At 33.2% G+C, this 127,370-nt stretch overlaps 4 protein-coding genes across 19 annotated transcripts; 2 read left to right on the top strand and 2 right to left on the bottom strand.

The window, feature by feature from the left end:
- The first annotated feature begins 5,731 nt into the window (after positions 1–5,731).
- FMRFa (FMRFamide related propeptide) lies at positions 5,732–17,888 on the top strand. The gene is made up of 3 exons (XM_076456424.1): positions 5,732–5,806; positions 10,664–10,828; positions 15,599–17,888. Exons 2-3 carry the CDS (start codon positions 10,666–10,668, stop codon positions 17,764–17,766), a joined length of 2,331 nt encoding a protein of 776 aa, XP_076312539.1. The 5' UTR covers positions 5,732–5,806; positions 10,664–10,665; the 3' UTR covers positions 17,767–17,888.
- Positions 17,889–21,892: 4,004 nt separating this feature from the next.
- On the bottom strand, positions 21,893–79,844 carry LOC143226027 (transmembrane 9 superfamily member 2-like). Of its 5 annotated transcripts, XM_076456420.1 has the most exons (19): positions 78,900–79,844; positions 71,392–71,459; positions 64,657–64,750; positions 63,419–63,482; positions 59,678–59,805; positions 59,211–59,340; positions 58,167–58,312; positions 55,871–55,994; positions 55,393–55,472; positions 52,697–52,805; positions 51,434–51,566; positions 46,785–46,846; positions 46,033–46,090; positions 45,187–45,244; positions 44,202–44,361; positions 30,643–30,794; positions 28,166–28,277; positions 26,904–27,075; positions 21,893–26,563 (listed from the first exon to the last, which is right to left on the bottom strand). In XM_076456420.1, exons 4-19 carry the CDS (start codon positions 63,434–63,436, stop codon positions 26,496–26,498), a joined length of 1,710 nt encoding a protein of 569 aa, XP_076312535.1. In that variant the 5' UTR covers positions 63,437–63,482; positions 64,657–64,750; positions 71,392–71,459; positions 78,900–79,844; the 3' UTR covers positions 21,893–26,495. The 5 variants fall into 5 exon arrangements, with proteins under 5 accessions (XP_076312535.1, XP_076312534.1, XP_076312537.1 ...); XM_076456419.1 differs by lacking the exon at positions 63,419–63,482 and having other exon boundaries at positions 78,900–79,368; XM_076456422.1 differs by lacking the exons at positions 63,419–63,482; positions 64,657–64,750 and adding an exon at positions 68,227–68,550 and having other exon boundaries at positions 78,900–79,357.
- Positions 79,845–91,231: 11,387 nt separating this feature from the next.
- LOC143226026 (centrosomal protein of 19 kDa-like) lies at positions 91,232–92,546 on the bottom strand. Its single transcript, XM_076456418.1, has one exon. It carries the CDS (start codon positions 92,065–92,067, stop codon positions 91,555–91,557), a length of 513 nt encoding a protein of 170 aa, XP_076312533.1. The 5' UTR covers positions 92,068–92,546; the 3' UTR covers positions 91,232–91,554.
- Positions 92,547–92,686: 140 nt separating this feature from the next.
- LOC143226025 (uncharacterized) lies at positions 92,687–126,740 on the top strand. 12 transcript variants are annotated; one of them, XM_076456409.1, is made up of 12 exons: positions 92,712–92,768; positions 100,401–100,566; positions 102,615–102,689; positions 105,485–105,584; positions 107,128–107,202; positions 107,713–107,894; positions 119,140–119,292; positions 120,551–120,837; positions 121,967–122,198; positions 123,121–123,156; positions 123,318–123,656; positions 126,408–126,740. In XM_076456409.1, exons 3-12 carry the CDS (start codon positions 102,629–102,631, stop codon positions 126,563–126,565), a joined length of 1,623 nt encoding a protein of 540 aa, XP_076312524.1. In that variant the 5' UTR covers positions 92,712–92,768; positions 100,401–100,566; positions 102,615–102,628; the 3' UTR covers positions 126,566–126,740. The 12 variants fall into 12 exon arrangements, with proteins under 12 accessions (XP_076312519.1, XP_076312530.1, XP_076312526.1 ...); XM_076456405.1 differs by having other exon boundaries at positions 102,610–102,689; XM_076456407.1 differs by having other exon boundaries at positions 92,713–92,764; positions 102,610–102,689.
- Positions 126,741–127,370: the final 630 nt, after the last annotated feature.

The raw sequence follows: 127,370 nt of genomic DNA, 5'->3' as shown, positions 1-127,370 counted from the left end.
AGACACCAGTAACTTTGCGGTGGGACAGTTTTATCACAATATAACACTTGAAACAACATGTTGATACCAACTATAGCAAAACAGTAAACGCTGCAGAAATTCCGGAGATATTTATCACACAACTAGTACTACTAGGCGTTGTTTGAGTCCTAAGTCATTTCCATAATTACTTACATTAAAACGTTTACGTTTATCTGGACAGATCATGCAGTATTTAAATGGTTGGTGATTTTTTTATTTCGGAAAGCTAAATAGCAAAATAACTTCAGAAATATCGGGAGTAAAATTTAATACCGTGTACCACTTTAAATGAAACTATGGAAATGCTGGCACATTATCATGATGATCACATCTTACAAAACAATCTAAACACTGCAAAAAAAATGAAGCACGAGATAGTATTAATGACATAAAAAGGTACAACAGAGTTTAATACAAGTTGGGACATCCACGGGAGATAATGAATAAGTAACGTTTTTCTAATATTTAACTGAAAGTTCCTCAAGCTAAAAAAAAAATAAGAGTGCGAACCATTTATTCAGTGGATTAAGAATAATGCAGAAAAACTCATAGTGAACAACTGATCCATATGATGACGAGAAACCAGCTTGAAATAAACATATATTCTCAAGAAGGCTGGTATGGGTATTAGCACTTCAATTAAACATATCAACAGATCCAACCGACAATTAAGCAATGAAGAGATACATCTACTCGACAAAGGACTCCACTTCTCAGTAACATCTAGAAATATTCCATCCATCGAAATGAAAGACTGTCTAGAAGACTTAGCCAGAAGGCGGGTGATCCATTCTACACAAACCGAAAACACCAATAAAACAACGGTAAACAACCACCAGAAAGAAGACAACTTCGACAACAATTCCATCAGTAACAAACAACCTATTTTTCCAGGTAGAACTGAAAATATCCATTTCCCCGAAACACCTCAAAACAGCATCTTAAACAATTGTTTAAAAGAAATATCGCGCAAAACCACCAATATAATTTCACAAAAAAGAAAACTAAAAACAACCTCACACAAAAAGGTATTAATTCTGTCGACAGCCTAAAAAAAGACAACAACATCAAAATTCTAAAAGCATATAGGCAATGCTATAGTTATAATGAACACAAATGAATACATTCATAAAATGAACATCTTGTCAGATACAAACAAATGTATACTACTAAACACAAATCCATCGAAAACGCATGAAAACCAGTTAAACAAAATACTACTAAATATTTAAAGAAACACAATATCAGAAAACCTTTATTCTTACCTACGAAGGACAGACTACGCGCTCCACAGCTATACGGCACCCCCAAACCTCACAAACCCGACTATCCACTACGACCTATAATATCGACTTTTGAATCATTCAACTACAACCTCGGTAAATATACGTAGCGTGGGCATTTTTTAAATATGTAACATCAGCCGGCTCTTTTATCAAAGACTGTTAACTTTGAATCTTTTCTTGATCAACTAAATCATAAAGCCTTAATGGCCAGTTTTGATGTAATTTTCCTCTTCACAGAAATCCCAACTTCCGAAGCCTGCAAGATAGCTTTAGAATTTTACATCCAAGACCCCAACCCATTGATACACATCCCTAGCAACCAATTAGAAACCCTTATAGAATTCACTGCCATCAAAACTAACTTTATGTTCAATGAATAAAGCTACCTACAAATAAATGGCCTAAGTATGGGAAATTCCGTGTCACTAGTTTTAGCCAACATTTTTATGACACAGATTGAATCACAAGCGATCAATTCAGCCTCTCACACACCGCTATACTGGTACAGGTATGTTGATGATACAGTTGCTGGATTCACATCTACAGAACACACACTTAGCTTTTTTCAATCACGTTAACTCGATACATCCCAACATTAAGTTCACCTGTGAACATGAAAAAATAACCAAATAGCATTTCATAACCTCAAAGTCACAAGAACCGATACACAATTCAAAACAGAAATCCACAGAAAAATCACCCATGGTGGATTATACATTCCCTGGGACTCAGCACATGAAACAAAACTAAAAATAAACATATTAAGAAAGTAAATAAACACGGCCAGAAAACTATACTCACCCGATAAAATTAATGATGAAATCAACAAAATAAAACACTTCATCAACATCAACAAATTTCCTCAAAAAGCTGTGGAAAAAATTATATGCATATACTTATACCAACAAGAAACAAACAACAATAAATTCCAAGATACAACAGACTACCAAACCTTACACTGCTGCATACCACATATTTTCGACGTCAGCGAAAAAATAACCAACATTTGGTAAAAACTTATAACAAAACACAACATTTCAGTAAACGCCAAATTTATTCAAAAAATAGGTTCAAAACTAAAGTCTATACTATGTAAAAACTACACAACACCAACATTATCTATAAAATAAAATGCTACAACTGCCACGACTTTTATATTGGAGAAACAAGCAGTTAAATGGAAATCAGATTCAAATAACACGCGAAAAAAACACCTTCACATGTTTTTGAATACTGCAAATCAAATAAACACAACATAACCATAAAAAACACCCAGACATTAAGTAAGAAAACAAATATAAACAAACGCAAAATCAAAGAAGCCCTACTTATATAACAACTAAAACCAAAATTAAACTAACATAAAGAAACACCTTATACCTATACTAATTACTAGCCTAACATCTAACTGCAATGCCACCTACAATCCCGTACACGTTTACACACTCGTCCCTAAGACATTTGCTCTGCATCAGTCAGTTGTAAACTCTCTCTTTCTTAATCTAAAGATGACCTAAAAAGGTTGAAACGTTATTATGCACTTTATTTTAATTAAAGTTCTAATACCCATACCAGGAGTCTTGAGAATTGCTCCATAATTCCAAAATAAAGGTGCACTCTACACAGCGTGATTTATTATGCGTACGAGGAAGGATGTTATGCTGGAAATGGGAAAAGATCAGTGGACAGAAATAATAATTGTACTCGAAACTACCACAGTGTGTAGATTCCAGAACAATGTGTCATCTTCAAAATGGTTGAATACTTAAGTATTTAGATGACATTGGAGAGAATAAGAGAACTCTTTTATTAGATCGAATGCCAGAGATCTGTAGAGAATTACTGAGCTATGGTGTGAGAAAAAATATATATTAAAGACACAACATGGGCAGCTACAGCAGTATTGTGTTGGGGTACAAGTTGAGAGTTGCTATCGACGTGCTTGGTCATCTACCACAGAGTAACAGTAGAAATCTATACCTCATACCACTGATGCGATGTTCGACTTTAAAGAGAATATCCTTAAATTAGCTAACAACATAATGAAAATTTCGTTATAATGTTCGAGCTGATACCACTATATTCCATCAACTAACATGGTATGTCTGTACAATACTTGTCACAAGAAATGACAAACTTCAAGGTTAAACACGTGTTAGGAAGGGCCATATATTGTACAGAAACAAAAAATCAATAATGTGGTTTACTGAATCCAGAAAGATAAAGAGTTCAAGTAAAAGGTCATCTTTTAGAAATACGTCGATAAGAGAATGGTGAAATGGATAATTACAGAGAAGAATTTGCCAGTGAAAAGTAAACTTGCTGAAGAGTCTGGAGTTTTTGTCGACACCATTTCCAGATGATCACCAAGATTAGGGAGAAGACGTTAGTATATTCGCTCGAACACTTGCCTATGGAAATCTCCCTCAGTAATAGGACAAAAAAAGTGACAAGAAAGGATAAGGGATCATCATATCAGCATACCACAGCTCTAAAAGAAAAAATAAGTCACCGAAAGCTTGATGAATGATCAGTTTAATGTATTATTTTATTTGTGTATCAGAATTATTCAAGAGACTTCACAATCCTGGAAGGGGCGATTTAGTAAGCTATTTTTTAAAATTCTAATTCAGTCGTATATTTGCTAGAGGTAGCGTGACATTATGTAATGACGGCAAAATGATTTTGTTTGTTTGTTTTTGAATTTCGCACAAAGCTACTCGAGGGCTATCTGTGCTAGCCGTCCCTAATTTAGCAGTGTAAGACTAGAGGGAAGGCAGCTAGTCATCACCACCCACCGCCAACTCTTGGGCTACTCTTTTACAAACGAATAGTGGGATTGACCGTCACATTATAACGCTCCCACGGCTGAAAGGGCGAGCATGTTTGGCGCGACCGGGATGCGAACCCGCGACCCTCAGATTACGAGTCGCACGCCTTAACACGCTTGGCCATGCCGAGCCCGGCAAAATGATCTAGAAATTTTGTAAACCAAGTGTAAAATGAGAATGATATGTAAGCCAGATAAGTGAACCAATATTATTGTTTGTTTGTTTTTTGAATTTCGCACAAAGCTACTCGAGGGCTATCTGTGCTAGACTTCCCTAATTTTGCAGTGTAAGACTAGAGGGAAGGCAGCTAGTCATCACCACCCACCGCCAACTCTTGGACTACTCTTTTACCAACGAATAGTGGGATTGACCGCCACATTATAACGCCCCCACAGCTGAAAGTGCGAGCATGCTTGGCGCGACGGGGATGCGAACCCGCGACCCTCAGATTACGAGTCGCACGCCTTAACACGCTCGGCCATGTCGGGCCGCCAATATTAATGACGTGATCAGTTAATATGTATTTAATGCGGATAATTTAATATCTTGCTCCCTGGTGGATTAGGCAAAAGTCTAATGGTTTATAATGATAAAACTCGGGCATTAATACCAGCAACGGGCTATATACCTAACAATGAGCAAAATTTAATTTTATAGCATATGAAATAGTAAATAGATAATTATTGGTAATTTTGCATCCACGTTTGATGAGGAAGATGAAGAAACATAATTAGTAAAGCTTAGATGTTTTACGTGATATCTTTTGTTATAGGTAAAAAATTAAATAAACGGTATACCACTGCTTAAGAAACAAGATTATTAAACTCTACTCTTCGAAGAAGGTTGTATAAACACTAAGGAATTGACCATTTTATAATGTAATATGTAAAACATGCACACCTTTCTAAAATGTGAAAATCTTGTTTCGTTTACAAACTTTTTCTTTCAAATAAAAAACATTTGTTAAAAAAAGTATTGACTATAGTTGAAATTTCTTAGTGCGTCATCTCAGCAGCGATAACTGTGCTTGAATGCTCATTAAAAATTTGTAATATTCGTACAAAAGGTTGGGTGAGAGGCTGGAAAACAGCGCCACAGCTAACAAAACAAAGTTTGACACCACTTCAATTATTCATCGAAACTCCAACATAACTTTCATTCAAGTATGTTTATAGTAAATGATGAACGACTTAAGGAAATTTCCCTAGCGAGCAAAGAGGAGAAGGAGAGAGAGCCTGTGAACAGGTTAAGCCTCTCGGGTGTTAGGGGGCTAGTGATTGGATGAAAGTGCACACGCTCTTCTGACGCTTTATTGTTTTTATTTCGCTGACAGCCTAAGACTTTCATTGATAACTAATTTATGTCCCAAGAGTTATCTACCTCATAATCTATATTACAAACAAACGATCTATTTTTACTTGTCCAAAATGGCGTCGCCTTTTGACGAAAGTAAAGACTCAACTTCAAAAATAGGGAGGAGAAATCACCCACGATCAACGCTATTGGCTGCGATTGAAGTATTAAATTCTTTATTTTTTCTCTGGAGTATATAAAATCATATATGTTATCATCACGATCTTATAATGTATTATAATTTTATCTAGAACACTCTGATCAGAATCGAAACCTCACACTGTGGTCTCTCATCTTTGCTGCCTCTTACAGCCGGTAAGTTTGTTTTTTTAAAGTGGTATTTGTTTGCAGTTTGATTAAGATACCAACGTTTTGGTATAATGATCTTACCAAGATTAGGTAATCTTAACCAAGACTCGATAATTTTTATCAAGATTACAATAATGTTGTTAATTAGAGCAATCGTACGGCCCATAGAGTTTTACTAGTTCTTTTAAAATAACATTATGACAATTTTAGAAATGTGTACTTTATTTTTATAAATTATTAAAGTACTACTGAAGAAAATTAAAAGTTCAGTTGCTATTTACTTGTTAAAATTTATATATAAGTATATTTTTTATTCCCATAAACATACGTTTATTACATACGGTAAATGTACTTTATTTATGTTGTACTTACAGTAGTGGGCAGTTGTAGCTCGGAAATATCATAATGAAATTGCTCTTAATAAGATATTACTAAAACAGCTTTGAAAACTTTTTTCTTTTACAAAGGACCACGCGATAGCTGCTATAAACATACTGTTTGTATTTTGTTTATATGATTGTTAATAATACATTATAACAAAAAATGTAAAATAAAAACAAATACGTTCAGTGCTCTATTATTCTGTAGTTGCTTTAAACAGACCCTATTTAACGCTACCATAAGTTTACCAATATATGACTATCAAATATTATTCTAAATGTTCTGTTTTATTCACCTCAATTCAGCAAAGTTCTTTCTAGGTATCATTTCACAACATTTTCTTATGCTTCAGAAGCTGAATACTTGTGCAACAAGTCTTATTCCTGAAGGAATGGCCTAGTAGATAATAATCTTTTGTGTCTGTTAGCAGTCAGGGTACCATCATTTGATCCATTAGCGTGTTTAAATATAGATGCTTCGTGTTGATCGCACAACATTGAAAAATATCTTTGTTTTTAAACAATGTGAGCTTGAATTCATCTTTAAAGAACATCATCCTTCAGTTTTGCTTATCCCATTGTCTAAAGTCTGATGTACATTTTAGCACCTTTGTTTGGTTAACAATCCTAACAGTTATTTTTGAACAGCTACTCAGTTGAGGCAAGTTTGTGGTAATGATTATTTTACATCTATACTACAAGATCATTGACAAGTTCTCTGCTGGATTACAGTTTACCTTGCAACACGCATGTCCTGAGTTACTTATCATCACTTCTGAAGAACTTCTTTTTGCTTCGACCTTCTTTTCAAAAATATTATTTTCATGACTATAAGTTTAGAATAATTTTGTCTTATCCTCCTTTGTTTGAAATGAATGTTGGACTGTACATCACAATATGCATAAATATTCTATCTTCTTCCATAACTTAACTATGCTTTACATTTAATTAATTTAAAATTAAATGAAAAGCAGTACGCAGCCACAACTTATTAACTGAGATAGTTTTTCAACGTTGTGTAAGGTTCTTAATCTGAATACAATACGATGTAACATTGTCACACACATAAGTATCGTTCGTGCCTGTATCAATCATCACTAAAACAAAACTCTGATTTTCATATTCTGAGTTTCTCACGCAGGTTACTCGTGGGTATAATAAGAGATGATTATTTTTGTTTTCATAAAAATTTGCCAGTACAGGTAATATAATGAGATATTACTGCTGAGATGCCTAAAGAGTACAAATTAACACCTTTCAAGGAGTCAGACTCACATTTTATACAATGCTGGTTGGAATTCAAGAAAAATACAAAAGACCTCGCTTTTTGCTAAGCATTGTGAACAAATATAAGGATAGATACAAGGGAAGTCAGACAAGAGAGGGAAAGAAAACGTTCACAGAAGGAGGTGCTAGATATCTAAAAATCAGGTACTTGAGAAACTGAAAGTTTGTTTGTTTTTAATTTCGCGCAAAGTTACACGAGGGCTATCTGCGCTAGCCGTCCCTAATTTATCAGTGTAAGACTAGAGGGAAGGCAGCTAGTCATCACCACCCTCCGCCAACTCTTGGGCTATCTTTCACCAACGAATAGTTGGATTAACTGTAACATCACAACGCTTCCACGCCTGAAAGGGCGAGCATGTTTAGTGTGACGAAGATTCGAACCCGCGATCCTCAGATTACGAGTCGAGTGCCTTAACCACCTGGTCATGCCGGGCCGAAAAACTGAAAGAAAGCTAAAAAAAGCATTGCTAATGACAAATACGTGGCCTTAGAGGAAGAGCAGCGTTAAAAAAGCTCTTAATGTGGAAATAGAATATAATAATAACATCAGCTTTTGCAAAACATCATATAAGCTGGAAGTTGAAACAATGCCACAAGATGTTTTACACAGAAGTGACTAAATTTCAGCTGTATGATTCAGGCTTACGTATATATGTTTGTTGAAGAGACAATAGAGGTTTCAAAAGGAGATCCTTGTGTCTGCATTGAAACATGTAGGAAGATCTGTATTGGTTTGAAGTATAATATCTGTGAATCATGTTTGACATTGTCACAAAATTGTTGTAGTCATGGATCAACATAAAGAGTAACAGTATATATTGGTTCATTAAGCTGCATCCTATGGAAAGACGATGTTTGGAGATAATTTTATATTTCAAAAACATATACAAACTTCTAATAAGTGGTAAATTTATGTAGTGAAAAAGAAAGTTCTGATCTTAAGTGAATGTGAAGACTGCATTGAATTTCAGATCTTAACCTCTTGGAATAAATCTGGGATATTCTGGATTTTATGATTGACAAAACACCAAATATAATAAATAAAACCTCTGGATACAACCCCAGAAAGTAAAACGGAATCAATTTGCACAAGGACCTTCGAGAAAGTATCTAGACACATTGCCACAAAGATGCCAAGTTGTTATTTATGCCAAAAATGATCACATTAAATATCAGCAGTAAATAAGTTTAAACACATTAATTGTGTGCTTATTATGTAATAGTTTCCTATAAAATGAATTTGTAAAACTGAATAAACAATAAATATATCCAAAAATAATTGGTTTCTCGTTTTTCATTACAACTAGAACAGGCAGTAATGAGGCCCGTCATGGCCAGGTGGTTAGGGCACTTGACTCATAACCTAAGGATCTCCCTTTCAGCCGTAGAGGCGTTACAAAGTCCTTGTCAATCCCACTATTCATTGTTAAAAGAGTAGCTGAAGAGTTGGAAGTGGATAGTGAAGATTAGCTGCCTTCCCTGTAGTCTTACACTGCTAACTTAGGGACGGCTAGCGCAGATAGTCCTCGTGAAGATTTGCATGAAATTCAAAAACTAAGTAACAAACTAAGCAACAACGGAAATACGAAAGGATGTTAAATTTTCGTGATTTTTGTATTTAACTAACTTTTACATTGAATATTTGCATAGTTCGACCTTTTATATATAACATTACTCTTTTTATTTTTATTTTTTGTATCATCCGTATTTTGCCGACCCTTCTTTTCTAACTTGGTTAGTTGTATACCATAATACTACTTTAGTTACTTTTCTGGTATTTATTAGCTTCAACCCTGTGTGTGCATATGTATTTCTATGTTTGTCGGCAAAGTTTCTCGAAAATGGTTGTAAGGATTCGGACGAAAGTTGGCATACATTTGGAATATGACCCACATTAGAAACTATTCGCTTTTTTAAGGATCAAGGTCACATTTAAAGGCCACTAAAATTCAAAACTCCCTGTCTGTTGACACGAGGACCTATTTTTACATTATTTTTGCTCTATAAATCATTTAAAAATGATTGAATTTTGATAAAACTTTGTAGACATATGTAGAATTTTATTCCTCGTTGTCCTGACAAAAATGATCCTATCCATTCATACCGACGAGCATATGGATAAATTTTCGTATTTTTTTGAGAGCCGAATATCATCAACGCTGCATTGTTGAGGTATGGCTCTAATGAGTATACTCTAGTTTTTAACAGTGTTTATATAAAAATTAAAAATTGTCGGTTTGTTTGTTTGTTTTGGAACTTCGCACAAAGCTACTCGAGGGCTATCTGTGCTAGCCGTCCCTAATTTAGCAGTGTAAGACTAGAGGGAAGGCAGCTAGTCATCACCACCCACCGCCAACTCTTGGGCTACTCTTTTACCAACGAATAGTGGGATTGACCGTCACATTATACACCCCCACGGCTGGGAGGGCGAGCATGTTTAGCGCGGCGCGGGCGCGAACCCGCGACCCTCGGATTGCGAGTCGCATGCCTTACGCGCTCGGCCATGCCAGGCCAAAAATTGTCGGAGGAAGAAAGTATCTTTTTCACCATGCTGTTTTTCACAATGCTTATAACTTTATTCTGGTTTTTTTTTTTGTTATTTTCCTTTTCAATAATAAAATATAAATTATTCACCAGATTTTTTCACTCTGTCATTTACTGTTCACATTAAAATAATTGACGGTGACATTATGGAAAATATCATGTTTTGTTTTGCTGGTGGTAATCCAGCCTCTTTTTGATATCAGCTTTTCAGCTTTTATATTTCTTTTGGCAGTGGCATTTACCTTTTTTTTTTAATCCTGTCTCTTTTCTTGTGTTATATTCAAGAAGACAAAGTAAAGAAATAATACCGAAGAATATAAACATGGCAAGTTTTTTAATAATTTTGCAGAAATCTTTCATTAATATTAAACCTACTGTAGCGCTAAACGCATCTGCGATAGCTGCAGTACTATTGGTTAATTCTTAAGACTAGTAACATTTCAATAGTACTCAGTGTATTATTACTTAAACTACAAATTTACTCATTCACCTGTTTTTCAGACTCACTTGAAACAAATGGAATCTTTACCTGAAACAATAAGTGTGTATGTTACATTAAACTCAAATTACTTATAAATTTTTAATTCCGTTAGTTTACACTTTTTCTCTCTAAAAGCACTTTTAACTGTCATTGTTCTTTTTTTTTTAATAGTTATGCTGCTACCTCCTGTCCGTACGTCGCCCACCAAGCTGTTAGTTCTTATTTTATGCCACCAGATGGTGTTTTGTTTCAATCATCGTTTTCAACCTTTGGATTCTGAGATGAATCATATTCAAGAGACGAAAATTCAACATGTTCTGGACAACACTGCTCATGGTAGGACAATCATTAGTCCCATTTTTCACATATCAAACGTTGTTTACATGCTGTTTATATCTCTAGAAGTATGTCCACCATTTTAAAATCGTAAATAAAGCTCATTCTTTCATATTGTTCAACCCTTAATTTTGTAATTTTCTAGGTAAAAGTCTCGTTAATCAAAAATTAGTTATCCGTCAGTGCCGCTGTCGATTAAAAATAGTCGCGTAGGCTGTAAATTCTGCTAGCTGATTGTTTCTCATTCTATTCTAATTTTTGTTAGATTACACAGGAGTTTCATTAAGAAGAAAAATGAAAAGTTTCAAATCCTTCATAGTTTTTCTTTAAATATTTTGAAAGTATTTGTAATAAATAGGAGGGAAGTGATTGGCGAGAGAGAACGAACCTGTTTTAACCTTAATATATCAATAGAGACTTATAAAGAGAATGAAAGGTCCCAAATCTATCATCTCTTTTAACATTATGCTTGACTATTTCGCCCTGTTGCTTGTAAGAGTTGACATTAATTATGCATTGTAAGAATAAAAGTGTGAATTTTTTTACGTTGTCATTTATTTTATTTATTTATTTTTTGGAATTTCGCACAAAGCTACTCGAGGGCGATCTGTGCTAGCCGTCCCTAATTTAGCAGTGTAAGACTAGAGGGAAGGCAGCTAGTCATCACCACCCACCGCCAACTCTTGGGCTACTCTTTTACCAACGAATAGTGGGATTGACCGTCACATTATACACCCCCCACGGCTGGGAGGGCGAGCATGTTTAGCGCGACGCGGGCGCGAACCCGCGACCCTTGGATTACGAATCGCACGCCTTACGCGCTTGGCATCATTTATTGAGTTTTAGTAGTTCAGTTTTAGCAAGTATTAAACGTAGTTACTGTTAAAAGTAACTATTTATTGTATTCTAGATATTTTCCAACATACTATGTTGTTTTTTGTAACTAAACACAAAGCTATACAATTTGTTGTCTGTGCTCTGCACACCACGAATATTGAAATTTTAGCATAGTAAGTCCGTAGACTAGGGAAGGTGAATATACTTTGTAAAATGTACTTTATACGAATCAATATCAAAGTTCTAACCAATCATAACATTAAAAGGAAAAGTGAGGGATGAAAATAGCGTTGTCCATTGTTCAGCTGAAAATAAACTAAGAGAAGGACAACAAATTAAAATAAGTGTTATTGTTTCGTTTTTTTATTAAGCACATAGCTAAATTATAGGGTATGTGGTAATGCCATTCGCAAGTATCTTACCCAACCACCTTGTTGACATGGGGACCTATTTTTACATTATTTTTGCTCTATAGACCCATAATTGCTGAGGCAACGAGACCCAAATCATATTCAATAATCCTGTGTTTCTGGGGTATCTCTTCATAAACACAATTTAGGTAAAACTGAAGTGACGGTTCAGTTTTTTCGCCTCCAGAATAAAAGGAAAAAGTCTATCATAACTGTATTAATGAATATTTACGAACAAGATTTATCAGTGAAACATAATGAGTTTCATCCAAACGTTTTTCTATCTTTGATAAAATTTTAAGAAGCGTTTTGGATCCTTTTTTTAAAACATAATAAACATCATATTTTCGTAATGAAATATCTGGTTATATCTAAACTATACACAGAGACATGGTAATAGTTGAAGCAGTTGTCCCAGAGATCATTATTTTTTTTTTATTTGAAATGTTTAAATTGAAGGAAAGTATCCTGAAACACAAAATGAGAAGAGTTTACATGTTGAGGGGGAGAGCATTTTGAGACCTACTTATGCCACAAAACATTAAGGTTTTTGAATTGCTTATTTAACCAATGACTCATTGGGTAGCATAATGGCATTGAGGTTGAAAATGCGAAATCCTTAAAACGAAAAGCATAATGAAAAAAGGTTTAACTGTCATTCCATTTACTTTAAAAATTAAAAAAACTGGCCTGTTTTTCCCTTGTACTATGCTATCGTAATTTGCTGGTTTGAGAGTTTGAAAGAAGGAAGAATTATAATAAATCCTATGACTGCAGAAGTGGACGCAGTTGCGGAAAATCGGAGAGGCAATTCTATTTCGTGTAAATGTTAATACGCCAGCAGTCATGGTTTGGGTAAATGAAATAAACATTTCATGGAATTCATGATCTTTGATTGATGGTGATCCGATTGTCGTATTAGCTAGCTGGTGTTGTAACTAGCCTAATCGTTTTCTAATGATCTTTGGCTTACTTTCAATGTCCTATTATATTCTAGTAAAAAGGTTTATTTACATATTATCCTATGTTAGAAACAGTTCTTGCACTGTTAGTTCTAGAATGTGTAGTTTTCTTATCTAGTTGAAAAGCTTATGGCATTAGCTCCTACAGCATTCTACATATTATGATACATATGCAACATCTTATTTATGGTTTTGTATAACACCATTTTAATTTCACTGCCAATTAGAATTTCTACCCATTGTCGTTGAATATTTTTATTATGCTTTTTGGTCGCCTTTGTGTGTTTTCTTACAACAAAACCACATTGGGTTATCTGCCGAGTTCAGCGTTGTAAATCTGTAGAGTTACTGCTGTGCCAGCGGAGGATGTCTTTTTGTGTGCCCTGCCCTTTTGATATTTCTACACTTTTGGCCAAATCCTTAATTTTGTTCTTCCAAAATTCATTAAAGTTTGGTTTTGCTTTCCCATTATTTTGTCACTTATTTGAAAGCTATTTAAATATCTGATTACATTGTTCTGTACTTATTCACAAATATACTCCTTATATTGAAAGATATCAAGGATACACGAAGTGTTTCCATACAACCTCTTAGACCTTTAGCCATTTTTGAATGTCAAACCCTCTTCTGACACCAAAGTGTTACTTACTGATTTTTCAAATGAGTTGTTTTCAAATTTAAAGGTGTCTCAAGAAGTGCTGACAAATAATAACTCCAGTTTATAATAGCTCGCTTCTAACATGATTGGTCGTATTTTTTTACAAAAGAAATGTATGGTTTTAAAAGCAATTTTTATTTTCAACTATTTTACTTTTAACTTAAAGTTTCTATAGGGGCAGTTAGCATAATCTGTTAAGGTTATATTTATTGATTTAATCACATAGTACACAGTATCTACATATTATAAATGGTTGATTTTATCTTAAATTATGGTTTATCTGCTTTCTTCTGGTACACTAAATTATAAGGAAATTTTATAACCTTAAACAAAACATTACATGCACAAAGAAACCCATGTTTTGCACTTATAGTTTGTAATTAAATATATTTTAATAAACAAATATGTTAATAACAAAATATCCAATTAATCCTGCTATAAGGAACGATTTATAAAAAAAGACAGTGATATACTACGCCAAAAAAATATTTCAACTTTGTAACTTTTCCAGTGATAAATTTCAACGACACCATTCACCGTAAATGAGAAATTGGAAATTGTCAGTAATGTTAATCCTTAAGACGGTTTACACATAAGACTAAAAAGGTACATTGAATTTCTGAAAAAAAAAAGTACTGGCCTTATATAAATCTGAACATAGCTTACTTGGAAAACATGAAAGCCTCTGAATGTAAAACATATAAAACAAAAAAATCATTCGTACAAGTGATTTTTGTTTGTTTTTTAATTTCGCACACAAGGATTTCTGCACTAGCCGTCCCTAATTTAACAATGTAATATTGAAACGAAGACAGTTAGTTATCATCCCCCACTGCCAACTCTTTTGCCACCGAATAGTGGGATTGACCGTAACGTTATAATGCCCCCACGGCTAAAAGGGCGATTTTTTTTGGTGTGACGGGGATTCTAACCCGCTATCCTGAGATTACCAGTCTAGTGGCTTAACCACGTGGTCAACTGATCTTTAACACTGTCATTATGAATACCATAATCTTTCATCCAGCTTATCGTAGACTATCGTCATTTTAGTAAGCCTATATATACATATAAATACAATATTATCTATAGTCGTAAAAACAAATTAACTTAAGATTACAACCGTTCTTAAGCCTGTTGCTATTCCAATATTTCGTCGACTTCAGGCGTTTAAATCGTAACTCTTACATATGTTTTTTTTTTTTATCACAACAGTAATTGTCTCTACCTCATTCATTCCTTTTTTCTTAATAATAAAATCTTACGTGCTTTATTATTTGGACAGCTGCTCTTGAAAATCACATGAATGTATTTGCAACTCATCACAGAGGAATTTTATTGTGACATTCCTGTTGTTAAATATGTTTAGGTGTTCTTCAAGTGCATATTGAATATGCTGTTGATTGATCGTGTAGTTTGGACAATAGACATGTTATGGTATCATGATATAGTGCTTCAAATTTATCGAGCGCGTGCGCATGTGTTTTCTTATAGTAAAGCCACATCGGGCTGTCTGCTTAGTCCACTGAGTGGAACCGAACATCTGATTTTAGCGTTGTAAGTCCCTAGACTTACAGCTGTATCAGCGGGGGTACTATCAAACGCGTACCGCGAGGTTTCACCACGTCTTGTAAGTTACAGGGTTTTCTCACTTCATAACATAGTGTCGTGTATTTATGTATGTTATGGAAGTGTGTAAATTACATATTAATGAAGAAGTCTTAATATCAAAATATTTAAAAAATATGTTTTTACTCTAGAAAACGTGGGCTGTTTCAGTCAACTTGATAGAGGAACACACACGAATAAAAATAACGTTAATGTGACATTCAGAATGTTTGAACTCATACGGGAAGGGTTTTTTTTCCAAGAAATTATCTTACAACTTATTTATTTTATACTTTAGATGAAGAAAATGACGTACGGAGAAGAATTCTCTGGAGTTCGTTTAAAGATGAAATTCTGGGCAATCAACACCAGTTTCCGAATGACCGCCCTGACAGTAATATTCTCTCTAATATATTTAAATATCCAAAACGTCAAAGTTTGACAAAGTATTTTTCACCCCAAAGATTTTACCGAATTCCATTGAAAGAAAACAGGGTTAACGTCCATTATGAAGCAGCAAAAAAGGTTAAACGACAAAGTCCGGACAATGTTTTCATACGGTTTGGACGAAACACCGAATCTATATCCAAGTACTCCTCCGGTGTCACGTCTGACTTGTTATTTACTCTCTTAGATATTTATTTTCCTTTCAACCTACAAAGTATGGAGAAATTTAGAACCTCCGAGTTATTTGGTAAGTCTAATCAAAAAAAGTATTACTTTTCAAATCCCCTAAAAGTAAAAGTTCTGAACAGTTTTAGAGAAAACAAACAAAAAAGTGGGAAGACCAAACTACGTGCGTTGCAAACTCGTAACGGAAATGCACTTGTTAGGTTTGGAAGGTCTGTGAAAGAATATTCTGATAAAGGATTTAATTCCGAACATGGTCTTTCGTCTAAGATGCTAAATAAGTTTAATTGCGATGAAATAGATGATCTAAGTTTTAAAACTTTTCCATCAGTGCAACCTGATTACGAATTTCTTTCTAAGAACTATGTTTCAAATAAATTACAGAAAAATTATAATACATTACCATTTATCTTTCTTAGTTGCATAAAAGGTTTAGAAAAGCTAGCTAATATTGGAGGTCATAAGGACATCTCAAGAGATACCAGAAAAGTAATTTGCCAAAAATCAACAGAAAAACGTGGTTTATTTTCTGATTCAAACCATGAGAAACTGGGACCATTTGCAGAAAAACGATTTCATAAAAGAAACACAAACAGTGATATCGCTTTTGACATAAATTCAATTTTAATGACCCCACTTAGAAAGTCACCAAATGCTGTGCCGATATCTAGAAGACCAACAAAGTCCATGGTAAGATTTGGAAGAGAACCTAATTCTGTTATGTTTCGTAAAAATGTCACACCTTTATTTAAATTTAATAAGTTAGTTAATCCTGCAGCAAGATTTGATAAAACTGACAGTTCTTTGACTAAATTTGGGAGAGCAGATAATTCTACACTTAGATTTGGTCGATCACCAAGTTCTATAGTCAGATCTGGAAGGTCATCACACTCCATGGTAAGATTTGGAAGAGCCCCCACTTCCATGATCAGATTTGGTAGGGCACCAAACTTCATGATAAGATATGGTAGGGCACCGAGTTCCATGATAAGATATAGTAGGGCACCGAGTTCCATGATAAGATATGGTAGGGCACCGAGTTCCATGATAAGATATGGTAGGGCACCGAGTTCCATGATCAGATATGGTAGGGCACCGAGTTCCATGATCAGATATGGTAGGGCACCGAGTTCCATGATCAGATATGGTAGGGCACCGAGTTCCATGATCAGATATGGTAGGGCACCGAGTTCCATGATCAGATATGGTAGGGCACCGAGTTCCATGATCAGATATGGAAGGGCACCGAGTTCCATGATCAGATTCGGAAGGGCACCGAGTTCCATGATCAGATTCGGAAGAAGACCAAGATCCATGATCAGATTCCGAAGAAGACCAAATTCCATGATCAGATTTGGTAGAACACAAAGTTTTGTGAAAGGACTTCAAAAAGCAAGTGATTCTTCTACTGGAAATGGTGGACTTGGTAGAGCCCCATGTTCCACGATTAGATTTGAAAGAGTACCTAATTCTAAGCTCAGTTTTGGAAAATATCTCAATGAATCAATTAGGAGCAGAAAAAAATCTAATATGAAGGTGTCTGTGCATAATGAAGAAATGAACAACAAATTTATCGGATATTTTACAACTCCTAGCACTTTAGGGAACTTTAATGAAATAATCAAACTAACTGATCGTTATGGATGTCTTTCTGATAAAACGTGCGTCGATATTCTGAAAGTTGGAAGAAACAATCACCATTTTCACAATTCTGCTCCCGACTTACTTCAAAGTACATCTTTCTACAAAAATGAAAATTTGAAACACAAAAAAACGAACAAAAATACACCAAGTGCTAAATCAAATACAGAAAAGTTCTATTTAATGAGTCCATAAGTAGTCTAAAACAAACTACTACTTTTCAGTTAATGAAACAGGTTATCAAAACAACTATACAGTATGTAGATCAGAACGAATAAAACATAAGCTCAATGTAGTAAATATTTATTGCAACCAAAGCTGTTTCTTCCATTTCTCTCTATATATACATATATTCTAAAACGCCTGAATCAATGAGATATTTTTCTCCACTAGTATATATACTGGTAAAATATTTTGAAGCTCGATTTTTACAATTTTGTTACTGAATGATGACATGCTTTTTCAGTATTATCTCAAGGTCAAATACTACCACTGTAATTTAATTTCAAGCCAAACGACAGTGCTACGTTTGATCCTGCTAATCTGTTTCGTGTACGCTCATTGAAAGCCAACTATAACACATACGGATATGGAATAAAAACTCTATAAACTAAGACATATGTATAATACTTTTATGTAAATATAAAATGAAAATTATTTCATTTTCCTTTATGCAGGTTCATAATTCAGTTTCGACTGGCTTCTAGAATCTCGTAATTCTCTATCAATCATACTAAAGGTTTTCATTTTTTGGGACATCTGTTACTTTTTGTATCGCAAACATAAACAGTGAAACATTCATGTTAGAAATGTAACACTTGTATAAGTTAATTAACTTTTCGTTACCATCAATAATAACAAGTAATTGTATTCGACTTTAAAAATAATAAAATTAATTTTGTTTTGCATTATATAACCAAAATTGATTGACAGTAAAATTGAATCATCGTAATATTTACACTTCAATGCGTATACGTAGAAGTAACAGTTCATTGCTCGACCAATATATATTTACTTCCGGCGCCCATGTTGTTATAGATATGATTTCAGTCACTTTGGTCATTCACTTGACATCACAAACTGATGTGCCGCCATTTTGGAGGCCTTTTCATAATCAAGAGAAATGCACTTCAGCTATTTAGTGACTATTTAAGCTATTTTTAAGACCATAATGGTGGTAAAAATGTACCAGATTATAACTTCCTAAACCATATTTCAGGAGACTATTATTGATTTAAACTATGAAAACAAGACAATACATAAAAATGTCTGGCAAAAGTTGATGTCCATTTTAAGGTTATAAAATAACCAAATTTCAGAAGATAAAAAGAACAAGAGTAGGATTAAAAAGCGTATGTGTGTGTGCGCTTGTCCACTAGCATTTTTTACGGAATCAAATAATTAAATTCTCATAACAAAGGGCCCAGCAAGGCCAGGTGAATTAAGGCGTTCGACTCGTAATCTAAGAGTCACGGGTTCGAATACCCGTCGCACCAAACATGATCGGTCTTTCACACGTGGGGGTTTATAATGTCATGGTCAATCCCACTATTCGTTGGTAAAAGAGTAGCCCAAGAGTTGGCAGTGGGTAGTGATGACTAGCTGCCTTCCCTCTACTCCCACGCTACTAAATTAGGGACGGCTAGCGTAGATAGCCCTTGTGTAGCTTTACGCGAAATTCGAAACAAACCAAACCAAAACCCTTAACATAGATTCGGATATTCAATACCTCAAATTTTAAGACCTTAATTTAAACGCGGACAAACCTTTTTCGGCAAGGAGTCGTGTTAAAAACCATTTAATTTAGTTGTTAAAATAAAAGAAATAACACAAAAGGTAAAATATATCCTTCCATTATGTTAATAAACGATCACAATTTTCACAGACTTCTACTGGGTTATATTCTTTAGACCCTCTTTTTTTAGCTTTCTCAAGACAACCCATTTCGGTCCTTGTGAAGTAGAGTATAAATTTTAGGTATAGTTAACCTCCCCGGCATGTCTACAGGTGTTTATGCATAACATATTGAATAAGATTTCTGAGCTTATGCACTTACCATATTTGTAGCAAGTTTATTAAAAGTTTTGGTATTTATTTTATTAACATCTCATATTAGATGTAATAACAGCACGATCGTTCCGTACAATTGATGATCATTCCCTGATTCAATCTTTGTAGCTTTTAACACTTCTTTGGTATATATATATCTGGTGGCATAACGAGTATTTTATATGTAATCGGTACTAATAAAGCCACATTTTCTGTCCACTTTATCCCGAGAAAACGAAATCCAAACAGCTTCAATTATTCACCATAACGAACTTGCTCAGAATCGGTAAGCTTATTATCATATATTCGAGTTTTTCATACCTCATACCCAGGCCATTGTATGCATTCAACTGCTAGTAATGTCTATCGTAATAACAGGAAAACATTATCACACCAACAAATCACTTGTTTTCTAATTTTCAAAAGCCTCCAAAATGGCCGACTTCCATTTTTCGGCAGAGATTTAGGACGTGCGTAACATACATCAATGGTGCAAATAAAAACTAATTGTTGAAAATAAGTTTAACAAACGATGCAAATTTATTTGATGTAAATATTTCTTACAGCACAAGTAACTCGTATATTTTCAAATAATTTTCAAAAGCTCTGTTTAACTAGAGTTATTCAAATGATAAAGAACGTACCTAAAACTATGAATGACTTTAAAAATGCATATTTTGAGTACAGTTACATTTCACAAGGAAAAGCTTCTACGGTTTAAAAAAAAACAACAACACAAACATGATTTTGTTTTATTCTAGAGAGTGATATTAGATTCTACTGAAACAACTAGCATAAAGTTTAAAATGTTTCAAGCTGCATAATAACCGAACACAAGATTTTCTTATGTTGAAAGTATAACAATATTATACAAGAATTGAAATATCTAAGTGCAGAATGGTTCGTTAAAAACTCATTACTAATAAAATAAATAGCTTTAATTTGATTTTGCAGAAATATTCGAGATTGTTGTTTTTCAGATATCCGTGCTGCACAATTCAGGCCTTAATTTTGAAGCGATGGACCAATGAAAATGAATCTGATAATCAGCACCAATCGTCACCATTGTACCACAATGGAAAATGATATTAGTTATGGTTTTTTTGAATTTCGCGTAATCCTACACAAGGGCTATCTGAACTAGCCATCCCTAACTTAGCAGTGTAAGACTAGACAGAAGACAGCTAATCATCATCACCCACCGCCAACTCTTACCAACGAATAGTGGGATTGACTGTCACTTTATAACGCCCCCACAGCTGAAAGGGCGAGCATGTTTGGTGTGACGGGGATTCGAACCCGCATTCCTCGGATTATGAATCGAGTGCTTTAACCACCTGGCCATGCCGGGCCCTTTGTTAAGCAATGTAATGTTCAGTTTGTTGTCACGCCTTCTATCGACTTTTTTTTTTCTTATACGCACAGTAGCGTTTACGTGTAAAATTGTTTATTCTGATAAGATGTTACAACCCTTAAATACAATGGATTTAACAAATGAAAGTGTAAGAAAATAATGTGTTTCAAAAAATAGTTTAGACCTTAAACTAGGCATATACACATATCAAGGGATCGATATAAAACTACCGTTCAAGGATAATATGGGCCATTGCAAAATAATACTGTATTTCAATTCGGTGCAATACCACAATATTATTTACATAGCTTACATTAGTTAGAAGTACGTAACACACCATAAATATTATATACACACATCATAACAGACCTTACTGGTTTATTTGCTGCTGTTTTGATTTTTTTTCTTGGTTTACTGATCCACACCATGTTGATAAGTCATGAACAGACGAAAGTACAGCCCACAGCAGAAGATTCGGCGAATCAAGGAATATATTAGGCTTCATTAAATCTGATTATAACATCGAAATTATAAAGTTGGCACAATTCCATAATATTACTTGCACACCCAAAGTAACTAAATGGTGAGTTAAAATGAGTTATAACGCCATGAATGTTAATCCTTGTTCCTTTTCCATTGTTATTAAATACAAAGGTTATCTCCCTCAAGAAAATTCTAAATACCCAGTTTGGAGATATTTTTACGATCTAAGTTTATGAATATTTTGCAGAAGAAAGTAAGTCAATTTCTGGTAGCATTGCATTATGAAATGCTAATACCAGTATGCAGTTCTGACACAGTCCACTCCACTGTAACTTTATAGGCTGCGGTTGCAACGTGACTGGATTTGCTTATTCAAAGTAATTTTCGCATAAATACTTAACATTTGTACTTTATTTAGTAGTTATAAGAAATATATTTTTCATAAATTGTTTTATTACAGATCTACATATTACAAAGCATTCATACTTTAGACTTCAATGCGAAAATTGACATACAACAGTAAAGACGTTTTACATTACTTTTACAACCATAATACTCTATATTCTGACATTTGGCTTGTTGAGTTTCCTATCAGTTTGTTGATAAATTATTAACGTCAATTATCTTTATTTTAAACTATATATTCTTACATTTCTGTCTTTGATTTCGAGGAAACAGATTTGAATGTAATTAGTAAAAACATCAAAATCTTGAGGTGCACCAAATGTAAATCCACGTATACTTACCGTACTGGCCCGATAAGGCGGCGATATATTTCTAAAATTAATAATTAGGCTGTGAAATTCAAAGATGCTTTATAATTGCGGCCGATCACAACCCCTTCCCAATTTACTTGCCTATCATATTCCTAGATGTCCAAATAGTATCCGCCTACGCATGTGTGTCAGATGTTCGCTCAAGGCCATCGTTAATTCTTGCAACTAATCACATGCAGGCTGTTCTGTTAAGTTACAGTACTGATTTTGTGGAACTAAAATAAGAACATTATGACAATTTTATTTTCTTATTTTCTACACTCTGAAAACAGACGTCTTCTTACATTCAATATCTCCCTATAATCGGACCAATACGGTATTTAGTATAAAATGTTTTCATGTGAAATATAAAAGAAAATTTAAACAGTTATTACTGAAATATTTTTGAATGTTCAAAATACTCTTTTTTTTTATATATATATACGTACAACAAATCTTAATTAGAGCTGGTTATAAACTTAAGCAATTTTAAATAATCATTGGATATTACGTTTAATGCTCATAAACACTGTTGGTAAATTAACGGTGCAGTAATTTTTCATCAAATGAAGAGATGACAAACATAACAGGAACTTCAGAATAACACTGCACAAATATACTTCATCACTACACATTTTTAACAGAAATATATGAGGAGGAGTGAATTACCAATATAAATTATGGTATTTGTTAATCAAAGTATAGATAACAATTAACTATATCTGAACTCTTGAGATTCTTAATGTTGCATGTTATACTTACTAGCTCAAACATTCATAAGCAGAGCGATGTTCGCATGCCAACGTCGTTTTACCATAGACGCCATGACTGAAGTAATTAATTTTAAAAAGGTTAACAATTGTACCGATATTTGTATCAGGAAGAAATTTAATTTACATTAGTATTTATAAGATCGTATAATAACGTCATTAAAACATAGCAATATAGAATCCTAATTAAAGATGCTCTAAAAATGAAAACTAACCCTCATTAATCCTTTGTTGGTATGACTGTAAATTAAGGTTTGTTTAGAAAGACTAGCATACAGTTTGATGACTGCTAACATGGCACCAAAGTTAAGAAATAATTAATTTTGATAGTTGACACTGTTGAATATTACCGCTTAAAGATATCTGAAGTGATCATTTTAATACAAGACGACTTTAGCCGACTTTATCTTCTAAAACAACTTGAGAAGAATATATCACAGTATATTTCTGAAAATAACAAAAGCAAACCAAAACGCATAGAAAAATTCTATCCACAAATAATTACAAAACTTGTATGAAGAAAACACAAGAAGATTTTGCACAATGATAACTTGATAAAAAAAACAAAAAACGTCAAAACACGATGTTCAGTTAACAAACAATTTGAAAGCACTTAAAAATTTATTGCAGAAAGCATACTACATGTTTTGACAGTATCTCAGGTACAGGAGTATGACGAACAAGGTTAAAGCATCGCATCACAATGCATTTCCATCTAATTTAAAACCACTTTACTTTAGCATCAAGCGAAACATTTCTGAACTCAAAAAATGATCCATAAAGAACATTACATTATTTTTAATTAACACTATCAAAACTACATGACTGTAAAACTTTACACAATAATTCCACCATGGAGAAACTAAGAACAATGTAAAAAAAACAGCTACACTTACCTTGTTTTATATCAAGTTTAAAGTCAGTTGATTTTTGATACTTTACCTACTTTCTATGTTTAAACCATAACTTTTATTTAATTGTATTTTACAATATTTAACATCACTAACTTTACTGATATTGTAACTTTCCTTTTGGTTCTTTCCATTTACCAACTGATTTTGGATTATATGCACAAATCTCTCCAGAACTAAACAAAAGAACATCATTGGTTGGCACATCTCATTGGATGGTTCCGTAAATAATAACAGGGAAAGAACATTAATCAAAAATAATGTAACACTATCTGAACTACATGACTGTAAACCTTTACACAATAATTCTAATCTTTCTCTTATCAGTAACAAAAAACATGACAGTCAACTCATTTCTTTTGTTTGTTTGTTTTTTGAATTTTGTGCAAAGCTAGAGAAGGGCTATCAGTGCTAGCCATCTCTAATTTAGCAATGTAAGACTGGAAGGAAGGCAGCTAGTCATCACTACCCATTGCCAACTATTGGGCTACTCTTTTACTGATGAGCAGTGGAATTGAGCATCACATTATAATGCCCCCACAGCTGATAGGATAAGCATGTTTGGTGGTACAGGGATTTGATCCTGCAACCCTCAGATTAAGAGTCAAGTGCCTTAACCATCTGGCCATGCCTGGCCCATTTCTGTTGTGTCTGGATTAACTATAAAAACTGTTGTAAAAATATATAAAGCTCAACTAAGATGAGCATCTTATTACCTAACTTTAAATAAAAATGTAAATCCTTGCCATTTCTTCACAAAGCACACAGGAATGAGTCTTTCAAACTCCAGTTTCAAGTGGCATAAGCAGATGAGAATGGTTACATATTTCCAATGGACAAGATGCCAGCCTACTGCACGTGAACCCTCAGCTAATAGCTAGTTTTTATCATAGAGTTGGGTAGATTAAAACAAGTGGGCAAAAGTACTGCTCATAACAGAATGACATAGGCCAGCTTCAAACCAGCAACCATCCAACAATAAATCCAAAACACTGAGACATGTTGCCCTCAACTTGAAATGAGTATAACAGAAACAAGGTGTACACAATCTTGTGAGAATGCAGTAAGAGGCATATTAGACAAATTTCTTGTTCTTGGAAAATCTAATGCAAACAGCACACATCAATTAAATAACAAAGAATGTAACTATTTAAGAATTAATGAAATTATAACAGAAATATGGTTTATCCTTAAAACATGAAAATGGTCCTGGTAACTTTACCAAATTTTGGCTGCCTTTATTTTCTTAGTATTCCTTATAACTGATCAGCCCTAACAATCTCTTTATGATATATACATCACTAACAAAACTTCAGTATACTCATGTGACAACATTTCTTTGATCAGAAAACCTTGTATTCTGTTTGTTTTTTTTCATATGTAAGCCCCATATGGTTAATTATATGTCATACCTGAAGAAGACAGACCAAGATATTGCTGAAACATGTAGTGGTTTCTACAATAAATATTACTTTCACAGATGCTAAAACAGAGAGTGATGCAGCCCCACATTTACACACTTGACTTATATATCAACTGTATATTATATTATATTAGTTTTCTGGGGAGCATAGCCCCCTAGAACGAGATACCTTTACCAGCAAAGGAAGTTGCTTTTAACAGTTCCTTATACTTTCAAACAGTCACTGCAAAATCTTCCCATTTTGCCATTTCCTTCCAACTCCACTGATTACGCTTACAAATATTTGTTTTTTTTATCTATCACTTCATTAGCATGATGTGGTTCTCTACACATCTGAATATAATGTTAAAGTATACTTAGGGTTATCATGAATAAAACTCATCTATATCATACATGTTAATGTCTTTTTAATCATACATATTTAATCCTCAAGCAAAATATCAAAATTCAAATAAACAGAAGATATACTTTTGGGTATCACTAATATTTCATTAAGCATAAATGCAAAGTATTTGCAGCCTCCAAACTTTTTACATATTCTTTCCATTTTAAAAACAACAAAATCCTAGCACTTTTGACAGGTACATCTGTGAGTTTTCTTGATATGATTAATCAACTTTTTTTTATCTTAATTTTTTTAATGCTAAATAATAAAAGAAATATATTATTATTAAACTATAAGCTCTTCAGCATTCTCAGTTTCTTGAAAGTGATTGTTTTTTAAATTTATCTTTCATCTTTCTGATATGAAAAATTTTGCATGGTGACAAAAGAAAATTTCAGTTTAAATTCACTAAGATGTAAAGTGTACTTTAAACTAAGTTTCTAAAATACCCAATATATATATATATATACATAATACACTATGATAAAATATGTTTGCTGAAATTGCATAATACTTCATATCTTTTTCAATTAATCGTTAAACACTGACCACGATCTTCAGTGATGAATATATATGTATATGAAATGATTATTACCCACTTCATTTCACTGCATTAGATTATCTAGGATTGTGAAAAAATAATCAAGCACAGCTTCTAACAACACTAAACAGTCCAACGGTTCCATTTATCTCACTAGCTTTATCTAAAGAGTCAGTACAAACAGTAAATAGAGTGTGACTGTTTCATTCTGTGGTATGTTGAACATACTCATTTCCTTAAATATAATTAACATTCAGTCAACTTTCACCACACTATAGATTTTTCTCACAAACCAAAAACAGGCAAAAAACCCAACAGTACCTGTGAAAAAACAAAAAACAAATGTAGTTACAGATAGAGTAATGTTCATAGAATTATATAAAATAAAATGTAAAACTTATACATACACACACACACACACATATACACATATTAACATATATATACATATACATATATACAACAGCAAATTTCAAATGCTTGATTACAATTTCCAGTCAAGATAAATCCTTATAATAATCTTTATATATTAACTTCTCACATGAAGTAACAGCTAAACAGTATCTCATAAAATAATCTTTTATATAAAACACATTTGTAAATACCATTCAGAGTTCTTAGCCAAAATGTTCAATTTCCCTGCCTTAAATTATATTATTACCTGTGAATAAGAAGAAAAGGAAAACCATAATAAAAGTGTAGCCAAAATACAACAAAGTAGAGGTGAAACCAGTGATGTTCAACTTGGTAATAAAATAATGGATGCAGTACACAAAAAGGTATACTGCTGTGAAGCCACTAGTTAGGAAAGAACGCCACCACCAGTGGTAGTCCTGAAACAAAAAATTATGTTACAAACACATTTTCAATAACTGATATCCCTCTCTCAAAGGGACATGACCAGTGTAAATTCTTAATTATTACTTTGTATGTTCTATTTTTTAAATAAAAATTAAATAAATAAAAAACATTTGGGCAATTCATATGTACACTTGTAATTCATACCTTGTAAATGTCTACATAAAAGTAGATCAGAATCATAACAACTACCACTTTCTTACAAGATGTGGTGTGAACATGTATGTTCACAAGATTCTTGTGATACACATACAAGACCATTAACAAAAAATAAAAATATGCATTGTTGTAAACCTAACAGATAAAGCATGAATATATAATTGTAACAAAAATAATTGTGGCTGTTGATATTTTTAGAAGTGACAACAAGTAATTACACTGTAATTACAAACTGAGGGTCTGTAATTACACTGTGATGTCGAGAAACCCACTTGTTGAGAAATTTATATGCAAAAACGGCTCGTTTGGATTGAGAAAATATTTTACGTAGAGGAGCAAACAACGTTCCGACCTTCTTCGATGATGACCGAAGAAATATAAAGAAGTATATTTCTTTGCTGAATATGACAAAACTTGAATTACTGTACATGAGGGAAATAAAGTAGCTTTCAATAGAAAACAAAGCATGCAACACTGTATATCAAAGATATGTTCAGTGTCTTAAACATATTTTTTGCTTGCTTTCCCCAGTAAAACTGTCACAAGTAATTAAAAAAAAAATTAAAATAATTATTATAGTGTTTTAATAATTTGCGATACAAAATGTAAAAGAAAAAGGTAATGTTTCTCAAATACCTTTCAATCTTTTAAAATTCCTCACAAATTTGATAAACAAATAAAACAAAATTCTATACAATAATTACTTTTGAAAACAAAACAGTTTATTAACTGTCTTGCCTAACAACTATGTTTTGTAAATTTCCTAGATGATTTTTAAACATTTGAAAGTATCAATACATCCAAATGGTAGTTAACCTGTACATAATTTGTTACAACTTATGAAACAATCCATAATATTTCATGCACACATATAGAATATCACAAAAACACAAATAAATGACTAACCTCTGCACACAGATGGAAATAACACAATAAAACTGTTGTTTCAGAACAAGTAATGATTAAAATAATAAAAACAAGGAACAGAAATCCAAACATGTAATACATCTGGCTAGACCTATAAAGAGAAGAAAATATTATCCAATAAGAAATTTTTGAAAATACATTGATGTAAAAAAAAATGAATTTAACATTTTTTTAAGACAATATTTTTACTTTTTTCTCAGTATCTGTCCATGTTTAATCAAACCAAAATGTTTATGATGTTTCTAACAGTAATACTGTTTACAGGATAAGGTACTGTTACTGTTTATACACATATAAAGAAGAAAAGTATAAATCTTTTATGATTTCATTAAAGACAAAGTTTTGTAATAAAACTTCACTTTCAGCAGAATGCTAACTTTTCACAAGATTTGAAAAGGTACCAATAACTTTCATTAAACAGGGAAAATCTACTGTTAGAAAAATCTATTAATAAACTCTACCAATAAACAAATTTATTAAACCCTTCTGAACTATATGGATGTGTACCTATTCTATTATACACCATTAAATTACACACAGGACTACACTGTGTTGATCAATGTTCATAATGAACTAAGGACTAAAGAGATAAAATAATTTTCAACCATTATACTCCATGAATATTTGGTTCTTAGAGTAAATAAGTTTGCATTGATCTATGAACAACACAAAAATATTAAGCAGACTGTTTACATAATAAAACTGTAGCACATATATAAAGCTTGGAACAGAAAAGATTTTATTTGAATTTACAAGTCCAATCATTTTTTAAAAAAAGTAGTTTTGCTTCAGTTCATTTACTTACATCTTTGTAACTTTCATGAGTTCATACTGTACAAGTCTCACACTACTTATCAATTCTGTATATGATAAAACATGTTTTTTGTTTTATTTCTATAGAAATAACATGAGGATCTATACAAAAGATCATGGCCATCCCTAATTTTTAAATAATAAACTAGAGGAATGATGACTAGTAATATCCACCACCAACTTTTGTCTATTGATTAATGATATTTGACCACCACATTTATAATCTATGGTCCAAAAGTGTAATGTGTGTTAGTGGCAACTGGTTGTGAAGTATTAATTCTCCATTTTACTGTTTGGGCACACCTATCATTAAACCATGCCTAATACCTAAAATGCTTTAATTATTACTGGAAATTATTCAACATGAGTAACATTTTACAGCTATTTAAGTTCTGAACCAAGTGAAAGTGGATCTTTTCATGATAAGAAAGCACATTTGAAAACTTATTTATTCTACTATTTTATTTGTGTCTATGGCATGTTGGTGGTTGGTTGAAATAAGACAGGAAGAATGCATGAAATGTTTAGGACTTTTGATAATGAAGATAACTGCCCTTCAAACATGAACCTTCTTGTTCAGCAGGTAATCACATGTTCACAGCAAAATCCAAAACAAGAAGGCACTAGACTGAAGAACAAATGCAAATAGTTATATGCAACAAGACATTAAATGAGTTTAATTAGAGTTTCAAACACATGCATTTATGCTTTCAACCGAATGATTTTCTCTAAAATGCCAAAATTTGTAAAAAGTTTTGTGAAATAATCAGGTATAGCATCTTTACACACCTTAATGTGTGAATCTTGGTGTTTACAACTTTGCAGTGTTATAACTAGTGTAAGCTTCATTTGACAGTATAGTGCTATCCTGAGATTTGTTCAAATATGTTTAACACTGTTGCTTTTGCTTAGCAAATAGTTGAATCACACAGATCCTTTTTCCAAAAACTTTTAGAAGTTTGTATTTATAGATAGTCTGCCTCTAATCACACAAGTATCTGCTTAGCTAAAAATCTGTGTGACTAATGCCACTCCATCCTCACAAAACCTCAATAAGAACATTATCACTTGTACCATCCAAACACTAACACACCTGCATCTTCAAAGTTTAAAATGTCAGTTATGCTAGCCATATCAACATTGCTATTTAATGTGATGGACACCTAGGAGCTCATAGCATAGTACATGCAATTTAATGACCTGGGGTTTCCATATTACAGTTGTGTAGATATCTTATTTCTATTCCTTAAAGCCGTATTATACACTTTTGAACAAAATGTACGTATACAGATAAAAAAGTATGACCAATAACCAACATTTTTTTTTTATTTTATTTTGGTAATCTTATACCAACACTATTAACAGTGCCATAACTTGGCCATAAGACAACTGAGTCCAATCCTCAAAGCTGATTTATACTCGGGATGCACAGCTATTATACTTTAATAAGAAGGACATAATTAATCACATTTTCCAAATCCAACAAAACTGGGTGACTTTTCTGATTAAATGGCTGTTACATCTTAAATGAATGAATGCAAAGAAGCCAAATTCCAATGAACATTAAAACAGGTAAAGATACAAAAGCAGGTAGATAGAAGCCTACAAAACATTTAACAATGTAAGACCAAATAAGAACTTACCAAATACTATTCAGGATAAAGAATAGCTGGATGAAGATGCATCCAAATGGAAGGATACCTCCCATAATAATTCCTGGCACAGGCTGAGTGTAAACAGACTGCTCGGGAATTTGTCGTGGTATTTGATTAGTTCGTACTGGGTGCTCAATGGTCTGCAAAAAAAGGAAAAAAAAATTGTGAATTTATGAATGTACAACAAACAAACAACAATAATAATAATCTCTGGTTATGCTATTTCTTCAAAATTAAAAAATACAGTATGCATAAATACTTACCACTGTTTACAATAAAGGTCTTTCTTGTATGTGTTTTATTTATTGTTTTCTGGAATTAAGCATAAAGCTACATAATGGACTATCCATGCTTTGCCCATCACAGGTACTGAAATCTGGTGTGTAGTAGTGCAAGTCCACAGACATACCTCTGTGCCCCTGGGTGGGTGAGTGGGGGGATTTATGATAAAAACAAACTAAATTAAACTTAACACAAATGTGAAATTTCTTGAGCTGTAATCCTTTTCATATCATTTCACAGATTTGTACTGATTACAAGTCCAACAACACACACTCACACATGTATTACTAAAAATGATCATAAATTAATCTTTACATTACATAAGTTTATGATACAAAATGTAGAATTTATTTTTAAACACATTACAGCATAATGTATTTACAGCAATACACTGTTTAACATGAAAATGTTTCTTTACCACTTATATTTTGACTTCAGTGATGTCGAGAAAACCCACTTGCAGAGAAATATATATATGCAAAAACAGCTCGTTTGGGTTGAGAAAATATTTTACATAGAAGAGCGAACAACGTTTCGACCTTCTTCGGTCATCGTTAAGTTCACAAAGAAAGAGGTAACTGACCGGAAGCTGACCACATGTTTGGAAGGGGTTGTGCAACTGAGTGTCGGAACGTAGAGGGCGGTGTTAGATGTTTGAATATATAATTTTATTTATTTTATTATATTAATATAGGTATAAAGCCATTCCTTTATATTGGTTTATTTTGGGTTTAAGTTGTTGTATAAATAAGACTTCTTTAATTTTGTGTTTGTTTATGTTTGTTTCTTTATTTAGTATTTGAATGTTTTCTATGGTTATGTTGTGTTTATTTGACTTGCAGTGTTCGAAAACGTGTGAAGGTGACTGTTTCTTTGAATCTGGTTTCCATTTTTCTACTTGTTTCTCCAATATAGTAGTCGTGGTAGTTATCACATTGTATTTTATAAATAATGTTGGTGTGGTGTTTGTCAGTGTAGTTTTTACATAGTATAGACCTCAGTTTTGTGCCTGGTTTTTGAATAAATTTGGTATTAACTGGAATGTCATATTTTGTTACCAGTTTTTGCCAAATGCTGGTTATTTGTCTGCTGATGTCAGGAATATATGGTATACAGCAGTATATGGTTTCGTGATTTTTTGATTTGTGAGATATATTTACTTTTGTTGGTTGATTTTGCTTTCTGTCTAGGTGTGTGCGTATAATGTTTTCTACGGTTTGTGGAGGAAACTTATTGATGTTGAAGTATTGTTTTATTTTGTCTAATTCATCTTTAATTTTATCTGGTGAGCATAGTTTTATGGCTGTGTATTTGGTTTCTTAGTATGTTGAGTTTTTGTTATGTTTCATGTGCTGAGTCCCAAGGAATGTATAGTTCAGTATGGGTGATTTTTCAGTGGATTTCTATTTTGAATTGTGTGTTGGTTCTTGTAATTTTGAGGTTAAGAAATGATATTTGATTGCTTTCTTCCTGTTCACATGTGAAGTTAATGTTGGGATGTATAGAGTTAATGTGATTGAAAAAATTAAGTATGTGTTCTGTAGATTTGAATCCTGCAACCGTGTCATCTACATATCTGTACCAGTATAGTGGTGGATGTAATGCTGTGTTAATTGCTTGTGTTTCAACTTGGGTCATAAAAGTATTGGCTAAAACTGGTGATACTGGGTTGCCCATGCTTAGGCCATTTGTTTGTATATAGTTTTGGTTGTTGAACATGAAGTTTGTCTTTATCGTGGTGAATTCTATGAGAGTTGCTGACTGGTTACTGGGAATGTCTGTAGTTGGGTTAGGGTCTCGGATATAGAGTTCTAAGGCTATCTTGCAGGCTTCAGTAGTTGGAACTTCTGTAAAGAGGGATATAACATTGAAACTGGCCATTAAGGCTTTATGATTAAGTTGATTTAGATTAGACTTGAAATTAAAAGAGTCTTTGATGAATGAGCTGGCTGATGTTACATATTTAGAGAATGCCCATGCTATGTATTTACTAAGACTGTAATTAAACGATTCATATGTGGACATTATTGGTCGTAATGGACAATCTGGTTTATGAGGTTTGGGGATGCCGTATATTTGTGGTGCGCGTGAGTCAGTTTTACGTAGGTAGGAATAAAGTGTTTGTGAAATTGTGTTGGCTTTTTTCATCTGTAGTAGTAATTTGTTCAGTTGTGTCTCGTGTGTCTTTGTTGGATTTGTGTGTATTGGTTTAAATTTGTTCGTGTCTGATAGGATGTTCTTCATTTTTTGGATGTATTCATTCGTGTTCATTATGACTATAGCATTACCTTTATCTGCTTTTAGAATTTTTATGTTTTTGTCTTGTTTTAGATTTTTAATCAAATTAATGTCTCTTTTTTGTAAGGTTGTTTTTTAGTTTTCTGTTTTGTGAAATTATGTTGATGGTTTTGTGAGAAAATTCTTTGAAAAAAATCGTTTAAGATGTTGTTTTTAGGTGTTTCTGGAAAATATAAATTTGTAATTTTACCTGGGAAGTTTGGTTGTTGGATGTCAATAAAATTATCTAAGTTGTCTTCTTTCTGTTGGTTGTTTTTGGTTGTTTCTTTGTTTTTGTTTTCTGTAGAAAGTATCACAAGTCTCCTGGCTAGATCTTCTAAACATGTTTTGACTTCTATGGTTGGAATGTACCTAGGTGCTATTGCAAAGTCGAGTCCTTTGTTAAGTAGATGTATCTCGTCTGTGTTTAATTGTCAGTCGGATCTGTTAATTATGAGGTTAGTCAACGGTTTGTCATGTTGATGTCTTTTCTGTTGTTTGCATCTTAGTTTTTCTAGTTTTTTTGTTGTGAACAGGAAGAAAGCAATCAAATATCATTTCTTAACCTCAAAATTACAAGAACTGACACACAATTCAAAACAGAAATCCATCAAAAAATCACCCATACTGGACTGTACATTCCTTGGGATTCAGCACATGAAACAAAACAAAAACTCAACATGCTAAGAAACCAAATAAAACACAGCCATAAAACTATGCTCACCAGATAAAATTAACGATGAATTAGACAAAATAAAACAATACTTCATCAACATCAATAAGTTTCCTCAACAAACTGTAGAAAACATTATACGCACACACCTAGACAGAAGGCAAAATCAACCAACAAAAGTAAATATATCTCACGAATCAAAAAATCACAAAACCATATACTGCTGTATACCATATATTCCTGACATCAGCAGACAAATAACAAACATTTGGCAAAAACTAGTAACAAAATATGACATTCCAGTTAATACCAAATTTATTCAAAAACCAGACACAAAACTGAGGTCTATACTATGTAAAAACTACACTGACAAACACCACACCAACATTATTTATAAAATGCAATGTGATAACTGCCACAACTTCTATATTGGAGAAACAAGTAGAAAAATGGAAACCAGATTCAAAGAAACAAAAAGTCACCTTCACACGTTTTCGAACACTGCAAATCAAATAAACACAACATAACCATAGAAAACATTCAAATACTAAATAAAAAAACAAACATAAACAAACACAAAATTAAAGAAGCCTTACTTATACAACAACTTAAACCCAAAATAAACCAATATAAAGGAACGGCTTTATACCTATATTAATATAATAAAATAAATAAAATTATATATTCAAACATCTAACACCGCCCTCTACGTTCCGACACTCAGTTGCACAACCCCTTTCAAACATGTGGTCAGCTTCCGGTCAGTTACCTCTTTCTTTGTGAACTTGACGATGACCGAAGAAGGCCGAAACGTTGTTCGCTCTTCTATGTAAAATATTTTCTCAATCCAAACGAGCCGTTTTTTATATATATATATATATATATATATATTTTGACTTGTAATGTCATTATCAGTGCAAGTTTACAAAGCTTGTATTTCAAATTCAATAATTATAAGTTCTGTTCCCTTTTCATTTTTAATTATTTGTTGTGGAAGAATACCAGAAAGAGAATGTCCTAAAAATATAAGATAGTAAGACTTAAATAATTAAAATTTAATACACATTTGCAAACTCAAGATGACTGAAACATAACTGTGCAGCATACCTAAATGTTAACATTCTCCTACAATGAAAATATATTTCCAATAGGTTCTTACCTCCACTCACAGAATAGTTTTCCCAACTTTTACTGCCCTCTAGATGCATAAATTTTTGTTTGCTACTAATCTAAATACTCCTGCCCACCTTCACGTTTTCTTGTGAGGTATTTGTACGATAGAAATTGGAGCTTGACAACTCCTAGCACAGCTAACTTAACCTAAATTTACTTTGAAACTGAGTTACAGAAAAAGACACCATATGTTTAGAAGATTGGTGGGAAGCGTGAGTAGAGGTAACAATCTGTTAGAAATATGTTTTGAGTGTGGGAAAATATTAACTTCCAATATAGTATCTTAACTCTTCTTATAGGCAAGCTAGAAACCTACACTGACCTGGTGGATAAACTAGTGTAACATTATCTACATGAGGCTCCTCCAGAAGGTGCCGAAAAGAATCCCATGGGATAAGTGAATAAAGACTATGTTAGACACATCTGTGGGAGACCACACCACTTCTGAGACAGGAAGACTGACTGTTCATGAAAATAATGTTTTGTAATAAGGTTGGTGTAGAGTGGCTAAGACAAAACAGACTATAAGAAGTTCAACCTCAACTAATACAAATATACTATAAATGGAATATCCTGCCCATAGTAGGAAGAGGGTCCTCTATGATTCACCTCAGATATAGAAACTGGAAAGATAGGTCTTCTGTTCCAAGGACCTGCATAATCACGTATGCATGTCTAACACAACCATGACCAGTACAAGCTCTGGGAATCAACATCTAGAAGGTGGTAGAAGGGCAGACAACAATGTGGTGGTTCAACTCCAGTCCAGAACCAGGCAGCACTGGGGATGAGTCATCTACTCACAGGTAGGAGAAGAGTACCCAGGCCACTCACACACAAGGTCTTGTATGAATGGTTAAGCTCCAATCAACACCAGCACCTCATTGGAATTAAATTCCTACAAATGGTAGATAGAAGGGTGCCCAACCAGAGGTAACTACATTCTGGTGAAAATCATCCAATCCAAAATCAGGAGGCATTTGGTATAATGCATCAGGACTACAGGAGAAGGAGTCTATACACCATTTACACTAGCAAAGCACCACTGCCTCACTCTCAACTGAGTGAAATTGAACATGCTCCAGGGATAGCCTCCATGGTTTACCACCCCAGTAAGTAGAAATTGACAAGTAAAAAGGGCTCCCACTAGAAGAGAGGAAATAGCACACTGGACAATCTGGAGGAATGACATGGAAACAGTGCAATAGGTACCTGTAAAATCCTATTCTGACTGTTCCTGATTCAAACAAACAAAGGAGTAGCAATCACCTCCTGCTTTACTGATGTTAGTCCATGAGTGTACATTTTGTGGCAAACATATTTGTAATGAAAAATCTACAAGCAGTCTTGTGGAACACCCCATCTCATAGGTGGGTAATACTGACCTCAATAAGCAGGCAGTGCAGGTCTAAGGATAGGTATACCTGGACAGGCAACACTTGCCACTGAGTTGGATCCATATAGGTGAGAAAGGCCTCTGAAGGAAGAAAAGTAGAAAAAAACACCCACCATCTCCAAGAAAAATCCAACAGACAGTAAATTGTAGAGTAGGAAATGACCAGACAATGATGATAATGTGCTGTAAATGTAAGGGAGGTGGTCCATGTGCCAGCAGGAACTGTATCCTCTAAAAGATGAAAAAATCAGGCAGCCATGGACATGGTAATGTGATGGATTTGAGAGAAAAAACTTAGAATAAACAATGATCATAAGAAGATTGGGAATAAAAAAGCCAAACAAAGCTGGTGTATCCAACCTGCAAGAGTAATAAAGAGAAGTATCATAAAAAAGGGACAGGTATCTATGAATGAACAAATAATAAAAACCACACAAAGGAGCAGTGTAAGCCACATAACAGCTGAAAGCCCAGACAGGATATAAAAGACCTTCCAGATAACACCAATGGTAAAGATGAGAAATGGAAGGGAGGAAAATATGAGTGTAGGCAAAATCACCCTCATGTGCTCCCAATGTTTTGGGCAGAAAAAGACCAATCTGGGTAGAGGATGACATAGATCTCAAGATATAACATACAGGAGACATGTAGAGTAAACAAATCTGAACACCAATGTTCACAAGCCAAAAGGAAAAGGGAGGAAATATTTAAGAAGAGATTATATAAGTAAAAGAATCATACACGCTTGAAGGGAGGAAGTGTGAGGGCACAGTGGACAGCATTGAGATTCCATTCATGGAGGGCAGCAAGACAGCAATGGTGAAAGGAATAAAACATGGTGAGAACTGGAAATGTAAAGACTTGGTGAAATCTTGGGAAAAGTGGCTGAAAAGACCTCACAATAATAGCAGATACAGAAAACATGTTGTCAAAAAGCTAGGTATGGGAGAGTAGAAAGGGATGTTGGAAAACTATGATGGAAAGACAAACAGCAGTAGACATATCAGTTACATTGATAAACTTACACAGAAGAACAGCAGATGGAATGAAGAATCAGGGGAGCAACCCACAGGGAAATCTGACTCATTTAGCAAGGGATCAGACAAAACCCATGCATGAAGATGGAGTGTTCGAAAAGAAGGATGTAGCATGCCTGATTGAAGTTGGCCAAGTAGAGTGGTGACAAGAGGTGAGGTATAGAAGGTGTCAGTATGAACAGGCACAGAAGTGGAAACCAAGGATTTGATGGCCAAAGCAGCGCCACCAAGAGGATACAACATGGAGTGGTTTGAACAGAGATGACACAAGAAAGAAAAAAGATGGAAGGATATGCATACAAGTAAAAGCCCCCAATCTTAATTGAGGGCATCAATAGCTACAGCCAAAGAATGTGGAACTGGGGACCAAAACCTGGGAAGCATGGAATTCAAGTAGGTAATGAAAATATCCAATTTCAGAGGATCTCAATGGGAACACAGCCAAACACCTGTGCATCAAGAGACCATTCTGTTGGGGCACAATACATAATCTGCAAGTTTAGAGCTCTCAGTAATATGATGCTAAAAAACATAAAGTCTAATGTGTGAAAAAGAAAAAAACAAAACACCTCAAATGAGTGCCCCCTTAACAAGTGGTGTATGAGAGAACCATTAAGTTGACAGAATGGATCATAATTGACCAGTATTGGAGAGGTAAGAAAAAGTGAACAAAAACCGGAAAACAGTAAACAGTTCCAAGAGACTGATATGCAAAAATGACTCATCAATAAACCAATGGCCCAAAATCTCGTGTGTTCAGATGCTCAATCCAACATGAAAGAGAAGCATTCATGAAGAAATTCACCTCTGTAAGAAAAGGAACCCCCACTAGAATACTGTCTCTGTCCAACCACCAAATAAAGTCCATTTGATGAGAAGGATGGAAGTGGACAGAGATGTTTAAGGGATCCTGAATGAGGTTCCACTGATATTGTTAAGCCAAATGAAGAGGTTGTATGTGGGCTGAACCAAATAAAATTAGAGCCTCCAAAGAAGTCCATGTCTTCAAAAGAGATAGAACCTCTTGCACGGTTGAAGAATGAGAAAAGAAAATAGTCTGAACTAGAAAGTCTCTAAATTGCAAGTAAAGAGGAGAAACGTAGGACCAACTGAGATGGGAACTGAAAAAAAAAACCCTGAAATGAACAAGGTACTGAATGAGGAAGGGGAAGGATTTTTTCATCTTGACCAGGCAACACACCTGTGCAGTCTCTTGAAGAAGAAACTAAACATGAAAGGAAGGGTGGCATGCAGGGGAGCTAAAAGCAGGTAGTCATTCATATTATAGTGAAAATAAAAATCCTTGCAATGGAGAAGAGAGGTAAAGGTCTTAACAACCCAAAATAAAAACAGAGATCCATAGCTAGCTCAAACAGAAGAGCCCAGAACTGGCAGGCACTACCACAGTGGATAAAATGAAAAACAAATTCCAGGTTTCTGGGGAGATGGAAATGTGAAGGTATAAATTTGTGACATCTAACTTCATTATCTAAAGGTAAGGAGTGAAAGTTCATCAAAATAATAGGTAGGACTGTGATGAATTAAGGAAAGTCTAGAAAGCTCTTCAAGGAAAAAAAATGATCAATTACAGAGCATCAGTTTCAAACTACAAACAAATGAGAATATAAACCTGACTGAAAAGGATCTCCTCGTTCTATAGCATCCTTGTGAAGAAGAGCTAAAACTGACTGAAATGGCATCCTGAGGAAGGAAAGAAGGGCATGGGATGAGGGAAAAGAGGAGAATGGCAACTGAAACAAAGAACAAGTCCTTTGGAAAGAATCCACAGAACCCAAGTGTCTGTGATGAAACTCTGTCAAATGGTGGCAAAGTACAAAAGCTTGGCTTCCCCATTGGATTTGCATTTATCATGTACTTATCTCAGAGACTATTTAACAGGTACTTGTATAGGAGAGGAAAGGAAAAAAAAGGAATACATGATGTGGATAAGGGAAAATTGAGACTGGGTAAATGAAACTGGCGTGCTGGGATCTGAACTCCACAGAAGCAAAAGGGAATCCAGAAATGGAAAATACAAACCCATGGTAAGCCTTAGATGGACTTCAATAATACATGTGGATTGAGACATATTGACCCAAAACGTTAATAAGGTGCAAAAATACTGGGAAGAAACCCAATATCCAGCAGAAGAAGAAAACAAGATACTGGCTCAAAGGTGTTCCACTTAAAAGATAATAGAAAGAGTCAATGAAAATGGGGAACAAATGATTTATTAACTCCAGGAAAGGATGCCTGGGTGCTTCCAAAAGAGCAAAAAATAACTGTATGGCAAAGAAAAGGGGGAGGAAACAAACTGTCAAAACCTTCATCTTCTTGTTCAGGCACCTATCAACAAGGCAAAAGGATAATCTGCAGGCAGATCAGGAGCCTGCACGAAGGTGACCAGCTCATAGTGAAACAAAGCCATAACACTATCCATTAACAATTGTGAACCCAAAGCCACTGTAGTCATAGTAAGGTTGACTACAGCAGAAACAACAATAGTAGTAATGGTAATGTGAAACTCAGAATTCATATCACCTAAGAATGGAAGAAGTAAAGTCCAAACATAGAATTTCAGAGAATCATGTATAGAACAAAAGACATGTAATTTTAATGTGTACTAACTACAATTTCAGTATACAAGTCCAGCAAATGTACAGAAAACTAAGTTCACATAAAAAACAAACAAGGAAGAGATCGCAAATTCTGCAAAGCATAAGCAAAAAACACATCTTAACACCACAGTGCCAAATCAACAAGTGAATTTGGGTTAAGATGCATAGAGGAAGCCAGCTGTGTTACAAGCCATGTCACACTCCTATTGGTAGAGGGTTATCACATGTTCATTTTTATCCTATTACACAGCTGCCTCACATCTATAATGACTGAGAAATGGCCAGGAGTGCAGGTAAAGTTAATGATGTAAATATCTGATCAACAACATCTACAAGCAAGAAGGAGAAGGAAATAGGTCTTGAGGAACAGATGGTATGTTGAACATCAAGACAAAGATTCAAAGGGAGAATGGAAAAGGGCATGAAGTTTCATACTGAAATTCCAATCAGGCAAACCAAGAGAATGTGGAGAATGCAGCACTGGAAAAAGAGCAGAAAAGGAGGGAAACATAGAGGAAGACAAAACCTTGTAAGATGTGGAGAAATGGAAGGTGTTCAACAAGGCTCCTGATATAAGCATACAAGCATTTGTCAAACACCCAAGTGAAGAATTGAAAAAGGAAAGAAAGGGTGGAAAAGACAAAAGCAATGTGAAATAAATTAAAGACAAAAAGTAGACCAATATATTTGTTAAATTGACATGGAAGAAGGTTTGATGAAATGAGAAAGGAAAGATCCAACACGTGGGGTTTGTCTCTGGGCTGTGAAAATGGACCTGACAGAAGCCATATGTGAAGACAGCATGTGGCAACATCTGGATGAACAATGTCCTACTGAAGTTGAGACCAAAACAGAGATAAGAATAGAGAGGAATGTACAAGTGAAACTATGGCTGCACTAGAGCCCCAAGTAGAACTAGATACAGAGTGGTTTAGATTAAGGAAAGAATTCTGGAAAAGAGTCAAATAAGAAGGTAAAGCATAGATGTGACAAGCCCTTCCAATGATGACTGGAAATGTCCACTCCCAGTGACACTGGGTGTGAAACAGGAGACTAAAAGAAAGGAAATTTGGTATTCCAGTGGGTGGTGAAAACATTGAATAAGAGGTGTTCCCAGCTATGAACACATTCATGAAAGAAAAAGAAACTTTTGAACGGAGAACTATCTGTGTGGAGATTCTTAGAGGGTTAATATAAATGATCCACAATCAGATTAAGAACACCAAAAAGATGCAAGCTAAGACCATTAATGTGGTGACTTTGGACCCAGAAAAGAAGATCCTGGGTTTGAAAGCACAAAAACCTAGATTTGGTACCCTTTTCCTTGGTGATATAAGTGACCATTGTGGAGTTGTTAGAATATACCATAACCACCTTCCCCCACAGAAAAGGAAGAAAATGGGTCACAGCTTAACAAACCATCAGACTTTTGGGAATGTTGATATGGAGAAATGACTTTAACTGACCAAGAACCAGATACCTCTCTAGTGTCTAGGTAAGCAACTTTATCCTCTAAAGATGCATGAATGAACAGATGTAAATCCAAATGACTTATAGGAAGCAAAACTCCTACTGTGGTGTTGACACTATCTGTTCATCAAGCCAGGTTGCTTCTGACTGGCAAAGGAAAGGTAAAAAGAAGGTAAAAAGAATTTGACTTGAAGTTCCACTGACATCCACTGAAGAAACACATATGACAGCAGATGAAGCCCACATATCCAAAAGAGAAAGAACCTTCTGAAGTGTGAAAAAATGTGAGGTTAGAACTTTGTCAGCTGCTTGTTTCTTGTCCCAAAAACACAGAGGAGAAGGCTCAGCCTGACTTAAACTGGAATTGAAAAAAAACCCAAATAACAAGGTGTTGAGTGGAAAGTAAAAATGGACTTCACCTTTATCCTAAATCCCACCCATGTTGCTTCTTTTAGGAGCAGAGAAGTGTGGCCTCTGGACTGTGAATGGGAAGAAGCAAGCAGAAGCCAGTTGTCCATATAATGAGCAGGGCAAAGACCCACTGACTGAAGATGTTAATTAAAAGTTATTACCATCTGATAAAACACAAGAGAACCATAAACTGGAACACTCAACTTCCAACTATAAATAACTATCAGTGATGTGGATTCTGTGGGAATGAACTAAAATTGCAGAGTGCAAGGAGAAAATGTTAATTATAGTATCAAGAACATAAGAACCAAAATCAAGGCAAAGCTCACTTATAAAAATTGGGAGAAAAAAAATCAGTGATGTAACAGTGCAAAAAATTAAATCCAACACTGAAGAAAATTAGGATTATAAGGCACATTTAAATTGAACAATGATGAGAAAAAAGTATTCAAACACAACAATGAATTAGATATTACTAGTAGAAATAATGTGTAATGTACTATAATTTATCTCTGATGAGCTGCTGATTTAACATGTTACTTATCACAATTTCAAAGAGCCAAAAATTTTAATTTGAATTTAGAAGTTAACTGAATGTCAATATATATCAAATTTGTTATATCTGCCAATAAAACTTATAGATACAATTTTCTTTCTTAACAAAAATACTTTTTATTATACAAACAACAGTACAATTTATAATAATGGTTATCACAAATAGTTATGACAAGTAATGATTTATGCACAAAAGTTTTAAAAACAAAACAGCGTTCTATCTGAGCTGGAACTCACTATTTTATCAATGGTTCAAAATGAGTGAATTAATTCTTTGTTTATACATAGATAAAATACATTTGTTGGGAAGATAGATAGCTTCTTTTCAAATTAGTGTTCACCTGACGAAAATATCTAATGTTTTCATAGAAATACTAACATCTGAAGATAAGTCACTGAAATGATATGGTTTGTAATCTTTGAAATCTGTAAACATTCCTGGTCAAATATCAGTAGTTTCTAATTAATAAGCATTTATCACAATCATAGCTTTCAAGGGTGATAATATACCAGCTGTAGCAAATCAACAATATTAAATTTCTCTTCACATGTTGCAAGTTATATAATTTAAGGCATGATTCTTGAGAGATCAGTTGGTAGTAATACTGGCAGTTTCTAGTATTTTACATTGTATGTCGTCGACTCTTATGCTCCAGAATCTTTTATAAATTTAGAGAATGGGCAAGAATTTCACAACACTTACTTAACAAAGTTACATGGATTTCTAAACATGTATTTAACTAAAACAAACATAAAATATTAAAATAAAAGTATAATAGTTAATCCATTGTGCATATAATGTACAAAATACCTAAACATATCTAGTTGACAAAGTACTCTTTACCAAGGAACTGATAAAACTGCAAAAAAATATCAAGACAATTGAATGCAAAAGCAATGAAAGAAAACTGTTGAAAAAAAATAAGCACAATTATAAATGGTAACTATATGCAAAAAACACACACACATCTAAACAAAGTAATGTCAATCAAGAAAGCGAAGACTGAGTGGGAATAGCAAAGGAATCTAGCTGCATCAACATAAGTGGTGCAATGCTATTGGTTGAAAGTAATCGCATGATATGTACATGTTCAGAAATGCCATGAAATTGATGGAATGTATTAAGTGGTATGCTAAGTACAAAAATATTTTAGCAATCCCTAAAGGGCAGAAGAAAAATTGAGATAGCTTTGACAATTTATGGTAAGTCCATATTGGAATAGACGTTTATTCTTGGCTATGGTTTCTATTAATTTACAGATTCTAGAATGTTTATGCACTTTTAGAGTAGAAAAATTTGTTAATTCCTATAGTTTAAGAGCAATCTGTAAACTACATTTGCTCAATAAAACAATAATTTCTTCAAACACTATAAATCTTGATAATATGATACTTAAAACCCAATTATGTAATTTTTTTTAGCATTAACTTTCTGAGATTTCAAGAATTAATTTATTTTTTTCAAAATGATTACATTTTCAGGAAACGTAAAGGATTCTTAAAAATTACTATCAGTGGTCACCTTAAAACTTTTTAAGAATAATTTATTCACTCTTAATATCTCAAAACAAATATTGCTTGCATGATGTAAAGAATATCAGTTAGCAGAAAAAATTAATTTTTTTGGTTTTTAAATAAACTGAACAAAAACTTACCCTTTTTTTGAAACCAAAATAAGCACCAACAAAGGTGAGAGGCAGAGAAATTCCAAACCAAAGAGCCAACAAAGCAAGCAGGGTGGTGAACGGGACTGCAGCAGAGCTTCCTTTTGCCCACAGGATAAGATTCATGATGAAGAATAAGCCAAATACCAGTCTAAATGAAAAAATGTTATACAATGGTACACTGATTATATTTTGTTATTCAATAGTTCACATTCATCAAGTATCAGAAAGCCATTTTATTTATTTAAAGTAATATATTTTAATTCAAATATTTCAACATTCTCTGTTGTGAAAGCTCCATGTCTTCAAATAAATAAATTTAATTATATTCAATTGAATAATGAGTTAGCCATCTTCATTAGATACCGAGTTTCAGTAAAAAAAAAAAAAAGTCATTCTTTTTGTCCAACAATGCAAACAGTGGAAGATATACTGTTATCAATTTGATGCAGACAGTTTGTTCCAATAACCACTTTATTCAAACAAATTTAATTATTGTACTTTTCTTTAAAAAATAATAATAATTTTATGTGCAACTCAATGAACAACATGCATATAGCAAAAACTTTTCTTTCTGGAGAATCTGGTTTATTTAAGAAAAGTAATTTATATGTACCTTTAGTATTTAAAAAAAAGAATGTTCTTTATTAGTGAATACAGCAAATACAGAAATATAATTAACAGAGTAACTTATATCCACTATGGATAGAAAAAAGCAAGCAACTTTGCTTACAAAATATTGTTCTATTTAACAAAGAAAGTTAAAAGTGAATATGATTTTTTTATTAGAGGAAAACACTATCTTAATAAGGTAATTTATCTTTAGTCTAAGCAGAGAAGTAAGTATGTTAGTTAATAAGGAAAATAAATAAGAAATTGTTTACTTAAATAATTTACAGCTACCCTGGACAGAGAGATAAATTTAATCTATTCAATAAAGTACTTATCTATACAGTAAAGTAACTTCTGTTTTTACCCTGGGCAAAGAAGTGATGTCAACAGAACATTAGATTTCCATTTCCCACCATTAAAACCTGCAAGATAAGAAACATTCTATTTATGAAGTTACTGATAATATTTTAGAATTAATTTTATTTTCAGTTGCAAGATAGTGATTCCACAGAATCAAGTCAATGAAATAAAAACTGTTTGAATTATTTAAGGTGTTAGTAAAAGCATGCACATGACTTTTATTATATTCAGTGAAATTATAAATGAAAATATATTAACTGATAAAAATGAAAAAAAGAGGGGGAACATGTTACTAATGATTTCTAGCTTTTAAGTGACAGTTCAATTTTACATAATATAGAAAAATCTTACATAATTAAGTTAAAACTTGAGGTTTCAAAAAATTAAATTTCAAACCAACAGTTTAGTTAAGAATCATTTGTTTATGTTCTTGATTTAATTAATTTACAAAGCTTAAAAATAACAAGAAATTATTAATTTTATGTCAGCTCTTACCAACTTGTATAGAATCTTAGCAGAAAACTGTTGTACAAATAAACTATTTAAAAATGTAGTTTGTTTTTCCAAAAATTAAACTGCATTTAGAAGGGAACTAAATACATAATAATTGCAATTTGTCAGTTCAGTTATGACAGTGAAATAAATAATTTAAAATATTAAAATCACTACATATGGAAAAAAAACATACTGTCAAATGGAAAAGGAAAAAAATCATGAAATACTTCAGCTAATTACCTCAATTTGATCACAAATGTATTTAAAAATGTAAGGTTTTTATTTCATTACTAGAAAATTAATTATTTATTAAATTACTAAAAATACACAAAATGGGAATGAAATGCTATTATACTTTTATAAATTCTTGCAGAAACGTATCCTGCTGGAGTGCCTAGACACACGTATAAAACCTGTAAAAAATAAACTTGAAATAAAACAGAGAATTTTTCACATTAGTTTTTCATTTTATTTTATACCAGTAATTGGTATAAAAAAGATAACAGAATTTGTAACTGTGTAACTCTTATTACTTCTTTCCTACTCTTTCCTTATTCTTTTAATTTATGCAAGTTGAGATTTCACCTAAATGTCAGAGTACATTTCACTTTTCTTAAAATAACAGCAAACACCTTCTTGTATGTTAGTATAACTAGTTTTTGTTTATGGAATCTATTTGTATATCATGTTTAAAAGTTCTAACATGCATTCTGTTTAGTTTATGAGAAATGTTAGGCTTCCTCTTTAATTGCAATGAAAGAGATATAATAATATATCCTTGTGCACATGCAAAACCTATAAAGTACCTATAACCATGTTGTAGGGAAACAACCCACACACCCACTGACCAAACTTTATAATTCTATGTATACTAATGTATTAAACTATAAACATTATACTATACCTCATAGAAAATTAATAAGAAATATTCATAAGGGGGACCAATTTTCGAAGTTAATTCATAACTGATGTCTACTGCATGAATGCATTTTATGTAAAATTGATGGTAGTGTTTTATACAAAAGCATGGAATGTCAAATTCAACACAAGTTTTCATACAAATTAAAACATAATTACAAAAAAATTTATATATAATTAAAAACTCACCATTGCACAAGTCATTAAAGCTCCTCTATTAGCAGGAGACAAAAATCCAAGACATGCAAAAACTGGAAGAAGAAAGAGGCACTACTCATTGACAATATCACAAACCAATAACTGCTTGATGATTTAACAGTATTGGAGAAAAATAATAACTAACCTCTCAATTACTAAAAATAGACAAACATTTTGATTTACATTAGTACTTATATCTGTTGGTTTGTTGTATTTTTAAAGAACCTATCATAATATTAACATTTAACTTGCTAAAAAAGGAAATTTATAGCATGGGCATTAAAAAACCCAAAAAAAACAATAATTCCTAGGCCCAGCACACCCAGGTGGCTAGAGCGTTTGACTCGCAATCTGGGGGTTGCAGATTTGAACCCCTGTCACACCAAACATAATTGCCCTTTTAGCCATGAAGGCATTATAATGTGATGGTCAATACCACTATTCATTAGTAAAAGAATAGCCCAAGAGTTGGCTGCAGGTGGTGATGAGTAGCTGCTTTCCCTCTAGTCTTACACTGCTAAATTAGGAGCAGCTAATGCACGAAATTCAAAACAAAACAAACAAAAGCAATTCCTATTGCTCTTACATGGATCTAATCAAAATACATTAAGTGTGAAAAAAAAACACATGCTGCCAAAAAAGGATTGAGCATGATCTTAAAGAATGAAATCAAAATTGGCAGCTAAACTGGTAACTATACTTACAGCACTGATAAGAATTTATTCAAAATATTCTGTAATTAATTAACCGGGGCACAATTTTTTGTCCAATGTAAGCATGATGGTAGGTTAAAACAAAATATGCAGCCTAGCTAACTAATGAATGAATATTTGCTGTAAAGTTCTTATCAATATTATAAGTCTAGTTACCAATTTTGATTTCATTCCTTTAAGTCACACATTCAGTAAGTGCTTGGTCATAACTTTTTCCACACCTAAAGTGTTTTTGATCAGCTATCATGACATTTTGTCAATCCACACCACAGCAAACAAAAATGCTCAATAGTAACTAGGATAACAACTTGTTATTCAGAACAGACCTATACTTTACTAAATCAACCAGATTCTTTAAAATATATGGTGGTAGTTTACCTCTCTAACATAGAACAAATCATCTAATAATTGCTTAAGCAAATGTCATGTGAAGGTAAACACTTTAATCAGAAGAATTTCATAAAATTCAATTGCACTGTGCTTAAAAATTGGCAATCAATAATAGCCATCCATTTCTATGGTTTCTCTGAAAACTTGACCCAACTAATGCTTTCACTCTATAATTTTGCTGCTATGAATAAGCCATTTTTTTAATATGAAGGGTAAAAACTAAAATTGTCCACTTTTAATCTGAGGTGAAGCTTGATAGAAACTTTTAGAACGAAAGCTCATGTTACATGCATGTGCAAAATTGTGGTCAAAACTGAGCAGCTTTCATCACATAATATTGCACATGCAATTTATATTTAGGCCACATCTAACTGTAGGTTGTATAGATTTATTAGTGTACCAAATCTAAAAAAAAAATCATGAAAGTATGTTTTTATATCAAAGAAAGTTTCAATAATTTTTGTGTGAAGGAAAATAAAAGAAGGAGATTCAATCATAAGTGTAGATTTTATATTTTCTGTATTTTTTAATGTATTGCCTTGAAATTTGATATCTGAAGTAAGTGTTTAGTAGAGTATATCTATTGAAAATGTGTGATAGCTTGGATTACCACAATTTGAGTTGTGTCCTGCAGGTTGTTTTGGCTGCCCAACACACTACCATGCATCTTGATTACATAACCAATGGCTTAGGTCAATACTGCACATATACAGGTAAAATAGAATTTTTTATACCACAAACTGTTCCACTATGCTACATATTGGTTTTTGTGAAAACATGATTTGTGACATATACAGATTAAGCCTTGGTATTAGAACACACTAACATTCCAAAACCATTAATGCTCATTCAAATCAATGATAATGACTTATGAAATAAAAACTGGTATTTTAATAGTAAAACTACAGTAATTAAAAAAATATGTTATTTCATATAATCTATAACAACTTTGATATATTAGAATAAAGGTGGTAGCCTTAGAGCTTTAGCAAAATATTTAAGTAACTGATTAAGGTTTTCACTTCTTCGTCACATGTCCAATAATAGGTACAAGCTGTTATTCTATACATATAATCCTAAATACTTGTACATGATTTCAAAAACTCTGAACTATGTGCAATAACAACGGGTGCTTCAAATACTGAAAAAATTATCATCTGCTGAAAATGTAAGAAAACAAGATCTATTCAGCCATTTTATCCTTACACTTTTCACAGGATAAATCTAATGACTAACTTTTTACAAGTTAAAAAAAATACTTTACTGGTTGGGAAATTAAACAAATTATATGTAATAATTAGGGATGAGAATGGATAAAAAAACAAATGTTTTCAACATTTTAAGTCCACTGTTGGTTCATTCTCCATCTTTTTTCAATGTTCTTGATAGATATTACACCCTTACATTTTACATTAAGTTGACCATATTTGATCAGTTATTTGACAGTTTTATGTACTTACTGGAGAGAAACTTGGTGAAATACAATTAATAAGTTCATTTTATGCATATAGCTTTTCCTAATAAATTAAATGTTTTAATAAATTATTTCACTTTAAGACTTTACTGCTCATGTTTTACTCCAATCATCAAATTATTAATGTCTCTATATCTGACTTGCCATTTCAAAATTTCAGTCTATCTTAATATTAGACTTGCATTTATATGTGACCTAACTATATCAACACTTGTTTATGAAAGCCCAACTGCAAACACCTGAGTACACAATTTTCGGTGCATTAATGGAATGATAAAACAGTCAGTAAAGTCTGGGAATCCATAATGTATGAAACATTTTTATCCCCATATAATAAATAGTAACAGTTTCCACAAGTTGTCAACAAAATTTTCATTACAGTTATAAAATATTGTAGAATGTGGTGACATTATTGATCAATGATATTATTCCTTTTTTTTTAAATCTTAACTAAAATACACACCCACACACATTACATCACTTATATCAATAAATTTAGAATCAAACTGTAGATTATAATTCAAACTTTAATATTTTATATATATATATACACACACACACAAGTTAATTTCTGAATTTAAAGGTAAATATTAAAGGAACACACCTGAATTTGGATTGTAGTGAGTTATGTGGTATGGTGAATAGAGCACTGTTTAAAATTAGATGTTTTTAATGTAAAAATACTAAGTCTATAGTTTCATACAAATTAGAAACTCAAATAACTAATATTAACAAGCTGAAATACAGCTTATGTACTAAATCAAACACAGTGGTATCATTCACCTCTTTCTATTTTGAAAAGAGTCCATTATATACATTTACTTCAACATCTGACATGTGAATAATCAATCTACAGCTTAGAATGTCCCCTAGTGGCTTTCTCAGCTATTTTAATCTGTAAAAAGGCTACCACTTTCTTTCAAATTAAGATTTCAAGAAGGTAGGTTGTATCTTTAGTCTGCTCAAAGTTTCACTTTTTTAAAATGTAAATACATTTGAATTACTAAATTTAATAAATTATAGTGGAATTCTATGGTATCAATATAGTTACTTATGATTTTGTGGCTATTTAACAATCCTTTAAAAAAATTTTGATATCCTACATGTGAAATTTTAAAAGGCTTAACAACCTATGTCCAGCAGCAAAGTTCAAAGGTCGTAGGAAAAAAAAGATAATTGTTTGCTTTACTTTATTCTTCTATATTATTATTATTTTTTTATTATTAAAAAAAAAATTTAATAATTTATTTCTAAACAATAATAATATATAATAATTGAAGTGTTATGGTATATTACAAAATACTATCCCATTAAAGCACAGCCAAAACAGGGAAGACTAACGGTCAGTTTTATGTTATGTTAGTGCAAGTTATGTGTTGTTAGCTAGACTTAAGCTGGTTGGACTAAATATTTGTAAATTTGTTATAATATGTAGTCATTCTAACATAAAAAAACATAATTAACATCTATTTCCTTTTTTTTTTTATGATGGTTAAGAGGTTGGACAAGTTACAGACCCCACATAGAGTATAGAAAATAACAAAGTCCTATTGAAAACATGTTTGAAATGTATTTAGGTTTTAGAGATTACACATATAATATTTCAGATTTTTGAGACAAAGAACAGTTTTTAATCATAACATGAAATCACTTTGCACTGAGACTAGTAACAAAATAGACTTGATATTTTCACAATCAAATCTTTAGTTAAAATATTTCATTAAAAAATCTGATTTTTTATGCACAAAATACTTGTAATATTTACTAAAAGTCTACCATATTTTGTGAAAATACACATACTGTATCAAAAGTTATAGTGCAAATACTTAACATGTGCAAATGTGTAAACAAACTTACACACATTATACCAAGCCTGTCGTGAAAAGGTTAAATCATTCTTAGTTCGATTTTGATGTTTTTTAAGTACTACATAGCTTTTATAAAACTTATTTTTAAACTTATAGACATATATAAATATTCATAGTCTCTTCAATACTTTCATAAACCAATGCAACTTCTACAACTTTGATTCATAATTAAAGTTGTCTTTTTATAATACGTACATAAAGTAATAAGTGTCATGAAGAAAACCTGAACTCCACTGCCTAGGAATACTGAAAGTAGCAATCCTTTCTTAGGAAGACGAAAGACATCACCATGCACCAGCTTCCAGCCAAACTCTTCCTGGGCATCATCCTACATACACCCACACCAAAAGATTTAATCTAGTCTTCAAAACTGAAATTTGTTTTCAAAACCAAGTTTCATAATTACACATAAATTTCTAAAAGTTACATTACTTACTGTGTACTTTTAAAGGGAACATTAGTGACAATTATTAAAAGTAACTGGAATCGTGACGTAAGAAATGCTTTCATGCTGTCAGAAATCTCTCTTCCTACTGAAAACAGCGATACTTCCACTGTGTTGTGCCACAGAATCTAAATATCTACCTTCGTTTCTCTACACCCCCACATAAATGAAATGCTCTTTGTTATGCATATAAAGCATCCCAGAAGAAACCCTTCAGATTATGTGCTTGTAGATAATAACTTTATTATTAAGAAATTTCCTTCCCAATTATCTTAGAAAACCAAAATCAATGAATATCAGAGAAGCCACAGGATTTGTATTTTAAACACTGACTGGATGTCAGAAATGTTTGCTCTGCATTAATAAATTACACAAGCTAGAAAGTAGATCTAAAAATGTTGTGCAAGTAATTCCTGAGTACTATCAAATGATTTACGAGTATGTTATCACAATACAAAAAAAACTCTATAATGATTCTATAAACCACTTGTTTTAATGGATTTAAACTATATATCAAACATCACATTATAAAAAAATATTAAAACGACAATGAGCAGAGGGAACAAACACTTTTGCTACAGTGAGTTAAAATAATTTTTTTTTTTTGAAAACACAAAAAATGACCATAAACTTTAAAATTAAAAACTACAGAACTGGATGAAATATCTTTCAATATCACAACAACAAAGTAATAAATTTTATAGCAAAATAATTCATAGTTTGCTGCTATACAATTATTTTACAACAATAATAAATGTGCACTGTTCAGGATTGACAGAAATTATTTTGTTTTCCTTCAACTTCAAATTACAAACTGTGTACATACAAGTCTTTAGAAATGTTTCTTTAACATCTCATACACAGATATATTACAATTTCTTATATTCTAATGAAAGATTTGTGATAACAAATTACACTTTATTCCAATATCCCTCTAATCTAAAGAACCAAACATTAAGGAAAGAGATAATAATCATTAGAATTCTGTAATTAAACTAAACACATGTACCTACCCCAGAGTCTATCTGGTTATAACGAGCAATATCTTTATGTAGAGTACGAAGAAGAATCATAGCAACCATGCCAGTCAGGAACAGGACAATCACTAATGAATTCAATATACTAAAACAAAAATAAACAGAAAACAATGATTAAATGCAGAACTAAAAAACCAACACTAAACATTACTGATTAAAGATTTCAGATAGTTTTTAAGTTTTAAACTTAAAACATACTGTTTACACTACAACTGTATTATTATTATTATTATTATTATTATTAATTCAGTCAAGCTTCTTTCAATTTGTTTTTATTTTATTAAGACTGTTTATACAGAAACATAATATGAAAATATTTTCTCTTTTTTGGAAGTTTACAAATGGCACCAAAAATCTAAGTTTTTCTTGCAAAACATATTTTGAAACATGTAAACATTATTTGAAACTAGTAACTTGTGTGATATCAAAAAGTTTGGTAAACATGCTTTTTCAAAAAATGGAAAATTGGTTATGCACACTATGACAGAACTCTCAAAAATGAATCAGTACATGAAAGCAACATGTTTAGCCCACTTGTGTGGGCACTTTGGTACACTTTTTCAATAATATCCAGCAAAAGAAGAGCTTGAACACAATATAACTGTTAAAATCCAAGCCAAGCACCAGAGTGTACCACAGTGAAAACAGCTAAAGGAGAGAGAGAAGGGAATAGTGCAGTATTATAAAGAATGTAATAGGTCCACTATCTTATAATTTCTTTTACATAAATGCTTGAATTATGCTAACTATTTAAATTCTTAGAGTAAAACAAAAGGTTATTTGTTAGAAACATACCACACATACCATACCTGTTGGCTTGGCCAACGATACTCTGTTACTGGAAAGTAAATGTTTTGTGTGCATTTTTATATGTTTATCTGAGTTGTACAAAAACACATATATAACATAAAAAGAAGTTATAATAAAGTAGTAAGATTACTGTTAATAATTTACAAAAGTGAATAAATTCAAATACACAGAATAATATTAAGCATAAACAATTCTCTTGGTGCATTTTATATCATAATAATTCTTTCATGTTATAAATATATACATGTGTGATACGTTACACATATATATAAAATTAACCCACCTAATTAAAATATGAAATATAGGAACTTAATTACTTCTTTAGCAATATTTTTACATTATGTTTAGATACATTAGTAACTTGTATACAGACTTGAAAATCATAAACCCATTTAAGAGAACATAACACACTGACAAACACTGTCACAATAAGCAACACTGCTAGGTTCCCAGTTATAAAGAAATTAAAGGAAGGATAAAGTACAATGAAATAAGAACACAAAAAGAGGGTTTCAAAAAATCTGAAAAAACGACATGTTATATGCCTTTAACAACATATTTGTATAACTGTCTTCTCCTCTTTCAATTTAAGTATAAACACAAACCTAAATAAAAATAAAGATTTCACCTCATTTGTCCTCCACTTTACCTACAGTATAATGTAAGGATATAAAATATTGATGTAATTAAAAAAAAAGGAGAAATCTCTGCTATAAACAAAAAAAACAAATGTTAGACTCACTACTCACACAGCTCATTTAAAAGACATAGTATCATTAAGTATGGATCATTATAAAACAAAAAATCACCCATTTAAAACCACATTTAAAATGTATGAATTTTAACAGTGATTATTTCACATAATTGCCTGAACAGAACTAAAGCTTATAAAGTCACCTAAATTGCTAAATACATTTATGGAGAGAATGAAGAGTTTGTTATTTCAACAAACACTCATCTATATAAATAAATTACTTCTTCAGACAAATGCACAGAAAAAATAAACACAGCGGTAAGTCTATAACATTACAACACTAGAATCAGAGGTTCATTTCCCTTCAGTGGACTCGGCAGATAGCCCAATGTGGCTTTGCTATAAGAAAACACACACACTCTTTCACATAACTCATTCATTTGGGATCTCAAAAATTCCTATCTTGTACCCATTTAAATGGATACTAGTGTGTATATGTGTGTGTGTAAATTAGACAATGTGCTATTTTGGGCAGAAAATTAGATTTGAGGCTATGTCTGCAGAGATCCTGATGAGTTATAAAATGGATTTGGGTATGTATGCTCACCATGTTTGGTATTGCTGGTGCACAAAAACATATAACTAGTAAAAAGAGAACAAACAAGTATAAAGAAAGAAATTTAATGTTATAAAGACAAGTAGGAATGGATATATACGTTATCTAGCTAGCTATAACAATATAAAAAGTTTTAATGCATAAAAATTACTGACACAAGAAAGTCAAACTTTCAAGTTACTTTAAAAAATTATCCTCACTTTGATTTAAACTAACATAATTACATATAAAATTATAATTTGTACTAAATCAACAGCTATGATGTTATACATTCTAGTTGTTTTGCCGTGTTTTTGAGTGGCTTTCTACATGAACCACAAACCTGCTTACAATTTAATAACACATGCCAAAGAACCAACAATAAACCTTGTACCTTGTTTTAGGATTTTAATGTTGTTCATGTTGATAGGTTGGAAAACTCTACTCCTTACTAATATATCCTAAAAAAGTGCTTTATGTTAAATGTAACTAAAAAAAAAGTTTCAAATACAGTTACTACAACTATTTTTAAATATATACATATTTTCACATATTATGGGCAGGATGGCTTACCTGAACCACTGAATATTAGTATGAGGCATCGATTCCAAAATGTAATCCCACCTAGATGACCATTTCACACTGTTGTCCTTCTGTAAATAATAAATGACACATTGCTTTTTTTTTCACATAAAATGGATATTAATCATAAATTCTACTATCTAATTTCACCTAACTTACTATTTCACCATGATGCCTCTATTTTATGGGTATGCATAGTTACAATAATTGGATGTTTATGTTTTATCATCTTCACCCACAATGTTTGTGTCTTTAAATCTAAATATTTTGTACACTATTCTTACACATTACTTTTTAGGAGCAAGACAACTTTCCTATCTTCTGTTCTTTACAGCACTGCTCATATCTTCATAAAAATACAGAAATGCTTTTAAAACAAAAAGATACAAACATGTGATATGTATAATATTCAATTACAAATAACAGTAAGTAAATGTTGTACCATATAACTAGACTACTTATTACTTACCAAAAAATAAACAGAATAAGTGTAGTTCACAGTTATAGTATCATTTTTTTTTGTTTTACCAGGAATTCCCATGGGTTCAGTGGGAGAATTACAAGCTTTCTCACCTGTCTTTCTGTGTTTAATACTAAAAAGGGAAAACAGAACTTAAGTCACACCACTAAAACTAAAATTTCAATCATATATTATAAAATGTATTTACACACATTCATGATAAGCTATCTCTTGTAAAAAAGTAAGAGTATATTTTTACAAATTAAAAGAAAGCCAATTCATGAAAATAAAAAAATACTTTAGAGTTATTCAACAATTAAACTTTTACTTTAAAATAATGCCATGTAAATACCAACTTCTGGACTACAGAAAGATATTTGCTTTGTGCAAGCTACTTTTTTTGTATTCTTACCTACATTACTTAAATAAATAAAAAAATATTCAGTGTAATAGTATCATCGTTATAAACAAAACTGGCATAAGTTATACTTAAATGTTATCATTTCATTGTGCTTCAAATTATGTCTAATTAACATTTGTACCATATAAAATATAAACCACTTGGCAAATGTGTAGCTAACATTACCCTAGAGAATAACAATGTATAGGCTACTTGCAAGTTGCTTGCAAGCATATCACATGCAAAATTTATTATCTTTTATTTTACCTGATCAAACCTAAAAAGCTTCTAATTTTTGCATTTTATTTACTTTTTTAATATTAAATACACAATACACATGCAAAACAAAACATACAGTACTTACGTGCATTTTGTTAACTCTTGACTGTCAATGTCTATTTTTTAATACTAATGGTACTATTGCACAAAATAGTTTTTATTTAATTAAATAATACACCAAAAAACACAAAATAATAGCATGTAAAAAGCAGACAATATCCCAGCTAAACTTTAAGCTAGCTCATCAACATGTTTCCAATGTGAATAAAGTTTAAACTGTATGTAAAATAAACAATACATACAGTATTAAACATCAGAAAGAACTATCACAGGTGGGTGTTTCAAGAGAGTCTACTTTGCTTTTATAGCTTTGTAACTAAATAAGATTGAAAGCCATAAAAATGATGCTTTGCTAAAGTGATGAGAACACATTAAATTTTGTATTTCTGAGAAGGATGGTAAATAAATAAATAAGAAATGAGAAGATGCCTAAAAGGTAAATGTTATAATCCTCCTACTAGGGGAGTTCTGTATATGTTTTTAATATTGCCTTGTACAATTAAAAACTTTTATATATATTAAAATTTGAATTATTAATTATGATTTTATGCCATTTTCATCCATACATCAGGGTAAGAAAGAAGTTTAAATTTTGAATGTAACTCATTAAAATCTCATAATATGTGCAAAAACAAGATGCCCATACTAATAGTGTTAAAATTGAAAATATTTAAACTCTGATAGTTACTTTGTAGCTACATGTTTGGTGGAATTCACAAACTCTAAATAATGATAGGAAACTGATTGAACTTGATTTTGAGAATTATGATGTTTCCAAATAATAACTCTGATGCCAATAAACTTAACAAAAATACCCTTTAAAGATATCTCATCAATTGATACATGCACAATTATCACATATATATTGTAAAGTGTAAAGGATATTATTCATAAAATGTCATACCTATACATAAATATAAAAGTAAACTGAATTATTTTTCATATAAACTTGTTTATAAAAATATTAATGCCACATTAGAAGCAAGAGAAAGAACAAACTACTAAAACTAGTTCAGATGTATAAAAGTTCATGCAAATATATACAAAAACATTAAATATAAATTCTTATGAAAAAGTGATACGTTACTTCTTAAACATTTCCATATCCATGGTATACACACTTTGATCATACAGCCTTTACCAAAGTCAGTACAACTGGTTTAACCTGAAGCGTATTTTAATTCTTTAACTTAAAATGCATTATATCTGTGTATATAAAGTTGTACGTTGAAATTCATAGGAAGAAAACTTTAAACAAGGTTAGAGTTTAATAAAATCAAGTAGCATTACTGATTGGAAGAAATGTAAGCACTTTTTTATTATCTCTACAAGAATAAATACTGAGAGAAATATCTAATACAGAGGAATGTTTTTCATTCTCTTACTAACTATTAATTTGATAAAAACCTCATAATTTTCCTATGACTACACTTCTATAAAATATTTAGTAAATCAATAGTGTTCTGGAAGTGGGTAACTACATCTTTGCCTTTCTTGACAAAGTATTTCTCTAAAAAAAATATCACAAAGCTATTCCAGAGCAAGAGATGTTTTGTACAAACTCACCTTTTAGGTACAATCTTTACAGAAGTGATACGGCCCCCTTTATCTCCAAAATTAACCCCCCATGTTTCTCCATCTCCACTGTGGTAGGTAATGGCAATATCCACATGGTTAAAAAGGTAGTAAGTATCACGTTTATTGAATGCAGTCTAACAAAGTAGAGAAAAATATAAATGTAGTGTTTCTTCTTTTTCATAAACATATTAAACACCGAGATTAACAAGACTTTTCTATTCAGACTCAAGTCTTATAACAGAATAAAAAAGATAGTACATAAGTACTCACCTCTTCTAATACAATGATTTAGACAAAAATAATGGGGAAAAAAAAAAGACATGAAAAGAATGTTTTGGGACAGATATCCTTGCATAATAATGTAATAATTCAGTCACAAAAGAAATATTGCAATTCCTGTAACTTTGTTTCAAGCACATATATAGATAAACTACAAAGAAAAATATTAAACAATTAATTAACTAGCTGGAGTACCCCATCCCCTGGATGGAAGTTATGTAAATTCATGATTATTGAAATATCTTAGAACATTAAAAATTGCTTTCCTTATATGTAACTGTCAAAAATGCAAAAATATCCAATAAAAACTAATTAACACAAAACATGAAACTGAAAATCTGTTAGCATCTCCCCATAGACCCAGTCAACCTTCATACCAAATTTGGTAAAGATCTGTCAACTGGGGACAAAGTATTGGTAAAAAGTGCAAAAATGCCCATAAAAACTGCAAAATTGAAAATATGTACATACCCCAGCATGAATTTAATAAACCTCCATACTAATTTTGGTGTAGATCCATCAACAGACAGCAAAGTATTAGTAAACAAATGCAAAAATGCCCATAAAAAACCATAAAACTAAAAATCTGTGTGTACCTTCACACGAACTTAATGAACTTCCATACCAATTTTGGTGAAGACCCACCCATACTCTACAAAGTAGTTACTTGGACATACAACACAGATTTATTTTCCCAATTACAGACAAGTGAAAACTGTTATTTATAATTAAAATTTCCAGTTAATCACTCACATTGATAACACAAGCATCTTTAGGGGTTCCATCTGGTTTGACATAACAGCCCATGGGAAAACCAGTTGAACAGTACTTCTGCTCTCCTTCAACATTATAGCACCAAGTCACTGGCATGTTGTCAACAATCCTGTTACACATATATAAATATACATGTTCTCATAACACCTCATGAGATGAGAAACTTCCAAAATACTCTTCATATTTATTCTTCATTTCTGTGATCACCTTATAATATTATTTATAATCTACTTGCTATAAAATACTTTTATCAATCTCAATATTACATTGCTGATATGCACAGAAGTATTATAATTCATAATTGTGTGGGTAATAGTATAGTTGAAGGAGGAAAATAAATAAAAATAACTTTTTTTTTTTATGTGCTCACTTCTCAAACACTTACATCTATCAACATTAATTGTTAACAACAATAAATTAGCTTGTTATTTAATACACAAACAAACCAATGATGTTGATAGTTCTGCATCATTCCTTTTTTCAGCAAATTTAATTTCTTGACATCTTTTTTTTCATTCATTTTGTAAGTCTTCCGACACAGGTTCACACATTTCTGTTCCTTTAAAAAATTAAACTGCAACAAGCAAAGAATATAAATATTTTAAGTAAATAAAAAAATTAAGAAAAACAATTCATTTTAATTCTATGTTAGTGTTTCACAAACGTTTTTCTATTTAGAGTATAAACAAACTTTATTGCACAGAAAAGTTTCTAGTAGAAGAAACACTCTACTTATTAAATAGTATACACATTTTAAAAAGGTACATGCACTTATCACCAATTACTAAAATAAATTTAATAGACAGAATGTATAATTAACAATTAATATTTACACTAGATCAAAAATAGTAAACAATGTTGAAAAGATTTCATTTCTTCACAAATAAACAAAACTTTTCTAAAATACTGCAAAAATGTAATCAGGTACATATTGGCCTTGACATACTTCTTAAATTATGCATTGCTTATTGTGTTTTATAGTGATACCTGAAGTTGATTTTCTTACATTTATGAAGAAGTATCATGTCTTCAAACATTTAGTTTAATCTACAACATTTACAGTCTAACTATAAAGATTTTTAAAACATCAAGTCAGCTTAACCCTTTCCCACCTATTGAATGTCTGCATTCACAAAATTTAATGTCAAAGATCACCATGTCCAACACACATATACTTCAAACATAAATATAATAACCATTTAACATTTCTAAATGTAAAGCAGATTTTTTGTTAAATTTACAATTTATAAAAAAAACAACAGAATATAACTATGTACTTTATTATTTGCAATATACCCACAACAGTATACCTGAAGTGATAATTTTCCTATTCTGAAAAATGTATTTCCAAAAGGAACTTACCTCCTATCACATAAATAGCTATTCTTGTTCAGTGCAGTCCTCTATATGCAAAATTTTGTTTTACATGTCACAAGCCTTGAAGCTTCCAACCATCTTCAAACTGATTGTTCCAAATGTATCTTGCAAGTAAACCATCATGCAGCAACTCTCCACCAATAAGAGTGTAACACACTTTCGGAGCATGCAACTCCCTCTACTCAATTCTATCAAACTATCTCTTCAAGAATTGGCAGTAAAGGAAAGCAATGATTTTCAGTGTGGAGAAAAGGTGGGAAGTGTGAAAGGAGGTAAGTACCTCTCAAAACTGCATTTTCAGTACAGGAAAATTATAACTTCCAAAACAATACATTACCTCTGCTCAACATAAATATCTAGAATCCTACACTGAAAAGATAAATGGATCCATAAAAGGGAAAGAAAGAAGCAACCCCAAAATACCCCCAAAGAGTAGATCCTCATTGTAGAAGATCGTACGTGAGAGACTGAACCAGTTCTGGTTCAGATATACTCTTTGTCTGTTGTGGAAAAAAGTCTGAAGGAGGATATCTAAGTGGAAGAGAACTATGGTAGAATAAGGATACAAGACATATGATATTTATTAAATCCAATTCTGAAAAATATGATTATGGAATAGAGACATCTATAATTCACGTGTGAGGACTTATGTTCGTTAGTTCAGCTCTAAATTCAATACCAAACAACTAGGAACCAAAATCCACATGGGGGTAGGAATAAAAATCCCAATTGGAAAGTTAACTGCAATTTTGATGGCTCATTCTATTGTTACACAGTGAACGATACCACATCATCTACACCAACATAATATTACTGCCCTACTCTTAACTGAATGGTTTTATAATCATTTGTGTATATGTGTGCATGTGCACATGCATACGTATATGTATTTATATTATTTGTATTTCATTAATACATTCAAGAGGATGCCTCTTCAGTCCACCACACCATCAGCTTGAACTGAAAATTGGTAAGCACTCTCAAACTCCACTAAAAGAAAAAGGGATAGAAAGTATAGTGGAGAGAAATATTGCAATGGACAACCATAAAACCCTATGTTTTAAAGCAGACCATACTGATTTATTTATTAATAAAAGGCATGGCCACTATTCCCTTCTGCTTTACCCATGTAGTCCATGTATGTAGCAAATACAGCCCAGAATGGGTAAGTTAATGATGCAAATATATTGCATAGATATGCCTACAAGTGATCTTATGAAATACTGCATCTTAGCAGTATGCATTTTATGGCCATGAAAATCATAATACAAGTCAACAGAGACTTACAGTGTGGATTTGACTAAATTAAATATACCTGGGCAGGCACCACTTGTCATATGCCGCAGAAAAATAAGAGATATGTATATATACTAAAAGATAACTTATCTAGTCACAGTCTCATGAAAGAGTAAAGGATGATAACAGGTTGTTAATAATACTCTAACAAGGAACAAACAACTAACCAAAGCAGAGAATGGGAGATGACCGTATGAGAAGTAGTCCCAGTGCTCAAAATAGTACCTCCGACAGACAACAGGATAAGCATGCAGAGAAAAGAGAAGAAGCAGGGCTGGAGTGAAAACACCAGGAAATGATGATAGGTAGAAAAAATAAAAAGCCAACTGAATCATAATCCAAATCAAATTGGTAAGGGCAGAAAGGGAAAAGAAAAATAAGATCAAAAAGTAGAGTAAGAGAAAAAATCATGGGAAATAGAATCACTGAAAAGAAGCATTAAAAACAATTAAGCTACCCACATTGTATATTGGACCTAGAAGTTCATATAAAAATGTTAAGAAATGGAAAAGTCAAAAGAATTATTCATGGGCCACTATGTAGGTCAATAAAATCAATCCAGAAAGAAAAGAAACAAATCAAGCCAAAATAGCTGAGAAAACCAAAGCAGTGCTAGCCAGGAAAGATCAATCAGAAAGATCTGAATAAGAGTGACAGAAATGTACAAAAATTTGGAGAAAACTGATGCAATGAGAAAAAAAACTAACTTTACACACTGATTATACAATGAATGTAAACCTGACTGAAGTTAACAACAGCCAGGGTAAGTGGATGAGGAACAAGAGATTAAAAACAAAAAAGTAACTAAGTGGGAAGTGACAAAAAAATTCAAATACTTCACATGAATGAGCACCCCACAGGAGCAGTCACCAAATATTAGGAAAATCAAAAACGTCATTCCCAAGGAGAAGGTAAGTTGGGACTGGAAATTAATTAGCAACAAGGACAAGGTATCTGGATCATTGGTATAGAGAGCTTTAATCATTTTTATTTTTTGTTATCAGTCATTCTTATCAGTAAGAAAACAATGACTTGAACATTTTAACCATACAGTGTAAAAACAAGTGGAGAAATGTTTATAATGGCCCTGAAAATCATTTCTATAAATAAGTTAACTTCAGCTTGCACCTATATAGCCACATTTGATAACACCAAATTTAGGTTGAAAAGATTCATTTATGGAGTCTGATCCTTAAAAACAAAATGAAGCTCCATCAAAAAACACATGAAAATCTTTTGCAACAGTTATTAAAATTAATATTAAGCATTGTCATGATTAGTTGGAAACACACAAACTTTTCTAACAGGAGGACACTGGACTGAATATAAGCCCCTACCACCACACAGTCCTCAATACTTACCTGAACATAGCAGCACATTAGCAACCACAACATAGGATATAAATTAATTAGCAATTTAGAAAAACCATTAAACAAATTATCAAGTAATTAATGATTAAATTAAGATGATTTTATAGGCTACTAATATTAGCAATAACATCAAACCTTCCTTACAAATGCTGTAACCTTCATTTGTGATGGAAACAGTCTTCAGTTTGGTGACAGGATAACATTCAATCTGCAAAGTTTTAAACAGAAATGGCAACAACATATGGAAGATTTTCATGTGTGGTTGAGACTGCAGGACATAATACAGGATTGTATAAAACACACACACAAAACATAACAACAAAAGTGAAAAGAACTACAAAGGTAAATACAACAAAGTAGCAATATCTATCAAAAAGAACATAACAGGACATCATAGCCAAATAACAATCTACAGAATATACCTACTAAAGTATGTTTCATTCAGAGGTGCAATGCCATAAAGCATGTTCACAAAAGCAATGAAGAACTGGAAATAAGGTCAGATGAGCCATCATTTACTCCTTTCTCATCAAATGAGAATCTTTATACAAAGCAACAGCCAAAAGAAAGTAACAGTTTTGACTGCTTGGATCTTTCTGAAAAGGAATCTAGTAGCTCCCTTATGGTTTGCCCAGCAGTTTAGTGGCATTATTCAACAAGGTCTTTTAACTTCTCTAAGGTCAGTTTACAACCAAGTCCCTACCTGAAGATTGTTACAGATCAAGTATTACCTATGTTGCATTTTCATTATCCTAATGAAAACAAATCATCCCAGAAGAATAATATACACATATGCAAGTCTCAAATTATTAATGAATGTTTTAAAGAACCCCCTGTCTTAATGTTATATTGATCCTCATTGTTTGTACTTCAATATTGTCTTCAGAGTCAATTTACACTTCATTCATCTCTTTAAGAATTAGATACTGCTCACATGGAAGAAGGAAAATGTACAACATTACAGAAATTTAAAGAATATGCTTACACTGCCACATCAAGCAAATGCAATTTTGATATCTAATACTTACATAGTACTATCATTACATTACTCCAAAGGTGAGTAGGTGACTGAAAAAAAAACACAACATAAATACAAAGACAAGTACCAAAAAACTATAATACTGAAATACTATTTCTTGAAATGATAGACTACACTGAAGGAAAGAAGTCATTACTACCACCAACTCTTCGATTACTCTCTTACCAACAAATAGTGGGGATTGAACATCACAATATACCCCCCCTCCTGCATCTGAAAGGATGAACATATTCAGTGATGGGGTTCAATCTCTCAATCCACAGATCATTTGAGTGCTCTAATCATCATGCTATACTACACATTTGTTAGATAAGTGACAAGTTTACTATATACAAACACTTACTTTGTACAAAGATGGTCTAATTCGTTCTCCAAACACCACTTGGCCCAAGTTTTCCACAGGAGAATCATCAATAGATGTGGTACAGAAATCAAAACTTAGCAAAAAAAAAAAAAAAATTTAAATAATATTAAAAATATTCCCCCCAAAAAAATTATTATACCTTTTAAACATTGATGGTGGAAAAAGTGTTTTATAATGTCTCAAGAGTGCAAACTAAAATTAACTTCATGATGCACTTTTAATCCTGTTTACCATTATATTGCTTTCAATAAAATGAGATTATTAGTTGCACATTGCTTTGACAGCACAGGATGTAAAAAATAAAGAAGATCCAATTGTTTACAATACAAAAGCTTAACTGTAAGTGAAACAAATTACATGTGACTAACAAAATTTATGGCCATACAGTTAACACCTGTATTTGAATCAATAAAAACCTATATTAATCACTTCTTAATTTTGAAAACTGTAATGTATTATCTGGTTACTTAAATAGATTTTTTAAGCTTGTGATTCTTTAATTTAATAAAGTCACATATTGGAATGTACACTTTTTACACCATGATAAATGCATAAGTTCTTACAAATGGTCAATTACATCTCATTTTCAGCTTAACTATCACAAATTACCATTACTGATGCCAGTGTAACATTTGGTTAAAATGTCATACAATGCTTGACAAATTCTCAAGTTTTCAAGGAATCATTTATTTTATACAAGTATACAACCACTTAGTGAAAAAACCACAGATATTCCTCCATTTAAGAAAGGCAATCAACCTTGTAGTAACAATTTTTTTTTATTTTTAGATATCAAGTCCTTAAAATAAAATAAAAAATATGCACACACACGCATTTCCATAATGGACTTAAATGTACATCTAATTACTATCTACTACTAAACTCTACACATGACTGAAAGCAACTTTTTTTATTTACTTTAGCTGATTTTCAAATACAATAATTCCAATATTATTATTAGTTTCATTAATACTACAAATTTAAAACTTCAGGGATGATCAATATATTTAACTTTTCAATGATATTACTCTCAATAAAAGTGCTAGCACAAGTTAATACTTTCCTATGTTGAAAATGTTTTTCTGATAGATACTTACCTCTACTCACAATTACAGCTATTCTTGATTTGACTGCCCTCTATTACACAATTTTCACTTTGAGGTTAGGCATGAACAAAAATATTGACACCAGAGGTGGGGAGGATAGGTAGGAAGCGTGAGAAGACGTACATCTCTAACAGAAATTCATTTTCAATGTAAGAAAATGTTAACTTCTAATACAATTACTTACCTCCTCTCTTAGTTATGGCTGGAATCCCAAACTCAACAGAAAGAGGGATTGGTGCAAAAGTAAAGATGAGAACAACCTTCAAAAGATCTGAAGAATACTCATGATGTGCTTCCTCTTTATGTGGAGGGAAAAAAAAAGTCATGGGAGACTGCACAACATCTGGTGTGTAGCAAAATAGGATGGAACAAGATATCAATTCCAAACCAAAGGAAGTGGAATATGTGTAAAGTGGCTAGGGTGCATCAAGCCATAACTGGGAGGTCAACTTCAGTACATTACAGGGGAACCTAAAGTGACTCCATACCAGTAGGAAATTCCTTAACTATTCACTTCAAGTCTAGGAATCAGAAGGAGAGAGATGCCTCTATTCCAAGAATCTAAACTATCATATGTGCAAATCCTATGCCAACTGCAATAATAAACCCTGGGATTGTATATCTAAATGAAAACAGAAATGCAACATGGAGGGAGGATTCCCACCCAGATGGATGAAATATATACAGATTAGATGTAAAAATCCAATCCATACAAGCAACAGGAGAACAGTCACACCTTCTGAACAGGTGAATCACCAATGCTCCACTCTCAAGCAAGAGGAAATGTGCACACTCAGGAGGATTCTGCCATAGTCTACCATCCCATTGGTCAGGAACTGTAAATGATAAGAGCTCTCACATACCACAAAAAAAAATGTCGGAACAAAATGTGTTGGACAGTCCAGAGGAATGCCTCAACAGAGAAAATATAAAGGATGACCACAAAATCATAGTTTATAGAGCAGTGCATTCCTGGTTCCATCAGTTCAAGCAACATCAGGGATGGGAAGCAATCTCAGTCTGTTTTTACCCATGTTAATCCATGAGTGTATAGTCTGGTACAAATATATTTATAAAAAAGCCTATACATGGCTTTGTGTATCACTCCATCTCAATTGTGTGTGTTATGCACATATTAAGTTACATACTGTGATTTTATGAAACAGTATAATTGAACAAACACCACTCACAAAAGAAGCAGATCCTAAAAGTGTCCAAAAAAGGCCACTAAAAAAGAGCATAAATAAAAATCACTTACCACTTACCAATAAACTGAAGATTTGGAAAGGTAAAAGGATAAAAACAGCAATATCTGGATGAGAAAGATACTTCAAGCAATGGGAACAGTGAGACACATACCTGAGAGGAGTGATTCACATGCCAGTCAGGACAATATTCCCCATAGAATGATGATGTAGGGATAGCTAATATCAATCCTTCAAAAACAAAGCACACAAGATAATAAAGATAGCATTCACATCATCCCTACATAACAGCACACAAGCACACATTATCATAGAATGTTAACAGAAAAAAATACAAAAAATTAAACTTGATTGTGACTGAATAGTTATACATATTGCCATATATGTTAATTCTTGCCTATGCTATTATGTAGGGCTTGATTTGGCTTGATTTAAATTTTGCATGAAGCTAAATAAAGGATAGCTAGCACATATAGCCCTCATTTTTTTTCTAGCTAATCATCACACCCCACCATCAAATCCTGTGGAATTGACCATAACATTATAACAGCTCAATAGCTGAAAAGATGAGTACAACTGGTGTGACTGAGATTTTAACCCATAATTCTCAAATTGCAAGTTAAGAGCACAAACTACCTGGGTCACTATTATGTAGGGATGATGCAAATGACATCTCTACTATCATAGTTGCATTATTTCTGAAGGATTTAGATTAGCTAACCCTTTCTTTGAAAAGTTTTTTCTTTAACTGTGTCCATTTTGTAATGCAGTGGTTCAATAGATACAAGTTCACACTTTTTTTATAACAAAGTTCTAAATACAATGAGGTTCCAGTTGTATTGTTTATCTATTATTGGCTGGTAATTCCTGTTTCATTCTGTATTTAAGCATTTTAAAGGAACACCAAACCTCAGTAATAAAGCTAACTTCATGGGGAATTAAACATTGTTACACTAGAATAATGGCTTGTTTTAATTGTTATTAGTTATTTATAATACCGATAAAAGCAGATACTCCATTTGAAACTATGTCACCTCAGTGAAGTTGGCTGGCACCACTGTTTTGGATTTTGAGTTACTGTGTAATAAGTAAAAAACAGAAGAAAGAAAAAACAAGAAATTCAAATGTTTTTGCTATGATATTTACAGAAATTCCCAGAACTTGTGGCTCAATCATTATATAGATACTGTTATGAAAGGATACTGAAACATTGTATAATATTGTAAAGTTCTACTGACCTACTGAATAGATATTTAAAATATCATTTTGATGAGCAATCCAAGCCATCCCTACACAGGTTGTGCTACCACCTGCCAGATAAATTAAAAATGGTGAGCTAGATATCTGAACGTTGTTGTGCCAAAGAAGTGAAGACAGGAAGTCAGTTGTGGCAGGAGAATATGTTGCATTCCTGTTGGTGGAACATTGTCACTTGCTCATTTGAAAGTTATAACACATGTGAACCACAATATACATGTGGAGTTGGGTGAGATTTTTAAGGCTAATTGCAAACAAAGGACAGTCAACTTGAGAATAGGCATAGGTGGAGTTAACTGATCATACTGGAAGTAAAATAAAACAATCAAAATGAGCACAAAGTTGTGAAAAAGTCAGTTTACAATAAATACCAACTTCAAAACTATCTTGTTGATAATATACAAAAGTATCTTCAAAAGGCAAACTAGATTTTTACTTCCATGTAATTGCAAGATTTCCCTTGAACTTGCTTTCAAAATACCAAATATTGATACCTATTTCTCTTCTTTTGAAATTTTGTTAATATATACTAAAAGAGTGTGGCTGGTTCTCTACTGGTACAAAATAACATGTTCAGGGAAAACTTGGGAATACATCAAGCATTACACAACAAATTTTATTCATGTGTAATACTGCTACAACTAGTAATAACTTTGCGATAGTTAGTTAAGCTTAGATAAGTAGTGAATCAGAAACTACCAATATACATAAGCAAAATGTAGCAATACCATGTCTCAGGTTACAAACTGTTTTTTTTATTACATTAAACAAAATTGTATTCTTACATCTAACCTTTTACACTCATACATGTACTCCTTTCTTTTACGCAAATCATTATTATGTATGTTTAAAAAATAAGGCCATACACAAATATATCAGTGTGTACACACACACTTATCTACTCTCACCCAAAGCTATCTCAATCTTGATCTGCTCTCTAAACATTGCTAAAAATTTTTACTACAACATGCCAGTCTATACCCTATCAGCTTTGTGCAATTTCAAAACATATACTCTTCACCAATTGTACTGTCTCATCTGTATTGGTACAGCTAGCTCTCTCACTATTATAATGTAAGCACCTATCTAAAAAAAAAATTCAAAGAAAGAAACTGTTAACTTCCAAAACAGCACTAGTTCTGTTAACCCAATGCAAGAATCCCACAATAACATGGTAAGGGGGGATGTGAAGTCACATCAATTTCAAATCAAGCAAAAAGTTACCACACTGAAAGAATGGCTATGCAAGAATATGAAAACACATTTGTGAAGTACAGCACTACTTGTGGAATAAGTACACTCTCTGACTAGCAATCAATCAAGTAACATAATTGGGATAGAACTGAATTTACAGGCACAAGTGAAGTAAATAAAGAGACACAAGACTAGATCAGTCTAGGAAGTGTTGGATAACTATGACATGGATCAATATGGTGTTGATAAACATAGAAAGGCTCATGTGTGTGCAATCACTTTCCCACATGCCATATTTTGTAGCTTATAAAACACTCCAGTGCACTTATCAGACCCATAAGACATAGTCAGGTTTTGGAAGGTAATATTCAGACAAAGTTTGAGGCAGAATACCAAGTAATATTTATATCAACAAAACATAACTTTATCTATTTTATTAAAATCCACATATATAACTAACAATATTTTACTCCTCAAACAATAATATTTAATGATAAAAATATATACATAACACCAAAAGTTAAATTAGTTTTAAAATACAAAAAAATTTGGGAATAATTGGAAAACAGATTTAATTCTTCACTCATCTTCAAACCTCAAAAAATAACCTTTTTCATCACCTTTTCAACAATCACTATCTTCAGAATCATCAATGCTGTTACTAAAGAAACTTATAAAATAAAAGACTCATAAATATCAAACTTATAAGTGTACTCAAAGAACTGATAAGACAAAGGACACAAAAGTAAAACTTATGTTGAAGAAAATTAAAAGTCACCAAGTTAACAACAAAATTCAGTTCAAATCTAATCCCTAATAAGATTAGTAATAAAGAAAAAGGGACATTCAAACTAACATAAATAATGAAGCAACACACTCACAATCATTTAAACAGTAATTATCATGCAAAACCATGCACATGAACAAAAATTACGCAAAAAGAAGTAATAAACTCTAAATGCAAACTTAAACTAAAGTAACTTAGATGACAGAAGATTTACAAGAATATGAAACTTACCAAATACTGAGCAGAAGAGACATGAAATACCAAAATTATCACACAAGGAAATTAGGTCAATCCACACAAGCTCACATGAACTTGTAAAACATGAATATACTTACTGGAAATGAGAAACACAAACTAAAAAACTTTCCACAGATCTCTTGAAAAAAAAAAAAAGAACAATACCTTACCCAAATGATTATAACAAGTGGAAGGTGTCATAAAAAAAATATTCACTAAATAATTATACCCTTCCTCACTAAAAATTGTAATGTGAAAAAAAGATATCTTCAACCAAACATTAGACACAAACTATACCCTTTACTTCCAAGCAGACATCATCCAGCCTGTGATCTGATTTGCTCATGTCAAAAGCACTGTGGAATTACCTCATCCACCTTATTAAATATCAAACTTATATGAACAAATTACAATTCAGAAAATAAAAATATTTCTAAAATGAATGAATAGAAACAATGGAAATCAAACACAAGAAGTCAAAATATGGAATTGAAACTGATAAAAATTTGTGATCAAGCACAACAAAATTTAGTAGTCACAAATGTTAAAACACCCATCTACACATGAGTATACCAACTGAGGAAGTGAGGATTATTCTGGAACAGAAGCTGGAGATAGCTGCAGCAGCACAGATGGCACAGTGCATTTGTTAGAGTAGTCACATGATCAGCACACCCTGAACTGACACAAAACTGAGGTATTCAGACTGGTTTACTGTATCAAACTTTTTCTCTACAATGCTTAATGGGCAGACCAGGATTGAGAAACCATTAAAATGAAAGGATGTAGTATCACTTCAGGATATAGCCAATTCACAATGTACATTAGTACAACTACACAAACTTCACATTGAATGTTTCTTTATTATCAGAAAATTTATTCTCAGTACATAAGGTAATGATCTCAAGCACAACTTATTTATACTTACTGATGATATTCAAATGGAATTATAGATTCATCTGAATCAAGCCGATTTACAAAAAGTTCCACTTCAGACTGCAAAATAGGTATATAAATACATGTGAATATATATACATGTTACAGGAGTAACAATCATAATGAATAAAAAATAATTATAACTGTATTTTTTGATGTAATGGAGATTATCATATTCTTTTATATAGCATGTTTACAGAAATATTTTACAAGTCTATTTATAGTATATTAAAGAAAATTATAAAAACAACTAAAACCTATTTCTTAGACAATGGTTTATACTCAAACATTTGTAAATTGTGAGAGAACATTTTTTCCACTATTATTAATTTCAATTTCATTTATATCCATCTATAATTAGCTTTCAAATCTTCTTAACATAACTATGTATTAAGTCAAAATATGACTATTCAGTAATGTTCATTAGTCAACAACAAAATTTAATAAAAATTCTATTATAATGCCTGTGAGTAACAGGTAATATATTACATGATTAGGCCATGAAATACATGTGAAGGTACTAATTAAAATTTGTAGTACTGACTTCAATGTCTCAAGATGAATTGTTTTAAAAAGTACAAGTGTAGAGCATCCTATGTCTCTCAAAAGATACTCAGTATCTGCTGTGGTGTTACAGCAGCATAAAAGACATAACAATCTTTCAGTTCCTCTAATAAACGTATCAGAAACACTTAACTTTAAGAAATTCTACAAAGCAATATGGAAGAAAAATGGCATTAGTGCCATTAATAATCTTTTATTTCTGTAGAATTAGAGGAGCACACACAAACCATGATACTGTTCTGGTAATACAGCCAAACCAGATACTGATCAATAATTTACCCTACAAAACAGAATATAGACTCTCACCATTAACAATTTTGAATGCTTCATTACCTCATGTCTCAAAATAACATTTATTTTATTTCCATTTATAACCAATGAAGTTTTGTATGTAATTAGTTTCAGTTCACCTTATTTTGTCATAAATGATGCAGTATTAATATTATATCTGTAATCACTTGTAAGTGTTAGTGGTTACACAATACATACTATGTATGATTTTACCATTCATAAATTAGTGTGTGTGTGTGTGTGTGTGTGTGTGTGTGTGTGTGTGTGTGTGTGTAATATTTGGTTAAACAAAAGTTTTTGCCATTGAATAAAGCTCATTATTTAGTGAAAGACAACATAAAAAAAAAAGACATTCATAAGTGATATTAAAAGGATGATGGTATATTTTCCCAATATTTATAAGAGTTCTATGGATATCATACAGTTACAAATTCATAGATACAGTAACTGTGGTTAACACTTCAAATCAAAATTACCATGATAAATAATGTTTCACCCATAAGTACTGTACTACACATATAGCACAATGAAAGAAAACTAGATAACATAAAAAAAGAAACTGCATACTTAAATTTTATATGACAAATTAGCCTTCAAACAAAGTAGTGTAAATGTAAATTTATTTCCTAAGAATAAACTCAAGCTTGATATACTGTACACAAGAATCATTTTGAATATTTTTTGTGGAGATAAAAATGTTGTAATAATTACAACCAAATCACCATTGAGAAGTTACAATTTTCTTAAACTGAAAATGTATTTCCAATAGGAACTTCCTTCTTCTCACAAGATCAGCTTTTCCCATTTTGTGCTACTCTCTATATGCAATTTTTTATAACACATCCCACAAGTCATTTGCACCCCCACCCTTCTGAAATCAAAGATGCCAACATGTCTCTCATGCAAATAAACATGTATCATCTCTCCAGCAGTAGGATAGTACCACCATCACATGATGCATGCAACTACCTCTATATATGTCACAACCAAATCATCATTTTAAAGTTTGGTAGAAAACAAAAGCACTGGTTGATTATGACAAGGAGAGTGGAAAGTATAAGTGAAGGGAAATATCTAATGTAAATATACTCTTCAAAACAAGAAATGCAAAAGGGATATTTTTGTTATTTTAAAGAGAAATATATGTAATAACGTTACAAGCTCAGAGTATCTGATCTTATGCATGTTAAGGCACTGATTGTCAGACCAAAATGACAATAAAAGTTGTGCACTTTGAAAATGGAGGAAAACATCGGATTTTTCGCCAAAACGCATGTGTCCAATAAATTTGTTTGAGAGATCTGCATGTTCTGCAAGTGCAACATGGGCAAAATCCCTATAAAAGTGACTGGTTCTCGGTTTCCATAGCTCAGCGTTAAGCCACCGACACGCAATACAGTTACGCCAAGACTGGCTGAAGCACAACACAACAACGACATTGGTCGCTTGGAAGCAGGCAAATCTCGATCAGATGTTGCCAGAGCTGTGAATGTCCACCCAAGCACCATCACAATGCTATGGAATCGTCACCAACAACATGGATCAACTCATGACCATCCACGATCTGGCAGACCTCGTGTGACCACGCCCGCACAAGATCGCAACATCCGGTTACGTCACCTTCGGGATAGGACCACCACTGCAACGTCTACTGCCTCAACCATACCAGGGATGCGTAGAATTTCCGATCAGACCGTACGCAACCGTCTATGAGATTCTTAGGCCCCATGTGCAACCCATCATGGTGAACATCAATGTTTTTCAACATGACAACGCCCATCCTCACACAGCCCGACTTACCACTGTCTTCTTGAGACACCACAACATCAACATTCTTCCCTGGCCCTCCAGATCACCAGATTTAAACCCCATCGAACATCTTTGGGATGAGTTGGGCCGACGTCTGGGACGGTGACAACCTCAACCACAGACTCTACCTCAGCTTGCAGCAGCTTTGCAGGCTGAGTGGACAGCCATTCCACAGGATGTGATTTGTCATCTCATTGCTTCCATAGGCAGGAGATGCCAAGCAGTTATTGATGCTCACGGGGGGCATACTCGTTATTGACGTTGAGTGACGTTAAACTTCACCTAGTGAGCATGGACTTCGCCTTTTCAGACTTTGGATGTTCAGTAGTGAATGTGCAAAGTTTCACACATGTCATACAGAACTACCTTGAATAAACTTGTTAAGAATTTGTCTCATATTTTGCCTTTTGCATTTCTTTTTTTGAAGAGTATACATTTTCAGTTTAGAAAAAATGTAACTTCTGATATGGTACTTCCCTCCACTTACAAGATTAGTGAGAATCCCACACTGAAAAAGAGAAGGGACCAATGTGAGGGAAGAACAGATGTAACCCTAAAATCATCTAAAGGATATCTCTGTATATGAGAGAAACATAAAATGTTCTGAGGAGGGGCACAACACCACTTCTAAACCAGGTATCTTCTGGCAATGAATAGTTATGAAGAAAATGTGATGTAAAAGGGGAGAAGCATGTCCAAATGGGAGAGAACAGGTCAAGAAAGTGATGCCAATCAAATAAAGGTACTGCTACATCCAAGACAGTGCAATGAGTGATCACAAAACTTTATTTTGAAAAGCAGACCACACCGATTTATTCAGTCAAGACATGTAAGGGATGGGCAGCTATTCCCTTTTGTTTTACCAATGCCATCCAAGGAAGTATGGTCTGAAATGGGTCTATTTATGAAACATATATCACAAGGTTATTGACCCTCCAACAATCTTAGGAAACTATCTCAAAGGTGAGCATAAAGAGCCACGGAAAATATGAGCAAATCAACATAGCATACATTAATAACTTGTGTAGAAAAAAAACACTTGGACAGGCATCACTCACCACAAAGCAGGATCCAACAGATAAAAGTTAAAGAAAACATCTCTTAAAAAAAAGAAAGCTTTAATAAAGACTTAATGTTACAGCCTCACAAAAGTCTGTAGTATAGCCACAGGTGGTAGGCAATACCTTGAGAATGCAGAAACCCCAACATAACTGAAATAATGGAGATAAACATCTGAAAAGTGGTACACATGCCCAACTGCAGAATCTTCTTCAAAGGCCAACTGATACAAGAAACAAAAGAAGAGGTGAAGTGGAAGGATTTGATGGGAAGTAACAAAACATAACACACATTGGAAAAGGGACAAAAAAAAATAAGCCAACTGGATAAAAGAATGAACCCAACTGGTAAGGGTAAAGAGAGAATGATCCCAAGAAGAAAAGGGTTGCCAGGGAATAAACAGATGTGATCAGAAACTCAGAAAGAAGCCATCTGAGCAATATAACAATAAACAGCAGGCACCAGACAGAAAAGTATCCAGATCATGATGAGGGTAGAGAAGAGAAAAAACAAAAGTTAATCTTGTGAGTGAAAGAAAGTACTGTATCAAAAGAATGAAATATAAGTTTAAAATTTAGTCAATACTGCTCAAACAGAAAAATACATTGAGCATTACATAAAACACTTTTACTTCTATTAAAACCTAGACTGCAGGTTAGTACAATTTGTAAAACACGTTAATCATTTCAATATTTCAAAATGTAATAAAATACTGAATATGCATTTATCAATATATTTTCAAAAACATTTCACTTCAATAGTATTGGAGTTGGGTAGTTAATGGAATTTATTAATTGATTATATTCATCTAATCCACTACTCTTACATAAGATAGATAAAAAAACAAACACTCAATTTACTAAAGAACACACACAGTCATCTAGTATTCGTGGGAAAAAAACAAAGTTCTCAAGTGGTTCAACTCACAAACGTTTTTTCATTTACATATAATTTTTCCTTTTTTTTTTTTAACCTCTTCCCTACTTCCTTCTGAAGCTGTCATTTTGCCCATACCTGTCATTTAAGAAAATATAGTGTTTTCACTAATAAACTTTTAATATGTAAATACATAAATTTTAACAAACCTTCATGCAAAAATGCAAAATTTTAATACCACATACAGAAAAATAGCATTATTCTGTATCCCAAGGATGCAGACAAAAATTACACTTTGATAAAATTGTAAAATAAAATGGTCTTATTTTGAAAATTCACACTGTTGTTTATAACTGCTATCTCTTAGGACTTTTGTTCTTTCTGATTCATATAAATGGCACACATGAAAGAATGTTCAAAAATTACTTAAATTTGCTGATGATGTTAAGGTCTAGAATGATGATGCTGCTTTACAAAAGAAATTTTAAATCATTTAGTGAGTTCAGCAAATGGATTTTAATTATAGTGAGAATAAAATGATAATGCATTTCAGTTATAATTTGGTTTGTTTTGAATTTCATGCAAAACTACTCGAGGACTATCTGAGCTAGATGTCCCTAATTTAGCAGTGTAAGTGTAGAGGGAAGGCAGTTAGTCATCACCGCCCAACTCTTGGGTTACTCTTTTACCAATGAATAGTGAGATTGACCATCACTTTATAAACACCCCCACGGATGAAAAGGCAAGCATGTTTGGTGTGACAGGGATTTGAACCCGTGACCCTCAGATAATGAGTCAAATGCCTTAACCACCTGGCCATGCCAGGCCTTATTATAATTTGAATTATAAGTGTAATTTAGATGGAAATAACCTTAACAGTGTTATGAAAGAAACAGATCTGGGTGATAGGGTTACAAGAATAATACCTGCGATGGAGGGGTTGTCATGCGAAGAGAAATTAAGATATCTGAAACTGTTTTCTATTAAAAAAGAAGAGTTAAAAGGGATCTGACAAGCATTTAAAATTCTAAAGAGAACTGATAATGTTAACACATTATCTTTTTCATATTTAACAGTGAAAATAATAAAGCTAAGGTATACAAATGTAAATTTAGCAAGGTGCAAGTCATTTTTTAGCCAAGACAGGTTTATTTATCTAATAGAGTGGTTGATGTGTGGAATGAGTTACCTTTGAGGAGGCAATAAATTTAAGAGGGTTCATGGGAAAGCTTGATAACTCGTTTAATGATAAGACCTAGCTTTAAGATTATGAATAGTTTTGGTTTTGTTTATAGGATAAGATACCTGAGATGGAACATAGGTTCCTTGTCCTTAAACACTATGTCATGTCATTATTATAATAAACAGAAATAAGATGGCCAAAGTAACACATTTTGTAAAGCTAGTGGAAATTACAAAAATCCGACCTCTGAAGTCATGAAACTGATTAGCAAAATAAATAAAGTAGAGAAAAAATAGAATGGTCTGGTAAAGTTTTGCTATACATGTGTGTGTGTGTATATATGCAATTTAAAAACAGCAAGGGTCATTTTATGCTAGTCTATAAAATGTGTGTGTGTGTACATATATATTTTGTAAATATACGTACTTTAAGGACAACAAGAGTCTTATGGGCCATCCCATCTTCTTTACTAATTTCTAAAATAGTTGTTGGAAAAGGTTCAGAGAAGGGTTTCTACAATGGTATCTGATATGGAGGAGTTGTCACATGATAAGAGAATGAAATCTCTCAAACTGTTTTCTTTTGAAAAAAGAAAAATTAGAGGGTATTTGATGGATCTGTTTAAAATTATAAAGGAAATTGATAATGTTGAAACATTTTTTCATACTTAACAGCAAGAATGGTAGGACTAGGAAACACAAATATACATTTTGGCAAGGTTGGCATCACATTCAACTAAGAAGTTTAATTCTTTTAAGAGGGTGGTTGGTCTATGGAACAAATCCTGTTTAAATGTTGTACAAGCTGTAAATACAAGAGAGTTTAATTATAAAGCTTGAGCCCCGATACTTGTATGAAAGATGATGACTGTCTTTGAGGGTTTTTTTTTTTTTAAGTTAATAGTTTTAGTTTAGAGGATGATACAGCCCAAATGGACCAATAACATTTTGTTATGTTAAATTAATTTGGGCAGACATATACTTAACTTGATGCTGGACAAATTTCTTTTATTGCTATCATGGCAAATTATGCATTAAACAGAAATCAGGCTGCATAATACATTGATATTGTACTGTAAAAACATAATTTTAATATATAAAAATGCCAGATATGTATCCTAAATTATATAATACACCTGCTTATTTCAACATAGGTTTTTAATATTAAACCAAAGATCCAGAAACTTTGGTTATTCTTTCTAATTTTATTTTCCAGTTGTAGTACTGAAAATGAACCAAAACTTTTGAAAGTGACATCAGGACGTATACCATACTTTGCACCCAAAATAATAACTATATTGCAATTTATCCCTTTGCCTAATATAATCCCCAAATATTTCATAAGTAATATATAGATTGAGAGATTTAACACACTCCCTTTTTGCGTCACAATGTCAGTTCCTTACATAGTCTTTTAATTTAATACTAATAATAAAAGTAATATAATTGGTTTATGCAGCCACACTTAGTAGATGCAAACAAAATTCAAAATATTACATCTAACTCCAAGCCTACTCAACACACTTAATAGCAACGGTATGATGCAATATACATAACTCACTGACAATAAACATTATCAAATTAACAACACGTTATATCATACTGAATAATGCCAAATACTGTTCAAATACAACTTCTGTGTCGTATCATATTCATAATATCAATTGTAGGTAAACATGAAACGTTAAGCCTAACTAAAAAAAAACAAAAAAAACATACCTTACAACTGTCCGTTGTTTTATCTTCTTCACAGTAATTAATGGGTGCTAAACCCGGTAAATAAAACTGGTGAGAACTTCTTATGAAAAGAAAATTAAATGTTATTGTATATACCAATATGCGTTGACACATAGCCATGAAACTTAGAATTTGGGGAACGTAATTTCACGTTGTAATTTATAAACCCTACTTTCTTCTAACCTAGTCTAGCCTATGTGGTACTAACCACTACGTTTACTCGAAATCAAAATGTTACTTATTGTTGGCGATTAGTAACCTCTCATGGGAGCCGAATTATACAACATAAATTACGAATTTGTTTTAAATTAAGGGCAAAGTTACGCAATGGGTTATCTGTGCTATGTTCCCTGTAGGTATCGAAACCCGATATTTAGTTGAATCGTAACAATATGCCAAATATTAAACGTATGGAGAGCACTATTACTTATTTATCAAAGGTAAAAAGATTTCCTTGTAATGATTTGTTGGGTATTTCAGAATGAAAACATGAAAGGTTGTAGTTTACATACTTATTACTTGTTACCATAAAACCAGCAAAATAAAAACGCTATATTGACATTTGATGACTCTTTACACAGTATTTTAGCTTAAATATATTCATGCATATATATATATATACATTAATGTATCAAATGGATTGAGTCTTACATCTTCACAATTTATAAGCGATAACGTAAGGCCAGTATACATATATTTATATATACATAAAATATAATGTAAGTAGCTTTATCTGATATCGGAAGTTAATATTAATAATAGTACTAAAAACAAAGGTAACAAATAAAGTAACAATTTATTTTTGCGATGTTGGCTTCAAGATATTTATTGTCGTCGTTTACTGTATGGCAAAACCCACGTTTTCTACTAACCAAGCGGATATACCGTAAATAGCTGTTGTTGCACCCTTACTCCCCTACCCACCCCTGTGATTTCAGCATCTCGCTCTTTTCATCCACCCACTGCAACATGGTATCTACTGCGCATGCATTAACCGCAAGAAAGCACATCACCCTAAACAACCCATGACTAGTTTGTTTCACGAACACAGAAAATATAAATGCTGTTATTCAAGATTTATCTATGATTCTATTTGAATGACTCATCATATAGATAGTCTTTAATGTCTTTGAACAAATAATTAAAATTAAATAAATATATAACATAATAATAATTAAAATGAAATATTTCTAGATTTTTTTTGAAATATTGCTAATTTTCAGTGCATTATTTTATTTTTTTTTTTGGAATTTCGCACAAAGCTACTCGAGGGCTATCTGTGCTAGCCGTCCCTAATTTAGCAGTGTAAGACTAGAGGGAAGGCAGCTAGTCATCACCACCCACCGCCAACTCTTGGGCTACTCTTTTACCAACGAATAGTGGGATTGACCGTCACATTATAACGCCGTCACGGCTGAAAGGGTGAGCATGTTTGGTGTGACGGAGATTGGAACCCGCTACCCTCAAATTACGAGTCGAATGCCTTAACCCACCTGGCCATGCTGGGCCCGTCCCATAGCCCGATGTGGCTTTGCTATAAGAAAAAACATACACAGACACACTGTAAATTGTAATTCAAACATCTTTGTACATTTTTTAATGCAATAAAAGTGTCGTATATGTCTTCCTGAAGTACGAAAGGAAAGATGTCCGATAAGACCATCTGTATCTAATAATGGTGGTTATAATAATAAACTGGCAAGTTTTCTTTTATAATATAGCACGTTATGAAATTACCATGAATTTACTACCTCAAACAGTTTTCAAACTGTGAAAGAAATTTAAACCTTAAATTTCGAAAATAGTTTTTATTATGCAAGTTTGATAAAAATACAAACACGTCCAGCAGAAATCGAAACTTTTCACACTTTAAATGCATGCCACAACCATATATGCTTATTAAACTCGAACTTTCATTTTATTACCATTTTTTGTCGCATACCTTTCAAATTATGTCTGCTTCATGCATTTGTTGTTGGGCTCGGCATGGCCAAGCGTGTTAAGGCGTGCGACTCATAATCTGAGGGTCGCTGGTTCGCATCCCGGTCGCGCCAAACATGCTCGCCCTTTCAGCTGTGGGGGCGTTATAATGTGACGGTCAATCCCACTATTCGTTTGTAAAAGAGTAGCCCAAGAGTTGGCGGTGGGTGGTGATGACTAGCTGCCTTCCCTCTAGTCTTACACTGCTAAATTAGGGACGGTTAGCACAGATAGCCCTCGAGTAGCTTTGTGCTTAATTCTAAACAAACAAGCATTTGTTGTTGCACAAGTTCTTAGTGTCAACTATTGCAGAATGCTGCCTTTTCAATGTAATTTTATAAAATGCATTCTCATAAAATAATTTTGTATCAATTATAGTTTTTTGTTTTTTTTTACCAAGCAGTTTTAAACTATGCATCTAATTATACTGATTGTCTTGGCGGCATTGTTATATCAATTTTTTAGTCGTTGTTTCTATAGCCAAACTGTTTATTGTTTAGATATCATATCTTTTTGTGAAAAAAACAATTATTTCATATTGCACATCAAATATAATTTACATTTAGCTTAGATATTTCTTTAAAAAAATGATAGTAAACAGCCAATATAAACTATACGTTTAAACCCTCTGCTTGTTGATAAGTTACAAACAGAACGACACAGTGCACTTTAGTGCAACCCAAGAAACAATGCGAACGATTACACATCAATAATAAATATAAAAGCAAATTAATTTTGTCTCAAGTAAAATGACCTCATTATTCATACACTTAAATGTTGCAAAACAACAACAACAACAGCAAGACAAAAAAGATCACACAAATTACCGCAGTGCATGCATGGTACACTGCAATTATACTCTGATAACCATATCAAAGCAGGCATTTGTGTCATGTATGTATGTTGGCTTTCAACGAACATTTTCTGGAGCAGCTCTGTCCATTCCATGAGGGAAATATGCTGTCCAATATTCTCCATGCTTGCAAGCGTACACAGCTGTATTCAAAAATTGAGTTAAAATAGATATCTCATAATATGGTTATCAGATAAAAGTAATGTCCGATTTTAGGTTCAGAAAAAGAGAAAGTATTTCAAACGCTTTAAATGTTATTTAATCAATAATGTATGTTCCATTATTATTAAAAGTGAATTTTCAACAAATTTAATAATTGCCTTAGAAACTGTACTTTGGTTAGATTTAATTCCTGTGTGGTTGCCATATTTTTAAACACTTTAGTTTTTGAGTAAAAAATGAAAGAAAATATGCGGGTTCTCAAACTCAAGTTCCTCTCGGTCGTTCGGCTGTTTCCGTGACGTTTTACAACTATGACGTAATAGTTGCCAAACACGCTTTGTTGCGCGCCGACCATTGTTTTCCTTTCAGTGCTGCTGTTTTATGTAAATATATCGGTGCTTTTTTCGGATTACATACTTTGTGAGACTATTTTTTGTCTTTATATTGCTACTTTATGTTTGTTTTATGATAACATGGTTTACTGCGTTGCTTATGATTGCAAAAACGGTTCGGCATCGGGCAAAAGCTTCTTTTCGTTTCTATGCAAGGAGAAGGAACCGGCAAGGTGGCGACAGTGGGTGCGGATGGTTAATAGGAAGAACTGGACTCCTTCACACCATGCAAAGTTTTGTCAAGATCACTTTGAACGCTCATGTTTTGTGTCGGATCCTACTGTTTAGGATTCTGTGGGTTTCAAGCCAGGCAGGTTGAGACTGATAAAACCATCGGCAGTAGACAGGATCGTCCCCACCATCTTTCCTCTTGTAGAGCTGAGAACTGATCTCAGCTTGCAGCGTACAGATTCCACCCCTCTGAAGCCATCCCTTGCCATCACAAAAAGAACAAACTGAAAGGTATGTGTGCAGTATAAAGCAATAAACAATAACTGGTATAATGTAATAATTTAAAAAGTACAATTTTTTGAAGAATGTAACTAGACATACACATTTCACATTCATGAGCGTATTTTGCATTTGTGGAAACTAAAAGTCAGTGAAACCTTGATTTCCTTGTCTAAACAGTGGACAAATCTATCCCAAATAGAGTGTATTCCAAGTTTAAAAGCTGATAGATCATTCTGTAATGTTTTTGTATCATTTTTAAATATGTAAAAGTTTAAAGAATTCCAATTTTCAAATTTAACATTTCAAGATAAATTAACTATTCAGACTGCTACATCTAGTTTGATTTTATAGACAGAATTATGACGTATAATTGAAATTCATTTTGTTACGAGTCATAAATATCCGGTACAATGATTGTGGAAGAGCCGAGTATTAGTTACCATAGTCGGCAAAGTATAAACAAATAAAACCTAGTCTGTGATACCAATAATTTATAAACACCAGTCAAGTTTCGAGATGCTAAAATTGCACGTGAAATAATACAGACCATATTTGTTGTCATGACTTAGGCTTACCATTCTTCCACTGGAGGTATGACCGACTCGCAACTGGCCTGGGCGCTATCAGTATCACTCACAGTTCCGCTACTCTCGCTCGTGGAACTGTACTCATTACTAGAACTTGTCAGATCTGTGTCAAAAGTAAATGCTCTAGGTTCGTTTTCTTTTTTCTGTAAAATTCGCCTTTGATTATTTCCTGCCAACGATTCACAAATGCAGCCTTTCTTAGACTTATAAAGCATTATATGCCTAATGTGCTCCTCAGACGCATCATCTTCATAAAGGTTTATTTGAGTAATGACTTGAAAAAGTGGAGTTCAATTAGTTTCTTTTATTTGACTGAACATTTTTATACACGTCCTACTACATATTCCAGTCATCCTAGCCTTTTACAAAGACAGAACGCCCCCAGTGGCACAGTGGTATGTCTGCGGACTTACACACTAAAAACCGGGTTTCGATACCCGTGGTGGGCAGAGCACAGATAGCCCATTGAGTAGCTTTGTGCTTAATTCAAAAAAACAAAGACAGAAATGATGATGCACTTTCTCTATTAAATTTTCAGACATTACTTAAGGAACGACCTGATACATTTATAAATATAAATTTAACTTAAAGAAATATCATTATTAAAATACATATATAATACTAAATCCGTCACACATAAAACACTATTTGTTTCCCCTTTTCGTTTAGACATCTGACAATTTCGTGTTCACCAACATTTTTCTCACGCACGCCAGTTTGGTGAACATGTAGCATACCTTTTGTATAAATGATTGACTTTCAATCCCCCACCAGTGGTATATCTGCTAAACGTGTACTGCCAGAAATCGAGTTTTGATACCCAATGGTGGGCAGAGCACAAATAGTTTTCATGTAGCTTTGTGCTTAATAACAAACAAGTAGACTGAAAACACGGTTAAACTTGAGCAAGTTAAATACCCTCATGGATCATCTGATATTTCTGATCTCTTCCACGGAAATTGGCACTGATGAGTTCTTTGTACTTGTGCTAATTTGTCCTACACTAATGTACATTGTGTAAATGTTTACAAATATTTAAGAACTTTGTCATTTCTGTTTTGTTTTTTTATCAAAAGGTTGATCAATTGATTTGGATTGCAAACATACTCTTGGGGAGTTGACCTTATTCAATGATTCTCTTGGTTTTAGATTTTGACTGGCTTAATTTCTTCCACAGTAAAAAAAAAAAAAAAAAAGAACTGTGATCATTTTGTACATCCTTTTAATATGCTTATCTGTCTACTAGGTTATTGATTAAATATTATTTTACTTTACTGTCAGGCTTGTTTCCAGTCTTTTTCTTCAATTCGATGATATTTCAAATTAATTCTACAACTCATACTTTTGCCGAGTTTATAGCTGGTAAAGGTGCTATTCACAGGCTCGTATCCAAATTGTTTTAAAAGGGGTTTCTAATTTGTGAGAATGAAAACCAACACATATTGTGCCAAGCACACTCATCATGCTAAAGCTGCAGGGATCTGAGGTCATGCGACTATTTCAAGCCTAATAATGTTAATGTTTCATCAGAAAAATGTAGGTTATATAGAAAATTTTAGATACCATAAGCAGCTGCACTATAACTATATAATTTGTTTTACATAATAAAAATAAGGGTTTTGGCTAAATTTTCTTGCATGCATGCGTTATTCCAATCTTTAGAAAATATGCTCTTGAGCATACAACTCTACTATCCTGCTGAATGGTTCCAGTACCATTGCTAACCTAATTCAAGTTTGGAAACACTATATTTGGCTAGAACTAGTAACCAAGTGAAGCCATATAGTTAGATTCAAAATAAACAACAAAAAACGTGGATAAAGATGTTTTCTTATATTGCACAATATGAGAATATAATATATATTTTTAATCATATTACAAATTTACTAGTAAGCAAATAATGAATATTTTGATGGATTTTTATTGTGGTTTGTTTTGAATTTCGCTAAAGGCTACATGGGGGTTATCTGCGCTAGCCATCCCTAATTTAGCAGTGTAAGACTAGAGGGAAAACAGCTAGTCATCACCACCCACCGCCAACTCTTGGGCTAATCTTTTATCAATGCATAGTGGAATTGACCCTCGGATTAGGGGTTGAGTGTCTTAACCATCTGGCCATGCCGGGGCAATTTTTATTGTGAGAATTTTTTCGACTGTCTTTCCAATTACCAAATGTACTCGCCCTTCATTCATGGAGGCATAACAACGTGACAGCCATCAGGATATCTATAAGTCTATTCCATTATTCTATTAGAGTAGCCCAGTAATTTGTGGTGGTAGTAATATTGAGTAGTTGCTTTCATTCTAGAGTCTATTCTATAGTTTTTAAGTTATGGATGGCGAGTGCAGATGATCCTCGTGTAGTTATGCGGGAAAATAAAAAAATAAACAACTAAAATTGTTGCATTGTTTTCTGTTTATTTGTTTAATCTTTTTGCACATGTATACTGTTAACATTTCTTCGAATTTTTACGTTGTATTTAAGCAAACACTTTGAATATAAAGTGTTTCTCTTAATTTCATACAAACAAACCCAGAATCTTACCCTTGCACAGAGTACATTGCAGAAAATGACCAAAAGGTTATCATTCTTCTCTGGATGCAGTCTTGTCAATTAAAATTGTTCTTCAACTGAAAATAAATATCTTTATTTCACACACATCAGTATTATTTACATTAATTGACAACTGAGGTACTTTACAAAATTAACAAAAATATATAACAAAACGCAATAACAGTTTCAAAATGCTTATGATTAAAGTGATAATGAGTCACACTAAATATTATAAATTATTTGTTTTTTTACTGATATTTGTGCAAAGGTACACAAGGTCTGTGTATGTTGTTCCTGATTTTAAACTAATAGACTACAAGGTTTGGTTTGTTTTGAATTTCGCGCAAAGCTACACGAGGACTATCTGCGTTAGCCGTCCCTAATTTAGCAGTGTAAGACTAGAGGGGAAGGCAGCTAGTCATCACCACCCACCGCCAACTCTTGGGCTACTCTTTTACCAACGAATAGTGGGATTCACCGTGACATTATAACGCCCACACGGCTGAAAGGGCGAGCATGTTTGGTGTGACGGGATTCGAAACTGCGACCCTCGGATTACGAGTTGAGTGCCGTAACCACTTGGCCAGACTATTAGGAAAATAGCTAGTTAACAGCACCCACCCCTATCTTTAATCATATAGTGACTGTAACACTCGGCCCGGCACGGCCAAGTGTGTTAAGGCGTTCGACTCGTAATCCGCGGGTTGAAATCCCGGTCGCACCAAACATGCTCGCCCTTTCAGCCGTGGGGGGCGTTATAATATTACTGTCAATCCCACTATTCGTTGGTAAAAGAGTAGCCCAAGAGTTGGCGGTGGGTGGTGATGACTAGCTGCCTCCCCTCTAGTCTTACACTGCTAAATTAGGGACGGCTAGAGCAGAAGCCCTCGAGTAGCTTTGCGCGAAATTCAAAAACAAAAAACAAACTGCAACACTCAAAGTACACCAGAGACCCAAAAGTGTAGAGCTAGATTTTGTAGCACTGGGTGTGTTCTGTTGACTCTTAGGTATACAGTTCATTTTGCTAACTACTATAGGCCATACTCAATTAATATTTTACTGTCTGGGTTTTATATATATGTGTAAGCTGGGATTCTTCTACAGTAAGTGTTTGTGACTTATTGGTGATAAATTGAAGCAATAAATGAATAGTACACAATTCACTTGTTTTGAAATAATATACATTTAAAACAAGTCAAACGTATGCACATATTTTTTATATAATATAGAATATCAGTTTAATTTAAAACTCTAAATAATTATCATTTTTTGTCAAAAGTTAACCAGGCTGATTAATTTACAGTAAAACCTAAATGAGAAAACAACTTATTTTTCTTTACTTTTTTCACAATAGTATCAATGAATAATTCACTTATGTATCCTCAACATTGAATAATTGTCTCCTTTTCATTAAAGTCTATACAGACGAATTCAATTACTTTAAAACAACCTTTAACAAGAAAAAATTATTCTTATTTGTGTAAAACTGTGAAACTCACTTCAAAATACCACCTGACAGCTACACTAGCAATCACTCAGTCGAGGTATCTCACTTGACTTATCTCAACTTGCACTCACTAGTCGCCTATATATATATACAGGTAGTTCTCAATTTAGTGACAATTACGTTCCAGGAATTGGTCACGTAAATCAAACACTATTTCCCATACAGTGTACAAGATGCATGAGCGCAATCCCAGTGGGAATCCGAAATCCAAGTTACTTACAGGTGTTTGTTTGAATCCCTCTGTCTCCGTTGGTTGGAGACAGAAATAACTGGTGGTGCTCAGAAAATAGCTTACTCTTTAACCCGCTCCTGAATTGTGTTGATGATGTAACCCGGGAAAAAATAAAGAAAAAACCAGCGAAAAAGAGCCGATGACAGGCTCCCCATCACACCAATATCGGACTTACGGTCCATCAGGGCGACTGGGATCTATAAATTTGATACCAAATTTCTGAGGTGGGGGAAACGGGAGAACCGCGAGAAAACCCACTTTCACTAGCTGGCGCTACTGAAGCCAACCAGTGCCTGTTAAGTTAGCACAAAGAAGAAGGAACGGCTTGCATGCAGATCTAAGTGGACGAGGGGAATATTGAAGTGATAAGTGGAGTTTGAGACGTCTTGGGGATCTGGTCGACGAAAAACAAGGCCGTGAACGTGTTGGTGATGAATGCCGTGGAGTATACAAGGTGGCCCGTAAGTCTCTACCCATAAATATATCTTATGTATCCAGTGTATCTGTGTGCTGTCCCTCATTCTCGCTGCATAATATTATGCGACGACATGTTCTGTTCAAGTTCAAGTGTAAATGGGCTTACATCGGCCATATTTCTCTGAAAAAAAAGAAACAAATTTATAATACATGCGTAATTGAATATAACATAATAACATATGGATGGGTAGGGACTTACGAGCCACCCTGTAGATCCAAAACAAGGTATCAGGTGGTGGAGATTCGGCTGCCCGATATCATGGGTTAGTGCGAGGTGGTGAGTCCATCACCCTCTTTTTAGGGACTGTGGGTGGTGAGGATTCGTCGTCACGGTGGTCGCTCCTCTGGGTGGTCTTCTTTCATCGATAGGTGCTGGTTTGGGTTGGTTGATATATTAGTTTAGTAGAAGTGGAGATTAAGGCGTCACCAGTAGTAATGTCTAGAAGAGTGGTTTCAATGCCCTGAGATATCTTGTTATATGACTCAGTTTGAATGATTTTGCTGACTGTTTGTTGGTTGGTTAGCTGTGGGAAGTTGTCAGTCGATTTCTTAGTTATAGATGTCTGGAAATTTGGAATATTCAGGGCTTAGTGGAGAGACGATGAGGGCGCTCGGCACGGAAGTGAAATATACGGGAATAACAACCGTTTCGTAAAATGCAGTCAGCACTCTCTTGAGGAAGTTAGTTGGCAGATTGGTGTGTTCAGAGAAGATGGGATGTACGGCGTATATTCTGGTCTGGATTTGACACTCGATGGCATGTTTTATTTTTTCGGGTTGGGTCGATGCCTCTTAGAAACACAGAGAAAAGGCTAACAGGGCTATTAATATGGGAACAACTGACATTAAATTCAGTGTTCTGTGGTTGGCAAATATATGATTGGTCTGCGGGTGTAGAGGGCTGGATAAGAACTCCGCCCTGGCGAAGGATTTGGGTCCGGAAAAGGTCGATGGTAGCACTCGGCTTGGCCTGGTTGGTCTATAAACGTGGCAATTTGGAGTGAGATAATGTTCGGCGGTAGTCCGTCGACGATTACCGGCGAGACTGGTGGGGTGGAAGGGGGGGAATGCCATTAGTCAAGCCTTAATATACCGAAGTAGTGCTGCTCATGCTAACGTAGTCAACGTAATATATCTTTAGAAAGCATCAACTCCGGTGTGAAGCATGATAAATTGATTTTAATGACTTTGTTGTATGAGCAAACGGACCCCGCGACCCTCTGGCTACTGCACAGTAACTATAATGTTATTGTCATTGTAACATCACTTCAGCTATCGTGTGTCGCGTTATTGCGAATGTTACAGCAATAAAGCGAGTGCATCGGCTAAACCTTCAAGTACATGGTGAGTAAATGCTTCTATTTGTACCGTTGCAATACACAGATTACCAGAAAATCGCGTTAATCAGAATTCGCAAGCGTATAAATCGAGAACTACCTGTATATACTTTGTTCAATGAAACCTAGAAGTTTCCATAAACTACGCAAGCAACCATATAATATAACTCACTTAAGGTAACGAAAACAATGCCGAATTTTTGAGTAACGTGATGACAACAATGTGCTGTAAACACAATGCACGACTCGTAAAGAGTTGCATAATGAAACTTGTCATAACCAACACTTTTAAAACAATCAATAAATATTAAATCACAAAATAAACTAAATAATAACTCTCACACTAAGTAGTCTTGTACACCCAACACTCACCTGCCTGCTTGAAATTTCACATAAAGATTACACATATAAATTAGAACAATAATTTTGTGAGGTTTCTTTGTGAAATTTCTTACAAAGTTATTCGAGGACTAACATGCACTAACTGTAACTAATTTTTAAGTGATATACTACAGGTAAGTAAGCTGTTTAACACCATCCACCACCAACTTGTACTCTAATCTAATAGTGAGATATGACAGTCACTATCATTAAATACCCAGTATCCCAAAATATGAAAAGCAATGTTTTTATTGCAATAATGAACGATCCATCATCTGACACGTTAACCGTTGAGATGCCTTTGCGAGATGTTTTTTTAATTAAGCACAAAATCGACACAATGGGCGAGCTGTGTCATGCCAAACAAGGTATCGAAATTTTAAAAGCTGTTATGCCATTAGGTAATGTAACTATTGTCGTCATTTTTAACCTCTGTTTTTATCTATCCTAAATATCTGTCATACGACTGTTTATGTTCAAACATGCTCGCCCTTTCAGTTGTGGGGGCGTTATAATGTGACGGTTAATCCTACCACTCGTTGGTAAAAGAAATGGCGGTGGGTGGTGATGACTAGCTGCCTTCCCTCTAGTCTTACACTGCTAAATTAGGGATGGCTAGCACAGATAGCCCTCGAGTAGCTTTGTGCGAAATTCAAAAACAAACTGTTTATGTTTGTTTGTAATTAAGAACAAAGCAACACAATAGACTACTCGTTTCTGACGTTGTACGTCCTGAGACAATATCGCTGTGAGCTGATAATCAATGTTTATTTAAAACCAAAAGTTTTCAATGTTACTTATGTCATTAAAAGTGCTATTGACCAAAGCAACATAAATCACGAAAATAAAAACAGTCGATACTTGGTTGCTTCAGGTGAAGAATATTTGGTAAGTATAACAGAAACTAGGCTTTGGTTTCATTTAAAAACAAATTCATGTTGCTATATATCAGCGTCCCCCGCTGGGACAGCGGCAAGTCTAAGGATTTATAACGCAAAAAATTCAGGTGTTCGGTTCTCTTCGGTAGATACAGCTGATAGCCCGATATCGTTTTGCTATATGCAAACACACACACACTACACATCAGCAACGCTAGAACTATCTAAAGCTCAATAATTTTTAGTATTTCATTCACATGTCTGAAACTTGTGATGTGTGTTTTGCTGTTGTTTTAAAGCAATGCTTTGGGTTTAAATACAAACAAACAAATACACCTTGATGTAAATACGTGTTAATGTCGAGTGCTTCACAAACTTTAAACAAACAATCGTTTGTTCGTTTTTTTTGAGTGGCTCCAAAATATTAAACGTTAAATAAAGTTCTTTGTATAATTTGCAGCATTTCAAACAAAAGCAACTGAAACATTTCAATTTACTTTCAGACATACTCTGTCAACTTATGTTAAATGCTACTACTTTTCAGTGCTTTAATTCTTCATTTTTTTCATAAAAGACAAAAATCCATTCATATAATATACAGAGATACGAAATACACATATATAAAAAAGCATTAACACTGTATATTGATAGCTAAAGTATAAAAAAACTGTCTTTCAAATTAAGCAATCAAAATCGTGAAAATAAGGCAATTAAGAACATGCTGAACAAAAAAAATAACAAAATAGCAAATACAGCTGAGGAAGGATAATTAAAAATGTCATATCTTGTTTTTCACTAATTACAAAATATGTGAAATTGTTCTAGAATATTCCACATATTTTAATTAAAATTCATTATCATCGTCTTCCAGGTCCCATTCGGAAATTTCAACAGTACCAGGTTCTTCGTCAAACTCAATTTGTATATCATACTGGTAGTCTGAATCACCGGGTTTTTTTCTGTTCCTTTCAAATGTTTGATCCATTATCTCTTTTTTCCTTTTTAATGCTACATCATCAAGTTTATTAAGATCTTCTTCGGGGTCAACAGAAAATTCTGTTTCAACTACATTCAAACTTACATCTAGAGAATTGCCTTTCATGTTTTCTTGGATTATTCGCAATAACTTTTCTATTCTTACTACTGGTACAGATTCCAAAAAATCTTTATGTCTGTCCTTGATATCTGCAGCCAGTCGGCTAGCACTTGAATTTTTGAACATTCCTCTTACAGGCATAGTGCGCATGTGAAGCTTTTTAGTAATCAAGTCTTCATACACCAAAATCAAAGCTGGGGATTTAAATCTTACACCAAGTCTTTTGGCGATATATTTTACGCTTTCATTTTCAGTTGACATTATGAATCAAGACTAACTCCACCAACTTAGTAGTGAAATAGGCATGCAACTTTCAAGCGTTATTACAGCTTCATAATTAAGCACAAGTAACAAATGTGATACATAGTAAATTCTTAACCTTGTTAAGTGTATACAGGTGACAAATAATTATACGTCAGGCCTAATATAACGTTAGAAACGTGAGGCACACTTCACACAATCACATTTGCAACTATATGCGAAAAAATGCTATATATTTTACCTTCTTTTGTCCACAGAATATGCCACAATCTCTCCTAAATTAACTTTAGATTAATAAAATTTCATCAAATATTTTAATTTGTTTACGCCTAGTAAGTTTAACTTTAGAGAACAAAATTAAACTTGATAATAGTATGGTTTCATTAAACTCCAGAGTATCAGTAATACGGCTTTTCCTACCTGGAATGATTAAGTTATCTGTTAGCCTAATAATTCGCTAGTCGAGAAACAAATAAAGAAGAAGACGTTATCGAAGTTGTATTAAACATAGACTTATTTCGTTTAATATTTGTTATTTAAGCGTACGTTCTAAAAAGTAATAAATAGAAAAGAAAAAAAACCTGTTTCTCTTATTAACAATTACGTTTTCCGGGTAAAACGAAGGGCATTATGGGATAAGCTGATGGCGGAGTACATATATGATATTAAACGCAAAGTGTTGCATTGACTGAGAAGTGTGGGTAATACATGAACTAGGTTTAGACAATTTAAACATCACAAATTATTATCTTGAGTCATTTTAAATTATATTAGAAACATTTTTCTTAACTTTATGAGTTGTTGTAGATCTGAGATGATGTTAACATCACTGAACTTTGCTTAACTTTAAGCGATGTTAACAATAACATTACTTCAGGTATCTGACAGTAAAATGTCTAAGATAATTCGTACATTTAAATTTCACGTTAAATATCTAAGAGTTAGAACTAGAACAGCATAACTTCTAAATTCTAACACGTATTAAGTACTGGTACTACTGGTAGAATTCAACTTGTGTTTTATAAACATTTCCTTTTCTAAAAGTTCTATTTGTAGACTTAGTAACAATACTACTAGTAAATATTCAGTCTGTTACTGTTAATAATGCTACTATTGCTTGTTAATGTTAGATATTGTAAATTGTTTAAAACGTCTGGGCCAGTTTAATATTTAGTAATAATATAAAGTTAACCAAAAGTTTTATTTATAGAATATATTACATAGTGTTAAGTGAAGACTGAAGTGATACCATTTAATTCTAATTTTTTAAAAAAGTATAACAAATTGGACAAATTGTAGGCTCATAATACTGCCTACCTTTTAAGCTTTTTAGTCTTGAGTTTGTATATGTACAAGATTCAGAGAACCATAATGCCAGGCTTGCAGTTGGTGCTAGTAGTAGTATGCAATGATAAACTGATGCTGTAAGCCTAATTATATGCTGAGTCAAATAAAAATCCTGTGCTTTTGTATTTGAATTAGAGTTGCTTTTTCTTTGTAAACTAGTTATCAACCATCACCTCTCCTTTGTTTCAGTTCAATATATTATTTGGATAATTTTATTGAAATCCTTTTTTTTAACTCGTAAATGATTTTACAATACTCATAAAGGTATATATTGTTGAGGTAGTTACTTTAAAATTCTTATTCAGAAGGACTTGGACTCAAGTTTAACAATCTTAAATGAATGGCTTCACCAGACGTACTTTAACATAATGTTGTGGGACAAAATGAGACTATTGATCTGTCCAACCTCGATACTAAATTTAAATCAATCTAAAATTGAGCCCTTATCATTCATATACTTATCAAGCCATCTTTTAACAACCCTTTTCAGAGGGCATCTGCTCCATTAGAAAAATAAAACAAACTGAAGATGACTCTTACACTGCTAAAAATTATAGTTGTATCCCTAGTCCTACTATTCTCACTGTTAAATACAAAAGAAAAAAAAAAAAGATGATGCACGAACGTGATTAATTCACTTAACAATCTTTTTCTTTTGTCAGTTTTTGTACTAATGAAGATTTAAGCATTATTCCACATCTTGAAAAGATGATAAATGGGAATGAGATAAACAAAGATGACAGTTAATTCTGAGCTGATAAAGAAAAAATTGGGAAGTTTGAAAAATGGTAGGGCTTTGTGGTCATATTTTCCAAAAGGTTTTGAAGGAGGTTAGAGATTCGATATGTGAGCCACTAACGACTATTTATTGACAGTCCTTGAACAATGGGCAGGTACCAGAGGATTGGAAATTAGCTAATGTAAATCCCTTTTACAATGGAGGTAATGAAAATTACCCCAGTAATTATAGACTCACTAGTCTGACATGTTGTCTAAAATATATGGAAAGTCTCTTAAAAGACACTTTGCAAAGTCACTTAACAAAGTTTGGAATTTTGTAGGAAATCAACATGGTTTCACTAAGGGAACATCTTGCATCACAAATATTTTGATGTTCTTTAAAAGGTTACTGCATATGTAGATGAGGGTTAGGGTGTAAATTTTGTATATCAGGATTTTCCAAAAGCATTTGTCAAGATGCCACACAAAAAGCTTCTAAAAAAAGTATATATATATATAAGTGTGGAGGATAAGTTAACAAATTGGATAGAAGAATGGTTGGATGGAATAAAGCAGTAGGCTGTTACAAATGGAGTTCAGTTAAACTGGATTAATGTTACAAGTGTGGTACCTCAGGGCTCAACCTTAGGATTTTTAATCATTTTAATTTACATCAATATCATAGATGAAAGAATAGTTAATAAATTATTTAAATTTGCAGATGATGTTAAAGTCTTGGGTGTTGATAACTGTGAAGAGGATGCTGCTGCTTTAGGAAAGGATTTAGATCATTTAATGAGTTGGTGAAATAAATGGCAGATGTGTTTCAACTATCATAAGTACAAAATACTGCATGTGGGTTATCATAATTTGAATTACACTTTTAATTTGGATGGGAATAATCTTAAAAGTATTATGAAGGAAAGGAATCTTGGTTTAACACACAATAAGTTTTTACAGCTATCCAAGCAGTGTGCTGTTGCTGGTAGTAGACAAATAGGATTTAAGGTTGTATCAACAAAAATATTTAATACAAGTCTAAAGAGGTGATAATTTCATTTTACAGGTCACTAGTTATGTCACTTTTGGAATATTTATTCAGTCTTGAGCTTCTTACCTTAGGAAAGATGCTGAGTTGTTGAATAGGGTCACAAGAGTTGTGCCTAGATGGAAAGGTTGTCATATGATGAGGGGTTTAAATATTTGAAGTTTTCTATTGAAAAAGAAAGAGTTAGAAAAATCTGATGTGTTTAAGATTGTAAAGTGAATTGATAAGGCTGATGCATTAATTTTTTTCATACTTAACAGTGAAAATCCCATCAGTGTGGATTCTTGTATGTGGTGAGGGGACCTCCCAGGAAAGGTTCTGTTCTTTCGGTTTACCTCCTCTGGGATCTAAACATCCATCCATGTGTTTCTGTGCATGGTGACTCTTGAAGGGGAGTAGAGGATTCTGGTGGTTGAGGAGTCCAACTGTAACACACCACTTTGGCCTTGAATTCCTGTAGATGGGCAACCTGAGGTTACCCTCTTGGGTCAATCAGCTGATTCACTTGGGCTAGGTTCAACCAAATCAGTGGTGGATGTTCTTAACAGATGTTGTGGACATTGTATCTGATGCTGGTGTTGGGTTATAGGGCTCACAAAACCCTGGTGTTGCTGCAGTGTCCTTGTTTGGCATTGTGCTGTGTCCCCTCATAAGGCTCCACGGTGGGTGGAATCAGTGGGCACAGAAAAATTCTCTTTTTATTATGCATCCTCCAAATAAAAACTTAAATAAAATAGTGAAAAAACAATCCATAGATAAACAACCACATCTTGAATATTCTGAGCAACAATCTTCAATGTCTGTAACATCTGTACCTCATTTTCTTATATTACATTCTCTTTCAGACAAACCTTTAGGGCAAATGTCTCCACTTCTCATTCAGAAAGGACTAGAGGGGTATGCTGGCTCTTCAGAGTCAGTAAAAAAGATTTGTTCTGGTGACATTGGTGGAAACATCCACATCTTGACACAGTGAACTCCTCTTACATTGAAAGGCAATTGGGGACATACCTATTGAAGTTATGCCTCATGCTACTTTGGATTTGTCACGAGGAGTTATTGTTGAGAGGGATTTGAAGAACATCCCCGAGTCAGAGATTCTTGCTGGTTTCTCCACCCAAGGAGTTTCTCCAATGAGGCGTATCTCCACTGACAAAGATGGAATTATGATACCGACCAATGTCCTCATTTTAACATTTACATCAGTGCATCCACCTGCCACCATAAAGGCAGGTTATCTTAATTGCAAGGTACAGTCATTCATTCCAAACCCTCTCCGATGTTTCCAGTGTCAGCAGTTTGGTCACTTGAAGACATTATGTCCTTGATGTGTGCTCATTGTAGAGGCAAGGACCATGGTGTCTGTGAGTGTGAAAGTGAAACAGACTCTCATTGTGTTGATTGCAATGGCTCTCACCAATCCTACTTTTGTTCTTGCACTGAGGCTCAAAAGTTGCTGTCCATTGCTTCATCTGGGACATATGCTGCTGCACTTCATTCTACTACAACAGTCTGTGCCTCCAAAAGAATCATTCTCAAACCATATGAAAAGTCTTTTGATATCCATGGTTAAAAACGTTGATGAATCAACAACAACACCCATTGTTGTCCCTAACAATTATTCTGGCAAACCCTAAGATCCACCACCTTTGGTTCTAGGTATAGGCATTTCCTTGAGTGCATCTTCTTCTTCTGCTCCAAGATGGAAAACAGTCATTCATGTCTTCAGTCCCTAGAATTCTTTTCCAACAACAAAGATCTTCCCAATTGACCCAGGGCAGGATCTAAGGAGGTTGACAGACCTCCCTTGAATAAAGGCAATAAAGAAAAAAAAGACATGGTTATAAACAGAATGGTTCTCCATTCAGTTTGCCTACACATAAATAAAATGGCCATTTTGATATAATGGAACTGTTGAGGTTTACATTCTAACATGGATGGCATCAAAGCACTGATTGCTTCCTACCATCCTGTATGTCTTTCGTCACAGGAATCATGTCTGAAACCTGCCAATACAGTCATCTATCGGCAGTTTTCTTTGTACAGAAATGACAGGTTATGTGATGGATGAGTGCATGGAGGAGTGGCACTGTTGATTGATCAGCATGTGCCCACCTTGTCTTTGTCATTTGACACACCCTTGGAGGCCGTAGCCATCTGTGTTTCCTTGCATCGTACCATTACTGTTCTCTCTACCTGTTGCCTGGAGAGACCTATGATCAATCAGCACTTAATGCTCTCATTGAACAGTTGCCATCTCCCTTTTTAATCCTGGGGGATTTGAATGGACATCATCCCCATTGGGAAAGTGCTGATACTGATGGGTTGGGTCGCTCCTCAGAGTGTATGCTTTCTGATCACAACCTTTTGCTTTTCGATACTGGTTCTTATTTTCATGCACCTAGTCAGTCCTTTACTGCTATTGATCTCTAAATTTGCTTTTCTATACTATTTTCCCACTTTTCATGGAGGGTTGACAATAACCCATGAGGCAGTGATCATTTTTGTATAATTTTGAGAGAGACTGGCCGTGGTCAAACCACCTGACCAGTGTGCCCTGATGGAAGCTGGATCAAGCAAATTGGCCCTCTTTCACTGCTTTCGCAGAACTTAGTCTGCCATCATCTGTAAGTCATTAGTAGATGACTGAGTGGCAGCAGTAACTGACTGTATTATACAGGCAACTGCTCAGTGTATTCCTAAACTCTTGACATGCTTTCCACAATATCCTTGCCTGTGGTGGAATCCTGCATGCTATTTGGCACAGAAGGCTCAAAAATGGGCCAGGGATACTTTTCATAGGTCTTGTGCACATGCTTGGTGGGTAAGACGTCAAAGTCAGAAGGAATGTTGGATTAAGTTCACAACCAGCATATCTTCTATCACCAGTTCCAAAGTCATATGGGACAAGAATTGAAAGGTCAGTGGGCAGTATAATTTTGTCCCTCTCTCGATCTTGCTCTCTGATGGCCAGGAAGTAACTGCAAAAGTAGCTTTTGCCAGGTGTCTAGCAATTCTGCTTCATCCTCCACCTTTAAGACTTGGGTAAAGTGATCATCTCTTTCCTTTTCAGCTGATTGTCTCTATGACTATAATTGTCCCTTTCCACTGGCTGGTAGAACTCAAACTGGGCCTTTTATCAGTCTAGCACTACATTAGTTGGACCTGATGATGAACACTATGAATATTTTTCCTGATGCATGGCACCAGCCTATTGTCCTACCTTTCTCTGAGCTTGGGAAGGATTCCAAGATTCTTTGAAACTGCCATCCAGTTGCTTTGACGAGCTGTCTCTGTTAGACCTTAGAGAGGATGGATAATGTTCGTCTTGTTTGGTTCTTTGAATCAAACAACCTCCTCATCCCACCCACTGTGGGTTCCGATGACAGTGCTTCACCATGGACTTTATGATTTGACTTGAAACATTAATCAAATGAAAACATCTTGTATCAATATTCTTTGACATTAAGAGACCTCCATATATGTGGGTTATGTGGCCATTTGCCCATTTTTATTAAAAAATTTTAATGGACAGGTAATTCCAAGTTTGTGTGGGTTTGACACTTTCTGGTTCTTTTCTACAGGATCTTGGAGTCTCTCAGGGCTGTGTTTTGAGTGTCAGACTTTTCAATATGAAGATTAATGCCATTAATGAACAATTTGTTCTTACTGTTGCAAATGGGCTCTATGTCGATGACTTTCACATCTCATGTCAGTCATTGAATATGAGGTATATTGAGCGGCAGCTACAGACTGCCCTCAATCATTTACTGAAGCAGACCATAGCAAACAGTTCTAACTTCTCTCTCTGCAAAACTGTTTGCATGCACTTTTGCCACCAACAGGGTATTCACCCTGATCCTGAACTTCGTATCAGTGAGGTTGTGCTCCCTGTGGTCCCTTTGACACAGTTCTTGGGGCTTATCTTTGACCATAAACTGACCTTTATACCACACATCAAGCAGCTGTGGATCAAATGTAGAAGAGTACTGAACATCTTCTGTGTCCTCTCTTACACTTTTTGGGAAGTGGATTGATGTTCTATGCTAAAATATATTGTGCTCTTATTTGATAGAAAATAGATAATAGTCACTGGTCTGTGGCTCTGCCATGACCTGGCCATGAAGATGCTAAACCTCCATGCTTTCCATACTTCCCCAGTTCAGAGCTTATACACAGAGTCTCATGAACCTCCTCTACACCTCTGTTGTTTGCAGCTATCTTCCTGTATGTATAGAAACTTCAATCCTTACCACAGCATCCCACCTGGGGTTGTGTTTTCCTTCCTTGGTGGGCCATACTTTTTCAAAACAGACAATCTGCTATTGCTCCTTTTGACTTTCATATCCAGAATCAGTTGAATTAATTTGGTTTGTCCTTGGATAACATTACTGTATTCGCTGGTCAGCCCATTCCACCATGGCTTATTACAGTCCCTAAATGTTACCTTTCATCAAGTCATCTGAGAAAAGCACATACTCCTGATTGGAAATACTTTCTGTTATTTGCTGAACATCTTTTGAACCATCTTTCTCTTCCTATTTATATGGATGGTTTGAAATCAGGTGACTCTGTGGGCTCTACCATGGTTTGTTGTGGTTTGGTAGTTTCATGCAGAATGCCCTGTGCAGTTTCTGTGTTCACTGCTGAACTGTACTTCATTTCTCTTGCCCTGGATTACATAGAAACTAAACAGTACTCAATGTGTAAATTTTAGCCAGCACAGGTGTATTTATCTAATAGAGTGGTTGACATGTGGAATGAGTTACCTTTGAGGAAGCAATAGATTTAAGTAAGTTCAAGAGAAAGCTCGATAACTTTGTGAATGATACAGGTTGGCTTCCAGATTATTAATAGTTTTGGTTTAGTTTATAGGATAGGGTAGCTGAGATGGAACGATAGGTTTTTTGACCTTAAACACTATGTTATGTTATTATGAAAATAAACAGATAAGATGGCCAAAGTAACATATTTCGTAAAGCTAGTAGAAATTACAAAACTTTAATCTTTGAAGTCACGAAACTGGTTGAAAGATTTCATAAATGAAAAAAGAAATAATATAGTTTGGTATTCTAGAGTTTTGATATATATATGTATATATATGTGTGTGTGTGTGTGTGTGTACATTTGTAATTTAAAAACGTAAGGGTCATTTTATGTTAGCCTGTAAAATATACATGTGTGTGTGTATAATATATTTTGTAATGTGTATTTTAAGGACAACAAGAGTCTTTTGGATGATCCAGTTTACTTCACTATATTTGGAAATAGAAATAAAGCTCTTAGCCAGCACTTGAATATTTCTTGAGCCTTTCCATAAACACCTTCAAATCAACTGCATCTATCATATCTACAAGCAACCCTTTCCAAAAGCCAACCACTCTGTTAGTAAAATAAAACTTCCTTGGTTGAATACAATTATTATGCCACCAAAATTGATAACTTTGTCCCCCTAGTTTTACCATTTTCATCATTAAATAAAATAAAGGATAACATGTAAACACTATTAGCTCCCTCTATAATATTGAACATTTTAAGCAGATCCCTTCTATCTCTTTTTAAGTGAAAAGAGTTTTGAAGATCTTAACTTATCCTTCTATAACAATCTTGTAATCTTACTTATCAGCACAGTAATTCTCATCTGAATCCATTCCAACAGCACTGTGTCTTTTAAGGAGGAGATCAGGATTGAATATATTACTTTTAAATGTAGCCTAACCAGTGACTTGTGTGTTGGAATTATAACCTAGTTACTGTGCTTCAAAAGATTTCAAGTCTGCTATGTAAGTTGGCCTTTATGATAATTTTAAAGTCTTTTTACACTTTTTATTCATTATTGCTAAATGCATATGATCAGTGACTCGTCCTTGTAATGTTGAATCTAAACCAGTTATTGATGCTCAGATGTTTCAGTGTTGAAAGGTTTGGTAGTTGTAGCAACCTTCCAGAGTGACGTGAATTTTGAATAGGAATTATTACACAATCTCCCCTCAGAGTTTCGGAATTAGTATTCCATTCACAATGAAAAATGATATAATAGTAGGTAAAATGAATTGAAAAATTTTAAGAATTGTACAGGTTTATCAGAAAATTATAACCTAGTAAGGTTTCTAACAAAGATTTGTAATACAATATATACATTGCATGATGTGCCCATCTGCAGTAAAACATCAAAACTAGTTGAGCAACAATTATTTGCACTAAGATCTCCAGTTTCCACCTTTTCAAACATTTCATTATTTGAAGTTAACACTGACTCTAAAATAGTATTGTTTTGATAGATGTTTTCACCAGTATGTGAAGAAAACAATTTTGAAAGGTTTATAAAAATTTGTCTTTCTCATGATTTTACAAAAAAAATTCTCAATCTGTATGCCTGAAATTGAAATTCCCATTATCATAATCTTGTATGCCTGAAATTAAAATCTCCCATTATCATAATCTTGTTCTCAGACAGTATTACAGGGGTAAGAAAAGTATTTGGACATAATATTTTAATTATGGGTTGAAATGTTGTAGTTTCATCTGTAAAACTGATTCATTAATATATTTTATCACCCATTTCCAATATGATTACCTCATGATACTAAATGAAAAATTCTGTCTCATTAATAGTAACACCAGAGTAATCGTGAATTTATTTTAGCTCAGAATTACACTTTTTCGAATTTTCTGATATCAGTAATCAGTATCAAAACATTTTCTTGTGAAGTATAACTGTAGAAGCTGTATTGTTCTAAAGTTATATGCTCTGATTATAAGATATCATACAACAAATTGTAATTTTTGATTATTTTCTTGATTTCATTAAATAAATTGAACAAATTAAATGTTTTGTTGTTACTGATTTGTCTGATGGCTACAAATGAAATGAGGTTCTAAAAATTGTATATTTAATGTTTTTGAAATTAAGTTACTGAAATAATAGACTTCATAAAAAGACTATAAATATATAACTTTTATGCATTAAAATGGAATAAAACATGCATTTGCTGCTTTAGATTACTTTTAAATCCCTAATTTCAGGTGTGCTATCTTTAAATACATGAAATATTTTGAAAGATTAGCTGTACAGCTTAATGGACAACAGTAAAGTAGCAGTTGTGAATTCTGAATGTGAAAAGTAGTAATGTGAAGATCAAATGTTTGAGAATTAATAAATATAGAATATGATAGAATATTTACAACAAAGTAAATTGTTTGTGTGACTTGATCTATGCAATCAGCAGTGTTACAGCATTTTTAATGTAGTTAAAAATTTTACTGCTATGAATATTTTAACTAATTTTAATAATTACTAGAAGTTAGGGAGTTTACTACTTACTTTATTCAGTATTATATTTATTTTATTCATATTTGCAAGTCATATTCTTGAATGCTGGAGCAAGTGCTAAGGTTATTTTACAAATGTGTTGTTTTTGTTTCAGAAAAGGCTGCATTGCAAACATGTGGCCAATGCTACTTGATTATACACGTGATGACTGTAAGCGTATCCTAAGAACATTAGGTAAATGTAGAATAATTTTATTGTTTATTATCAAGTTGATTATAATTATTTAAAAAGCAAGAGATATGATTTCATGTCAGGTTTTAATGTACTTAATGCTAGTAGAAAAGTGTTTCACATTTTGAATATTTTAAATGCAATGGTAAAAGCAGAGTTGGCTCATTTTTGCTTTTATGAATTTACAGTAGTTGGAAGTTTTCTGGTAGCATGAGAGACATTGCTGGAGTTCAGATTATACTGTTTTTCTTTTTAATTAAAATTATTTTTATTAGGAAAATGTTTAGCCTTGAATATGTTGAATCCAGTGTCAATGCATGCTGTTGATCATACACCATATGAAGATGCTCCCCATTTTGCTGAAAAATTGCAGTTTTGGTGGCTTAAAAACATTTACACTGTAAAAAACATATGTTGCTAATCATATATTGTTTGAAAATGGCTTCTACTCTGGGATGAAACATTGTGTTTTAATAGCTTAAAACATTTCCACTGTTAAATCAATCACAGTATTAAACGTAATCCATCAGAGAAATCATCTCTTAATATTAAATGTTACTTCATTTGTGCTCAAATAACATTATTATACCATATTTGTAAATGTGACATAATCATTGTACAAATAAAACCGTCAGTTTCTCTGTCAGAAAAGTTGTTAATTTTAAGTTATTATTATATGTATATAATAAACTTGGATGTGTCTTGATGACTCTGAATTTCAGTTTTAGTTATGGTGGTAAGATAAAGAGATTCAGCTACAGGCTGATCATGACATTTAACATTAGTAGAAGTAACTCATCTTGAAAAATAAATAAGCTTTAGAAGTGTCAGTGATACCAGTAGGATCATTAACAAAAGAATCAGGATCAATATAAATACTTAATTTTAGCTTTACTTTTCCCAGTCCTATCCACTTATATAATAATCATTTGCCATGCTCAATGAGAGTCCATGTCCAGAAAAACTTTATCAAAATCCCTAGTCTTATGATCAGCAACTTGATTCATCTGCTGGATAGGATGAGGTATTACACTTAGTGGTTAAATCTGCTTGATAACTACTTTATAATGTTTTTGTCACTGAGAAATTTCCTAAAATTGCCAAGATAATATCTGTTTACAAAAGTAGTGATCCTGACTGTGTGGAAAATTATTGATCTAATTCCACTCCTGTGTTAGGTTACTTGTATTGTTGAGCTCAGTACATTTTGTATAATCGTATCATCTAGATTTTTCAGACCATTAAGGTTCAAAATAATTTGCAGTTTGATTCTAATAAACATAGATCTTTTAAAGAGTGCTTACTGGTAATCACTACAAGTCTCATTAAGACTTATGAGGCCACGAGATCTGTTTTGGTTTGTGGAAGGAGGATGCTGTCAGAGCATTTGACAGTGTAAATCAAACAGTGCTACTTTATAAGTGTGCTCATAACAGCTTATGTGGCAGTATTTATAACATTCTAAAAGTGTTTTAAAATAATAAGCAGTGTTACACTACAAATTTATGAACGAAGTTTCTTCTCAGTATTCTTTATTTTGGAGTTTCCTGGGACTCAATCCATGGGCTCCTCCTTGTTTATTACTTATGTGAATGATTTACTTTCAGTATGTCCAAATGATACTTGGTATTTGTATGTTGATTATATGATTCCTACTAGTGAGACAAATATTGTTGATGATTTTTTTAACACTCCTACGAAGAGACGTTTCTAGTCCTGATTTCTCCAAGCCCGTTCCCCTGGCTGTGGTTTCGCTAGATAGTAGATAGGGACAGTGGGAATCTCGTTAATCCATTCATTAATGGATTTAAATGGCAATTTCATTTAAATACAAAATTATTAGCCTAATATTAATAACTTTTCAAGTTGCTCTGGGGCCTATTAGGCCCCACTTTTCGTAGGAGTGTTAAAAATTGGGAGCAAGGTCTTGATATTTGTTGAAGCTTGGCTTATTGACAACTGCCTGGCTTTGAATATTAGTAAATATCGACATGTGGTTAGATCTAGAGAACTGATGACTTAAGATTTGGCTTTTAATGGGATGCAACTACCCAAGATTGATATCACAAAGATTCTTGGAGTGAGTATTCAGAGAAATCTCAGATGGGATAACAATTTGTAATGACTTATAATAAATACATGAGAGTAAATTGTATCATTATGAGGTGTAAGAAGATTTTTATTGTACAAGTGCTCCATGTATTTAAACAATAAACAATTGTTTAAGTAGTTTGGGGCTCACACTTTGGTTCTTTAAGACCTGTTTGGCTATTTGAAAAGTGGGTTTTGAAGCTCCTGTTGAGACTTTCTTCTTGTGCAACTATTATTGAGAAATTCAAGAAATGTTGTTTCACTATTATTCAAGCCTATGTCTACCAGTCTGTATTGTCAAAGATATCAGCATTTGTAATCCTGATCTCAAACTGTTAATTCATTTTAAAGAAAGTCCTTATTCTTTTCTTCACTGCAATCTGTTTTACTGTCCAAGAAATGTTTCTGCCCAAAGTTCTAAGTATTCTTACAATTTGGCTGTTTTTATTTTAAATAGACTGAAGCTAAATGTTGAGATCAGCTTGAGTTTCAGGTCATTTAAATGAGAGGTTTCTAGTTATGTTTTTAAATATTTTTCTATATTTGGATTAATGATTGTGTGAAATCTTTTTTGTATTTGTTTATTTATTCTATATGACTAACTTTTAAGTAAAGTAAGTGAATGTGAAGCACACAAATATTCATTTGGATTTTGATAACAATTATTTATACATTTTATATATATAATTTTTTGTATTTTATTTTAGAATTGGAGGCTTATGCATCAATTGTCTCAGCATTCAGAGCTCAAGGTGAGTTAACTAAGGAAAAGAAAAAAATGCTTCATGATTTGAGCTCATCATTAAGGTAAGTGAATAATTTACTTTCATGGTATTTGGTTTCTTATCTAAAGACAAAAACTTTTCTTAACTAGTACACTGTTATTAATGTAGATATTTAAATTCCTTACTATGGAACAAAATAAAGAAATGATTTTGAAGTAGAACCATATTTGTCTTGTATAGATTTTTGTGATATTTCTGAACATCATCTACTTTTTAGTTTCTTTTTCTAATAATAATAATAATGTAATATATTTTTGAGGACTGAGTCTAGCATTAATGATTAATACTTTTCAAAATTAGGGCTGGCTATGCACAGCTAATTATTTTATAGCATTTTGCTAAAATTTCAAAAGAATCAAAGTTTATACTTGAGAGTTCATCTGTTTACTGTGATAACTTCATTACCTGTGCCATGTGAGGATATTGCAGTTGGATCTGCTTGTGTTTCTGCTTCTTTATCTCAAAAAGTAATGGACAAATGTATTCAAAAACTTTACACAAGATGAAAAGCAGTATGAGACATTCCTTGTCAAATTTGGTTCAGATGTGGATTTTGGATCACTTTGAAGCATTTTGTATAAGGGAAAGTTAGTGCATATTTGGGGTTTTCAGTTAATAATTCTGTGAAGTGTGATTGAATTAGTACCATATTTCATGGGCACGTTATGATTGAGACTCTTCATCATACTACAAAAGAAAATGATCCATATTGTTGATGATACTAGATCTGAGAAGAATTTTCCAAGTTTTTCAAAGTCAAATGTGATGTTATCCAATATAATGCATGCAATTCAAAAAAGAGTGGGTAGATGAATATATGCAATCTTTCTGATTGCTCTTGTTTCTTATTTATAGTTTTAAAATTTTTAATGGTGGTGTTATTTAATTATTATTCCATTTAAGAATTTGTTTATTAAAATTTTGAATTAAAATGCTGATAAATTTATGTTGTTGGATCATTAACAAAACTTATTTTGAGCTTTTGTAAAGAGCTTTCAATGGAGAGCTATAATTTTTTTATTTTATTAAATGTTATTGCAGACTAATGGTACTGTTAAAACATGTACAAATACACCTGAATAGGTGGCGTAAGGTGTTTCAGATGCTTAGTAGAAGTGTTTAAAAACCCAAGGATGTTCAATTGTTTATAATTTTTGATATATTTGTAGATAAATAAAATTAAAATTAAAACAAGTCATATGATATAAATATTTTATATACATATAGAAATGGGGATATACTAGGAAACAAATAGCATGAATCTTACTTAACATATACAATGTAATAGTTTATTGTCTCTTTGCTAAAGTCATTCAGATAAAGTATACATATTTATATCTGATTTTGATTGAAAATGGTTGCTGATCAGATCTGAAAATATGGTGTTAATATTATGCTTAACCAGCATGTGGCCAGAATTGTATGTCTGTAATATTAGTGCAATTTTATTGTGAATCTTGCAGTCTTATGGTCTCTTGATGTCCATTTTCCTTTGGGACTTAGCACTACTGGTTTGTTTAATGCTTCATTATCATTATTCATGCTTAATTTTATCTTTCTCTCAGTATATCCTTGGAACGTCACAGAGCTGAAATTAGAAGGGCTGTGAATGATGAGAGACTTAACACCATTGCTGACAGGTAAGTGTTGTTTTGTTTTTAATTAATTTTTGCCTTTTGAATATAAGTTTTACATTTTTTAAGTAAGGGAGAACCAGAGTTATTGATCATGCCAGTGGTTATAGAAAAATTTTGTGTCTGGTAAAACTTAATTCTTTAGCTGAAATGTCGTATATATTCTGCAAACAGAAATTTTGTCCAGAGAATTTGGAGTATGGGTTATTGAATTGTACTGGAACAAATTATGAAACTGTTACTAAAATAAAGTTTACCTTTGTATAAATTTTTTTTACACTTGTTAAATCTGTTAAATCATATTTGTTCTTATTGTTATTGATTATTACATGTGTATTGGCAACTGAAAATAAAATACAGTATCTTGAAAGTAATTATTTTGTTGTTTTCCTCATAATTTAAATTAACATATTAAAAACTCAAATTAATTTTAACATGGTAAAATTTTGTGCAAATTGAGAATAGTGAAACTGTTGTATTCTTAAAAATTAGCTGCTTTGATGCTTATGTTTCTAGAATGGCTGGGCCTAACACAGCAGCAGAATGGGCCATTGAGGGAAGAAGGCTTATTCCCCTTCTTCCTCGATTGGTTCCACAAACAGCTTTTACAGCAATAGCCAATAATGCAGCCAACATACAAGCTGCAAAAAATGCAGCACTGATGCCACCTATTGCCACAGGAAAGAAAGAAAGTTCTTGTAAGTGCTATTGCATTATAGAATAAAAGTTTAATGTAAATTATATTTTTTACTGGCTGTAGTTGAAATTATACTACTAAAAATAAAGATATTATATTTAACTATCTACAGATGATTTTGATTCTATTCTTACTTTTAACATCTATTTTATTTTTATTTTTGAGAAAAGAGTAGTTAAAGTATTTCCACCTTAACATAATACTCAATTCTGATACGGTACTTCCCTCTGCGCACAAGTTTAACTATTCTCGTTCATTGCTGTTCTATACATGCACATTATTTTATTACATGTGCCACAATCTTTCCACACACACTCCTATTTGAATCAAATGATTCCAACATATGTCTCGTACAAATCACCATGTTTTATTACACCACCAGTAGGAGCATAGTACACTCACATGATGCATGTGACTCTCTATGTGCCTCTACCAAACTATTGCTTCTTGTTTAGCTGTGCTTGCACTTTGATGTCTTTTTCTTTTCATCTTGATTATTGTTTTTGATTCAGTTGAAGTAGTTTAATCTAACATACTCATTTTTTTTCAAAGCATTCAGATTCATTTATCCTTATTCTAGTTGCATTTATTTCTTAATTCAAATACGTTTGTCATCTCATATAACATGAATTTCAGAGTTAATGTCACCACTTCAGGTGTCTCACATTTGACAGATGCTTTATAACAAGTTTCAAATGCTGGCAACCCATAAGGAAATTTATCTATGTTTATTCCCAGGGAGACTGAATGTTATATGGGTCAACCATTATCTCCAGATATTGCCCCGGTTTCTTCTGAAGATGTGGAACCTGAGCAGGCTGATGAGGATTTTGATTGCCTGTTTCCACTTCCTAAATATACCATACCTTCCTTTCTAGATGATTCTGTTTGGCCTTTCATTGTTTTTCAGACTCTTATTTCTCAGGTGTGTGATGTTTCATACCTTCTGTATTTTATGACCTGCATTCTTCATTACTGCATGAATATACTTCCCATCCCATTTGATTTTCCCCCATTCCCTGACATTCAGGTTCATACTGAACAATTTGTCTTTCAGCTGGGAGGTGGTATTAGTTTGCCTCATCTTCCACAGGCTTTGGATCAGCCTAATCTTGCATATCATAGGGCTTACTGTTCATATCTCAGCCAACAACTGTTTGGTTTTATCCATTTAGGGGTGGACCTTGCATCTCCCATTAGTCTTACCTATGCCCAATTTTCTCACCTTTGTCTTACCCTCACTACATATTCATGGTACTTTTTCACAATTACTCTCCTGTATTAGTCTCTTTCCAAAAATCCTGAAGGATTTTCTGGGGACATTTTTCCCTCCTTTCCTCTGTTTTGGCTTGTTTGTCACTATAGGCTCTGGCTTTGCAAATGTGGTTTATCTGTTGTTGGGACATTTTAGTTCATGATACTGTCTTGTCTCAATCTTGTTTACGTGCGATTTATCTACAGGAGATGTGTATGACTGTTTTAAATTTAAGGTGTTTCATCTTTGCTACAATCCTAGAGTAACTTGGAGTCTTAGGTGGCTTTTGTCCAGCAGCAATCCACCCTTATCACCAAGTGTGGTACCAATTCTGGTTTCCCAACCCTTACCTGCCCCTTCCTTTCATGATTCCATGGTTCATTGTTGTTTTGCTTTATAACATATGATATGCTGCCAATAGATCTGGTGAGTTTGGGCCCAGTGGGAGTTCAACTTGCAGCCTTCTTTCATCAGTGGTGTCCTTTCATCACTAATGTCTGGGTTCTTAAGGTTTTTTCAGAGGGTTTCAAAATTCCATTTGTTTCCTTCCCTTCTCCCAGGAATTCTATAACATGTCAACATCTAAAAAAAGATAATAAAGAATTACCTCAGCCAATAGGCTAACAAACCTGTTCCTCAACATTTACTCTCATCTGTTTGTAGTTCCCCCAGGTGCTTGAGGTGCATTAGTGATCTGTCTGCCTTAATTGTTTTGTTTACATTCCACATTTCACCATGGAGTCCTGCCTCACTCATCATTGATCATTTTCTCCATGTCCTTAGATGATCAAGATGGATCTCTCCAGTGCTTATCTGTATATATCTATCTCTGTAAAATCTCATCCTTCTCTTTGGTTCGTCCATTAATGGTGGTGTACCAATTTTATGTCTTGCCCTTTGGCTTCAACTCATTTTTATTTTGTTGAGTGGTGAGAGTTTTTGCTTTTCATTTTCATGCCATGGAGCTGCATTTCCATTTTTACCTTGGTAACTTGCTACTTCTGGCTATTTCTAAACAGGAGTTGGCTGAGTCATGCTCATCAGCTCATTCCCAAAGCTGCTTAGGTAGGCTGGTTGATCAAATTGGAGAAGTCCTTTGTATGTCCTACTCAGTACTTTGTACATCTAGGTATGTTTTTCAACACACACCTCAGCTGGGCCCAGTCCTCTTCTCTTCAACTCTGTTCTATGGAATTGTCAGCTTGATGTGTCCTGTTTTGTCCCTCATTTTCTGTGCTTGAGATTTTGTTGTTTTTGTGAATATGGTCTTCCAAGACTGCTGATCTCTCTCAGTTATTCGCACATGTGCTCCCTTCAGTGTATTCTACAGGATCAATGGAACCTTTCTCAGGATGCCCTGGATGCTTCTATTATCAGTTCTCCTTCCCTTGTAAATGATCTCCTTTAGTGGTTAGGCAAGACTTGCATATTAGTGGGTGTACCACTTCCTTTTCTTCATCATCCATATTTATGTCTCCTTATGAATACATCCCTTCAGAGCTAGGGTGCATGAATTGATCACCAGTAGGTTTCAGTTCATTGGTCTGTTGACAGATAGGTTTTACATATGAATGTCCTAGAGTTTCTTGTCTTTAATCAGGCTTTGGATTACTTTTTCCCTGTTGCCAGACATTGTCTTGTAATGATCCTTTTCAAAAATTCAATGGTGGTAGCTTATATCAATCACTAAGAAGGTACCTGGTTGAGATATCTCTGTTTTCATTAATTGGATCTTCTGTATTCAGCTCAGTTGCAACACATTTGTTCAATTGCATGTCATTCCCCAGGTGCTTTCCACTTTGTGGCAAGTTGTCTTTTCTACCCTGGCAAGATTTACCCAACAAAGTTGTCCCTTCATTCTCTTGTTTTCAGGTGGCTTTACAGTTTTTGGAGTTTCCTCACATTGATGCATTTACCACTGCCCTCAAATACCAGTTACTCCTCTTTTTGTCTCCTAATACTTCATCATTAGATAGTTTCTGTTTTCCATGCAACTTTGTACTGGGTCCTTCTGATTGCTCTCTACTGGCTGGTTCAAACATGGTTTCCTCATTTACTCCAACTACAATTATTCCCTCTGTACTACTTCCATTATTACCCAACCTCCTTCATCAACCCCAGTCAGTGGTTCTGCATTCTTTGTCTTCATACTTGACTTTTATCCAATTCTTGGCAAGGAGTTCTGGTTACTCTCATCATGCAGCTTTTCATTTGGCTCAGTCCACCTGTTCTTCTCCCATGGAAATGGATCAGTGAAAATGGAAGGTCTTTTGCATGTGGGTCCAAGATTATGGATTTCCTATTTCTCATCATGCTGTTGCTGTTGTCTCCAAGTTTCTAACATAGCTTTTCAACTAGGGGTCTTCAGTCTCCTCAATGTCAGGTTATCTGGCAGCTTTAACCCATACTTTTTATCTCTCCTGTAACTGTAGGGTTTTCTCTCACCCATATTAAACATATTAATCAGTTCTTTCTGGATTGGGATATTCATTTGGTCTTCCATTCTGTTACTTTATCTCTGTTGAAACCTATTTTCTCATATGCTTTAAGGGACAGGTGAAACGTAGGAGGAATAAGCCAACTGGATCTAGGAACAATCCAAATATATTTTTGTGTTCTATGCTTGTCCTTCATTGTTATATTACTGACACAGCTTTTTTCCATAGTTCTCATCTTTTATCCCATGGTATCCCACTTTGTCTAGAGATCTCTTCCCTATTACCCTCACCAATTTAGTTTGTCGTTTGATCCAGTTTAATATGACTCATTCCTCCTTATCCCCTTCCCATTTTACTTTGTTTCATGTTACTTTTCATCAAGTCTGATACCTCGCCTTTTCCCTTGCTTCTTATCTTCTTCAGTCTTTGTAGAAATCCTGCAATTGGCATGTGGATCAACCCTAATACTTTCATCTCATTATTTACATCGTGTTACATTTTTGGCTTCCTTGGGTTTTTGCCTTCCATCTGTAGCTGCACTTCAGACTTTAATGTAACCCTGACAGTGAGTATGTCTTTATTAGTTATTTCTTTTCTTTCTGTGGCCCATTCTTCATACATTCATCATACATTGATTGCACACTGTGACAAATGGTGCTTGACCAGGTGTCCTTTAACATAAAATTTACACTGTACACCATGCTTACTAGCACTTTCCTTTCCATGGCTTTACACACTTACCTTTGAGATCACATGTAGGTGAACAACCTTGCATTATTTGATTCATAAATTGGCCTGTCCCAAACTGTACTATGGTCTTCATGGGTGAAGCAGAAGAGGAAAGCTGCATCATCACCACTATACCTCAGTTGAACAACTCAGTATGGTCTGCTTTTCAAAATAGGGTTTTGTGATCATACATACTACTGTCTTGGGCTTTTACATTTCTACCCTACCCCATTTTCTCAGCATTTCCAAGCTACAGGGATGGTTGATCATGGAAGCAACCTGCTAGACAGGTTCTACATAAAATGACTATAACCATTCAATTCAGAGGGAAATGTCAAAAAGCAGTTCATCTCTTCGATTGATAGCCCTCATCATACTCTGCAGGATGGTGTTGGATCAGTGTGAACCAACCAACATAAGTCCTCACACAAATTTTGGTTTGTCTATCTTCCTCATTTCTCCTTTTGTGTTGTGGGTCACAACAGGGATACTCGGGATTGTTTCAGTTCTGTTTTTTTGTTCTCCTTTGTTCTATCTTATTATGTGGATGTTATTTCCCTTTGGATAGTTCCAACCTGTTTTACAGTTGTGGGAGTTCATTGCATGCAATATACTTCTTTTAGATACTGGATGTCAAATTCCTGGATTGATAGCTCAGAGCTGCTCTTGTGTCATCCCCTGGAATTGGAATGATTCTCAGTTTCCTAGTTTTTGGGTTCGAGGTGAAGATAGTATGATCCTGATCCTACTTTCCCACAAGTGTCAGCACTCAGTGAATAAGTTCTGGATGTAGTTGACATACTGAGTACAGTCTGCTGCACCCTAGCCACTTTACACCATGGGATTGTTTCTTGTTTACTTGCTTATCTTATTGGACAATTAAATTACTATATCTTTCTCCAGTTAGCATCACTTTCCTACTGCATTTTCTCTCACTTGAATATGCTTCTCTCATTTTTAAACCATGATTTCATACAAATTGCACAAATGGGTGAAGAGTATACTTGGATCAAAAGTAGTGTGGTTCCCTTCTTCAGGTTTTTGGATCTGACTCTGTCACTTGGGGAAGTATTCTTCTGATGCTTTCATTTCAGGAGGTAAATCTGTTCTTCCTTCACACAGGATTTTTTTTATTAAGTTTTCCAGTCAAATGACATGTATTACAAGATTTACAAATTGAGAAAAATCTTGCCTAATTTTTGACCAAAGAAAATTCCTCATAATTTTGTCATGTGTCTTGTTAACATTTAAATGATCTCCCAAAAGGTGTTCATTGGTAACCTTCAATATTTAAGACTTATGCTTTTGGAACAACAATTTGATAAATTACAACCTTGTCCTCTGAGGCTGATATATTTGGTAGTCTCCATTTTTTTATGAGCACAGGAAGTAGCTGATACCCGGAGCATCGCTGATACTCTAAGTGAAAGCTTTTGCCAGGTATCTAGCACTTCTGCTTCTTCCTCCACCTTCTTAGCCATCAAGATTCGGGCAGAGAGATCACCTCTTTTCTTTCGAGCTGATTGTCTCTATGACTATAATCATCCCTTCACACTAGTGGTATTAAAACTGGCCCTTCATCGTTCTGGCATTACATCAGTTGGATCTGATGATGTACACTATGAAATGCTGCACCATTTATCTCCTGCTTCTCTTGCTATTCATCTGATTGTTTTTAAGCAGATCTGGTAGGAGAATGTTTTTCCTGATGCATGGTATCAGGCTATTGTCCTACCTTTCTCTAAGCCTGGGAAGAATCCCAAGATTCCTTGAAACTACCATTCAGTTGCTTTGACGAGCTGTTTCTGTTAGACCTTAGAGAGGATGGTTAATGTTCATCTTGTTTGGTTCCTCGAATCAAACAACCTCCTCTCACCCACCCAGTGTGGGCTCTGACAACAGGGCTCAACCATGGACCACCAGATTCGACTTGAAACATCAATCATAGAAGCCTTTCTCAAATGACAACATCTTGTATCAATATTCTTTGACATTAAGAAGGCTTATAATACAACTTGGAGGTATAGCATTTTGTGAGACCTTCATATATATATGAGTTACATGGCCATTTGCCCATGTTTATTAAAAGTTTTTTTAATGGACACGAGATTCCGAGTTTATGGGGGTTCGACACTTTCTCATTCTTTACTGCAGAAACTTGGAGTCCCTCAGGGCTGTGTTTTGAGTGTCACACTTGTCAGTATAAACATTAATGCCATCACTGAACAACTCCCTCTGACTGTTGTAAACGGGTTGTATGTCGACAACTTTCACATCTCATGTCAGTTGTCGAACATAATATACATCCTTGTGCAAATTAATTGAAACAAATGGTCATTTTACAATATTTTCAGCATGGCAGCCGGTGTGGGCTCGCTGAACCCACTGATTTCCTTTAATAGTCATTTTTTCATACAGACAGCGTCATTAGCTGTGTTTTGCAATACGGTCGATATATTTTTGGGATATGTGATGAAATTTTGAGGAATGTTACATCATTCGAAATTCAGTTAGAAGGGTAAAGAGACCAGTCAAAAAACAACTTCTTACAAACTCAATGAAGAAAAAATGATATCAGTGGTGTCTGAAATACAAGAATTGGATGCAAGAACAATGGAGGAAAGTGTTATTCAGTGACGAGACTCATTTCTTTGTACAGTGTCAAAGAAGTCTGCATGTTTGCAGATCTCCAGGTGAGAAACTTTGAGAATCTCACATCAATCAGGTTGTAAAACATCCCTCAAAGATGTTTTGGGGCTTTTTCAGTTACTATGGTGTCAGAGGCTTACATATCATAGAAGGTATGATGCGAGGACCACAGTACATCAAAGTTTTGCACAGAAGAGTTGTTCCAGAATTAAAAAAGAGATTTTTAATGGGTCTGGCATTTTTCAGCAAGATCTGGCTCCATGCCACAGATCAAAACTTGTAAGGAATTTTATGACTACAACGCGAATAAAGGTGCTGGACTGGCCTGGAAACTCACCAGTCTTAAATCCTATTGAAAATCTTTGGGCAATTTGTAAAGAAAGACTTCAGGGAAAAGACTGTACTATGAAAGATAAGCTAATTGAGGTGTGGTACTGTGATTCAAAAATGAGTAAAGATTGCAGTCAATTCGTGGACTTGATGCCAAAGCAGATTAATGATCTTCTGAAAAATAAAGGTGGTCATATCATGTATTAATTTGTGAGTAATTTTTGGATTCTCAGAAATAAAATGCAAAAAATTGAAAAAATCGTAATTTTCTGTCTTGTTTCAATGAACTTGCACAAGGGTGTATATTGAGCAGCAGCTACAGACTGCCCTCAATTATTTACTGAAGTGGACCACAGCAGTTGACTTTAACTTCTCTCTCTCTAAAACCATTTGCATGGACTTTTGCCACCAACAGGGTATTCATCCTAATCCTGAACTCCATATCAGTGAAGTTGTGCTACCTGTGATCCCTGAGACAAAGTTCTTGGGGCTTATCTTTGACTGTAAGCTGACATTTATACCACACATCAAGCAATTATGGGTCAAATGTACAAGAGCGTTAAAAATTCTCCATGTCCTCTTTTCCATCACTTAGGGAGTGGATCGATGTTCTGTGCTGAAGATGTATCATGCTCTTATTCGATTGAAATTCAACTATAGATTACTGGTCTGTGGCTTTTCCAGGACCTTGGTCTAAAAGATGCTGGACCCCATTCATTATCAAGGATTTCAGCTCTGTACTGAGGCTTTCCTCATTTCAGAGCTTATACATAGAGTCTCAGGAACCTTCTTTGCACCTCTGCCGTTAGCATCTGTCTTTACTATATGCTTTGAAACATTGTTCCTTACCAGAGCATCCCACCTGGGATTGCGTTTTCCTTCCTCGGTGGGCCATACTTTTTCAGAACAGACGATCTGCCATTCCTCCTATTGGTCTTCGTATCCAGGTGCAATTGGATAAATTGGGTCTATCCTTGGATAACATTACGGTATCCACTGTTCAGCCCATCCCACCATTGCTTTTCACAGTCCCCAAATATGACCTGTCTTTAAGTCATTTGAGAAAAGCAGACACTCCAGATTGAAAATACTTTTTGTTATTTGCTAAACATCTTTTGGACCATCCTTCCATTCCTATTTATACAGGTGGTTCAAAATCAGGTGAGTGTGTGAGCTCTGCCATGGTTTGTTGTGGTACGTTGATTGCATGTCAAAATTTCTCTACAACTTGTGTGTTCACTGCTGAACTGTACTCTGTTTCTCTTGCCCTGGATCACATTGAAGCTGAGCAGTACTCAAACTGCACTATTTATACTGACTCGTTTAGTTCTCTACTGGCCCTAGAATTGCTTCATGTTAATTCTCGCTGATATTCAAAACCAACTGGCCCATTTCTCTTTAACATATACTTCTATCCAGTTTCTCTGGATACCGCACCACGTTGGTATTTGTGGGAAGAAGCTCGTCGACACTGCAGCTAAATCTGTCTGCTCTGGCACTGTCACTGCTGTGCCTGTTTCATATATGGACTATGGTCCTATATTCAAGGCTTGGCTCTATGCCAGCTGGCAGTCGACTTAGAGTGAGCAATGTGAAAACAAGCTTTTCCAAATAAAACCCTCTATTGGACTTTGGCTGTCTTGCTTCCGTGAGGATCAGAAAGAGGGAATTGTTCTAACTAGACTACGTATTGGTCACAGTTTTTAACTCATTTTATTTTATCTGGGATTGATGCACCAACGTTTTGTCCATGCAACACTGAGGGCACAATAAGCCACATTTTACTGTCTTGGCATTGTTACAACTCTTAGCGACGGCACTATTTTAAACATGTTCTGTTCCAATGTTTATCCGTAATGTTAGACAGTGTTATTGGCGATGGTGACACTGTCCACCTAAGAAATGTTTTTAGTTTTTAAAGACCATTCATCTTTTCAATGCTATTTAAGTTTATACATTAGACCTTTTTTAATATGATTCCATTTTAAGAATCAAAGTACATCTAATTCGATTTGAAATTAGAAAATGGCCATAATATCAAATAATTCTATACCAGGACTGGAAAGGCCAACTTTAGATGACTAACGGTGCTGTTTGAACTACTTATGAGTCATCCTGGTGAGTTATAATAATTAAAATTTCTCTACAAGTCTTTTAAAACTTGTATTACTTTACTTTCTGAAAATGGCCATGACGACAAATAACTTGAAACCAGGAATGGAAAGGCCAACTTTAGGTGACTGACTAATGGTGGTTTTTGAACTTACCTGTTAGTCTTCCTGATGAGTTATGATAATTACAATTATGCTACAGAAAATCCTTTACAACTTGTATTACTGTAGTTTTTCTCTTACTGCTGTGGGTTAGATGTAAAAATTGCATTTAATGCTATTTATGTTATTAATTCAAAAATTAAACTTTGTTTTGTTTTATCTTAATTTCCTTTTATGAATTTTAATAATTTTCTTTAAGTTTAACCTTTTACTGGATGTTTGGTGCAGATTGCCAAGTTGCTTTGTCGCATAAAACACCAAACCAACCAGAAAGACAATAATCATTCACAAGATCCATGTCAAATCCCAAAAAAAGGTCTGAGACAAATCTGTAATATTGTCCTCTGAACAAATTTCTATCATTTGTTATTGACTTAATTTCTTTGTCTTAGCTTGAGTCACAGCATATGAGGGAAATGCCTTGATTCTCCTCAACAACATCATCCTTAGATGAAACAGTGATTAGCTTGCTAACCATCTTGGGCTCAGTATCAAGTTTTCCTCCAGTTATGTTTTTTCCTACAATAATGATTCATCCCTAATTTGCAGAGAATTGGCTTTACTCCAACTCCAAATGGTCCTGAAACTATGTCTAATGTTAAATAAATGTTATTTATGTTATGAAGAGGAACATTAACAAAGCTACCCTCAATACCCTGAGCAGTAATAGATTCACTAGGGGCAAAACTTGAATCTTTTGGTAATACACCCTCTAACAACGATTGAGTTGCTCAAGTATCACGCAAAAAACATATGGGTATGGGATTAGCAATACCCTCTGTCAAAGATGCAAACCAAGAAACACAAAAGGTCTAAATTTCTTTCTAACTACATTAGCCTTTATATCAGTGGCCAAATCAACAATATTGGATTATCTGGTGAAACAACTTTCATGTGTGAACACAAACACACAGGGTGTTGCCTCATTTTGTTTTAAACTCTAACAATCAGTGTGGTATTCTAGCTAATTTTGTGAGTAGAGGGAAGTTATAATTTTCCTATACTAAAATGTATTTCTGATAGATACTTTCCTTTCTCTTTTCTCACACTTCCCACCCTTCCTCCCACTCACTTAATTCCAGTGCAGGGGGTTGCAGAAGGCTTGTGTCATGCATAATAAGAAAGTTTGCATAAAGAGTGCATCAATAAACAAGAATAGCTAATCTTGTGAGAGGAGGGATGTACCTATCAGAAATACATTTTCAGTACAGAAAAATTATAACTTAAATTTTAAAATGAAAGTGAATGTGTATAATATTTTATTGTGAACAAAGTCAAGGAAATCTGAAAAACCCATATAGAGTCTTAGTAGCCAAGCTAATGTCTCACTCATACTAAATTTTATAGTTTACCAGATTGGGTTTGCATGTAATTTCTACTTGAAAGGTGTGTTAATGGACTGTATCTGTTTTGGAAGTTTTGGGACAGTGTTTTGAATTGTTAGTGGGACAGTGCAGTTGTTGCAACAGATTTGTTCTTATTAATGACAGGTATTATTTTAATCACTTGCACTTGTTTTAGACTTGCTAGTTTCAGATAATTAATTTTAACTTAAATAATTGCTTAATTCAGCTCCTCCAACCTCTGGGATGTCTAGTCCCCCAAGCACACCTACTCCAACCCATGTGGTTCGATCAGTGCAGTCAGGTCAGAAAAATTCTAGTCCTGCCAGTACCAATAATAGTGTTATGGTTTTTCCAAGTGGCATGTCTGTTCAAGTAAAAGGTGAGGTTTGTTGGATTATATGATGAAAAATAACTAAAGTGTATAAGAAGCTATTTTAATTTATTGTGTATAGATGAATATTGAAACCTTTAACCCTTTCCAGATGGATCACAGGTCAAAGGCCACTTCATCTCATTGACTCACATTTAAAATTTAATTGAACTACTATTTTATGAATTTATATCATAACATTTGGTATCAAGCTGTAGTTTATAATTCCAACATTTTTTATTATGCAGTATTTTGTAATTTAAAAGTAAATGTTAAAAACACACACCTAAACATTGATTTCTGTATGCCTTGTAGTATGTTGAATGGAGCATTTGTTGAAAGTATATGTTTGTGATGTCCAAATACAAAATAGGAACTGAAATTACCAATATTGACAAACTAGAGTATAAAATTAATACCTGCTATTTTTTCTATTTGCTGAAATATCACTTACACTGAATCAAAAATGGTGACCCCACTCACCTTATTTCATTTTTGGAAATAACCCTTTATATACACTTACTTCTATTTATAATGTGAATAACTAATTGAAATTAAAATAAAAATTACTTTGAACATTGGATAGGCAACATGCAAACAGAAAAAGGCATGATAAAACATATGCTTAACAAACCTACAGACTTATTAAAAAAAAAAATATATTTTACCCAATGAAAGCCTTGTAATGTTTACTGATAACCTACCAACTTTTCTGAACATGTGCTTATTAATTTAAATGTTACAGCATAAAAACTGTAACAACTACAAAATTGTTATGAGGCCAGTCTCAGGTACCAAGTCTGAATCAAAAGAATTAATTAGAAGTTTAGGTTGCTTGAAAGAAAAATACAATAAGGAACATATAAGATATGAGAATGTAGATTTGTCAATTTACAGAAGTAAATTATTGCCAAATATTAACAAATTAAGTAAAAAACAAAGCTAAAAATAATATTAATGCCTAGAGAAAAATTAAGAGATGTAAATTAAAACATTCCAATTCTGTGGAATGTTTTTAAAACAAATGTTTAGTTTCATTCTATTATGTATCTGAAAAGAAAGTGACATAAGTTGTACTTTCTAAGTTCTTTACAGTTACCTAACTTTATAAGGGATTTAAGTTATAATATCAAGAAGTATATTTGAATAGTTTTGTATATAAACTTGTCACAAGTAGTGGTATTTTTATGCTCTTTGATAGGAGATGAGAAAAAATTTGTTCTTAAAAAAATCAAATCAGAAGTGTAACCTTTCTTTTATGTAATAGGTGAAGAAAATGAGGAAAAAATAAATATTCGTAAAAGAAAGAGGTCTTCGTCGTTAGATTCAGCAGCAGGTCCACAAAAAATTCATTTACCATTACCAGTAGCTTCTGCTTCATCTGGTCCATCACTGGGTATTCATCCTGTAGGAGAACCAACTTTGACTGCAAATACTAACATCACTACTCAAGCAATAAGCCGTTCAGTTAGTTTACCAGTGGGTCTGAAAGTCACGTTTAGTTCCAACATACACAAAACTACAAATACAATTAGTACTGCCCCAAGTCCAAAAGTAAGATTTTTATGTAATCCTTAGGTATAGTGGAAAAAAATTTGCACATTTGAATTTACAGTGTTATAGAAAGTAAACACCTCAAGAACAAGAAAATTTTCATAGTTTAAACTTATTCTGGGAAAAGTTTGATTTATTATATTAGATATGTAAAGTTAAAAAAAAAAATTCAAATATTGATATTGGGTTGATTTCAGCACACTCCCAAAGAAATCATCACAAGTTGTGAATTTTTTGAAATTTTTGTGAAAATAATATTATACTCATATTCCCAAAGCAACAAAGATATAATAGTAAACATTTAAGCAAAGTTGCTCTAAGTTGGACTTGTTACATGAAAAGAATGTAGTTTTAGCAATTACTTGTAAAAAAAAAAAAGATCATTAGTTTGAATGGAGGGGAGAGGGGTTAATGGAAAAAAAAATTGCACTATTAATTTACAGTTTACTATGTTTGACAGTAGTTGTTTCTTCCAGTTGAAGGAGTGGCAACTTGAATTCTCCAGAATTATTTTACTTAGGAGCTGGTGTGCACATATTTAACACAGTAATGATTTATTCAAGTTCAAAGCCTGTGTTAGGCTTTGTTTGCATTAGACCTTATCAGCCTAAGTAACTGGGGGCCAAAAAATATCCCTGATAATTAAAATTATGTATATATATAAATGAATATAAAGCAGCTCTAAACCTTAGTCCCTTTCTGAAGTGCCACCTTCTGATTAACTATTTAAAAAAGTTTACAAACAACTTGAGTATAGTGAAGTTTTTATTGTGCACTAGTGATTGTACATAATGAAACTACGTGTATTGTCTTCCAATTCAAATTATAACTTTAGGAGAGTTAGAAAAGAACACAGAAAAACATAAAAATCACTAATTAAGATCTTAAAAAAAAGGTAGGCCTTCTTTATCATTTTATAATAAAACACATCACAATGAAGTCATCTCAGGATATCAAAACTGAGAAATCTTACAGATATTCTTTTTGCAGTGCAATAAATCAGACCATACAACAAGTCTGAGAGAGTTAAGAATGTCTTAAAAGTTTTGTTTATATTAAAAAAAATAATTCTATAAATGAGCCCATGCATATCCTGAGATTTAGTGAAACATGTCTTTGTGCTGATCAGGTAATTCTAGTATCATCTTCTGGAACGACTGTGGAGCCAGGAACCTTGCATCGACCACTTACTGTTCCCGTTGTCAAGACTGTTGCTCCCAGTGGCACAACTGGATCATTGAACAAGACTAAGATATCTGTGGGAGCTCCTATAAGTGTGTCTAGTGGAGGAACAAACCAAATCCTTCCAAGTACTACCAATTTGGTGGGATCTTCATCTTGTGGCATTACTAGTACAACAGGTATATGTATATACCTACTTCTGACAATAAAATTATTTATGTAAAAGCTGATAAGCATAAATAACAACACTACATAGTAATAACTTATTCAAGGTCACAAAATTTGTGTTAACATAGTGTAATCTACTTTACAGACTATCTTGAATACTGTTATCTCTTAAAGTTTGGATTAGAAATAATGAATTAAAATTGTAAGCATTTTTTTCTCATAGTGTATAATAATTATTTAATTATTTATGAGTAGCCAGTGGTTACTGATTTTTATATTATTGCATACATTTCATTAATAGCATATTTAAAGGATTATATAAAAATCTTGTTTACAATGCACACACGTGTATGTGCAAAGTACTTCTACATTGATAATATTTTGTTAACACTAACAAATGTGATTAGTTTTAACATTATTACTGTTATTGATATCTGTATAAAGTGCTTTTTCCATTTTAATGCCTGTGTATAAAATATATTTTTCTGTTCTGTAAAACAAAAAAGTATGAAGTTACGTGAAATGTTTGGCAGTAGGAAGCATCATAGCTTAGAAAGAGTTACTAGAATCACAAAAGTATAAATACTGTATTATAGATGCATGTTTTTGAATCAGTCGGTGGAATAATTTGCATAATCTTGTATGAACAATGTTAAATATTTCTGTCACAAAATGGTGAGAAAAAATTACACTTCCAAGAATAATGTATACTATAAGCCAAAACAGTTAAAGAGAACTAAAGATTTTATGTACAATATAACATAGTGTCTAAGAATGATGTAATATACTGAAATTTTTAAATCTGAATACACACAACAGTAGAGAAGAGGTAGATGGTTGTACAATCTTTAAGCTGGATGAAGTACTTGAATTTTGATCTTGTTATTTTGTGCATTATCCAACATAATATTTGTAAAGATATTTTTCATCTAGGCAAAGAAAACTGTTCTTTCAGGCTTAAGGAAACAGGTAACATGTACTTATTGCATTTATTAACATTTTATTTAGCATACTATAAAATTGTATTTGCAGATTTTTAAATGTTTTTCTACATGTTTAGATTGTAATAAGGTGTTTATGAAATAAAGAAATAAAACAACACAGAAACTTAGAAAGATTTTTCTTAACAGGTAGCTCTGTTGGAACTCAGAATTTTCATGTATTAAGTACAGGCAGTGTTTTGAGCAGCAGTTCTTCAGTTAACCCAGGTTGGGTAAGATCCCGACCGAGGACTACCATACAGTCCATACCAAAGCAACAGGTAAGGCCAAGGTCAATGGTTATGGTGCCACGTGGCCTACAAAGCCCTAGTCCTTACAATCCTTCCTCCACAACAAGTCAGTCATCAGGAACATCCTTTCTATCTGCATCTGGACAGAGCTATCAAGGTGTACAGGTTGTTCATGGAGTACCTGTTAGGCTGCCAGCTGGTGTTGGAAGAGCACAGATACAGTATAAACATGACAGAGGTGTGTGTAAATTTGTTATAACTAATTTGTAATTATTACCAAATTGATTGAAGCTTTAAACTCATATTTTAGCTCTATTGATGTTGTATTAATGTTGGAACTAAAGAAATGCCTGAATGAGGAAATACATAAACAAGGTTTAGAATTTATATTTATTCAACAGATTGTGTGTAAAATTTGAAACTTGTATTAATACATTGGCTCCAAAATATTTCTAGTCCAATGTTTTCCTCCTTGATGCTACCTTCCAGGCCTATTTACTGGAATCATAACTGTCACTAGATAAATTGCAGTTATCGGAATATATTATTTTTATTGTATAATTTCAAAAATGTAATGCCTGTACAAGCAAACATTATTTAGGGTCTTGATCAAATACTTGTCAGTATCTTAGTTTGTTGTCCATTTCTAATGACTGGTAACAAAGTATGTTTTAATGACAAAAGGTACTTATAAGAAACAAAACATCAACTTTTAAGTTTGCTTTTAACCCAAATAAGATAAGGCTTCCAATATAAATTGGTATAACAAAGGTGTATAAATGAATAATTATTCATAAATGAAGAATCATTCCCACTGGATATTTTTGTAACCCTTGTAAGTAAAAGCATGTTTTCATCTTTACACTGTGATGAACTAGAGAGACTTTATTGCAATATTTATTTTTTAAAGAAACAAAACTGAGAAGTTAAATCAACATTGAAAGTAATTTATTAATCAAGACTTATTACATAGAGTTAAGTGAACCAAAGAAGTTTATTATACAGGTAAAGAATTTCATATATAGTGTTTTATGTTGGTAGAATCCTATACGTGAAAAATCTATTTAGTAATGATTTTGACACCATCTGTGAAGTATCTTCATTAAGATGTCATCTTTTCTAATATCAACTTGTGCAAGTCAAGGTTTTTCATGTACATTATGCAAAGTTATTATGGTGCCAATTTTCTAGCAAACAACATTTTAATACTAGGCAACATTTTGTCCAGATTGTTTCCCAAATTAAGATTTTGAATCTATTTTTAATATGAGTTTTAAAAGGTGTACAAAAAGCTCTTATGTGTATCTCAATCTAAGTCAGTGGAGATGAAATACCTGAAAATATGTGTAATCAAATGAATTTCACATGATTGTTAAAAATACAGAAAGTTGTAAGTATTTACTGGTAAAATCAGAAGTTTGAGTTATAGAATTTTAATGAGGTTCTACTTGTGTGTTGTAGGATGAAGTCTGAGATGGCCTTATATTATGCAAGGTACCCACCCTACATTACATACAGAACAATTTCATATTGTAGTGAGACTATCTTTGAATATTTTTATATTTCTAGTTGCATGTATCTCTCCAGTTAAAAAACAGATATGAATTTAGATCCCTCTAACATTCAGGTATGCCAGTTTGAACCAATAAGATATTGGAGAAATTAGAAATTAGAAATGACTCTCTATGTTTACACAGCACTTTTCATTCTCAAGAGGGTTGCAAGCATACACAAATAATAGAAAAATAGCTGATAAAATGTTTTGTATGTAGCATTTATAAATATTTTAAAATCATATTTTCTGATTTGTAGTAAACAACAAATAAATGAATCTTTCAAGTTTCTTTCCTCAACATGGTATTGTTCTTCAAAAGCCTCGTTCACATGTAGTAATTTTGCTAAAGTTTTCAACTTTTTGCTGCTACACAAGAAATCTTACACTGCTTGCAGAATTATTGCATACACCACTTCTTTAAAAATGAGTGATAATTTGCTTGGGGTAAAATAGTGAATTTGGAATTTTCTATGAACATACGTCAGTAAATTTGGTATCAAAATGTAGATTATAATTCAAATTTTAATGTTATACATTAGGTAATTAAAAGAACACATCTAAATGTTAAATTTTGTGATTCACATGGTATGTTGAATGCAGCACTGGTTCAAGTTAAATGTTTGTGATTTCAAAATACAGTATAGTTTTATACAATCTAAGAACTCAAATGACCAACTTTGACAACCAAGAATGTGAAATAAGAATATCGTATATTTTCATTTTGCTGAGATGTGATTTATGTGCTAAATCAAACACAGTAGCCTCTTAAAACAAATGTATGTAAATTTGTTATAACTAATTTTTAGTTATTTCCAAATTGATTTGATCTTTAAGTTCATATTTTAGCTACATCATAGAGAGAGAGAGAAACAGGCAAACACACACTTACTTTTATGTATGATGTATGAATAATCCATCGACAGCCTAGAACGTCCTCCTCGTGGTTTTCTCAGCTATTTTATTGTTTTAAAAGGCCACCACATTCTTTCAAAAGAAGGTTTCAAGGTGGTGGTAGGTTGTCTTTAGTCTGTTTGAATTTTTTAAATATTTTTTTAGTCCTAAATACAGCTGAGCAACTAAGCTTGATAAGTTATAGTATAATTCTATGGTATCAATATAATTATTTATGATTTTATACATTTGTTAAGGATGTGTGTGTTTCTGATCATTAATCAATTGGCTCAGTGGTAAATTTGAAAGATTACAATATTAAGAAACCAGGTTTTAACACTTATCATGGACACAACACAAAAGCTTATTGTGTAGCTTTATGCTTAAAAACATACAGAAACTTTCAACAGTCATGGAATAATTGTATGTGATATCAATTCTGCTGAATTTGTTACAGTGTGTATAGATATTAGTTTATTATGAAATAGCATAAAAAGGATGAGCTCTTAGAGTGAACCTTTTGATCCCATACATAAATTTCAGGAGTGAAGGTACTGACCCCAAGTACTGCAGCTTTCTCTGGTAAAACTGCAGGTTCATCAGGTAGTCCTCAAGTTGTTGTTGTATCATCAACAGTTGCTTCAGCAGTAACTAAAATATCAACAGGATCATATGGTGGTAAGAACATTTTGATTGCTTGAAATATGTGCCTTATTATAGTTTTTAGGGTATTATTTCTGTTGTTTGATGATGGAGCCAAGCACAGTACAGTGGGTAATTTACTAGACTGGAGGTGATTTTCCATGGTTCACCTCCCACACATACCAACTGCAGATGACCAGTGTTGATGTTTGAACTTACCCGTTAGTCATCCTGGTGAATTATAATAATTAAAATTATGCTACAGAAAGTTCTTTAAAACTAGTGTTACTGTACTTTCTCTCTTACTGCTGTAAACTAGATATAAACATTGGATTTAACGTTATTTAAGTTTTTAATTCAAAAATTAAACTTTGTTGTTTTTTTACCTTGATTCCTTTTTATGAATTTTAATAATGTTTACTTTACTTGTAACATTTTACTGGATGTTTGGCACAGATAGCATAGTTGCTTTGCACCATAAAATGCCAAACCAAACCTCACACACATGCACGAAAAAAAAACACATGATTCACACTTTGGAACCATGGTATAAAATTGATGTTCAAATCCCACTATTTAATGCAGTTCAGTAGTGGAGGAGGGCTGTATTGACTTGCTGCTTTCCCTCTTATTTATCACCTTGAAATTAGGGATGACTAGCACAGATAACTCTCATGAAGCTTTGTGAAAAATTGAACAAAAAAACTTGTTTACTGGATATTTTTTAACATTATGTTAGTAAACTTGAAATGAAACTAAAATTGTGTTTTTTTGAAATAGGTTAGAAGGTTAACTATTTTATATGAAATAAAATAGCACTTTTATTGGTAATTGTTGTATATTTAAATTTAACTGAATGATCCA

Source organism: Tachypleus tridentatus, chromosome 9 (assembly GCF_004210375.1).
Source record: "Tachypleus tridentatus isolate NWPU-2018 chromosome 9, ASM421037v1, whole genome shotgun sequence".
NCBI classification, from domain to species: Eukaryota; Metazoa; Arthropoda; class Merostomata; order Xiphosura; family Limulidae; genus Tachypleus; species Tachypleus tridentatus.
Note: the sequence above shows the minus strand (reverse complement) of the source record. Positions and strands in the feature narration are given on the sequence as shown.

What these genes read in the sequence shown, in the direction of transcription:
- FMRFa (XM_076456424.1), top strand. Translation starts at nt 10,666, where the DNA reads ATGCTGCTACCTCCTGTCCGTACGTCGCCCACCAAGCTGTTAGTTCTT. An exon ending in TCTGGACAACACTGCTCATG is followed by an intron (nt 10,829 to 15,598) that starts GTAGGACAATCA and finishes TTTATACTTTAG; the next exon opens with ATGAAGAAAATGACGTACGG.
- LOC143226027 (XM_076456419.1), bottom strand. Translation starts at nt 79,037, where the DNA reads ATGGCTATGTGTCAACGCATATTGGTATATACAATAACATTTAATTTT. An exon ending in CAGAACTATCAACATCATTG is followed by an intron (nt 59,341 to 59,677) that starts GTTTGTTTGTGT and finishes TATGTGTAACAG; the next exon opens with GATTGTTGACAACATGCCAG. An exon ending in CATGACACTTATTACTTTAT is followed by an intron (nt 46,847 to 51,433) that starts GTACGTATTATA and finishes TTCTTCTTCCAG; the next exon opens with TTTTTGCATGTCTTGGATTT.
- LOC143226026 (XM_076456418.1), bottom strand. Translation starts at nt 92,067, where the DNA reads ATGTCAACTGAAAATGAAAGCGTAAAATATATCGCCAAAAGACTTGGT.
- LOC143226025 (XM_076456404.1), top strand. Translation starts at nt 102,629, where the DNA reads ATGTGGCCAATGCTACTTGATTATACACGTGATGACTGTAAGCGTATC. An exon ending in CTTAACACCATTGCTGACAG is followed by an intron (nt 107,203 to 107,712) that starts GTAAGTGTTGTT and finishes TTATGTTTCTAG; the next exon opens with AATGGCTGGGCCTAACACAG. An exon ending in TTTCAGGCTTAAGGAAACAG is followed by an intron (nt 123,157 to 123,317) that starts GTAACATGTACT and finishes TTTTCTTAACAG; the next exon opens with GTAGCTCTGTTGGAACTCAG.